This window comes from Mixophyes fleayi, chromosome 6 (genome assembly GCF_038048845.1).
Source record: "Mixophyes fleayi isolate aMixFle1 chromosome 6, aMixFle1.hap1, whole genome shotgun sequence".
Taxonomy (NCBI): domain Eukaryota; kingdom Metazoa; phylum Chordata; class Amphibia; order Anura; family Limnodynastidae; genus Mixophyes; species Mixophyes fleayi.
This window is the reverse complement of record NC_134407.1, coordinates 186,348,824-186,493,002: the sequence shown is the minus strand read 5'-3', so window position 1 is coordinate 186,493,002 and position 144,179 is coordinate 186,348,824. Positions and strand designations below refer to the sequence as shown.

At 40.9% G+C, this 144,179-nt stretch overlaps 2 long non-coding RNA genes across 2 annotated transcripts; one reads left to right on the top strand and one right to left on the bottom strand.

Moving 5' to 3' along the window:
* Positions 1 to 47,480: 47,480 nt before the first annotated feature.
* Positions 47,481 to 49,967, bottom strand: LOC142160510 (uncharacterized). The gene is made up of 4 exons (XR_012693249.1): positions 49,837 to 49,967; positions 47,947 to 48,069; positions 47,779 to 47,859; positions 47,481 to 47,689 (listed from the first exon to the last, which is right to left on the bottom strand). It is a non-coding gene; the product is annotated as an uncharacterized LOC142160510 (long non-coding RNA).
* Positions 49,968 to 71,796: 21,829 nt separating this feature from the next.
* Positions 71,797 to 103,001, top strand: LOC142160509 (uncharacterized). Its single transcript, XR_012693248.1, has 3 exons — positions 71,797 to 71,927; positions 72,089 to 72,175; positions 102,828 to 103,001. It is a non-coding gene; the product is annotated as an uncharacterized LOC142160509 (long non-coding RNA).
* The last annotated feature ends 41,178 nt before the right edge of the window (positions 103,002 to 144,179 follow it).

Genomic DNA, 144,179 nt, shown 5'->3' with positions numbered 1-144,179 from the left:
TGGCACCTTGAAGCCAACTGAATCTGCCCCCAAGATTCTAAAGAGCGAAGGCAGAGGCACATATTTCAGAGCATGTCCAGTGTCTACGCTGTGTTGGTCATCTGTCCAGTCACTGTTCGCGTTATTGCAGATTGTACAGAGTTTCCTAATCTGCCAAACTTGCACAAAAGAATTTGCTCCTGACAATTGACGCAATCTTGCCGCACTATACCATGCGTGACTCCTTCTAAACAGATTTAACGTCCCAGAAACAGGCGCATGATGTGACGTAGCAGCAAGAAACGCCTCTTGCACTGTGCATTCACATTTGTGCAGTCCAGAAATAACCCTGAGTACGGTGCCTCTTAATCACACGTAATCTTACAACATTGAAATAATTAACTCTGGCTAATCACAATTCATAAACACAAAGCATATTTATTCAATAATTTAATTAGCAGACTATTTTGAAAATGCAAACTAGGAGCCCTAATGGCTGATAAACAAGATACAGGGTAGTAGATCATCATCATCACCATTTATTTATATAGCGCCACTGATTCCGCAGCGCTGTACAGAGAACTCACTCACATCAGTCCCTACGCCATTGGAGCTTACAGTCTAAATTCCCTAATATACACACACACAGACACAGACTGACAGAGAGACTAGGGTCAATTTTGATAGCAGCCAAATAACCTACTAGTATGTTTTTGAAGTGTGAGAGGAAACCGGAGCACCAGGAGGAAACCCACGCAAACACAGGGAGAACATACAAACTCCACACAGATAAGGCCATGGTTGGGAATTTAACTCATGACCCCAGCGCTGTAAGGCAGAAGTGCTAACCACTTAGCCATCGTGCTGCCCGTAGATGCAAGGCGTTGCCTCTCAGTAGGAGTGATGTAACTCAATATGGTTACCAGCTGAAGAAGGTCAATGGGTAAATGGAATGTTGACTTCATACTTGTATTCTGTCCCGGAATGTCCGAGATAAGGCGGGCTTATGATGAGATTCATTTAATTAAGCCCTGCCCCTGTCGCGTATATGCAGCGAAAAGCGATATTACATGGCAGGGGACGGGTTTATGGTGATGCAATCGCGCACCACGTTCCTCCCCAGGTTTCAATGGCAAATAAAGGCAAGTATGATTTACTTTTGAACTAAAAAGACAGTTAGTTTGACCAATGTGAGTCTTTGCTGGTGCCAAATTACTTTTTTGTTTTTATTTAATTGCTGGAAAATGTAACTAAAATACAAATAACTCTAATACAAGAGGATCTTTGTAATATACACAAAATATTTATTAAAGGTCTATGTAAAAGCTATAGTATTTCACTTCATCTTCCCCCCAGGCCGGTCCCATAGTTGGCTACCTTGGGTCACTGGGCCACCTGCATTTTTGTCCTTTTGTTCCTAATAGGCGGCTGAGTCGAATCTTGCCCCCTAGGCTAAAATTTGCCTGCCCTCCCCTGGTTGGACTGCCTTAAGAGATTTTACTTTTTCGAACCATTTATTCCTAATATGACAGCTCGCAGCAACTGTGTTTTCATATGTAAATAGAATTATGTTTAGTGTACACTGTTAGATTGTAAGGTACCCCACTGACAGATACTACTCGGTAGAGCTTGTTCATATATTGTACTTTATGCTGGTCTGTCTGTCCCTGAAAGAGCTTTACATGTTGCTGATAACATGCTAATATTACATATACAGAGCGCAGTTTAGTTAACCAAGGCTCCTTCTCCTGTTTACATTAGCAGCATATGGTCTACGTTAGGATTCTGTGCTGGGAGTGTGTCATTCCAGCCCAGTGTTTGTGTATAGTACTGTGAAGCGAGGGGCTCATACTGCATGTTAATGCACTTGGAGATTTAATGGTGATGGATGTGATGGAAATTGGGAGGGTATAGTTAACAGGTGAAGCACAGATCAGGAAACCATGATGCTGTATGGAACGTAATACAGAGATCCTAGTATAGACCTTGTCTATGTGTTTGTAATGAGTTTTGTTAGCTCTAGTCAATGCTTGAAAACCACTTTACACTGAAAATTCATAGCTCTTAATGGTGCTTGTTTGCACCTATATATTAAAGTGCAGTTTTGCTGTGTTAAAAAAGATGCATGCTGCCGCTCGCATCCCGTAATGTGCTCTGTTCTGTCCATAGGAATGGCTGGAGTCCTATGTTTGCTTTTTATGATGCGTTTTGTTAAAACATGAAACACTTTGGAGGCAACAAATCCCAAAACATAAGGAGTTTCAATATTGAGTAAATGTCAATGCAGGTTTATTCAACCTGTGGCTCTTCAGGTGTTGTGAAACTACATATCCCAGCAGGCATTGTGGGGCAACAGCTGGTGAACTACGGGTCGCCTGTCTCTAGTTCAAGGGAAATATAAAACAATATTATGAAAAGGCAAGCGAATGAAGGAGCATGATTGACAGGCACCGTCCTAGGTTTTAGTCTTGTTATACTCAAAAATACTTTCTGTAAAAAGGTTTTGCCACATGCCCAACCCCTAATTTTTTCATCCCCCATCTACCACCCCTTTCCAGGGTTTTAAAAGCGCTGAACAGGGTGCTTTTATTCCGGTGGCACAGACTGGTTTGATGCTCCTTTCAGGGAAAGGGGTGCTAAAGACTCATGTAATGCTTTTTCAGGGGTTTCAGGTTGGTGTGTTCTGTTTTTTTGGAGAGCATAAGTGAGACTAATGTCTAGATTTACTAAACTGTGGGTTTGAAAAAGTGGAGATGTTGCTTATAGCAACCAATCAGACTCTAGCTGTCATTTATTTAGTACATTCTGCAAAATGACAGCTAGAATCTGATTGGTTGCTATAGGCAACATCTTTACTTTTTCAAACCCGGAGTTTAGTAAATATACCCCTAATACATTTTCAGGAAAATGGTTACATGTTATAGTTTTGTCGTGCAGGCATGAGCTGGCATGTAATCTTTGTTCTTGTGGTCATGGATTGGTGTAATCATCTGTGGTGCAGAGAACATCCTAGGCACGTGGGCTATATAAGATATAATTGTAGGACTAATCATTTACTAATCATTGTTAGATCACAATGCTGTTACCTGCCAGTGTGCATAACTCCAGTACTAATAATTTCTGCGTGGCCCTGGCTCTAAATTTTAAATAAATATATCCAGGCTGGCCTTTCTAACTTTCCCAAGTATGTTTCAGCATACACATTTAAGTATTATTTTTAAAGTCCACTGAACAGACAAAGATACATAAGAGGTCAGTTATTAAAACAAGAAGTGCCACACCCATATTTGCAATAATTTCAGATTGCAAATTGAGACATCTTAACCCTTACATACCCAAACACTTCCCTGCTCCACCCATACCACACCTCCACATATCTAAACTATGCAAACCCCTGGCGATAACATACTCCTATGTGATTTGGCTGTTGGAAATTGGGATTGTAGGCTTGTACACCATGATGACACTGTATGATTATAAAGTAGCAGATATTAAAAAATCACAGACGTTCTAACACTGAGAGTAATAAGAGGTGAACCTTGGAGGTCCTCAATGTCCCAAACAACCTCTGTCAAGGATCCCAGAAACTGGTTTCAACGGAGAGCTGAGAACTTGCAGAGTTCAAAGGAACTCAGCAACATGGCAACCCATGACCGGAAATATATTAATATATTTTTATTATTGCTGCAAATTTAGAGAAGTAAATTTGACACTTAATGACCTACACAAGCTATCTGCACTTTCTCTAGAGAATTACATAAAAAATAATTAACAATAGTATTAACTCCCAAACTTCTATTTAAAGTTATTCTTTTTCCAAGATGTTTATAGAGATACAAAAAAAAACTAAAAGCATGCAGGATCCATGGTGTTGTGACTCATCACAAATATAAAAACTATAGATCAGAAACATGTTTAAGATTAACTCCATACATGCCATGGTGTCATCATGAACATAAAACTATTTTCAATGTCTCAATTGCTAACATGCTACAAAAGTGCAAATGTGTTGTAGGTAGAGCTGCTAGACTTGGTCACATTAGATTTTCAAACTGGTTCAACAAAACGGTTCTCAAATTCAATAAATTTGACAAAGCCGAACAAGTTCAGCAACATTCAATCTGGTTTGACCTTGTTCAAGCCGATTCAACCATGTTTGAATCGCTTAAACTATGTTCGAGCCGGTTTGCCTACGCTCAATCTGGTCCGCACATGTTTAAGCAAATTTGCAAATGTTCGAATCGGCTCAAACAAGTTTAAACTAAAACGGACACATTTTGGTGGGTTTAACTGGGAACGGCAAACACAGTAGTGTTTGAGGATCGATTTTAAAACAAAATGCTAAAAATAATTTCTTATTAAAAATATCATTTAAAGTGTTTACAAAAAGTAAAACCACCGATTTTAACGGGAATCTCAAACACGAACAGAAAACCTTGAATGCTATTTGCAAACTGCAAACACCAATTTCAGCAGTGAACGCATGCCACAAATTTTGAACCACAAATTTGAATTGAGGTCTAGTGACGAATGTACAGCGAACATTTTCATGGTCATCGAATGGGTTAAATTGCACTTGTACAAATTTAGGTTAGTAAAGAGCCCTCAGTGGAGCTTCTTTGAGAACATAATGAATAGAGAAGTCAAGAAACTCAGAACAACCAATCACAATGTAAAACTATCTGCACATAACACATAGGGCTAGATTTACTAAGCTGCAGGTTTGAAAAAGTGGGGATGTTGCCTATAGCAACCAATCAGATTCTAGCTATCTTTTTGTAGAATGTACTAAATAAATGAAAGCTAGAACCTGATTGGTTGCTATAGGCAACATCCCCACTTTTTCAAACCCGCAGCTTAGTAAATCTAGCCCCTAAGCTTAATTTTGTTTGTTTTCTACTTAAATACATAGATATTGTTATGGACAAAAACTGTTCTAATACACTGCTTGTTACACATAAAACAGCACAATACACAACGTGCATTTTTTTTTTACAATTAATATAGTTGTTAGACAATTTTATGCAGCCGTTAATGAGATATATCTATAATATTAGGAAAGTAGTGACTGGTGGATTTGTCATCAAAATATGGATTGTCCTTTCTAAACAATGACCACTTACTCTATATCCCAGGCAAAGCTTGCCTCTGCATTGGTATAACAGGATGCGATGCATTGGGCAATATATTGTCTTGAACACATGTTACAGTGTCAGACAATACACCTGCATGTGGTAGTTGAGTGTTTTTGTGAAGTTGTGAAATCTCCCTTCAATGAATTCAGAGGTGTTGTAACATCTCTACTGCAAAGAGAAAACCACAGACAGACATTCAGACAAAACTATCAACCCCAGGGTTTGGCTGTCATTCACAGACACAGCCCTATACAGCCTTAAAATGAGTGACGGGGGATGAGGACACATTGCATTGATTTTGCAATAACTTACAAAGTTGTTTTTTAGGATATCCATAAATAATGGCAAATCTGGGCTAGTAGCAGTTCTAGATACAAGGGGCCCATGTTTACCTTTCAGCCTACAAAACTACACACCCCACCCCCCAGCATTCCCATTTTTTTGTGGGACAGTCCCTATTTGCAGCAGGGGAAGGGGAGTGGTTTACTTATCTAGGGGCGTGGATACTGCAAAATCAGTGTTGCATGGACAAATCAGGAGTGTGGTATATTTTTTCCTATTTTTTTTTTACATTGAGCTGTTGGAAGGTGTGATGTCTATATATTATTAAACAGTAAAAATAACACAGTATAACAGTAAAAATTTCATATCACAATCCAACCTACTTCGACCTCTTAGCAGGCAGGAAAGTCTCACCCTTTGTGGGTGAGAAAAATACTGTGTGCAGAGCCATAAAACTGGGATCACCTACTTAAATGCACCTTCACGACTCCAAACAGCTCATTTAAATAATCCCATTCTGCAAATGAGATGTTGCTTTTTTCATATCAGTACAAAACTAGGTGCACTCGTTCGCCCAACTTTTCCCATCAGAGCTTGCTAAGTTTTGCTTGCTGCAGGCACTATCATTTTGGAATTTATAAGTATAAATGGCTAAAATAATCTGTGGTATTATAAGTAATCATGTACAAAGGACACCAAAAGTATCTGATAGGTTAACAAAGTCCCGCGACTTTAAGTTAGACCTCTGATGGCCAATCTATTTAAGAATGTCTGAGCACCAGAGGATCCAGTGCAGGGCTAAAAATATAATAGCTGGTTCCTAATTGGACGCTGACAACGCTCTGAATCAGGAGCCGACTGTCATTCCACCCCTATGTCTGATCATCTCTCACTCCGCCAGCATTCAGAAATAAATACAGACGATGAATAATAGAGGTCCAAGTAATTGTAAGCAGCAGCCTCCTGCTGAAATGAACAAATGGGGGATCCCCAGCAAAGTGTCAGGAAAGAAGAATGTTCATTTGAAAACAACTTAATTTGTTATGGAAAACATTGCTGTATTTTCTGCTAAATTGTATCCAGAGGTTCTCCTGCCTCTTCAGACGGCAGAAGCTGCAAGGACATTAATTATTATATATTTTTATGTTAAAAAAAAACCTTGTTTTTTTTTGCCATATCACGTCATTGTAACATGGTCTTTACCTGATCTACATCTGACTCGACCCCCCACCTCACACACTGTCTATCACAGACACTGACAGACTCATGGGGGCATATTCAATTGTTAGCGGTAACACTGATAAACGAGCGCTCAAAAAATATTACCGTTTATATTGCGCGCGAAAATCGTTAATACGGTAGTTTACGCGCGAAATTTCAGCTCGCCGCTCAGGGGGCTGCGAGCTGAATATCCGCGAGTAAATACCGTATTAACGGTAAGATTTTTTGAGCACTCGTTTATCAGCATTACCGCTAACAATTGAATACGCCCCATAGAGATGCCGGAGGCAGTGTAAGTCACTACAAGCGGCCTAGTGCATCTATATATGCCCAGCGGGCTGGTGACCAGTGGAAATAGAATTACTGAGGATTCGGCATTCTGTAGTTCTATTTCTCACGGTCACCGGCTCGCTAATTATATTTGAATGCAAGAGGCTGCTTGTGGTGACCTGGTCATTCACCATACTGTAACTATGAGGCGCGTGTCTGTGAGAGACAGAAGAGAAATTGGGGTATGTAAACTATTTTATGGTTCTGTTTTAGCTACTGCCTTCATGAGAGCATAGAACATGGGTGGGGTCATCATCATTTATTTATATAGCGCCACTAACTACGCATCGCTGTAAAGAGAACTCACATCAGTCCCTGAACTTACGGTCTAAATTCCTGTTCCCCAACATACATACACACACAGAAACAAGGTCAATTTGATAGCAGCCAATTAACCTACTAGTATGTTTTTGGAGTGTGGAAGGAAACCGGAGCAGCCAGAGGAAAACTATGCAAACAAGGGAAGCACATACAAACTCCACACAGATAAGGCCATGGTCGGGAATTGAACTCATGACCTCTGCGCTCTGAGGCAGAAGTGCTAACCACTAAGCCACCGTGCTGCCCGCAATGCTCCCGGTTGTATCTGAAAGTTTGTAGAAGTGCATGTTTGTCCCTAATTAAAAAGAAAGTTATACAAAATATACAGTTCTATAGTGGGTTACACAAAGATGTAATTATCTTTAATATCTTTATTCCCTGCTTGGGTTCACATAAAGTGACAGCTGTGTGTCACTTCCCACGAAATAGATGGAGAAGTGTGTTAAACCTGACACAAAATCACACACAGTCAAACTGACAAATTGGAGCCGCTGTCATGATAAACACAAGCGTGTCGAGCTAATAACACTGAACAACAATGCAACGCGGAGATTAAATCAGATTTCCTATTGTTTAAATGTGTCTCGTGTTTACAGGAATAGTACTAGGTTCATTTGTTTGTGACCCTGTTCCAAATATAGCTGTTTACCCTTAATATCAGCAATTAAGAAGACCCTTTCATGTGTTTTGGAATGCAAGCTTTATCCTTAACCCTTTATTTCAGGAAGAAACCGCAAAGTACTTTCATCCATTTTGAGAAGGCCCCAATAGACACCTCATGGGTTAAATGAAAATAAACAAGCATCTCAAGGAGAAGACAGGATGTACTAAGGGAGTATTCAGCCTTAGATCTCTCTTAATAATTGGGACCATTCTAAACCACTAGACCACATAAAAGGCCCGGTTTTCCGTGTGTGCCAGCAGTGGAAAGTGACCAGATAAAATAAAAGTAGGATGAGGTAAGCAGGTCACAGGACTGGAGCAGGATTAGTTGGCCTCTGTCTGCCTCATTTGTTCCACGGAAAACATGCAATACAGCGTTTACGTCTTGTGTTTATATTGTTGTGCCAAGGAGATGGGCCCCAGTGCATTCTGGGAGAGCCTGAGCCACAAATCTCACTGCAAGATTTGAGACCCTGTTGGTTGAACCAAAACCAAAAATAGCCAGATTGTGTTTTGCTGCAGTCGTGATTCTTATTAAAACAACTTCAAAAACACATTTTGAGGTTGTGTGGAGATAAATGTCTTGTGATTATAAAGGTTAATGGAAATGAGAGCAACAGACAAGGCTCCTTTGCTGGGATTTGATTAAGGGAATGTACAAAACAGGCAAGATATTGTACCTCATGGCTTAGTGATTAGCACTTCTGTCTTACAGCACTGGGGTCATGAGTTCAATTCCTGACCATGGCCTTATCTGTGTGGAGTTTGTATGTTCTCCCTGTGTTTGCGTGGGTTTCCTCCGGGTGCTCCGGTTTCCTCCCACACTCCAAAAACATACTGGCAGGTTAATTGGCTGCTAACAAATTGGCCCTAGTCTGCTTGTCTGTGTGTTAGGGAATTTAGACTGTAACCCCCAATGGGGCAGGGACTGATGTGAATGAGTTCTCTGTACAGCGCTGCGGAATTAGTGGCGCTATATAAATAAATGATAATAATAATAATTCTCACAGCAAGATGTCAGAAAGCAGCAGAGGTTTACTGATAGGCTCAGGATAAACACCTGACTATTACACATAACTCATCCTGAAATACAGGTCAACCAATTTTTCTCTTTGGGACAATGTTTATACCATCCGGGGTATTAGAGACTTTGGTGTTCTTGGGACCGGAGGAACAAGTCCCATTTATTTCTAGTCTACGTGGCTAAATAAACTCCGGCATTAATTGTACTCTATTAGCTATATCCCAATACATACCCTGTTTGCAGCCATCAATGGCCAAAATTCACTCTGCTGCTCAGCCCTTTGCAGCCCTTTGCATGTCCAGTACGTGGCACCTGAATGTAACACATGATGATTATCTTATTCAGTGCAGTTAATTCTTTTTGAAACCAAAGATTGTGAAGTATCACACAGTTGGCCGAATAAATCTACCATAAGATGCATGCAATAATCATCTGGTGAATTCGTCTGTCCATGGAGATCGGTATTATGTTTCAGTTATAGATTTCTAACATATTCTGAATATCTACAATATTAGTGACATAGTTAATGATAATAATATGATGGAAAAGTGGAAGAAGAGCCTTCTGGTTGGACCTGACAACATGGATTATTACTAACAGACGGCTCTCTAGCTGTGTTTGACTACAATGAACAGCTTACTGTGTGTGTAGTTAAACATTCCAAGAGGCACGTGCTGCTATTGCCTAATAGCCTAATCTAGGTGGCCAGCAAGCCTCAGGGTCTGGTACTCTTGGTGCTTATGGGTGAGTGCTTATAGGTTAGTTGAAGCTGAGAAGCCTGCAGAGCCTTCCAGGTCATCAGAGGTAACAAGATCCAAGTGGAGACTAGAGGAAAGCCACATAAGAATTGCAAAATCTCTCTCGGGAATGGAAATCTTTCATCTCTCCTCCTTAGGAGGGTATGTGGGGTGAAGTTAAGGAAGAAAAGAACAGACCATCACATTTTTCATTTTATTTACTTTTTGTTTTCTTTTTTTTTTACAGTCACCGTTTCCAACTGGCTGAAAACATTAAAAAAATGACAAACGTAAATGTTCTCATTTGACCTGCAGGACATAAGGTCAGGGGGTTAGCATGGGTATTGAAGGAGGGTTTGCCTGCATAGCCCAGGGGAATAACACAGCTGGAGTTGTGGTGAAATGCCACCTCTTAATCTCAGCAGTTTTTATTCCTAAAAATAGCCCAGGAAGAAATGTGTTTTTTCTTTTGCAAAAGCTTGTTTTGCATTTAGTCTCCCTGAGCAATGTTATGTTTACACAAAGAGGGCTGTGCCAAGGCTAAGTGGAACCCAGCACCAGCAAAAGTACAGCGTATCGAACAAGAAAAGGTAGAAGTCATTGGCAGTCATTTACAGAGTGCAAAATGGAGCAAAAAGCACCTTTGGAAACGCTGATTGCTTCAAGTTGTACTAGAGCACCTGCATCTCTGCACGTTGATGGAGCAAGAGGAGCATATTTGTTGTGGTGTAATAGTCTTCTCAGGCAGAGGGAAGTAGTTGGGTGGAATGAAGGGGTTACTACGGATTAGGTACATGGGTGCAGAAATAGTTTTATGGAGTGAAATTATTGAAATGAAATAAAATAATGGATATGGTGAAGTTTGATGGACGTTCAATGTCGCACAACTATTTCCACTCCACAAAACTTCAATTTGGCACCAGAACTGAGACGGCAGAGATTGTGTTTTGTCCTGTACTTTTAATGAGACATGTTTTGCTCCTCCATGAAGCACTTTTCCAGGCCTAATGTCTTCTCACTCTCATGATAGTATGAGCCAAACGGGGCAAATGCAGGATTTCTAGAGGCGGATTTTCATGCCATACTGCCAGAGTGTAGACAAGGGCTGTGGCTATCATTTAAGACAGTGTTAGGATGCTCTCCAGCTCTTCCCATTCCCTTCAAATATACGGGCAATGGTAGCCAGGTGTCATACATCCCATGTCACGGGCACTAGGAGTTTTACCCAGAATTCACCAGGTGTAGCTACACTTACTAGAAGTGCGGACCTCTGGGTAGTGTGGTGAATCAGTGGAACCATACAGTAGAATAGAGGAAAGGAATGTCAATAGTATAAATGCTGAGTCTTGGCACCGTGGAACTGTGATGGTACAGCAGATTAGTAAGCAGGATACAATGAGGAAAGAGTCCAAGGGGTCTATTTATGACCCTTCGTTTTTTTGACTTGATACTTTTCCAACCTTATCTCCTTGATAAGGATTGAAAGGTAATGGCTATGTATTAAAAAACTTCTCAGGGACAGCAGTGCCGATAACCTGCTGTCCCTGAGAAGTGACTCACCTGATCATGGCAGACTTTTCTCATTTTTCAAGGCTGCGGTGATCTTCTCTTTTTTTTTTTTTTTTTTTTTGTTAGTGCGCATGCACCGACCGAAGAGTTGGTGCATGCGCAGTAACAACCTGGACGACAAACTGCAGGATGATTGACAGGGAGGGATCACATGATCCCTCCACACATGCGCTGTCCAGCTCTGCTCTTCAGAGCAGAGCTGGACAGCGCAAAAGTTTTCAGATATGTTAATGTACGCCAGCTTCAGATGGCGTACATTAGCATGTAAATAAAGAGAAAAGTTTCTCTAGTTGAACTTTCATACATAGCGGTTCTGAGCACTTCCCATACACTGTTATGGGGAGTGCTCAGAAAACCGATAGGAAATGCAAAGCAGCAGATATCTGAGATATCTGCTGCGATGCTTCAATGGTACATAGTGATTTCTGTTGTTTTCGGGGGTTTACCACAGGAAAAATGCTTGGTAAATAGACCCTCAAGTGCCTTAGCACGCAGGTAGCATATAGCAGACCAGTACTTGATAACTGGATAACGTTAGGCAAAGACCAATCAACAATGCAGTAGAAGAGTCAGCGACTTGCAGCTATAATACAGAGGCACTTGTAGACTTTAGTCCAGCTCATAGGTACCATACTGAGTAGTAGCTATATCACAAGGAGACATGAGTGGTCTACAGCAGGTAGGTTTCACCACAGATGTGTAGAGAAGACTTGTCCAGTGCAGGTATGTAACGGAATAGCGTGAATGGTCCGCAGTTGGCAGTTTACATCACTGATGAGAAGAGAAGACTTGTCCAGCTGCAGGCATATAACGGGGTAGCGTGAGTGGTCTGCGATTGGCAAGTTTTACCACTGATGTGTAGAGAAGCCTTGTCCTAGCGCAGGCATGTAACGGAGTAACGTGAGTGGTCTGCAATTGGCAAGTTTTACCACTGAAGTATAGAGGAGACTTGTGCAGGTGCAGGCATATAACGGAGTAGTGAGAGTAGTCTGCAGCGGGTAAGTTCTACTACTGATGTGAAGAGGAGACTTGTCCACAGCAAACGGATAGCACGAGCAGAAACAGGAAACACCTCAGAGTCTCAAGGGAATGAGAACCAAGAACAGGCAAAGGGAATAGGGCAACAGGTGCCCTAAGTACTGAGAGGTGATTAATTAACTAATGAGACTAGAGGCGAGGTTTTAACAGTTCAGGGTTTCTGCACATGCGCAATCTTAGTCAAGATGGCGGACGGACGCGGCTCAGGAGAGGCGCTGGCAGGAGCGAGAGAGACCCATGTCCCAAACTAGAGGCACTAACAGTCCAGTGAGTGACATTCCAACTATCATTGTAGTTGGGACAAAGTCCTAACTTAGGACAGTCACACAATCTCGGGACTGCCCCACCAGAATCAGGACAGTTGTCAGACTGTCCAGCTCTCTCCTACCGGTTGTTGCAGCGTTCACTACCTGTAGTTGCTGGTCTCTTAAGCTCAGTTGCTCCTTGTCTGGATCCTGGAATTTTGGATCCCAGTTTGGATAGAAAGGGCTAGGTACATAAAATATGGAAAGTCTAGTAGTGAGTAAACCATTTAGGATTCCATCCCCCTAACCAGTCCCGATGTTAAATCAATAGCACACATGTTTAATGATTAGGCCTCCCTACCTGGAACCAGCCCCAACATTAAATTAATAGCATACATATGTAATAAATAGAGCTATTTCCCCCCAATTACCCTCAACATTCAATTAATAGCATTGATAATTAATAGATAGATCTATTTCACATCAAGCAGCCCCAATGTTACATAATTAGTATAACCATTTAATAATTAAACCTATTTCCCCCCAAATTGTCCCAATATTAAATAGCTGGCATTCACAATTAATAAATAGTTTTCCTTCTCCCTCAACTCAGCCCCACATTAACTTAATAATCCCCAAACCACCCTAGCATTACTTAAATAATGCCATCCCAGCACCTTAAATTAATAGTCATTACTATAATCTCACTATTAAATGACATAGTCCCCACTATCAAATAAATTCCCCCACCATTAAAATATTATTTCTCACCCACTGTTAAACGACTATCACCCCCCCTCATTATTAAATTGCACAAGTGGGACTGTACTGTCATGTACTACTCACTCCACAAAAGAGTACAATGGGATGTATAGTGGAGAAGGAAGGGGCGGAACGCACCCTGGGGGGTTTCCAGGCACCTCGAAACCCCCCCTAAGTGCGTGCCTGCCATATATGAGGCTAAAGCAAGCACTTCTATTTTGTGCAGGTGGCTCCCGAAAGCTGAAAGGATGCATGCAACTGGATGTACACTGGGTGGGCAATAAATCAAGACGTTTTGCAGTGCACTTAAAGTAGCTTCGTTAAAGGTAATTTAAGTGTAAAACAAACAGATGCACAGCATTTTCATTTGCACATATTCACCTATCTGCATTCATAGGGGGGAGTTCAATTCCCCCCGAAGTAACGCCGCGCTAAAACTATTACCGTTATTACAGTAGTTCCAATGCCAGCTTTTTGCTCAGGGAGCTGCGAGCAGAAAGCCGGGTTAATATTACCGCAATAACGGTAATATCTATAACGCGCTGGTACTTCGGGGGGAATTGAAATCCCCCCATATATGTATGCCAACATTTTGATTTTGGGAACTGCCCCGAATAAAAGTCTGCATTTACTGTTGCAACAATGGATGTCCATCTGAAAATGTGCATGATGGAATGAGTGATATCATCAATTATAAAGTCCATTCTATTACTGCTATAGGACCACCCTATTGATTCATGTCAACTTTTGGTTTTTCTCCTAAAATACTGTGCAGTTTAGCCTCTTTCATGTTATAAATTAACCACGAGATTGAGGGGTTGATTGGGGTGGTCTTTATTTCATGTCTCTAGAAATGTGTTTTCCTGTACACATAGGCTGACTTTTGCTCTCCCTCATCTCCAAAGACATGTAAAATTCACGAATTTTTTTTGTAGAGAAAACTGCTCTGACGCCAACCACTAAACAGGGAACATCCTTTAATGTGCCTCCGCCACTCCATCAATCTAATTTAAATAGGTTTGCCCTGCAAAATGAATCTCATTGTTGCAAAACTAGGCGCATTCATGCAAGTGCCCAATCGCCTAGCTGCATATGCCACATCTTTGCCCACAAATCTCCCCATGAAAACAGTTACATTTGCGTGTATATATATAGATGTAAATGGTATATACACTATAAAAAACACATGTTTTGCACCGTGGTAAATAACCTACAGTCTCTGAAAATGGAGGACAAAGGGCCATCATTTTGCAGATAATAAAATGGGAAAGTGGTTAGTTCACATTTAACCCACAGCTTGGCGATAGGTGGTTGATGTTGCAACTAGTTTATCTACAATACAACAATAGCTGCGTGAACTTTTAACTCATTAAGTTGTTGTTTGTTACATTTTATATTTGCTGACTGCTGGATTACAGGACTCATGGACTTTGAGGTGGCACATTATGAGAGATGCAGCTCAAAAAGGGCACTGCCCTGAAACATTGTGCCTCATTACCTCTATGCTAGTAAATGAGAAATGAGCCTCACATATTTTGGAGCAGTCATTGTCTTCTTAATTCTTCCCTGAAAGCTAGTTGTGGAACCACACATATCACTGATCTATATATTCACAGTAAGTACCACCTAGATCTTTATTAGCTCTTCTCCATTCTGACTAGTATTTTAGGAGACAAAAGTGTCAAACTGACACTTGGGGTTATAGAACCAATAATACACCGACACTTGGGGTCTAGAATCAATGACACACTGATACTTGGAGTTCTAGAACCAATGACACACTGACACTTGGGGTTCTAGAACCAATGACACACCGACACTTGGGTTATAAAACCAATGACACACTGACACTTGGGTTCTAGAATCATTGACACATGGACACTTGGGGGCATATTCAATTGTTTTGTTTCCCCGCGGTGTTAAAACTATTACCAGTATTACAGTAATAGTAAGCTGGATTTCAGCTCGCAGCTCCCTGAGCCGCGAGCTGAAATCCAGCGAGAAAAGTACCGCAATACCGGTATTACAGTGCACTATTACCGTAATGGCGGTAATAGTGCGCATGCCGCAAGATTTTTAGCTATAACGCCAACAATTGAATATGCCCCTTGGGGTCTAGACCAACAACAGCCTGACACTTGGGGTTGTAGGACCAATGACACGGACACTTAGGGTTCTAGAACCAATGACACACTGATACTGGGGTCTAAAGTGGTAGTTGCTCACACTTTGATGTGACCTATTCAGGTTCATCTGCCACATTGGAAAACTAGACATTGAAAGCTTTTACAGGGGTGTTTCCAAATGCCAAGAAGAGGGCGCGCATTTTGAAAGGGTCTTTGTGGACAAGTTTGCACCCACTAAGAAATATTTCGGGATGAGCATCTTCATTCTTTATCCCTGGTTGGTACTTGATGTAATATAAAAGTCAGCCAACACTTCCACTAGCGGTAGCAGAATGTTGTGCAAAAAGATTTTCATGACAGTACAGGCCCGTTTTGTGGAACTGCAAAGTCCCTGTGATACAATCGTTGAGTTGCCGCAAGATTGATTTCATAGTCTATAAACAGAGTTGGGACAACAACCACGTCAATTCATTCTGCTCTGTCGTATGGTTGCTGTAAGAGTAGCAGCCAAATTCTGCTTGAGGAATGTGAGGCGTTTCGCACCAAAATGTAAAAGGTGAATAAACTTTGACCATCTCTATCTGTCCCGCTTTGGTGTCCAACACTATTAAACCAAGCTGAGCTTAGAACATATGTCAATGGGTTGTAATCAGTATAGACTATAAATTAAGTAGCATAATAATGGTACAAAATTCCTGTTTCCCTGAGAGGATGTTGTAATTTTTCTCAGTGCCTTACATAGCCTTTTTCATGTTTTCATTGGGACACTATTTATTAAGCCCTTTTGTGAATCCTCAGTGTGTAAAATAAATGTCAGCAAGAATGGGAGGTTTTATCAATATCTGTATTCTCCTGTCCACAATCTACTGATGTACTGATGTCCTCTGAATTGGTTTTCCTGAGGACAACTGTCCTGCCTTTTCTTAGGGAGTGTGTAATAGTAAAGGCCCAGTCAAAAATAAAAATAAAACTATGACTATATAACATACTTGCCAACATTTAAAATGGTTCTTCCGGGAGCTGCCAGGGAGAGGTGGGCGTGTAGGGGGCTGGGCCCTGAAAATCACGTCATTTTAGCCCCGCCCCCGTGGCGTTATGAAGCAAATCGCGTCATTTTACAGCATAGGCGGGGCCAAACGCCGCGATTCCTGGTGAATCGCGGCGTTTGAACCGAATTCTGCCCACTTCACTAGGAAGTGGGCAGATCAGGGAGATTGCCACACTCTCCCGGGAGTCCGGGAGACCCACTCGAAATGTGGGAGTCTCCCGGACATGCCGGGAGAGTTGGCAAGTATGCTATATAAATGTTTGACCCCCTCCCCCCAATAAATTGATTCCTAATCTATAAGATCAATTGAGGACAGGAAGGACAGGAATTAATCTGATTTAATTAACAGTGTCATTTGTTCATCAGGCACACCTGTGTTATTTTAAAGGAAAAGTTTTCCACAGCTAAATTTTACTGTCTCTCCAAGCTACAGGATATTATGAAAAAAGCTTGTCCCTATGTCTCTGGATGTCCATCTGATATCTCAATTCCCCTCTTCCCATAATTATATAATTTAAGTTTTATATAAAGGATATAAAGATAAATATTGGTATTTTAAGGTGTTAGTCTGGTCAATTAGCACTGTGTTGTGAGAATTCAATGACATGACACAAGTGGGAAGAGTGTGGGCTTAAAAACCCACTGTATGTTATTGAAAATTGTCACTCTTTTTAGGGTCAATCGAATTGAGAACTGTCCTTCTGCCGTTCCCTCTGAATACAGATTATACTATGTAAGTGTTCTATTTTCTGTAATTGTATTATTTTTATTTTTCATTTATTGTATGTTTTTATTATATCTTTGCCTTTTTATAGTAAATCTAAAATTGAATAATTTTGTCATTGTTACTCTAACGAACCCTTAAGCTATTTAAGAAGAAAAGTACTTCTTGGCTATGTTAACTCTTGGTACGCTGAATTAACACTTTGAATGCTAGAGTGTGAAGTGTTAACCTTTTTTGCTAACAAAGAGCATAGTTTGTGACAGCGTGTACATTTATGCAATAGAGTTTTAGGGTCCTATTGTCCTAATACAATAAGTGGTGGCAGCAATTAAGTTGTCTATGGATATCAGAAAACTGCTTTGGAGTGTGATACAGTAAGATCGGTAGCTGTTTAACATCTTGCCGTAATGTCCAAGTCACAAACATCCAAGTCATGAACACTGTGAGTTCTTTTATGACATAGTATCATTTCAGTTGATATTAGATTTCCTTACTGTCTTCATTAGTTTGAAGCATGTCATATTGGGTTATGGATCAGAGAAAAAATTTGCATGAAGCAGCGGTCATAGGTCAGGATCCTCAATGGTTTTCTCAATTCTCTATCTGCACATTTTTTTGGTCACAATTTGATCCTTTGTATTTGTAACCTATGAAAGACCTTTTTCAATATTAATGGTGTTCAGAAGATTCCAGAATAACAAAGAACATCTAGATAAGGTGATCAACATTCTTCTTTCAGTACCTCCAATGTCTTTCCCAGACATCTTTGAAGTTCAGGCCAAAACTTCTCAAATACTTTGAGTTGAGTCTTCATATACAAACCTTTATTCATACTTCCATGTTCTAGGATAAAGAACCGAGCGGTCTAGAAGATGCTATAAGCCTACTGAGAGAGTCCATATTTGATCCTCTGGGCTTTGGACATTTTTCTGCCTTAATGATTCTAAAGTCTTGTTTTTATTCCCTTTTTCTTGCATTGTCTTTTTAATGTCATTCAATGACACCCAAATAAGTCCTTGGCTGAATGTATATAATATGATGGGTTTTCACAGGAGTCTTCACCTTGCTTGTGTATCCTGGGTGTACTCTCACACATTATCACAATATTTTTTACTTAATCCGTTGTGAAATTTATAGAAACAATCCCAGTACTCGGTTCTTATCATGCTCTTTTGGATGCTCTTTTGGTTTCTTTAATGGGTGAATGATTCAATATTATTTGTATCCTATAAATGTCTTCTTATAGAAGTTAAATAAAGTGGTACAATAGGTTTATAATGAAATATCATTACATTAACATAACAAACCACTAGACATAAAGCATTATACTAACTAGTTTTTGAATTCAAGTTCAAGTTCACAACCCATTGAAACCGCATTTCAGTATGCATGTTAACATGTGTTTTTGCGTTTGGTCCGTGTGGATCATATAAGGTCACTCCATTGATCTCAATGCGTTTAACTTACGTACTTGGAGCATTTCAAATGTTGCTCACTTAAAAGCATTACATATTCAGAGTAATCTTGCCTGTGCTCAGTGCTTTTTATTTCTCACACATAAAGGTACCGGTACTCTCGCTCAGTCACATGTACGGTACTGAGTACCGTTGTGCATCATCAGGGGAAAACTGTACTTATTTCCTCTCCTAAAGCCTTAAGAGCAGTTTTACATTACAGCTACTTTGTGCCTGATGGAAACACCCTTATTTTTCTCATCCACTTCTGACTAGAAATTTTCAGTAAACACAACTCAAGCACCTCGACCCAATTGTGTGAATAGGATCAGCAGACTCATGCTTCAAGTATTTTGCAATGAACATCGAGAGCGTATTTCTAAAACATCACATCACTTTACGCTCAGTTTATTTTTGCCCCTCCTGTGTCTCTCTGTCATTAAATGTTGTCTTTCGTAACATCTGAATAATGCAGTGACTGATGTATAGTGTTACATTGTATATTATAGGGGTCATTTACTAACATTGCATTGAACACAGCAACCAATTAGCAAGTATTTTTTATTTGCACAGTCAGGGGCAGAACCCAAAGCAAAATATGGGGGAGGGACTGGTGATGTCCTCCCAGCCTACCACGCTACTGCCTATTGGGGCTGCACTGCACATACGCCAGACCAAATCATGGACAGGTGTATGGCGGTAGGGAACAGTTGGAAATGGTCAAACATAAGTGGAGATACAGATTATGGGATCATGAAGAGAAAGGGGCAAAGAAAAAAGGGAGCAATCCATGTTGCAGTGCAGGGTGTGCAAATTAATTTATTTTATTTCTTTTGCATGTAGAACACAAACATTTGGCAGCTTTATTTTTACACTGCAATTTAGAGGTGAGCTAGGGCACACCCAGTCCCAACTCTAAATCTTTGAGGGCACACCCAGATTCAACTCTAGATCTTTGAAAACAGATGGATACAAAGGTTACTTTATATAGGTAATCAGAACAGTACTGAAAGTTATAAAATCAGGGACATGTACAGAGATGTTAATTAATAAGAGGATCTTACTATGGTAGAGTTTCTTGACTGTCACATCTCCAAGACAGATTTAGTGCTAACCTTTTCAAAAAAATTATGGATTCTAATAAACAGGATTTTATTTACAGTAATTTATATAGCTATTTATATAGATATTATATAGTTATTTATGTTCTGCCCCCTTGCTACAATCACACCAGTCCATTAGAATATGGCCTATCCCAGAATAAAAATTACACACTGTCATGAGCTGTTGTAATTACATTTTTTTCTAATGTGGCACGGATGTATGCCTAACTCTAAGGTGCGCAGCCTGTCATTTTGGACCCCCGCTGGTTTTGGGGTCAGCTGATTGTCATATATGCAATACATTCTACCTCTTCTGATGTTCCAGAACAATGGCATCCTGACACGTAGGAGTATATTTACTAAACTGCGGGTTTGAAAAAGTGGAGTTGTTGCCTGAAGCAACAAATCAGATTAGCTGTTATTTTGTAGAATGCACTAAATAAATGATAACTAGAATCTAATTGGTTGGTATAGGCAATATCTCCACTTTTTCAAAACCGCAGTTTAGTACATATACCCCACAGGCTTTTAGAACCAATAACACATTGACCCTTGGGGTTCTAGAATCAGTGACAGCCTGACATTTGGGATCTAGAACCAATAACACACTGACACATGGGGTCAGTGTGAGCTATCAATATCAATGAGCTCCCATCCTATATATTCACAGTAAGTACCACCTAGATCTTTATTAGCTCTCCTCCATTCTGACCAGTATTTTAGGAGACAAAAGTGTCACACTGATACTTGGAGTTGTAGATCCAATGACACACTGACCCTTAGGGTTCTAGAATCAGTGACAGCCTGACACTTGGGATCTAGAACCAATAACACACTGACACATGGGGTCTAGTATCAATTGCACACTAACGCTTATGGTCTTACAGCCAATGACACGCTGACACAAAGGGTCTTAGAACCAATGGCCCACTGACAGTTTGGGTCCTAGAACCACTGACACACACTTGGGGTCATAGAACCAATGGCACACGAACACTTGGGATCTTATAAACAATGAGACACTGACACTTAATGCCCGAGTCATTAAAGAAAGTAAGGCACAAAAATGAGTAAATCTTCTCCGGGACAAACCATGTTACAATGAAAGGGGTGCAAATTAGTTTATTATTTTGTACATAAGTTAAATACTGGCTGTTTTTTCTTCTAGCACACAAATACTTGATAGCTTTATTTTTACACTGAAATTTAAAGTTAACTCTAAAACATGCCTTACCCAAACTATAAATCTGCCCCCACTTTTTAAATCTACCTTCCCCTCCATGCAACATGGTTTTGCCCAGGTGCAAAGGTTTTCCTTTTTTATGCTTTGCTCTCCTTAATGACTCAGACCTTTAGTGTCCTGGAACCAATGACATACTGACAATTGGGGGTCTTAAACCTAATGGCACACAGTCATTTGGGGTCCTAGAACACTTTTGTATGATAGTTAAATAAAAATGAGCAAAACTATCAACAATCACACACAAAAGTTCACTGAGTTCTGGAGACCCTGAGCAGCATAGCAGCTACTTGGGCTGCAATGTCTACAGTTACTGAATGCCAGCTTTTTTTAAGGCAGCCTAACATGCACCATCAGTTAGAATTTAGCAATCAGTGTTATTTAAGCATTGCAACAGAGTTGTCTGCACCATCCCAATACTCACTTCTTTCTTCTAATTCAATTCATATTGTGAAACTAGAAGCTGCTTTCTAGACATTTACCTTAAACACCTGAGGGTGGTAGTGAAACCAGCCAGGGAAGAGATATGAGCTTGTTTCACAAACCTCCCAGGAATTACTACAATTAGTGCTGTTAGAATGTTTTATTAGTCATAGTAAAACAAAATTGTGCTACACATACCCTACTCATTGCTAGATTGTGAACTCTTCCAAGTTCAATATTTTTTTAGATTTTTACAGCAAAATAATAAATAAAACAATAATAAATGTCTTACCAAGCTTGACCATGCTAATGGCATCTGAAAGACAAACAGCAAAACTATTCCACCATTTAGCAATCAGTTTTAATGGAGAGGATAAGTGAAATGGATAAACACCTGAAAATAAGAGGGAGCGGAAGGAGAGGGGTAAATAAGGAAAATTAGGGGGTTATATGGAAAGAAAGGGAAGTAATATTGTTAACAGCAGATAATTCAGTCCAGGTTTGCTGGAGTAAAAGAAAAGGGTTTTATTAAAGAGCAAATCTTACAAACTGCTTCCTACACTTCAGCAACTCACATCTCTCAAGCTGTCATTTTCTAATTTCCTGTTTAACTTTATAAACAACTTAACCAAACATAGTTGTCATGTTAAGCATGTAAATATACATTATTCTAACACCTCCGCTCAACAACTACCTGTCATGTAAGTCCTATCTTGGTTCTGAGTTCTTCAAGTGGGCCTAGATAGTGGCTTTGTCACAGCATCAGCAATCATTGGGTCAGTCTCAACAGTGAACAAACAATCGCACCACGTTCCACTAGGCCACGTAAGGGGGGATTTTTGTTTGGCCTCAATTTTTGCACGCTTGAAATTCCCTTGGTTGGCTGTTGGTTGAGCTGTTGGCTCTCCCAGATCCTCTATCAGCTGACACAACCAAATCACCTATTTGCTTGCATAAGCTGCTGAAATATGTTCTGACTCTGTAGAAGATAATGCGTCTGACACTTGATTGGGAGATTGGGCTATGGGCTATTGGGCAACAAAGAACCACTTTTCAACTTGGGATCACTGGGGCCACCAGTCCAATCCACATCCACTTAGCCTGTGTTTGAAGTCATATTTTAATGATATCTTTGCATTTATATCTTGAGTTAAGATTTTGTATGACTTTCTTGACTGTGTTTCAAATTCTTTTGTGAGGTTTACTTACACATCTACAATGAATTCACATTTGGGCCTAAAATACCTGGATGTGTAGTTGTTGCCATGTACAACAATGCACCCCCTGCTTCTTTCATTGTTGAGTAGAATCTCATCTTCTCCTTAGAACTTCAGGTAAGCTTCACCCTTCAATGTTGATGCACCATTTTTTTCCGTCATGGCAAACTGGCAGACAATTGTGCCGATTTGAGCGGCCTGGTTGAAGTTCACATCTTCTCCTTTCTGAACTGGATTCCCAAGTAGTGCGTCACATCACTCAGGTGTTTCGTTTCGCAGTGTTTGTTGAGAACTTTATATAACTTAATGATTTCTTTGTCTTCCTTGTGATTGTAATCAGATCATCTACAGTATAAAGTGAACCAGGTACATCCATTTTTATTTCAAACAAGCTTTCACTGAGATTGAAATAGCTGCAACTAAGGCTACCATTATGGCAGGGAAAGCCTGCTTAATGGCAACGTAGATAAGGCCAATGGTCCTCTTTGTTTTATCCAGGGCTAGATGACCTGGGATAATGAACTCTTAAACAGGATGCACCAAGCAGGAGATGACTAAGCCAAGTTTATTTGCTAAGGTCTTTGTGAATGATTCCATATCTATATTGAGCAGGGAAATTGATTGATAATTGCTACATGTGTTGGGATTGATCTCTGTTTGGGTGGTGGCCGGATTAAATTTTGAGTCCTGTAACAAAGCGTTCAGGAGCCCAACCAGTATAGGAGAGAACATTCCTGCATTTTTATTTTATAGTTGGGCAACATGAAGCCATCTGGCCCAGGAGCCAAGGGGATCTTAAGCTCTTTGAACGCGTGTATGATTTCCTAACTAGATATGTCTCTACTGAGGAACCTACATTGGCCTTAGCAGGGGCTCTTTACATACATTTTTCAGCTTTACACTTGGAGTATAACATTGATGAGCTTGACTTAAAGCAAACTAGCAAAACCTTATTCATTTTAGATTTCCATTTAACTTTTCTGATATATATTTCAGGCTATGATATGTCCAATTACTCTTCGATGTCATCATTGAATAAAACAGTTTTGGTGTACTAATGTATCACTTTCATCATCTGTTCAGCTACCAAAGCCATTATATACTTTATCTAATGAGTGGAGCATTCGTGGAATCATAATCTTCACCACATTTTTGCAACTAATCTTGCTTTAAAACTGTGAACTTTGACTTCAGAGTCAACTCAGTCCTAAAAGCTCATTTACATCTAATGGTATACTTACCTGGTGGTAACTCCGTGAGTTCCCAGCAGAGAAGCTGGTTAAGAGATTTAATTTCTTTTTCAACAGCGTTATTCCACTTCTCTTTATGTAGTTCTACATATGTAGTCCATTAATCAGCTTAGTTTGGTGCCATATTCTGATTGAATGCAATTTATTGATGACATTTTTTCCTTCATTCACATTCTGTAGCTCTTCCCACATGTCTTAATGCAGTTTTGCATTTGCATATGTGCACAATTTGATCACCTCTTCTAAGGTATATGGTACATTAGGCTTTTTAAGGGTGACAATCCTACCCAGTCAGAAAATAATCATTTTTTGCCATCTGAGCAGATCCAGTTTAATTGTGTTAATATCATGTGGGTCGGTTGAGTACAAAGTATCATAGTTGGAGGTGATATAGACTCCCAAGTATTTTAATTTTGGAGCGCTGCCAGTAAAAATTAAAATTACTCTTAAGGAGGTCCAGGGTAGGAGGTGGAAGATGAAGTGCAAGGGCTTCAGTCTTGGAAAAGTTAAGTTTATACCGTGAGAGAGAGCCGTAGGAAATGAGGACATCGAATAAGATTGGGATAGAGGTATGAGGTGAGGTCAGTGTAAGCAAGATATCATCTGCAAATAAACTGAGTTTATACTCGTCAGACCCAACTGCACCACCTTTAGTACATTAGGCTTTTGGATTTCTAGATCTAATAATCTAATCATCTGGGAGTAAAATGGGATTGACTTTTTATTTATATATTCACATGTCTTGCTTATTAGCAGAATATTCACTTTAGACTTCTAAGGCTCATAATTGTGGTTTGTCAGATGCCACTGTGAACCTCATTCATGGGCATTTTTTCTTAAACTACTGACTTTCACTCTTCTTCTGGGCCCACAACAAGTTAGGAGCAGATAATTGAGGACATTGTCCAGGTGTGTAGAAGTCAATAAAGATATTTTTATTATAGTAAAGCAAACCCTACTAATTGCTTCTTGCACTGCAGTAGCACACATCTCATTTTTAGTTTCATGTCTTCTATACTTTATCTTTAAAACTTTAATAACAACTTAAGAAAACACATGGGGCTTAATGCAGCATTGTCCACAAAAAAATTAATTTATATTTTAACAAAGTGAGTGCAAATATCACATATGCAGATCACCTGCTTAGAGGCAGAAGTCTGCATTGTAAAAACATGCACCAGGCGTATTTTTTTAGCACCAAAATGAGTGTTATATAAGAAAGGTTTTTTTCTGCAAAGCATCACATGTGCACTGTGTTGCAACACCACCATCTATTATTGTAACCTTCATTAACCACTTATATGTCATCCTTATCCTCAAGAACCATTACAGTTGTAGAATTTCTGCAATTATTATAGTGTGACTTGGAGACAGTTGCAAAGGGGCAATTTGAAAAAAGAAAATAATGTAATGCCCTTATCTATCTAAAATTGTATTTTTCTTTTGAACACATTCTGTTATTTGTCAATTTATAGTATATAGGGAATATATACAAGCAGAGAATATGTTGCTCTGAGCAAAGATGGCTGTTACATTTGGTCGACTACAAATATATATGTTGCACAGTGAAATGTTTCTTTTCCATGAAGCAGGTATACGTATTTGTTTAAACGAATCATGGCCAAATACCATGGTTTAACTAATTCTTTATAATATTCTTTATGGCCAATCATTGAAGGGAACTCTATTTATTATTGTCAAATTATAATAGTTATTAATAAATATTACTTGCAACTAAAGTATTGGTGAAGTACATACACTCAGAGGCTGAGATGCTCCTCCGGGTCCCCAGGCTCAAGGTCAAGGTCATCTGCTTCCTGGTCCGCAAGCACGACCTCCGCCAAAGGCACCCCACTCCTAACGACGATATTATAGGAAATCGCACACTGATCCATAATGTCGCACACAACATCTGCTACATACATGAGAGCTCCACCAGACCAGTCAAGGCAACAGAAGCTGGATTTGAGGACCCCAAAAGTCCGTTCAATGACCAACCTGGTGGAGGTTGCATTCACATTATCCCCTCTTGGTCCTCTATGGAACAATAAATTGTTTGTTCCGGGACAGGACCGTAAACCATTCCATCATTTGACTTGTCATAATGGTATTTTTACCTTGGAACTTCCGCTCTTGTGTTTCTTTTCCCAATTTGCAGATTTCTGTACCAGATTCACGCTCCCCACAATGTATTCTACCAATATCTTCAACTTAGACACTTCTATTAGACACTTGACGTCCTGCTGCAAGCTGATCACTACTCCCTGCTGGGGTAGAGGTGGTATTGGTTTAATATGGGGTGAGAGGGGTTGGGTGGTATTGGAGTAATGTGTGGGGAGAGGGATGGGGATGGTATTGGTGTAATGTGTGGGGAGATGGGTAGGGGTGGTATTGGTGTAATGTGTGGGGAGAGGGGTGGGGGTGATATTGGTGTAATGTGTGGGGAGAGGGATGGGGATGGTATTGGAGTAATGTGTGGGGAGAGGGATGGGGATGGTATTGGAGTAATGTGTGGGGAGAGGGATGGGGATGGTATTGGTGTAATGTGTGGGGAGATGGGTAGGGGTGGTATTGGTGTAATGTGTGGGGAGAGGTGTGGGGGTGGTATTGGTGTAATGTGTGGGGAGACGGGTAGGGGTGGTATTGGTGTAATGTGTGGGGAGACGGGTAGGGGTGGTATAGGTGTAATGTGTGGGGAGAGGGATGGGGATGGTATTGGTGTAATGTGTGGGGAGAGGGATGGGGATGGTATTGGTGTAATGTGTGGGGAGACGGGTAGGGGTGGTATTGGTGTAATGTGTGGGGAGAGGGGTGGGGGTGGTATTGGTGTAATGTGTGGGGAGATGGGTAGGGGTGGTATTGGAGTAATGTGTGGGGAGAGGGATGGGGATGGTATTGGTGTAATGTGTGGGGAGATGGGTAGGGGTGGTATTGGTGTAATGTGTGGGGAGAGGGGTGGGGGTGGTATTGGTGTAATGTGTGGGGAGAGGTGTGGGGGTGGTATTGGTGTAATGTGTGGGGAGACGGGTAGGGGTGGTATTGGTGTAATGTGTGGGGAGACGGGTAGGGGTGGTATTGGTGTAATGTGTGGGGAGAGGGGTGGGGGTGGTATTGGTGTAATGTGTGGGGAGATGGGTAGGGGTGGTATTGGTGTAATGTGTGGGGAGACGGGTAGGGGTGGTATTGGTGTAATGTGTGGGGAGAGGGGTGGGGGTGGTATTGGTGTAATGTGTGGGGAGACGGGTAGGGGTGGTATTGGTGTAATGTGTGGGGAGACGAGTAGGGGTGGTATTGGTGTAATGTGTGGGGAGAGGGGTGGGGGTGGTATTGGTGTAATGTGTGGGGAGACGGGTAGGGGTAGTATTGGTGTAATGTGTGGGGAGAGGGGTGGGGGTGGTATTGGTATAATGTGTGGGGAGAGGGGTGGGAGTGGTATTGGTGTAATTTGTGGGGACAGGGTTGGGGACAAGTATTTTTATTTTTTTGCTTTGTTTTGAAATCTAACATTTGGACCCCCCCCCCCTCTAGAAATCCTGTGTTTGCCCCAGTAAAGAGTTCTGCATCAGACATTAGTGCATCTGAACTGCAGTGTTTCAATTAAGGAGCGTTCACAAAATTAGGAGCAAAGGAATGGGTGCACCCAGCTATATGTAAATGTAATGCAAATTTTTAAGGTAATTGCCACCTTTCTCCCGAGCTTTGTGCATCTCTTTATTGCATTACTATTTAAAGTAACCACACTTTTCAGTACTGTAGTCCATACCTGTGTACATAATTTTACAAAACATACAGAGAATTGTGTAATCAAATTTTGAATGCACAAATGTGATTTATTACTTTAACAGATACTTTGAGTGTTTTCTGGCTTACAGTACAAGAATGTCTACAGTTCAAGCAAGTCTAGTCTAACTGCTACATACATGCAGCAACAGTCATAAATATGTGTTTGCATAATAGCATGTAAAAGTGTTGCACTTTTATTGACTACCTGTAATCATTCCTTGAAATTTCTGTTTTAGTTTTAGTGATTTATGACTGTTTCATAATGTGTTTTATACTGTATATTCAAATCTGCAATCTGCAAGAAGAAGCTGTAAAATTAAGATGCTTCAAATTGGCAGGGAAGAAGAGCCTTGAATGACCATATCTACTTTGCTAGTTACCAGCTGAAAAGCAGTGATTTAATAAATTGAATCCAGTATTATCATGCCGATGGCAGGTGATAGTCAGCATGGGAGCTGCATATAGTTTTCAAATGCTGGGCAGCATGGTGGCTAAGTGGTTAGCACTTCTGCCTCACAGCACTGGGGTCATGAGTTCAATTCCCGACCATGGCCTTATCTGTGTGGAGTTTGTATGTTCTCCCCGTGTTTGTGTGGGTTTCCTCCGGGTGCTCCGGTTTCCTCCCACACTCTAAAAACATACTGGTAGGTTAATTGGCTACTATCAAAATTGACCCTTGTCTCTCTCTGTTTGTTTGTCTGTCTGTGTGTGTATATTAGGGAATTTAGACTGTAAGCTCCAATGGGGCAGGGACTGATGTGAGTGAGTTCTCTGTACAGCGCTGCGGAACCAGTGGCGCTATATAAATAAATGGTGATGATGATGATGCTCTGTGGCCCATCTGATCCGAAGCATTTTTACTGTTAAGCCAACTGTCTAGTTATTCTAATACTGAATCAATCACACAGCTCCAAGTGTAGAGTAATGCAAGACTGGATGGTAATTATGACTTCTTGCTCGGGGGTTCATTTAAAGCATACATGTGGGTCTCCAGCTATCAGCTGGCTATCTACTGGCAAAGCATGCTGGGGCTTGTAGTTTCACAACACCTGGAGAGCCACAGGTTGGCCGGGACAGATTTAAAGTTTCATGTATTCTCCACTTCGAAAGTACTTGGAAAGACTCTACCAAAAATTATAATTACGTGTGATGAATTTTACATATCTCAAGATCCGTGCAACTGAAAAGTCATACAGTGTATGTACATCAAGAATAACAAAAGTATATACTAACACCCCGAGTTTATAGAGATGTGGCATCACTGAGTTATCAATAAATGTGAAGGTGGAATGAAATGCAAACATATTGGCACCTTTACAGTTTTTTGTAATGATGCACAATTTCTCCCAGAAAATTTTGAAAGTTAAAAAATATTTTGGTGTGCACAATAAAATTTCTAAGTTGTAACTTATTTCACACAGAAGTCCTTAAATGGGCCGGACATAATTATTGCCACCTTTTAGAAGTAGTTAAAAATAAGCAGATTTCAAGCAGGTGATACCCTTTCAATTTTGGAAATAAACTCACTTGTGGTGAGTAGCAGGTGCCTGCAATATAAAAATCACTCATTAAACAAGCTTTAATAGAGAAAATGACTCTTCCTCCTGTTTTGTGTCATTGTACGTCCTGCATCGAGCTTGGAGAAAGGAAAGAAAGCCAGAGAATTGTCTGAGGAGGTGAGACCGAATATTGTAGCCAAGAATGGGCAATCTCAATGTTACAAATCTCCCTGGAAATGGCCTCAAGAGAAAACTAGATATAAGATTGCAGCACAGGATTGTTGTTTGGTGGAGAAAGCACCTCAATTAAGTATCAAACAGATACAAGCTGACCTTCAAACACAAGGTCTAATTCAACGAAATCAGGCCTCACAGCTGAAAGAGAGACATAAGTAAGTCAGACTAGTTTTTCAAAATACAACTCAAATTTCTTATTGTACAATGTCCTGTGGACATCTGAGACTAAATTAGAGCTTTTGGTAAAGCACATCGGGCCTGATTAATTCAGAAAAGTAAAGCAAAATAAATGAGTAACTTTGCAACTGGGCAAAACATGTTGCATTGGAGGGGGAGGTAAATTTAATGTGTGATGGCAGATTTATAGTTGGGATAGGGCATGTCCTAGATCAACTTTAAATTTCAGTATACAAATAAAGTTATTAAGTATTTGTGTGCTACATGAAAAAACAGCCAGTATTTAACTTATGTGCAAAATAATAAACTAATTTGCACCCCTTGCATTGTAACATGGTTTTGTCCAGGAGAAATCTTTCCAATTTTTTTGCCTTACGTTCCTTAATGACTCAGGCTCATTATCCCTATGTTTACATAAAGAAAAATGAAGCTTTCAAAGAAAAGAGCACCTTCCTTACAGCCATATATGGAGGAGGTCCAGTGATGTTTTATTGTTGACGTGATGCCTCTGGCACCTGAAACATGTTTATGGCATCATGAAATCTGGATATTACAAGGCCATTTTGGAGTGCAATGTTGAACCCAGCTTCAGAAAGCTGGGTGCGTTGAAGATCTTGGGTCTTCCAGCAGGATCAAAAAATACTGGTTCTGTAATATTAACAGAATGCATTGAGGGGTCCAAATAGTATTGTAAATTTCACCTTATGTTTAGGCAGAAAATTGGTGTACGCCCAACTCTAAATGAAGCCCCTGGCGTCCAGCATGGATCAATATGCTATTTAGATTGTTTCTACAAATCTTCTTGGTGTCCTAATATCATAGTTTGGAGATAGTTCACTGCATAATTCTCATTATTTCAAAATGAAAAATCAATAAAACTAAATAAGTCACATCTCAAACCACACATCTGCACTCCAAAGAAGACATGTTTACACCTCTAATCAGTTGGCCGCAGCCCCTTTTCCTGAAAATAATTTGGACTGTGCCATGAGAAAACAAATCTATTGAGAGTATGGTCCATAGTCATCGGGGCTTTCAGGTCAAAGGGTTTCTCGGGATCTCTCTTCTGCAAAACCAAAGTGTGGGTACCTGACCAATAGTTACATAACTCAAGTGGAAAGATGACGGCTGATTTGTTGTAATGCTCTGAAGAAGTTACAATCAGAGTGCAGAAAGGAGGTGGTTTACATTCGAAATTTCAACAATAGTTATGACGTTTCTGCTGAGTAGCCGTGTTTAAGTTGACTTCCATTATTTAATAATAATGGTCTCACAAATCCAGTAATTGTCTTTCTTCATTTCTCTCTTTTTTTGTTTGCTCTGTATAGATGGAGAACACTTATTTGAGACCTGTGGTGCAAGCAGGCCTTAGACAATTTATGCAAAAGTTTTGAGAGCTGCATGTTTTATTATTTTGACCATACTTGTCCACTCTGCTGGAATTTCCAGGAGATTCCGGCTAGGTCAGACCATATTCCTGCATCCTTCCTAGTGAAGGGGCTTCCATGGTGCAATTTGTGGCCGATTGCTACATTTTCTCCCCCCGCACACACACAAATGGCGAAATGCAACACGCAGCGCAAGCTCCCAAAGGCGTAAAACAAAGATGGGCAAGTATGAGTTTGACTGTGATATCCCATTAATCCTTCATCATTTGCAGTATGTATGTAAGATGAACGTGTGTACGTGTTAGTGTGTAAGAAGAATAAAACAGCAAAAGACATACAATGGCCCCAAACTTAGGTTATTTGTGCAGAAGGATTGTCATGGAGATTCTTTATTTTCAACCTCAGAGCCTCTCACCCTCCTTAAACCATAAAGAGGAAGTCTTGGTAAAAGTCTGTGCTAGTTCCTTAAACAAGAAAACAGAAAGATGGTTAAAGATCTCTACTGTGTTCCGTTATGTACTGAGGAGAAACTGTTATTAACTATAAGTAGGAAGGCAGATGTCTATTTCTGCTCCATAAAACCTGTCATAGCACACAAATAGATATTTATATTTATATATATTTATATATATCCTGCCAATACAGAGGCAAATTAAACCACAGTGGGTCCACTGAAAAAAATTCTTTACTGTCCATTTTGGATCTCTTGTTAAAATACACAGAAAACCTCATACTCTTAAGAAATTGCTATGAACAGCAAGAAAATATCACTGCAAGATACAGTAATCCCCCTTACTCTGAAATTTACTTTATATTTTGTATAGATCATACTTGCTCCACTAAGTTTAAATGAGCTCTGGATTCCCATATTGCCGTGGACTATCACCCAAAGAGCCCGTTCTATAATTTGACGCAGTCGTAGCATATACATAACCCATATGGAGCACACATAAAGTCAGTTCAAATAGAGAAAGAGACACAAATTACAATGTACCCATTCCCTACACTCACTAGAGCCAGTAATTTTGTGGAATCAATTTTCATGAAAGTGCAGCTAATTCCTTTGTGCCAGATGCCATAGGTTGAATATTATTGATTCATCCCCCAAACACGGCTGCTGTCTCCACTGTTTGCAAGTAATGGGTACATTTTAACATAAAACAAAACGCCAATTTACAAAGACACCACTCATACTAGAATAATGGATACAAAGAAGTTTTTGGACACAATATGAATGATTATCCATAAAGATGTCAGGCCCAACAATAATAAAATGGTGGGTACAGATCCATTTGAGATCACATGAGGCACTCTGAATTATCTGTAGTTAGGAGATATTTACAAGGCAGGAATGGTAGGCTTCAGGCCTGAGAGTAGGCCATAAAATATTTGTACACAGACAGGGGAGGGGTTACTGGTGTCCTCTAGGTCAGATTTATTGAGTAAAACAAAAATTAATATCACACTCAGGCAGTGTGATTTGTAGGCTTTCCAGAGCAGGACATATAAGGGGCGCATGTAGAGTTGGACATATGTGTCTTCGTTTGCATGAAATACGCATTTTCGTGCACAAAAATGACTTACGCTTCTGCCCGTTGCAGATTAGGCTGTATCTTGCTTTTACAACTCCTCATGCGTATTTCTTGACGGTGCTCGACCGCTGGTGCAACATACGCACTGGTCTTGAATATGACAACTGGCAGCCACTTCTGATTGGCTGATTGCATCTTGATCCCTCTCACTGATAGCAGACATATAATTTCTGTGGCTGTTACATTCTATGAAGTCATTGCAGTATGCTTCTATTACTTCATTGATATTTGCATTTGGTCTACAACAGGAAAGACATTTCTTATTTGATTTTGTAAAGGAAAGGCAATGGACATTTGTATTTAATTAAATTTGTAATTTTATTTATTTTGTATTTATGGCTGTATTTACATGTATTATATCATATTTGAAAGGGTAAATGCGACTTTCATATTTATTAACACTGTCCAGATACTATTCTGCCTTATGTATAAGACAATTCATTAGAGTATATTATGTTGTGTGTATATATTGGGTAAAGCGCCCTTAGCATTTACTGTTAACACTGTCGCGCCACGTCTCCTTGTATAAATCAAGCAAACACATTACTATTTTCTCCTGGCGCAAAAGTCTTGCACTTGCAACTCTTGCAAAGCTTGAATCATCATGAAATGCGTCGGACTCAGCATCTTTTTACGCCTCTTTCGGGCACATTTCACGCCTACCTTTTCTTCTGCGAGCCCCATAACATTGGCTATATAAGCTGTAGAATTTGTATACTCGAGACAGCGATCTGAGACAGAAGGTTTGGGAAGTAATTGGAATCAGACATACAGATATTAAACAGGTTTTGAGGTCAAAATGAAGTTGATGAAGTGTAAGTAGATGAAATTATAAAAACAAAATGTCTATAGTCATGTAAGATTTTTGGGGAATAAACTTGAGATGACCTTACACAGGCCAATCTGGCCACTCAACATGACCACCCAGCTCCCAGTTCTCTGACACATTCCACCATAGACGCACATACAAATGTGTGGAAAATCTGAAACACTGAGATGTGCAGAGCTCTGGCTAAATGTATGGAACTGACACGGCGCTATCAGTGTGTTGCAATGGTGAATACTGGGGAAGAACAGAAAAAAATGAATGATTCGAGATCTATGAGAGAAAGCCATTATGTATGTCTGTAGTATCTTTCTGTAGTCCAAATTCTTACCTCACTACATTCAATAATATGTAGTACTGTCACATAGTCGCCAACATTTGAATACAATTTTCCAGGACAAATTGCTACATTGTATTTGATATTGCATTATATTCAGAAACATAATATGCCCCATTAGCGTACCCATAATGCAGTGCTGGATATAAATATCAACTTCAAGAAACCCATGGCATGCAAATCCTGATTATATTTTTCCTGCAAGCGATGCATCCAGAAATATGAACTTATGTGTCTAGACTTACCTTGTTCATAGTTAGGGTCTTTATTTTTTAGAAACAAAGTGGGCCCAAGTCTCTGACCAAAGTGGGCCCAAGTCTCTGACCAGTCATACTATGCTCATTGATCAAGAGAGATTGGGATTTCACACAAAGACCAGTCCAGATAATGTTAGTATGGTTTTGCTAGAGATATATATTTAGGACAGGGTTACGCATCTTCCTGTGCTTTATAAAGGTCACCTGAGACATGACTAATATACATTTTAGTTATCAAGACAAGGACAGTTGATGAGGGTAACTTATAGGGTAGCAGAGTGTTTGGCTCTCTGATTCTTAGAATACCTGCAGCTTATATGTCTTGTCCCTGCATTTGGATGTAATCAGGGATTCTACTAGCTGCGCCCTCTCCTCCGAAAGTCTGTAAGTAAAGCTTTGAAAAGATACTAAAGTGCTGACATCCAATTCTTTCTTAAAACCAATCCTGTGATGATAAATGTTGCAGACCCTATATATATATATATATATATATATATATATATCTTTATCTATAATATATAAGATCTAGGAAACCAGCACTTTTTCCCAGCATTTATTGAGATTATATCCTTGCTGACTACAAACACTGTATTCCCTGTCAGTTGTTTGTAGACTATGTGAATTGTTTTCCATGTTTGTTATTTAACTATATCAGAGTTTTCTTTCATATAGATGACCTCGGTGGTCTGAAAATCACATACACCCGACTACTTCGGTCCTTGAAAGGTCATCCTCAGTCTCAGACAACCAATTGATGAGTTTGGTTAGTTCTCAGCAGGCAGAGCTGACTACGAGCGCTCAGACGGAGACATCTGCCACGTTTGAAGTGATGGCTCGCAGTGCGCAGGCCCAGCTTTGTTACTATGAGGCACTGCACACATGGTATCTGTTTCCAATGCTCATCATGACAGGATAAGATGAAAGTTCTTCATTTTCAGGATTTTCAAAGACCCGTCAGACATGTTTGTGGTACAAACAATATGTGCCACATAAACAATCACACGCCTGTCCTCTTCTTACCCTATGTAGTCATGTAGGGAGGCTCATGACCCTTTCACTGCCAGTCTTGGTCTACTAATAAGCATGGCACTTAACCCCTGAATTCCTGCTCTATATGTACAACAAGAACAATGTGTCCTATACAAGGCACTGGCAGTCCAGGGCTTTCTGCTATGGTGAAACTACAAGTCCCATCTGCAGCATGGGTGAAAGGAATTATTTAACTCTTTTTCTTCAGATCTGATTCAATAATTACTTATTGCTTCAATAATTACTCTATCTGGGAATTCAGAAGATTAATTCAGAACTAATTAATTCCTGCAAATATACAGTCAACATAGTGTCTTTGAACTCCTGTTTAGGAACTATAGCTAATCACATAAAAGATCTGCTCAGACCATATGTGCCAACCAGGGCCGTAACTAGGGCTGTGCGACAGGGGCGACCGCCCAGGGGGCAACACAGAAGAGGGGCGCAATTTAGGAATATTTTAGGTTTATTTGGTTAAAATTGAGGGCTAGGGGGGCGGCATTTGTCTCTCTCGCCCCAGGCGCTAGAATTCTAAGTTACGGCTCTGGTGCCAACTACCCAGCTTAGGAACAAAAACTGCCCCGTTCATTTATATTTCCCTCTCATTCCATTGGTTTTGGTTAATTATATAGATCTTTATAAAGGAAAAGCCTCATTGGCTCACGCAGGTTACTTGCTGTCTCCTAAATGTCATCTGATAGGACACTCCCTGTGGATAATGGAGTTGTAATCACTAATCACTAATTTGTGTACTGAAGATAACGAACCTCTGTGTCAACGTGAGGGGACGATGCAAGGAAAGTGTGCCCGTTACAATAATATTGTGTATGCCTCCTTAAACATTGAGAAAGTTGTGAGGTTTGTTAATCTTTTCACTGCTTGTCAACTTCACAGCTGTAATATGCTGACCACCCATATAGATCAAGTCATGTATGGCCACCTCTACACAACACCACACCCACCTTCTTCAGATGTCTGAATCTGCCCGGTTTGGTCTTTAATGATAATGTCTATCTTTTTTACAGACCCCCTAGTCTTGAACAACCGGACACATACATATATATATATATATATATATATATATATATATATATATAGATAGATAGATATTTAGAAGTATATTTACTAAACTGCAGGTTTGAAAAAGTGGAGGTGTTGCCTATAGCAACCAATCAGATTCTAGTTGTCATTTTGTAGAATGTACTAAATAAATGATAACTAGAATCTGATTGGTTGCTATAGGCACCATCTCCACTTTTTCAAACCCGCAGTTTAATGAATCTAGCCGTTAGAGTCTCAGTATAAGGCAGTTTTGTTCAGCTGGCGCTTTGCTGAAAGATGTATGAACGAATTGTATAAATGCCACCTGACCCCCAAACCTGTATTTATAACGTACACAAGCCCCTTCCCAAGAACAGCTTGTAAAGCACTGATTTAATGAATGCTGTCACCACTGACAATTTATCGCATAGAAGACAATGCAAAATCCAGCAAAATAAGTGACAGCTATTATCTCTAGCAAGCTTCTCCTGGAAAAAAAAATATAAAGTCAATTAGGTTTTGGGAATAAAACAAAAACACTTGTTAGAGACGGCTTCATACTTTGTTATTTTTTAATTAGTGGAGAGAATAAGCGCTGACCACTAGTTGTGGAGGGTTCTGGGAGGTAAACACATCCCGGCAGGCAGGGTGAGCTGCGGTCACTCTCCAGAACTCATCCAGTCTCTGTTTACCCTGATGACGCTTTTGTAAGTGCTTGGCAAAGTCAAAACATGTTGGGGAACACAAACGCACGTCATTAACTTGTTGTTAGCACCACCTATGGTTGCTGTAACCTCTGCCGTTAACCCATGAGCAGACAGGAGAACAGACACAGAACATGAAAATATCACTATCCTACTTTCTATTCATTTTTACAAGTGGAATATAAAGTGATACATTATAATAAGTGATCTTGTCTCGTTCATTTCATAAGTAACCTGTCCACCAGGGGCAGGCTGGGCTGGGGGGCAGGGGGGGGGGCATATTGGGCTGCTTTGGGCTGGGTCACTGGGTTACCAGCATTTTTTCCTTTAAAATGTACCTAACAGGCTACTGAGTCGTGTCTTACCCCCTGGGGCTAATATTTGCCAGCCCTCCCCTGCTGTCTCCTTATGCATGATTTGAGTGTACCCACGTTGACTGCCCCCTACCTGTAAGCTCGTATATCTAATGTACCCTTCTACTTCATGTGTATTTGTACCATGTGCTCTTTATATTTCAATTGTAAAGAGCTTTGTTCCCACTAGGAGAAAAGCGCTACATAAATAAGCGCATTAGTATTATAAGAAGAATAAGAAGAAGAAAAAAAAAAAAAAAAAAAAAGAAGAAGAAGAAGAAGAAGAAGAAGAATACAGATGTTTTCAGCCATAATGCAGGAAAGTGCTGTACATTTAGGCGGCCGTGTAACCTGTGTGTCCAAGCAAAAGCCTGGAAAATGATGTATGTATAATTGTCAGTAACATCTGTCATTTTAGTGTCAGGTCCCTACTCTCCTTCATCTCCAACTCACCAGCAGAATTTTTCCATACAAATGTCCTAAAAAAGGCACCCAATGGAAGTGGAAGCCATCATTAAAATAGTGTGGTTATGTGCTTAGTGAAATTAGTGTTAAAATTGTATAGATATAAAAAAGTTGAATCAACAGCTCTCACGTTGGAGGCACCCATTCCTCTAGACCAGTGTTGGCTCACCTGTGACACTCCAGGTGTTTGTGAAACTACAATTCCCAGCATTCCCTTCCAGGAATAAGCTGCTATATATTGGCAAAGCATGCTGGGACTTGTAGTTTCACAACACCTGTAGTGTCATAGGTTAGCCAACACTGCTCTAGACAAACATGGTAGAGACATGAACTAATTCTGTCCTCATTTTTGTTCAGTCATTGTGGAAATATACCCCAGTGAACAAACCAGCTGAGTGCCATTACTGTCAATGAACTCCATTTCCCATCTATTTGTCTGTAAATTAATATGGAGCAACAACAGTCATGTAAATGGGCTTTATGGAAAATCCGATGGCTGGCATAATACCATTAATTACTGCTTGGGCTTCAATAGCATGGCGCATAAAGTTAAGTTAATTGACGTAGCTTGTGACTACTGTATAGTGATATTTATGTTAATGGCTATCATTGCTATATATAGTATATTAAACAATGTGATCTCACACAGTGTGTCTGGGCTGGTGTATTGATAAATACAGTGAAGGATCTAATGAACAAAATACTGTCTCCCAGTCATAGTATTAGTCACTCAGCAGATGACTGAAGACTAGCCACAATTTAACAAAAGCAGACACACAAATCCCATCTGTGAGCAGGCCACAGACATCCATACATATCTGTCTGTGACAGGCAGCAAACATGTGGAATCAATCTCTCTGGGAAGCTCAGACTGTAAGAGAAATAAGAATGGGAGAAGTATTTGTATATCGGCAGAGAAATGTTATCAGTGGATCTCATTTACGAAGGGCGCCGAATACGTACCGTAAATCACTTTGGTTTTTCACCAGTGCGGTCATACGGTCCGTCCAGTGCAATTCAACTTACATGCCTACTTTCCGGTCTTTAGAAACATCTCTGCAAACTAGGACTGGTCCAAGGAGGCAGAAATATCTGAAGAAGAACATTGAAAAGGTGTAATTTTTACAAAGTCCAATTTTTACCACATTAGAGCCATTACTTCAACTAATGTAAACTGTTTAATCCTCATTCGTGGCTTCAATTAATCATGAGATTGAGGGAAATTCAGTAATGTCTTTATTACCACGTGGCACTTTGTTCTGTTTTACATTGGGCAAAGGTTTAAAGTTGGTGCAAAGTTTAAGTGGTATGAGATGGAGCATTCTAATAGTGCAGTGCTCAGTTCTAATTATATTTAGATAGCAAGTATAACTTGGTTAAAGTGAAACTGAATACCAAAAATGAAACTCCTTATGTTGTAATGGAACAATTACTTTTCTTTTTGCTCATTTGATTCCCAGAAACTCTGTCACATCCTTAATATAGTCATGCCTCAGAGGGGCAGATTCATTTAGCTGTGAACTAATTCACAGGGCCTGGTTCAGATTGGAGCACAAACGTAAGAGTAACTTGCAATTGAAAAATTTGCCCACAAGTGTCTACATACAGTATGTACACAGTATTTAGAGTTGACGATGCGCCCAGGTCTGAATGAGTAGAAGATGCGTCCGCTTGACAACAGTCACACCCCTCAGTGGGGGTGTATATGATGGTACGTCTATTGGTAAACCGAGGGGGGTTTCCTAGTGCCTAGAAACCCCACTCCAAGCCTGGGGCACTGTATAATTGAGTCCACGCAACATTGCCCATGTATATTATAGGGATAGGAAGAGTTGGAGAGCAGCACGCTGGTCACGCCCACTGGCGGCGTGGTGTGGAAATCCCCCTCTACAAATCCTGCGTTTGCCCCTGACATCATACCGCCACTTCTTCTTCTGATTTGATTATAAAAATATCAACCTCCATTAACTTACATTCCCATTCAATTTTCAATACCTTCTAAATTTTCACTTCGACCTCTGCCTCAGACACTTATATCTAACTTGGGAACATGTACAAACTTTTTTTTATTTTATATGTTATGAACGCAATTGCTAAGAATCATCATTACAGCTTGAGTAGCCCGAGCTAGTACAGCAGAAGCAAATTCCAGACATGTGTAAAATCTTAATGGCCGAGCGACTACTAAAGTCTCAATAAGCGTATGTGAATCATTTGCAAACCTCTAATTACAAACAGTTCGCTATTTTAGGTGTTCATCATCATCTGCTACTGAATCTGTGCATAATTGCTTGAATATGCATGACTATGAATATGGATTGAATGAGCATGCGCAGGGCAAAAAAAAAATGCAAAGATGTGCTATGCAAATGGACAGACATCTCACCTTGATTCAGACCCAATACCAACAATCACGGTACAGAAGGTTGCTCAATGCTACACTGTGCAGTAGCTAGATTGATCCCATTACAACCAATCAGATCATTATCAGGCATGTCTGTAAATCTGGCTGGTAGGAAACCGCAATCTGCCTGTGGGTGTGGTCATCTGGTTCTCTTAAGCTAGGTACACACTACAGAAATTTCGACCAACTTTTTATGCCGAGCGATTTTACATGCGATCTATGGTCCGATCGCTCGGTCCATGGACTGCATACACACTAGCCTTGTTTAGGACGATAAAGGGAAGAGCGGGCGTCCCGTTAGCGACTTTTTACAGCCATGTTGTTGTGAGCAATGACTGTAATTTCATACTCACTGTTGTGGAACGGTCGGAAGTTTATACACACTACACAGCGGAAACGAGATTGGAACGAAAATATTAAACGGTACGACCAACTAAATGAGGCGACAATCGTCCATTTGGGCAGACTTTCGACCATCGTGTCACTGCACACACTGACCTGACTTTTGAATGAGCGGTCGTATGTCGGCTGTTTGAGCCGATTATTGGACGAAAACAGTGTAGTGTGTACCCAGCTTTACTAGTAAGCAGAATGGACCACCTACAAATGTGAGGAATCTTGGTGCTTAGGCTGAGTAGCAGGTTTGGCTAATGTGTGGCCAGGTTCAGGAAAATTTTAGTTTATCTAGTAGTCACTAAGTTTTCAATTGTTGCTCTGGCAACCATCATCATTTCCTCTTTCTGGACCCAAATCCCCTTGTGTCCCACTAATAGCCCTAGTAAGGCTATGAAGGGAATGGATGTAGCAGTTGATGTCATCTCTGGCCAATCAGTGAAATCAGTGCAGAGAGATGGATTTTAATAAAAAAGTTGAATTATATATGACAGAGCCCTAGTAAATTTTAAATTCAGAGGGACATATATCAATAAAAATTAAATGTAATACCCCCTACGTCTGTTGTTTGGACCAAAATTTGGCTATTTATTTTACATGTACAAAAGCTGATAAGATGTTTCTAAAAAATGTTATGATTAAAAAAAAATGTTCTTATAACCACTTGCTACTTTTGGATGATTTACAGTTTTTGGTATTACCTTATGTTAAAAATCAGAATGAATGAATAGACCATTTAAAACTTTTTAACAGGGGTGGATCACATAGTAAAATTTGGGGAAGGGGGGAGGGTGTCTCTGGTCCAAAATTTCTGCTTTGCTCTTCCTCGCATCTCTGTACCCCCTGCAGTGACAGCAATTCCACTGCTAGTTGACTGTATACAATTGTCAAGTATGATTTAATACATTCAGGGATTCATCCTTTATTGGTTAAAGTTGGCTGAGGGGTGGGGTATTTTGATCTGCCAGGGCTATAAAGACTTTTTCTCGGAGGAGCACAATGTCATTGGTTACGTATCTTGGTTTGTATAGTTGTGCATGTGCTGAGAAATTCTGAAAAGACGCTCGAGTCAAACTTCCAACTATTTTAATACCACGTCTTTCAATTAAATAAATGTCTCTATTTTTCAGCATGTTTCACTTACTTTAATTATGAGAGTAAATGGAAAGTATGTGTGTGTGTGTGTGTGTGTGTGTTGAACTTTAAATTACAATTCTCACAGTGCACAATACGCATCTCCATCAATGGAGTCACAAAATTTGCCCAGTTAAAAGTCTAGGACTGAGTAGAAATGGCAATGCACCCCTCCGCTAAGAATGCCCCTAAATTGTGCCTTCTCCACCCTCTTATTATCTCAGTTTCACACTGCAAAGTTAAATATCCTTTCTGCACTGCACCACAAATTGCGCAACAGTGCAGGTGCTTCACTAGAAAAGCCTTCCCTCTGCCCAGCGCCTCCCTTCTTCCTGTGCAAACTTTTGTGCCTCAGGGGAAATCTAGACGCTTCTGCACTACATATATGCTGTTCTGTGCTTGATAAACTGCATGCACTGTTCTAAATGGACTCCAAGGGGCTAATGTATCAAGCTGCGAGTTTCCAGCGGGTTTGAAAAGTGGAAATGGAGCCTATTGCAATCAATCAAATTCTAGCTATCATTTATTTAGTGCATTCTGCAAAATGACAGCTAGAATCTGATTGGCTGCTATAGGCAACATCTCCACTTTTCAAACTCGCCGGAAATTCGCAGCTTTATACATTTACCCCCAAGAGTTCCAAAGCCTATCCCACACATTTGATATAATATACTTTAAAACTCAGTAAAGCAGCTACCACCCAGCTATTGTATATTACCATCTAACACTTGATTGCACATCGACAATGAGCAGTTCTAATGTTAAAAGAAATGATAACTCCACCCTAATAAGGTTTGGGTTACCTGGATGTTCGGCAGAGCCCTTAGGCAATGCATTACGCCTTAGACACTGCCTGGACCAGGTAAATGGGCTTTGAATAAAAAAGGCAATGATTGGGGAAAGGCAGAAGCAGTGGTGGATCTAGGGGGATGGACGATCAATTGCTCCTCCCTCCCCCCCCCCCCCAGCAGCATAAGCATACATTTTAAATTGCCAACATGTGATCAAAGGGGGCAGTGCCAATCAGGACCAGAAGGTGGGGTCGACCGGGACCAGCCAATCAGAATGAAGGGGGTGTGGCTATGCTAAATCATCCCCCCCATATAAGTAAAGTCTATGTCCGCCCCTGTGGGTTGCTATGTGTCTATGTTCTTGCTATGTACAATATTCACCATGGAATCCTTATTTTCCAATGATTACAGCTTCTGATGCTTCAAGGTCAAGATACGTATGGGAATAGGTACCTGAATCTTTTACTCTATTTGCAAACCAAGCATGAGGTAGCTTTCATGAACTTTGCAAACTTGGAATTATATGGGTGTCCAAATTTATTTCCCATAAATACAGAACTCTTAAATATAATCCCTCTCTCCAAAGCAGCCATACAACTTATTTCTACTCTCCTATGATTTATCATTTTGTCAAAGTTGCTTTGTACAATTTGGCCACTGTGTTCATCTGTACATTCCTGAGTGTGACTGATTTTCTTGTTATTGGTTAATGTTATGCTCAACACCTTGTTTCCTAAGAATGGCCAATAAACCACCCAGACCAAGCAATGCATCCTGGGAAAGGGGATAGCAGTCACATGTTAATTAAGCTTAAAATATAACTATTTATTTCATGCCAAAATAACTAATAATAAATAATATCCAAACAGTTAAAAAAAGCCCCCTTTAACTGAGCATATGTCATTAACTTGTTTGTATCTAGCAAGTTAAATTTTGCTCATAGCATCTGGTTGCAAACTGGTTAAGTGCCCTAATAATTATAGTGAGAGATCTCAGATTCAATTGTCCCATTGCCAAAAACACACATAGTAGGAACATGACAGAATCAGCTGTCTAGTCCTATGGCAGGATCATAAATAACCAAAGAGATAGATCTTATCTGGCTAAAAACAATTGCTCCCAGGGCTACTAGCGAACAAGAGATGGATAGGGGTGGTGGGAGTAATAGAGGAGGGAGGGATGGCAAATAGGAAGATGAAGAATAGGTAAGTAGGAGAGACTACAAGAGAGGGACGAGATGCGAGTTAAAAGAGAAAGTGAGAGAAAGAGAGAGACATAATCTTCAGATCACTGATTAAGGGAACGCAGAGTGAACTCCAGTCTTTGCCAAGTTTTCTTTGTTAAACATGTTCTGTAATTTATGTGTGTGTTTTTAACTCACAAACTCTGAAATCCAGATGTTAAATCCCTGTAGCTAAAACAAAGGGTAGTGACATTGAGAGCGAGAGAGATGCTTGACTATAGGATAGGCCACAAGGGAGGGCCTCAGGATTGTCCGTTTTTTTTGTTAGTGCCCCCCAAATCAATCTCTCTGTGATGTGCAGCTGCTTCCTTAGCTTTCAATGGATCTGGAGAGGATACCTCTGGAGTTGACGTATCACCATAAATCTATATGGTGATGATATGTAAGAGTGAAAATCCATACAGTGACATGTTTAAAGGACCACCAAAGCTTAAAGGCTTGCTCATTCCTTTGTATTTTTGCAACAGGAAAAATGAATGTATAATAATATTCCAGTTGCATGGCTTTCACTAGCTTCTATAAAGGACATTCAAATGCTGCTCACAGTATTTACTTAAAATTACTAAAATGTTACTTTTCTTTTATCTGTGCCATAATCCACTTGCCTCCTGTCAAATCATTCCTGTTGCTCTTATCAAATTCAGAGGTAAAATTTTCATCGATCAGGAGTCCATCGGTCTAAGAAGAACTTAAAATAAGGATAGGAAGAATGGTTTGGCTTTATATTGACACAAGTAGTTCCGCAGAAGCAGCGGCGTAACTATTATTTTTTCTTTAATCTCCATTTCCCTTCTCAAAATTTCTATCCAGACACATGTAATCACCCATAAACGTATGTGGGATAATGCTCTCACCTAAGGAGGCATGATCTAAGAGCTGGGGTTGGGCATCATCACGGGTGAGTCAAACGCAAAATAAGACAGAGAACAGGTAAATAAGAGACAGACATAACTCCTTAATGGCCAACTAGGTACCCTCATAGCCTGAACAGCTAAAGAAAGTAAAACTAGACCTGGCATATGCATTTCCCTATCTAAAGACACAAATAAAACTTGTTTGAGGTTCGAGTGCCTTTAAAGGCAGTGACCATAAAAACGTTATAGGTGTAAAAAGTTCAGGAGATGATCAGAATCTAAAATATTTGATATGAGTGTTTAATCATAAACATTATTGAAGAACACAGCAGGAAACCTTTGTGCGCCCCAAATGGCTGCAGATCAGCCAGCATGACCCATTTAATGGTATATTAATGTTTTGTTCTCATTCTCCCTACTTATTTTTTAATTACATTTTTACATTCCCTTCATCCGAGTATATTGCAATTGTGAAATAATTGAGGAAAACAGGAGCAAAGCAGTATGACACTGCTGCATTTTTCAAGGTGTCTTTCTATGGTGGACCAATGTGCATATTTGATTTAGAGGTCCTTTATGTGGCCAATATGAATTTCTAAACAGAAAATGCTAGCACATGAAACACATGACACCTCCACAGAGACCCTAGAAATAGGGTTTCCTGTATAAATTGCCCCTGGAATGTCCCTTTAAAAGTAAAAGTATTTTGCTGCCTTCCCTGACCTTTTTGTCAGGGCTTCAACATTCTCTAGATTGCTGCCTGCCCTGATATTTTTCCAGGGCTGCACCATTCTCTAGATTGCTGCCTGTCCTGACCTTTTGCCAGGGCTTCACCATTCTCTAGATTGCTGCCTGCCCTGATCTTTTGCCAGGAATTGATCATTCACTAGATTGCTGCCTGCCCTGACCTTTTTCCAGGGCTTCACCATTCTCTAGATTCCTGCTTGCCCTGATCTTTTGCCAGGACTTGATAATTTACTAGATTGCTGTCTACCCTGACCTTTTTCCAGGGCTTCACCATTCTCTAGATTGCTGCTTGCCCTGTTCTTTTGCCATGACTTGATCATTTACTAGATTGCTGCCTACCCTGACCTTTTTCCAGGGCTTCACCATTCTCTAGATTGCTCCCTGCCCTGATCATTTGACAGGACTTGACCATTCTGTGGATTGTCGCCTGCCATGACCTGTCGTTGGATATTGGCCTTTCCTGGATTGTCTCCAGCTCAGACTTCTCCTTTGACATTGGACCATATTTCAGCCTCTGTGAGTACTGTTTTTGTCCTACTTTGCATGTTTCAGTAATGTTTAATTAGTGTCTCCAATATTCCTGGCACCATCGTTTATCCCAGAATAAACTGCTACTACTACGCGCACAAGACCTAGGCACAACTGAGCGCTAATGAGGAAGTTCAGCTCTAAGGGGGATGCTATAAGTGAAGACCATGACTAGTCTAAGTTCAAGCAGTTTATTCCCGAAATTCTGCATTTGGCACCACTCTTTATTAACTCTAATTGATAATTGTATTACACTTGTATTCTAGTTTGATTTTCTTCTTCAGTTCTCAAGAGTTCTGGCATTGTGTTGTAACATGAAACACCAAATATAGCTATATTTATCATTAGGCCATATGTTAAACATGATTTGTCCTGAACATCTGGTCTCTCAGTGGTCCTTAAGGAGAGAACTTGGACAGCTTCATTATTTCTTGCCATCTACACTGGATGTTTATGCCATTAATCTACTACCCTGTCTACGAATTAGTCACACTTCCCTATACCAGACATTATCCAGTGTCATAGCCCTTTTGTTCTAGTACTGCATTTCATTCTAAAAACATACATCCCGATTGCTTAGTTCTTTCACTCAATGAACTGTTATTGTTACAAGTTTCATGCAACACTGGGTGGTTACAAAAATCAGGGACAGAGAGAAGCATATACATATTTATTTTTTTTTAAATGTAAAATATTTGAAATAAATAAAATAATAATTTGTCAGCATGTCTCTCCCCAAAATAATTCTCAACCAGTCCTCTCTCAGAGATTACCAGCATACTGATAAGTGTTGGGGCTCCTTCCAGTCCCTGTGCGCTTTGGGGCATGGGGAAATGAAAAATAATGGGACCCATGGAATAGCAACTTTGTCCCTTCAAAGGTCCCAGTATGATAGACCATGTTCCCCAAGACACCTGCCCATTATACCAAACAAATAACTGTTAGGCTAGCAGTAGTTATCATAAACTTGCAGAACTGTAGGAGTTCATCTTTAGCAGCTGCCAGGTACTCAGATGCCCCCAGGTCTTAAATTCAATGTAGTACAAGCTTATGAATAACTCTGCCACGTAGCATAGGAAGTAAAGACAAGAGGTACAGGTGGTCAGGAATAGGCCGAGGTCCACGGACTGAAGCAGACAGCATAGTGAGGTACAGGCAAAGGTCTGGGCCAGCAGTAAACAGGGGTATATGGGTCACAGGCAAAGGTCAGGGCCACGAGTAAACAATCAAATCCAGGAAAACAAGCCAAAAGATCATTTGTCAAACTCTCATCTTAAGCTAGGTACACACTACAGGGTTTTTGTCCAATAATCGGCTCAACCAGCCTACATACGACCGCTCGTTTGAAAGTCAGGTCAGTGTGTGTAGTGACAGGATGGTCAAAAATCTGCCCAAATGGATGACCGTCGCCTCACTTGGTTGGTCGTACCGTTCAATATTTTCGTTCCAATATCGTTTCCGTTGTGTAGTGTGTATAAATTTCTGACCGATCCACGACAATCCTCCGATACATCCCCGACCTGGGGGCCGTGAGTATGTAAATTTTTGATGTCTGTACCAGTCCCAGGTGGTGCGGTATCCGCACATCACTGACTTGTGTTTTGTATACATGTGTATTTCACCTGTCTGGTTGCAGACCATTACACTTGTGTAAAGCACGAGTGTTATTACCCTTTGCATCTATATTGGTAACCTATTCATATTTACCCTTTATAAACATATTTCTTTATAAACTATTAAACTTCTAAAGTCATATTAACCTTTATTAACTAATATTTGTAAAATACCCAGAATAAACCACACAGTGTTCATGCAACAGTTTTATTGCAGGAAAAAGTACAATACATTTTATTTCAGAATATGACAAGTGAAAAAAATAGTATTACACTTTGAAGGTGCTATTGGTTTGTGTCAGAACAGTTCCAAACAGCATACACATTTCCAAAAAAAAATTCTCAAGGTTTTTAATTTTTTTCTTGATGTCGCTTGTGTTTATATTCCCTTTGATTTCTTTACCTACGAAACAAAGGAATAAAAAATGTTTACCATTAAACTTCTATATCTGTAATCTATATCCAACACCAGAAATACTCTCATTTGCTCACCTTGCACACTGCTCGAGATCAGTTTATGTTGTGGTCCCTCTGGCACAATCGCAATAATAGCGGGCTTAACCTCCATATATTCTGGGAAACAGGCGCCATTTTGGTTATTATAATTGTACAGGTATTTGCCCAAAGCATTTAGTTGTCTACACATGTTCACTGAAATACCTTCATGTATAACTTCTTGCATATCTTGGTATTCAACATCAATTTTTTCTTGTTTGACAACAGGTGTTACATTAGTGGTATCAGTGGTATATAAACAGGCCTTCTCACCGTTAATTCTTTGTTCTGACAAAAAAAAAATTATGTTACAAATCAGGCATTTGCATTGCTTCGTGTGAAACTACAATGAAATACATAAAGTCCTTCAAACAGGTACACTACACCTGCTACTCACTTTTTAATGTCGTAATCGTACTGGTCCAGTACTGTTACTATCATCTCCACCTCTCTTGGGCTCATTAGCTTTGCCCTTTGCTCTTCTTGAGCATCTCCATCCTCCACCTTAACTTTTTCAACATTTTTTGGCCCTGCCAGCATAGCTGCAACCCTCAATGACACCTTCCCCTCACTCGCAACCGCCACTGACACCTTCTACTCACCCACAACCCCCACTGACACCTTCCCCTCACTCGCAACCCCCACTGACACCTTCTCCTCACCCGCCATCTTCTCACATTCCTTGGAGTCAGACAGGCTCCTGTCATTTTATACACTCAGACATGGGCGTTCGTTTCTGCTGTGGACCAATCAGCGATGATGCCCGCAGAGAATGGACCATTGTGGGCGATGCCTATTCGTGTATAATAACCTTGTGTATGGAGATTTTGGGCTATTACTTTAACCCGTACAGGACCATTACATACAAAGGGATTTTATTATTAGGGAATAATCATTGCATTGCACTTTACAAGTTAAATGTTTTTTCTAAATTTTATGTATGTAATAAACTTCTATTTTATAGGAATGAATGAAGAGACAGTGTTGCCTTCTCTTTTTATGCGGTTTTGGGTGTTAGCAATAGTGAAAGCTCTGCTCCTTTATGCTAATGTATTTGGTATATCATTACATGCCCCGCAAATGTTGCTTCAGTGTGTACGTAATTACAATCATTGCTCACGATAACATGGCTGTAAAAAGTCACTAACGGGACGGCTGCTCTTCCCTTTATTGTCTAAAACAAGGCTAGTGTGTATGCAGTCCATGGACTGAGCGATCGGACCATTGATCGAATGTAAAGTCGATCAGCATAAAAAGTTGGTGGAAAATTCTGTAGTGTGTACCCAGCTTAAGTAATTCACCTGCTGAAGAGAACAGATAAGTTTGAAATGAAATATCTCTGACATCGGAGCAGTTTCTTGTATTGAGAGTTCTGAATGGATGGCTGGGCAGTCATCCAGTCAGAGTACTCAACAAAAGAGGTGTCAGAGAGGTGAATTCACTTTACCATTAAACAACAGCAGGTGGGAATTCATAATTGGCAGAAACAAAGACATCAGGGGGTATATTTAATAAACTGCGTGTTTGAAAAAGTGGAGATGTTGCCTATAGCAACCAATCAGATTTCAGTTATCATTTATTTAGTACATTCTACAAAATGACAGCTAGAATCTGATTGGTTGCTATAGACAACATCTCCACTTTTTCAAACCCGCAGCCTTTGTAAATATACTCTCAGATCCCTGTGATTCTTTGGAAGAGGTCAGAAGTGTTACAGTATAAGTTTGGTTTTGGGTGCAGTTTCTTATGTAAAAAGTTACTGATCAGTGATCTACATTTTCTAAATAGGGAGGAGGTTTGTTGAGTTTATTGCTCTCTATTTCACTTAAAATATAACATTTATAGTATAACTTTTACAAGATCATGGAACAGTTTATATGTCTTTAAAAGTCTCTATTAGGTTGCCCCAACTTCTGCAAGTCTTCTTCTCAGTTCTCCTCTTGTCCTACCAATTTCCTCTTTCACGATTACAAAGATCCATGAGAAAGGACAGTGTAAGCATTCTATGACCTCTGTATTCACACAGTACATTGACATGGCGGCATAAACACTTACCTGTCTACCTTACCAGTGAGGCTACAGGACACGCTGTTTCTGAAACGTGTTCCATTTTCTTACATAATACAGTAAGATCTTTGTAAGGCTTAAAGCTTTGAGGTGACTTTTGCTGGAAGAAGTTTTTTATCATCAGTCACTAGTCTACAAGTGAATCAGTAGTTACAATTATCCACTATCCACTGGAGGGCCTGTATGCAGAAGAGGTTTTCTTTTTTTTGCAAGCCAGATAATTTCACTATTTCACTAATTTTTTCCACAAGGATCTCATTTACAATTGGACATACGTCTGATTTTTGCATTTCCGTGCTGTACATGTGCCCCAAAAATGTGCAGAAATTTTGTAGACTTTTGGGTATCGATGACTTGCGTCTCCTAATGCCTGGAGAGGTGGAACATGCTTGGACTGAAAGCTTAGGTCGAGTACAGTAAAGGTGTGTTCATGCAATTGTGACACAATTAGACAGGATTGGGACAAATGCACAGATACTTCTTTAAGAAGGGTATCTCTTGCGGTTCTCCCAGGGTTGGTGCAATGATAATGACTATCAGTAGTACAATCTAGATGCTTCTATTTGGGGGATTGCGTCCTGACTCCTCCAGCTGATAGTCCTTAAATCATTAGAATTGCAGCTATATTGTATCGTATAAGTTGCGGTCGTCTATATGCATTAGTTTACAATTCTATATGGACTACTGCAGGAAAGAAGATTCCCTTTTGATTTGTAAAGATGTTATTTAATATAACCTAATTTTTATTTAATATAAATATTATTTAATTTGTATTTTGTATTTGGGTTTTTATTACATTTTATATTGAAAATATGACGTTTTCATTTATTAAAACCTGTCCAGACAATATTCTTTCTCATTTGTTGAAGACACCTTATTACATGATTATATTGTGTACAAATAGTGTATTGTGACTTTAGTGTGTGAATCCACAACACCACGCTTCCTCTAGGATATTGAGGGGCGTTAAGTGTACACATTCGTATACATGATGTAAATATGGCACAAATGCTATTGATACTGAGCTACTACTGAGCTGTTACTGAGCTGCTACTGAGCTGTTACTGAGCTGTTACTGAGCTGCTACTGAGCTATTACTTAGCCGTTGTTGAGCCACTGATGAGCTGCTACTGAGCTGCTACTGAGCTCCTACTGAGGTGTTACTGAGGTGTTACTGAGCTGTTACTGAGCTGCTGCTGAGCTGTTACTGAGCTGCTACTGAGCTGTTACTGAGCTGCTACTGAGCTGTTACTGAGCTGCTACTGAGCTGTTACTGAGCCGTTACTGAGCCGCTACTGAGCCGCTACTGAGCTGTTACTGAGCTGCTACTGAGCTGTTACTGAGCTGTTACTGAACTGCTATTTATTTGCATATTTCGCTGTGTATATATGTGCATATGTATCCACCTCTAAATGAGCTCCTTGTAGAAAAAGTTCCACAGCCATTATTTAGTTTGGGAAGAGCACCAAGCAGCACATGTGCGATATTTTGTAGGGTTGTGGGCCAAGATGGAAATGTGTATGACTTCAAAGTCCTGCTTTCAACAACTTTGGTACTGTTTGTTTGAGCATCAATTGGGACATGTCTTTATTCCATGTGTTACATTTATGAGTTTGCATGTCTTTGTTACATTGTAATTTGTGCACGTAAAAAAATGCATTCTTATATAAAGTGTGGTTGGTTGGTGCGAAAGTTGGCCAATTAAAAGTAGAGGCCGATATCTCATCTGCAGCTTCTCTAAAGATGTATTAAATTCAAGAAGTGGATTTATCAAATAGTGAAAGTTTCACCCTATATATTTAGGGTTTACTGCACTAACCTTGCAAGCGTTATTTGTACTGCCGCAAAAAAAATAAGTAAAATGGGCACACTTGCACATAAACATGACGTCAGAAAACGCCATTTGCACTGTATGACCATAATTTTTATAACAGTGTTGTATATGACTCTTACTGTATTAGCATGGTAATTGTTCCAAGATCTTTGAAAGTATCTGAAACCTGCCAGCAGAAAGGCCAGTATTACACTAGTGATTCTGAATATTGCATTCTTTGAACATGACAGCATGCGTTGTTCAGAAGCTAGCATAGTGACATGCATGCTTCAATAGGGACTGCCATCTCCCTGTTACCCGACAGACTATCAGGGCACTGATAGCAGTGAGAACACCACATAAAGGGTACCACTCTGAAGTATTAATACGTGACAGGGAAACAGTATTTCCAGCTCTAAAATTGCTTGTGACTAGAAAAATGTGGCATTCAAAAGCATTAGTAGGACACTAGTCTAAATGTTAGCATACATGGGCAGATCCGTTAACATAACCTTTTCAATTTGGATGGATCTGGCTGCTTCCTGTTCAGATCCTATTCGATGCTACTGGAGTTGTCAGTCAGCTGCACAGTTCGTGATCATCGGTCCAAATGAACTATCTATATTAAAGTGTTATGGGCAGTTCCAGCAGTCAGGTAAGACATCAGCACAATGCCATTGGCACTTAGGACCCTATCCTCAGGGACAAAGCCCTCAGTGTGCACGTTCTTAGCATTCCATAGCCCAGAGGATCGTCGCATCCAATGCTGATACCTACACAATAACTACTCCTATCAGTTTAACTTCCAGAGTCCTGTGCAGCAAATCCCATGAAACAGAAGATTTGGAAGTATGTGTTCACTGTACGCTGAATGTGTTTCCTTCCTCCCTTGACCTTCAGACCTAAAAGCACACGTCTGTTGGATGTACACTATCCCAATAAGGTCATCCCATTGGGCTTTCATAATGCAGGAAATATGGTGACATATTTAAGACAAATGGGAACATAGTGTGTTTCTAAAACTAACCTTTCACACCATCACAGCCCATTAGGGGACCCACAGATCGGGACAATGGAATTACAGATATGTGGGGAGAGGAAGATGCCAATAAAGAGAACTATTCTAAAGCTAAGTTAGCCTTACTTATCATAATAAATCTCCGGTTCCTATGACAATTTAAATGTTATTGTAAAGAACAGAGGTGCGCTACCACTTTAAAGGCCACAACAATTTTAATAGGTTGGCTGGAAACACTAGAAAATAACTTTTTCATTTCTTAGTCTAAGGCAATATTTTGTTGGTTTTTATATCTTTCTCAATCTGGAGTGACAGGGTTTCATTTGGAAGCATATCGCAATAAATATCTTTTAGTTTTAAGTGCATTAAGTAGAAAAGAAATATGGTCAACATATGGAAATAATATGCATCCTCATGATATAAAAAGTATGTATATCATTAGGTATGTACATAGCTACTTATTATTTATCTTTTTCATTTATTGTACTATATGTGCCAGCTGAACTCGTTTTGTGGAGTGGAAATAGTTGTGTGCCCCTCTGCACATTAAGGAACACGTCTATAATGTGACAATCGCAACTATACTTAGTTATGCTGGGGTGCAGCATGTGAGTACTCTACCAAACCCATTGTCCTCTACCTAGTGAGACTAGATAAAGTTCTACTCATCTGTACAAAGTGCTGCATGTGGCCCCTTGATGTCCTGTGGATCGACGTTTGGGAAGGTGTTGCGATACAGATTTTCAGTATCATTATCAAAGGAGACATACAGGGGGCACGTTCCACCTTTCTACAATCTCCTCTCACTCTCACTTCCTTCTGTCTTCCCACTCTACCACGCTTGCTATTTCTCCTTCTCCATTTGTGTAATTTTATTCACAACTTCCTATAACGTTCTCTTTCCCCCTGTTCTTCTGCCACCACTTATGCTTTCCCCTCTCTTGCCTTCCCAAATTGCACAAAAGACGCCTCCAGCTATTACCAATACACATTCTGGGGCCTATGTGGACTTGGATGCAATTTACTCTGAAAACGGAGGTATAAATTCCACCTATGAAAACTACGTGTAGTATGCAGAAACTACATAGTACACAAATTGCGTACATTTAAGGAAAACACATATAAAGTGTATCATAAAAGCCTCCCATAGTACCAACCAGCCTTAGGCCTGTCAGCCTGGGGCAGAATTCCCTAGGGGGACCGGGCCCGCAAAAATAAATGTGATTCCCCCCTAGGAAAACACTTTTTTCCTTTATTTGCATCGTGCTTTTCAAGCCCATGTGCACACTGGCACAAATCGAAGAGAATTTCGGGATTTGCTTCATTTGTTTTGCCCTTTGTAAATGAGATCCACAGTGACAACATCCCCCCGTCCCCCCCCACAGCTGTCCAGTTTGTTTGTTGAGGGACAGTCATGGTTTTTCACAAAGGAAATGGGTTGGCAGACATGCAGGGGTATAACAATAGTGAGCAGGGGGGGTGCGGCAGGTATGTGAGGCGGACCTGACAATGCTGAGTCACCTTCCCCCTTCAAAGCCCCCGCGATGCTCACAAAGAAGCAAAGCAGAGACCATTTCTGGGCCATGCATGCTCAGAACAGGCCTCTCACCTTGTATAATTGAGAGCAAAACAGGGGAAAAGAAGAATGGCACTGCTTGGGCCCTACCCAGGCAGATCCAAGGTGTGACAAGTTGGAATGAGGATAGGCAGAGCAGATTGGGACAGCACCTATTTTGGCTTTTCCTCTTGGAAAGTGGTGAGTTGTGGTAAAAATATAAATTGTAATACCTAACAATCAGAAGATATACTGATCTGAGCGGGCACCTGTGAAGTTTCTGTTTCAGGACAGATTGAAGAGACAACTCAACAGAAACTACAGTACATTGAGAACCCCTAGGACATGTTCTGTACATTGCCTGCTGTAAGTTTTGCAAAATTCTTTGATTAATCTTTTTTGTTTTCTTAGGTGTTTCTCACTAAAACCTTTATTTAGACAAAGTTTTTTACTTTTGTAGTGCTTTGCATCAATGAAGAATGTGTTCGATACAACTGTACCCAATGCATGTATCCAGATGTCATTGTTTGTATTATTGACCAATTGCACAGTACCACTTCTATACATTAGTATTCTAGATCAGTGATTCCCAAACTCTGTTCTCAGAGAGCCCTAACAGTGCAGGTTTTCAGGTCACCTGTTGATCTGTGTTTGGTTTATGTTTAAGAAGTATAACTGATTAAAAACAGCATTTAAACATTTCAGAAACGAGTGCATTCCACTTATAATAAAAAGTCACGTGTAAAGTGTGTCTCTCACCTACACTGTTAGGAACTCCCAAGCCAGTACAGTGAAACTCGGGGACTACTCTGAAGGCCCGGTGTTCGCTGGAGCCCCTAGTGGTGGGGACAGACTTGGCTGCGGGCCGACCGAGGGTCGAGTAACGTATACTGACTTAAAGGAGCACCCAGGAGTGGAGTGATTGGCGGGCTGTAGTGAAGAGGGGATCCAAGGTCAAAGGTCACTAGCACAGGTACAAAATCCGGGGGCAAGCGAAAGGTCAGACACACAGGCAAAGAAGCAAAATCGGAATCCAGGCAAAAAAATCAGGGTCAGAAGCGAAGGTTCAATGGTCGAGGAACAAGCAAAGGTCAAAACACGGGTAGTCAATCCAAGGTAATAATAACCAACAGAGAGAACAAGCAGGCAGCAGAACTGAGGACAGAACGCTATAGCCGGCAGTGAGGCTGCAGACCTCAGCAACGGTCGGGAGTTAGAGGGAAGTGACGACCGGGACGCTGGGGCAGGCAGGAAGCGAGCCGCGGCGGCTGTGAGAACCGCTGCGGCTCGTGACATACACGCAGTGGAGATAGCCAGTTTGTGGGTGAGTGGGTGTTAATAACCGTACAGCTTGTCAGTTCACAAGGAACCGCAATACAGTTCAACTGCATTGTTTGTGATCTAATTTGCATATCTCCAAATAGTCTTGAATATGGAAGGACTTCCCTGGTTCTTAGACACCAAAGAGATTGTAGCCTATCAGAAATTGGGTGTCACTTGTTCAGACTTCCTTTACCTGTCTAACACTGGTCACTGCAGCCTCCGTAGACTTCTATGGGGAAGCAATTTGACCCAATTTAATAAGCCTTAAAAGAAAACCTTATAAAATCTTGTGATGGCATGAGCTTACCTTTTTAACGGAATCCTATGGACTCCATTGTTGCTGCAGAAGCTTCTTTGTGAGGTGTCGGAGTCCCAGCCCAATGAGTATGCGCTACATTAGCCATGTATGTGCAGTAGCCCCTAGGGTCAGATCCTCCATTGAAGGAGGTTTTAGTTAGTTTAGATGGGGGAAGGGGGGGGGGGTCGCCAGGGCTTCCCAATAAGACCTGAAGGTACATTTACTAAACTACGGGTTTGAAAAAGTGGAGATGTTGCCTATAGCATCCAATCAGATTCCAGCTGTCAATTTGTAGAATGTACTAAATAAATGATAACTTGAATCTGATTGGTTGCTATAGGCAAAATCTTCACTTTTCAACCCCGAAGTTTAGTAAATCTACTCCCAGGTGTGATAAATTCAAGCAGCAGTAATACAAAATGAATCTTACTGTCGCCCACCGCCCACCGATGTTAAATAGAACTCCAGGGGGTAAATGTATCATATCCCGGTTTTGTCAACTCCCGCGAGTTCGGCGTCTTCGCCGCTTAAATTTAAAGCGGCGCTGCCTTGTAAAGGGAAGTTGGTAAAATTGTTTCAGAAATCAGCACCTGCAGTAATTTTCCGTAGTGTGTACCCAGCTTTACTCTCTAGCTGTGTTGGTTTGGAGTGATCTGCAATTGATCATAATTAAACATAACACTTAAATTAAAAAATACCTCTAGCGCATCCCCTGCAGCGGTGCAATAGTTTCCAAGGGTATTGTGTACACACGACAGTGCCCTATTAACTAGAAATTCAACTTTTTTAGAAATCTGAGCTGTTCCCTTCACTTCAGGTTTTGCCTGCGGCTAAATAAGAGAGATGTAGAGAAAAGGGAGTCCTTCAAATATCCTCTCTAGACATGAATCACATTTTCAAATCTGTTCTGCAGAATATTCTCCCTCCACGATTGGCTCCAGAATTGTGCATGTTTTGCCTCAACAATTTGGCTATAAATGTTCCACGTGAAATCTGCCTGGACGTCTCCCTTATTATCACCCAACCATACCACAGAGTAGACTGAATTTACACCGTGCTTATGACAGTTCTGTTTACATATTATAAATACTGTGCTAAGTGCCTTTCGGTGGAGCACCAAAGAAAAAGTACAGATCAAATATCATATCCCCAGAGTTTCGTACCTCTGCGAACTGAGATTTGTATGAAATTTAGCAGCAACTTCACTCAACTTTATTAGTCTTCATCTACTGACACTTCACAATCAGACTCTTACTTGTGGCAATGAGTCATCAAAGAAACACAACACTGTCTGATCTTGTCCAGATATTCTGCAGTTGGTACATTTCTGGATATTAGAACCCACCAAGGATAGGGGCGCACGCAGGGGGGGTTTCTGGTTCTCCAGAAACCCCTCCCCTCGCGATCGAACGGGCACAAAAGCATGTATTTAAACATGCAAAACATTTCCCCTACACAGCACCGCCGCGGACACTTCTTTGACAGAGCCGTTGCTGCTGTAAAATTCAGCTACACATGCGCGCCCGCTGCAGCTCCTCCCTCGCATTACATCACTGGCTGACTGTCCTGGTGAACGATCGGTGAGGGCTTATATGGAAATTTGATATAATAAATCGGTAAATAGGTCTCTAGTATCAGATACTGCCCACAAAGAGCTGTGTGATATATATATAAACATTTTATTATAGGATTAATACAGTAGAGGATCCTATAATACTTTAGAGGATCCTCTACTTTAATCCTATAATACAATATGTATATATATATATATCACACAGCTCTGCATCTCAACTCTGCAGGCTCACCAGAAATGGAGTCTTTGGTCTATGAAGCAAAACACTATACAAAATTGCTTGTGGGCAATATCTGGCTCCACCCTGTAACCAAATGACATATATATATATATATATATATATATATATATATATATATATACAAGTTAACCTGTGCATGATACTCATGCATCCTAGTCAAATCAAGCTACTTAAGGTGTTAAAAAGGTTCTTGTCATGCATTTGGGCCATAGCCCAGGCCTCAACCACCAACCACTCCCCACTGTCACCCCCGGCAACCACCAACCACTCCCAACTGTCACTTCTCCTTCAAGAAATATATATATATTTTTTTTAAATCTTTATAAACAATTTTAACAATTAACAAATTAAATTAACAAATTAAAAACATTTTAGTATACCAAATTTCAGCCCTTTCTGAATTTTTTTTTCCACACACACTAAGAATTTAGTAGGTTAGTGTATAACTCCGCCCAGCAGGTGGCGCTGCAGCTTGGTTTTATTTTTTCCACACACAGACAGACTAACACATGCCACTAGACATTTATATTATAGATATATTTATATATATTTATATAACGTCACCATTTCCGCAGCGCTGTAGAGAGAACTCACTCACATCAGTCCCTGCCCCATTGGAGCGTACAGTATAAATTCCCTAACATACACACACACACATTTTTACTTTGTCCCGAATTCAACTATTTGAAAACCTCCCCTTAAAAATCCTGCATTTGACCCTGTAGGGGGCATTACATATAAAGCCCAATGTATACACAGCGCAATGTTGGTTTTGCAGAAGTCATTTTCTGGCTGTGCTCCCTTTGGTACAGGAAGAAAAACTTCTAAAATATGCCCTAAAAGTTCCTTTATCTTTTTGCAATAATCACGTTCTGCAATATACCAGTGTACCTGCTCCATACTTTAAAAGGAACGACCTTTACTAAGCTCCTCTCAGATCCAACCTCTCGCTCCACAAACTCATTTGAATTGGTGGAAATCAAGAAGCAATTTAATGGCACAGCACCACCAAAGGCTATTTTGCACTGCACCTTGGCACATCGGAAATGATGCCCAATGTTGGATCCTGTCCTCATAACCCACAGGCAGGAAATCATACGCTGGCACGTACGCTGCAACAAGGTCGCCAATACTGGCCGATTGGCAATATACTGCAGAGTGTGTGGTCTGAAAATTACCACAGTGCCCGATAGTAATCATTATAAGACATATGGGTAGATGATCAAAGATGACCACTATTGGCCTATCATCATCACCACCATTTATTTATATAGCGCCACTGATTCCACAGTGCTGTACAGAGAACTCATTCACATCAGTCACTGCCCCATTGGAGCTTACAGTCTAAATTCCCTAACACACACAGACTGAGAGAGACTAGGGTCAATTTTGATAGCAACCAATTAACCTACCAGTATGTTTTTGGAGTGTGGAAGGAAACTGGAGCACCCGGAGGAAACCCACACAAACAAAGGACACACAGATAAGACCATGGTCAGGAATCGAACTCATGACCCCAGCGCTGTGAGCAGAAGTGCTAACCACTACGCCACTGTGTGTGTAAACTTTGACCGACAATCATACCAGCCGTATAAGGGCCACTTCTAATTCAGCAGTTACTATGTGTGCCCAAGCCGGACATGTGCCCTGGTGCTTGTGCCGAAAAGCAGGATCAACCCATAAGTGCCCAGCTGTAGGAACACATCACTGGCTAATACTGTCCTCATAGTCACTGGGCATTATATAGATATCAAGCACTGTCTGGTTATCTCCCGGGTAATAATAAATATCCCTTCTTGTTAAACAGACGCTATATGTATGAATCTATGATGGACGGAAAGGTTAATATTGTGTAACCCTGCTCCCCCATGCTTACAAGCTGCTTTTCTCTGCTGTGCATCTTCATTAGATGACGGTTCATTAGCCTGATGTTTGTCTCTCTCTCTCTCCCACCCTCGGGCCATTACGAACATGTAATAATCAGCAGTCTGCCTCCTCGAGAATCATTTTGACATGTTCAACGTGCACATTAACAAGTGGGTGAAAATGATTGTTCGCCGTTCACTCTCTAATCCAAACATGATGTCACCTGTCTGCAGCAGAAGTGTCCTGGACCACTTAATTTGTGGTTTCCATGTAGCAATTAAACTTTTTTTTTTTTTTCTTCTAAGAAACACTACACAAACACTTATTTGACGCACAGTTCTCACCATGGCTAGTAAGGTTAATGCAAACAGGGGGAGGTGACTGCTTTGCACCCATGTAGTGTCATTGCCTCCATATTTACTTTAATTAAAACAGAATTAACGCCTTTTTGGCTGCTGGTAATCTCACCCCCATACTGTGGTGTTATGGAGACCTCTCATTAACCCTGCAGGAGTCTAGCTGAGGGGATGGCACTTGGCAGCCCATTAATCAATGGCAGTTCAGGGAGTGTGTACAGGATATCCCCCTGTGCCAGTTTAACACTGTTTAAATATTTCAGAGTAAGTTTGAGTATTTTTGGCTGTCAGCAGATCCCGCTGGAGGCCAACGTATGGAATTCTCGGAACGGGATGCAGAACAGATAGCGAGGGTAGCTGCTAATCTCACGCTTATATATTTCACGTGTTAACTGCACACTTGACTGATTAAGTAATAAATCCATTTGCAAGTACAAGCCAGGTGTGCACAAAGGATATATCCTGGCTTAGTGCGGTGAACCTGTACACAAATATGCAAAGCTGAATCTGGAATCTGAAGAGACCTGAGCTGGGATGTAACAAAACTGTGTCCAAACAGCATTATATATTAATCTGCTGTTTGCGTAAAATAATACCCTATGTGTACTGATTTTAAAAGATATAGGGGCCTATTTATCAGTTTCCCTCCTGTTAAAACCCCAAAAACTGTTGTTTTCAGAGATTAACCACTAAATAGGTATGTATCAATGAAGCATTATATCAGATATCTGCTGCTTTGCACCTCTTATGGTTTTTCTGAGCACTGCCCATAACAGTGTATGGGGAGTGCTCAGTAACGCTATGTACCAATGACCGAAACTAAGTTTTCAATTATGTTAATGTACGCCAGCTCAAGCCGGCGTACATTAACATAACTGAAAACTTTTACTGCTCCGAAGATCAGAGCTGCACAGAGCATGTGTGGAGGGATCATATAATCCCTCCCTGTCACATGACTCACCTGCTTGCAGTCCAGGATCTCTGTGCGCATGCCCCAGGTTTTCAGTCGGCGCATGCGCACAGAGATTACAAGGAGGAAACATCACATGGGAGGAGAAGAGAAGAGGCAAGTGAAAGGTGAGTGTTGTACTTCACAGGAACAGCAGTTTTTCAGGAACTGCTGTTCGTATGAAGGTTCAATCCTTAGCAATGCGAGGAAGATTGAAAACTTACTATCATATTTGCCAATGCGTCTTAAATAGGCCCCTTGGTTAATTTGGTTCATAGTAAACTATTGGTTAGAAATCTGACCCACAAGCAATGTCTAGTAGAGCTTGATGGACATAAATCCATTTGTTCCATGTAAAAATGTATCTTGTATCAATTTTGTCACACCGCCCACGCAAAGACTTTCTTCCTGCAATTTGAGTAGAGCGTATCTTTTATTAGCAGCCCCTTTCACATGGAGAGGCAGATAGGGGGTGTTCATGTATACGCGCACTATAGTAAGGGCACGCCAAGGCAAGTTAACCATTTCATGTCTATACATATTTTACTGCCACAAGGGCCGCCATAAGGGGGGTCGGGGAGTACTCCTGTAAAGGGCCCGGAGTCGCCAGGGACCATCTGCCCGATGATCCTGGTGGGAGAAAGCTTCTCTTCATTTCTTAATCCAATACCAGCCCGAAGGGGGAAATCTGCCACCATTGGTTACAACACAAAATTGCTTTATTGGTAGAATTGTATCTGTAAATCTTTGTTAGAAATAAGTGCTTGTTGGAAAACAAAGCTGGAAACCAAGGAAGTTATTAAGTGGTCACACAGCTAATGCCCCAAACCCCTCACCCCGCTTGTTTTATCCCAGAACCGATGGGGATGGCCTTCTGCTCCCTGCCCAAAGCCCTACCAGGGTGGTATCACTCTCTTCACCCGTATTGCAAGCGACCCATTGCCCATTGTGCAACCCATTGGGGCTGGCTCAGTGGTTTTCCGCCGCTAGCTGTAACCCGTTTGCAATGTCAGTACTTTAGAACATATCATGACAATCACAGTTAATCATGGGAAATGGTTTGCTGGAACTCTAAAAGGTTTTACACATGGTGACTAAGCCCAGATATCTCCTCCTTTTTAAACCCTTTACAAGGGATGGGGGGTTGAGGCCATCGTCCCCCTTCTTGTTCTGCCCTCAAAGTTGATCTTTGCTTAGTATGGCAGTGGGGGGAGAGGAGGCCTAATGTTAAAATGTTACAGTAACACTTCCCCCCTTAACCTCCTGTATTTCCAGTTCTTGGTGGCCCTGCCTTGGCATTTAATGCTCTGTCCGGTCCCTGTTGGCCCTCGGTCTTCTTAAACAAAGCTTATTGTGAAAACTACATGGAGCATTTGTAAACCAATAGAATAAATTTGAATTAAACTGAAGCTTATGAAACTACAAGTCCCAGCATACCCTTCCAGCAATAAGCTGCTATATATATTGGCAAAGCATGCTGGGACTTGTAGTTTAACAACACTTGGAGTGCCACAGGTTAGCCAACACTGGTCTACACAGTCACTGCCAGTCACTCACACACTAACAGGCTATAAGTAGTGACAGTAGTATCAGCCTGGCATGTCAAGCAACCATGATACAGTAGCCGGAGGAGGAGAAGCTGTGCTGTGTCATCATGTCATGTGATGTCCCCTGCGCCAGTGTCACATGGCAAGTAGTGGAACAGACCAATGCTCAGAAAGAAAAGATGTAAAGCAGAGGAGGAACTGTTTAGCGTAGACCTTAAACCACCGCTGCCACCAGGACATACATCCAACCCTGCACCTGAGCCTCAGACAGTAAGTGTCCAGAGAGGGGCCATCCTCAGTGATGGCATGGCGGATGGGAGGCTTCAGGCTGGCTGGCTCGGGACCAGACTCATCTCTCATGACATAACAAGGCAAATATTCAGCCTTAATAATTCACTAGGAACATGAGCCTTCATGTGTCATCCTGAAGTTACTATAGACATATACTGATACACACAGTGGTATTTCCAGGCGTGAGATTACCATCCCTGTGTTTACAACATGTATATTTTGTGTCAATAAAGTTATACATGTTGTTTGAATGTCACTATTTGTATAAACCTTCGTCCAAGTATACATAAACAGACAGTGGTCGTAAAGTCAGGACCTGGCTGCCTACACATAAAATAGATCAGTGAGTTTATGGCCAGACTACATGTCTCCTACAACAAAAATATTATAATTATTACAGACAGTGTTGTAAGGTCAGGATTTTTAAATATATAAATGCTCTTTTGGAGTGGGAATACTTTGTCTTTAATGTTTCCTATGAGACTGCCATAAACTGTAGAAGTTTAGAGGGTGATCGTTATTATTTCCCGATTCAACACTGGTTAGCTGCTTTATATTAAAAAAAACACAAGCTAAAATGCTATTTCTTTCCATTAGGCAAGAGCAAGAATAACTGGACATAACATTTTGGATGCAGAAAACATCATAAATATGACATCTGTACACAGTTCATATCTTTATTAATACAAGGCAAATGATTTAATCCTTCAATTTTAATACTGTCCTGAACTAGAGTCAAACAAGTTGTAGCCAAAGAGGGAGTGGCTTAAGAGAGGAGAAGAAGCAATGTGCTTATTGGCACACAACAAGCTAGGAGAGACGGGGAAACTATCTGCATTAACCTCAAGTGGCGGGCTATATAAACACACAGGGCTCTTCCAACGCAGTGTAAACGCAAATTGCACTTTAAAAAAACATGTAACTAATTGCACGCAAGGAAGCCTGGATTCAAATACAAGGGGATCTCAATATACGTTTTCATTTGAACATGTGTGTAAATACGCTCTGGCTATGTGTTATTTGCCATACGTGGACAGACTGAACAGACTGCAGGACACATACATGCACATAGAGTCAGAACACATGCAAAAAATATATATATTTTATATAATAAATTAACAACTCTTAATACGATAATCATGGCTACAAATATGTTTTAAAAATAATACATATATTTTTACATGAAATACATAAATCAGGATGTTTCCTAATGCGCACTGAGAATACAATCCGTTTTTATAGTTTATTTTACTTGCAAACACATTTCCAGGCATGCATACATGTAGTCATCACTATCAGTCAACATTTACCTGCCCTGTAGCTGGTGCAAATGATACGGCTAAAAAATACTTAGGAGATGCCCTGAACTTGACCATATCTGCATAGACTTCCCCTCGGCATCCCCTTACTGTACATTGTCAACCCTTCCCACCCCGTTCCACCAATCAAGTCGTAGGTAGTTGTAATTGTCAGTTGCATTTGGACATTAATTGCATACAATTGCGCTTACGGTGTAAAGTCCTTATCTGAGCATGCGCAGAGCAATTTCATGCAAGAAACGGCACGCAAAGGGACTTAAAGACGAAGATAATTGAGGCCCACACTGTACACATATCCACTGTATGAAGAATATTATTTTTTATTAATATTATTTTTTTGGTTTTTTTCTGTAATCCCTTAAAGAAGTCTGCACAGACGGTCGAAACGCGTTAGGTCCTGTACCTTTTTGCCCCAATCAGGCCTCCATGGACAGGAGACTGATTTACATTCTAATGTGGAACTCATTAGTTACAAAAACATGTGCAGCAGCCAGGCCCGCTATATATGTGATATCTGAAATATTTAATTTATTAAGTAGAAAGAGAGTAATATCATTTATAAATGTGTACCACAAGTATACACTGTTTGCATTATAGACTGCGTACTTTTACATTACTACTATTATCTCTGTCACCAGCATAGGTGTATCTTGTTTTGTGAAGTGCAGGCCTATAGTTGGTTAGATTCAAAACATAAAAATGGATCAATTATTAATGTGCAAAACAATATCACTCTCTTAGTGTACATTTCTTATTTAGCATAGACTAAATACTAGTAAAGCTTGCATCCCAATAACTGCAACATAAATTATGACATATCAATATCATTATTGTATGTGCTAAAAAGATAAATTCACACTTGGTAATGACTGGGTCACATTTCACAGTCAGTTTATTTATATATATATATATATATATATATATATATATATATATATATATCACAATGGAGAGAGCACTCCAAAAGACAACAACACAAACATTCCACTGTGCAGGGTCCATAATAAAAATCCAGCCTACATATGTTCTAAACAGAACAGACCAGTACATGTGATCTAGAGTGTAAGTTTAATACAAAAAAATGCATATACATACCGAGCGTTACAGAAACTCAGGCCAAGATCTATTTCATTCAGAAGTGCTGAGTTTCCCCTGGCGATACATATGCAATCTATATATATATTTGTAGGAAAGTATCTATTTTCTATTTCCTTCTCTTCTCCTTTTTTTGTCAGGTTGTAAGGTTTTACATATAACACAATGGAATTCAGATATACTGCATATAAACAGAGGTAGGAATCACTAGCCCCAAACAGATAATGAGCAGCCCATGTAAAAAATCATGGTAGAATAGTTACATGTAGCATATATGCTCTGTGTCTATCCTTCCATGGTGATGAATGGATAAGTCCTACTTTTTCTAGGTTTACTAGTTGGAGGACCTCCCCCTGCAACCATGTGCATTAGTATATCTGCTATGTGAACTGTTTTCTCCAATACTTACACTCATGGTTCTCCCATCTTCTCGAGGGATGAACCCTACTTCAAAGAACTCTAACCCCTCCATCCATGTTCTCTCCACTTCAAAAGGAACGGAGAGGTTAGAGCAGTGGGTCCCAAACTTTCTCAGTTTGAGGCACCCTTAGGGTCTCCATAATTTTTTTCAAGGCGCCCCTAAGCCAAAATAATTACCAGAAAGTCCCCCACCTTGCTTACCACCAACCCTGACAACGACACCCTGTGAGATCGCCGCAGCACCCCAGCGAGCCGCGGCCAGGGGCGGTTCTAGAAAATAATCGTAAAGGGGCAATTTGGGGGGGGGGGGGGGGAATTTAGTCCCTGCCCCTTTTTGATTGTGTTTTAGCAGAGAGCCAGGCAGCACACTCTCCCTGTCTGTCTCTGCTGAATAGACCTGCACATAGTGTGCAGCCGTCGGCAGCAAGCCCCTGCTAGGGGGGCGATCGCCCTTCCCCCCCTGGATCCGCCACTGGCAGAGGCGCACAGTTTGGGAATCATTGGGTTAGAGGAAAAGCACATAGTACCAAGCCCTGAAAACTAAATTTGTTACCTTACATCCACCTCTGCTGTCTTCTGTATGTCAAAGAATGTCGGAAACAATTAAAAATGTGCTGCTATTAGTTTAGGGCCGTGGGCCTTAGAGAAGACTGGAATCTGGACATCCCACTAGCTGCCTCCTCCTTGTCTAATGATGCCGCAAAATCTTAGTATAGGAAACCCCCTTAACTTCCACTCTGCACACAGTGTCTGGCCCTTATCATCCTGAGTGTTTACAGTCCCAGAGAGAGCAATGATGGTGGTGAGTTCTGTAGTGCGCAACCTGGTCCTGCAACCTATTAACAGGGGCCTTGGCTTGTTCGCCTTCTGTTGATATGCCATTGGTGTTATCACTTAAATTGCCATCAAGGCCTTTAACGCAATGCAATACAGGCATTACTAGCACAGAAACAGTTAAGTAATTAGCAGCTATTCTAACATAAAAAAAAAACACATACTTTTTTTCATATCTGGCCCAGTTTGGCCTTTTGTTAGTTTCTCGACCAATTACTCTCACTATTTCTGTATTAAGGACACATATGGTAATCATTTACAGAACATCTTCTGGAAAAGCACTTTGAGTGAACTAAAACAAACGACAAAAACAAAGATAATTATTAGTGAGGAAGCTGCGTGCCGGCCAGTTGGATCAAGTTGTTTTTTAAGTTTTTTTCAGGACATTATGTGAAGTTAATGTCATTTTCTAGAATGTTTATTAGTATGCAAGGACAAACTCATTAATCCCGGACTGATGAAATACTATGTGGTAAACAATCCGCAGGGTTTCATTAACATGCGGTGGGGGTAGGGCAATAAGGAACTATTTAAAGATGATAAAATGTTCTGTTTTACAGACATTATCTTGTTATAAAATCACTATTTAGTTGAAGGAAATATTTCTACAATCAACAAAAAAACAAAAGTCTACATTCGCAAAAACAAATAGAACGACAGCTGTTGGCAAAAAAATGTGGCATAAAGAATTCATAATAATGTTTATAGCCTACAATAGCAAGAACTGAAAGATATCCATTGGTTATATTCAGCTGAAAGACTACACTGGGATGGATAGTATAAACTCAGGCACATCAGTACAGAATAACTGATGTAGTAATGGAGACAGTCATTCCATGCCGAAAGCTGTAACTGACGCATTTCGCAGTTGCAGTTATTAATCCGGGGCCTGATTCATTAAGGATCTTGAATGAAGAGGTATCTTATTTCAGTCTCCTGGACAAAACTATGTTATAATGCAAGGGGTGCAAACTAGTTTTCTGTTTTGCACATAAGTTAAATACTGACTGTTTTTTCATGTAGCACACAAATACTTGATAGTTTATTTGTACACTGAAATTTAAAGTTGATATTTGTGTGCTACATGAAAAAACAGTCAGTATTTAACTTATGTGCAAAACAGAAAACTAGTTTGCACCCCTTGCATTGTAACATGGTTTTGTCCAGGAGACTCAAATAAGATACCTCTTCATTTAAGATCCTTAATGAATCAGGCCCCTAGCCCTTTGTCTTTATCTTATTTGGGGTTGAAGTCTACTTAACTGGACAGCATCCTACTAAAAAGATTTTAAAAATGCAGTTGTAGACTAAAATGCGTTGTTGCCAATCTGCAACATTTTCTGTGCTTGAAAGCCACACAAAAAGTAAATGAAAAAGTAAAAAGTGATTTGCACCTTTTTTCAAATACATGAGAGAAAGAAGGGGAGGCAGAATTTTAATATAATGTGTGAGGGAAGGGAGGGTCTTAATAAAATGCGTGATGGAAGTGAGTGGGGGGGCTTAATATAATGTGGGTGTGAGGTGGGCTATTAATTTAATGGTGGAGTGCAGCTGGGGACTAGTTATTTAATGGGTGCTGTTGTATCTGTGGGGTGATGGTGGAGCAAGTTAATTTATTGTTGGGGCAATTTAATAGTGGCACTTATCAATTTAAGATGGGGTGACGGGACCTTTAGTTTTTTGCTGGGGTGGTTTGGGGCCTATTAATTGAATGTGCGCTGAGTTTGGGGTGAATGAGATCTATTTATTAAATGTAAATATTAATTATTTAATGGCAGTGATGGTTGCGGGAAATATGTATATTTATTAAACATAAATGCTATTAAAATTTTTCAGGGATTGGGCGGTCTCTACTGTAATTTGGGTGGGATGTAGGCTGTTAATTTAATGGTGTACTGTGGGTCAGAGCTAATTAATGGTGGGTACTATTAATTTAATAGTGGGATGATGGTGAGGCTATTTAATTTAACAGTGTGGCCTTTTAATTGAATGTGGGGCTAAGTTTGGGGTGGAGGGCTTTTTACTAAATGTGAATATGAATTATTTAATGCTGGGATGGTTGTGGGAAATGGTTATATTTATTAAATGTAAATGCTATTAATTTATTGCTGGGGTTGTTTGGAGCAAGGGAAATAGGTTAATTTATTAAATGGGAGTACTATAAATTTATTGTTGGGACTCGGAGGGATATAGGTTTACTTATTAAATGTGTTTGCTATTAATTTAATGTCAGGGCTGGTTGGAGGGAAATAGATCTATTTATCAAATGTGAGTAGTATTATTTTGGGGCTAGAGGGAGGCCTAATTATTAAATGTGGGTGCTATCGATTTAATGCCAGGATTGGTTGGAGTTTTACTACATTTCATGTATCATTGTTTTTTCCAAATAAGGCCTCCAACATTCCAGGACCCAGACAAGCAGCAACTAAAGACACCAGCAGCCACAGGTAGGGAAAGTGACACTATCTAAATCTAGCGTATTGCCTCTGTGTTTTCCTAAAATAATAGCAATATTACACCATCGGGGCCCCCCTGTCTTAAATGCTCTGGGCCCCACAGAGCTTTTATCTGGCTCTACCAGTGAGGGTGGGGGAATAACTATAGTTTTAATGCAGTACATGTTTGCTTGAGGTGGACTACTTTTTTAAGATTGAATGTAACCTATCCACATATGTGCTGAATATTTCAGTTAATATGTATAAATTAAAATGAAAAATATATTACTCTCTGGACAGTCACATTACCCTCCTCATTCACAACAATAGATCTGGGCAGACAGCCAGTATTACAGCTAGTTTTCTACATTGTTGCAACAATGTTGCAAAATACTTAACCCTTAGGCCTCATACACACAGGCATTATGTTAATTATTGTGCATGTTTTACATGAATTCTCAAAGCCTATTAAACATGATTTGAAAGTTTAAAATATAATGTAAGCAAATGGACCTGTGCACTCACACTCTGTTACAGCTGTCCTTTCGAGATGCATCAATGGACGACGTACGTCTAACACTCTGTTAAAGTGAAGACAAAGCATAAGGTTTTGTCCACATTTAAACTTGCATTGCTTTAGTGTTGCAATTAAAATTATGTTTTTTTTATCAATCTTCTTCCTATGAAGTAGATATTTCCTTTGCTTTGAATCCATTTGGATTTGCAGATGAAGATGACAACATCCACGGGGTGGAAAGTTTAGCACCTTGAGATAGTAGAAATTGGATGGTTTGGGGTGTTCCTTGCTGAGTGCTGATTTGGCACAAGAATGCACCTACTTATACACACATATGTTAAAATGAGCTTCATCTATCAGTACATGGTTATTTATGAAAGGTTCCAGAAGTAGAAGTTGTACACTTAGAGGGCATATAATGTTTGCAGGAGGACTCAGGTTTTTTTTCCTCCCTGCAAAACAAGTTGATTTATCCACATCCCCCAAGGTGCTTGAGATTAGGCCTCATCCTATATTTCCTTAGGGCTGCCATCCAGGGCCATCTTTTCCATTGGGCACGATGGGCAGCTGCCCTGGGGCCCCACGGGCAAGGGGGCCCCATAGGCACGGCTCTTAATGAGAATAAATAATCCTGCAAAAGGAAAAAACCTGAAAAAAAAACCTTCAAGGGTCACTGAGCAAGTACATCTATCTATCTCTATCTCTATATATCTATATCTATATCTGTATCTGTATACATCTATATATCTATATCTAGGGGCCCCGGTGCACTGCTTTGCCTGGGGGCCCATAATGTTGTTAAGATGGCCCTGCTACCCTCTACACAATTTCAGGGGCACTTCAAGCAATGCAAAAAAAAACCCATTTATTTATATAATAATCACACCCGTAATGTGGGTGTAAACCTTAAAAATGCGGCACAGGCCCACGTGTGTTGTGGTGTGTAACTGATGTGCCTGACACCCAATCAATTGTGACCTCCGCAATCAACACAAGGATGAAGTGAAAATAAGTTTAAAAATAAACAGCTGATTAGTACGGGCTGCTGTGGGTTTGGGTTTAGGAGGTATCCACCTCCTAATTCCTAATTCATTTGTTTAGCAGTGTCCCTCACAGTGACCATAATAATAAATGAACAGAGATCATGTCTGTGCATATGACATTATTATTTTTATAACAGTTCTTCTGGTATAACATGATATAAGGGATACCACATATCTTCTTTTGGAATTCAAGGTCTAGCGCTAACTTTGACCTCCTCTTCTCCTGCCTCTCTGGCCAGACCTAATGTATCTCATTATTCCAACTCGACCTCCTGTCTCCGTCCTCTCTGTTGGTGTTCCCCAAATCTCTGTTCTTTGGTCCCCGCTCTTCTCCACCTGTGCATGAGATATCGGTCATTAAATTTATTCGCTACTCTGGGTTTCATCTATACGCTGGTGAAACTGACCTCCATCTCTCAGTCCCAGATCTATCAATTCTACTGGATCGTGCCGCTGACGGCTGCCTTGTATCTGTCTCTCTCTCTCACTACTTAAAACTGAACATGGAAAACCGATCTTGTCATTTTTTCCTCCTTTTAAATCAGTTTTTTGCATGACATAACAATCACATTCCAACCTCTCTAATTCCCCAAGCTCATTCACTCTTCACATTCACGGTCTAACTGCCTGATTTCGTCAGCTTAAATACATCTTTAACCTCCGTCCCTTTCTCACGCATAATACAACTAAAATATTGGTGCATGCTTTAATCATACCCTGGCTAGACTATTGCAACACTCTCCTCTGTGGTCTACCACTGAACAGACTGGCTCCACTCCAATCTGTTATGAATTCAGCTTAGCTGATACACCTTTCCTTTGCTTCTCAAATGCCACTCTCCGACACAGAAGACACAGTTCAAAATCCTAGTCCTAACCTAAAAGACCAATCACATACTTCATTGCATCTCATCATTAATCTCAGGGAACCTTCATTCTACACATAGGTCAAGGATTACGAGGACGCTTTGGGCAAAACTACATTTTTCAAGCGGTTTGCAAACCATGCAATGTATCAAAGGCAAAACTGCACATGAAACCATGTGATTTTATACCGCCTAAGGTCAAACTGCAATGTCAGTTTTGATAACGCAGGAACGTACAAAACATACAAGTATCAAGCGGAAGCATGATAAATGTGTACAAATCAATGCAAACAGGCTGACACACAAATAAGTAGTTAAATCATAGTTGCCTACTATCCTGGAATGTCCGGGAGACTCCCGAATTTTTGGGAGTTCTCCCGGACTCCCGAGAGAGCAGGCAAAAATCTCGGATCCAGCTATCGCCGTGGTTGAAGATGGTGGGGCGGGGCTAAAAGCATCATCGTGCTCACCATCATCGTGCTCACCTCACGTGGCCACGCCCCCCTCGACGGATCCCCCTCCCGGAGAGCTGCCTTCAAAAGTAGGCAAGTATGAGTTAAATACACCATTTGTATGAGATGTTGTTAATTCAGAGCATAAACATAGATAACAAGCTTCAGAAATGAATATCTTTCTTGCCTCATGGTTCAATGAATAGGTTCACCACAAAGCCAAGTGACCCCACCATCAAGACAACAACCCTTACATGAGGAGACAGCGGGTGAGTCCAACTTAAAAAGAAAAAAAACATTGTTATATCAGTACTGTTATTGTACCAATCTCATTTGTTCCCGCCAAAAAAATGAAATAAAATTGTGTGGCCAAACAAGATATATTATGTATATTGTGCGACCAAAACATCTACTTAACATATGTTTTTAGTTACACAGAACCACAATGCAGTGTGTAGAGCAGGAACCTGCTGATTTTGAAGCACCTGCAGACAGAGGGCCTGAGTCATTAAGGAAAGTAAGTTAATGTTCTCTGGAACAAACCATGTTACAATGCAAGGGGTGCAAATTAGTTTATTATTTTGCACATACAGAAAACACTGGCTGTTTGTTCATGTAGCACACAAATACTTGATAGTTTTATTTTTACACTGAAATTTAAAGTTCATCTAGGACATGCTAAATGCTGCATCATGGCGTGGCCACGCCCCCTCGATGGACCCCCTCCCGGACAGCTGACACTAAAAGTAGGTAAGTATGCTCTATGCATGAGACAGTCTTTTTAGCTCAATTAACACTTGAGAAAAGTGGTTTGAAAATGTTGCCTGTGTTATGCCTGCCACTCGAGAGGACACAGACTGTGGCCATAGGGTAGACAGCACACTCGATTTCTGCAGCCCGGAGACGGCATTGGACTGTGACGATAAAGACTCCACATCGTATATCACCTGCTCAGGTTCAGCCGAAACATTCATATAACTTCCTAATCTGTGAGGGAGTCCAGAGTTACCTTGTGGGGTCTGCATGAGCTCCTCCTACTCTCTCTCCTCCAAAAACCACACAGCTTACATGTCAACAACTCCATGCACACTGTTGTCACAAAGTGCCGTTTTGTAACACCATTCAGGTTTGGGTATATTTATGGAGGCATCATACACAATAATAGGCCAATATCAGCAATCTCTCCTCTCACCACCACCTCTTTTCTGGCAAGATTTATAGCGTTTTGCCAAACCGCAGCTTTGTATAGTAACCATATAAAATAAATCAGGATGGGGATGTCTAAGATGGCGGTTTAAAAAAAAAAAAGCATTTTTTTGAGCGGTTTGGTCTTTAGTAAATGTGATAATGTGAAAATGTGGAAACTGACATGAATATTGCTACTATGGATTTATTACCAGGGTGCTAAGTAATAAGCTTTGGCAATAAAGGTTCATCTAATCAAAGCAAATGTCTTATGTTCTATGTATTATTAGTATTGTGTACCATGTTAGTAAATTATCCTCTACCAGGGGCGGACTGGCCATCTGGCACTTCTGGCAAATGCCAGAAGGGCCGGTCCGCATGTCCGCCGAGCAGCAGCACCCTGCGCGCTGCTCGGCGGACGGAGAGTCAGTGACTGGCGACTATGTGAGTAATCACATGGGACGGCACCACGCCACAGGCGCCGTCCCATGTGATTACTGCATAGTCGGCAGTCATTGATTCTCCGTTGGCTGACCAGCGCGCAGGGTGCTGCTGCTGCTGGATGTAAAAAGGTAAGTGTCTGTGTGTGTAAGTAATAGTGTGGCAAACAGTGGGGCTGGCAAACTGGGGCAAACAAACAAACAGTGGAGGAAAAACAGTGGGGCTAACAAACAAACAAACAGTGGGGCTAACAAACAAGCAGTGGAGGAAAAACAGTGGGGCTAACAAACAAACAGTGGGGCTAACAAACAAACAGTGGGGCTAACAAACAAACAAACAGTGGGGCTAACAAACAAACAAACAGTGGGGCTAACAAACAAACAGTGGGGCTAACAAACAAACAGTGGAGGAAAAACAGTGGGGCTAACAAACAAACAGTGGGGCTAACAAACAAACAGTGGGGCTAACAAACAGTGGTGCTAACAAATAAACAGTGGGGCTAACAAACAGTGGAGGAAAAACAGTGGGGCTAACAACCAGACAGTGGGGCTAACAACCAGTGGGGCTAACAACCAGTGGGGCTAACAGTGTGGCTGTGGGGCTAATTTTGTGCATGTGTGGCCCCATGTTGCTATAGTGTACGTGCGTGTTTGGCCATGTTCATATAGTGTGCGCGAGCGCAGTATTTTAATATAATATGTGAGAGAAGGGAGGATCTTAATATAGTGTGGGAGGTAGGCTATTTAATGGTGGAGTGTAGGTGGGGGCTAATTATTTAAGGTGAGGTGAAAGAACCTTTAATTTAATGCTGGGGTGGTTTAGGGCTATCAATTGAATATGGGGCTGATTTTGGGGAGAAGGGCTATTTATTGAATGTGAATATAAATTATTTATTGTCGGGATTGGTTGTGGAAAATGGCTATATTTATTACATTTTAATGCTATTTAATTTATTGCTGGGACTGTTTGGAGGGAGGGAAATATGTCTTGAGTAAATGGGTATACTGTTAATTTTATGTTGGGGCTGGTTGGAGGGAAATTGGTCTACTTAATTAATGTGAATATTATTATTGTGGGGACTGGAGGTAGGCCTAATTATAAAACGTGAGTGCTATTGTTTTAACATTGGGGCTGGTTGGAGTTTTCTAAATCTCATGTACCCATTTTTTTTTTCAAAATAGGGCATCCAATATTCCAGGTTCGAGACAAGAATGAACTGAGCTAAAGAAACCATCTGCTACAAGTGGTGAAAGTGACCAAGACAGGTAGGAGAGAGCAGGACAGTCTGCCAACTGTCCTGAATCTGGTAGGGCAGTCCTGAATTTGGATGACTGTCTCCCTTAGTCAGGATTTGGTCCGACTGCAAGGACAGTTGGGAGGTATGTCCCGCTTCACAACGTACTGCTTGTGAAGGCAACGCTGTGTGCTTCTAACAGTAGGGCCTGTGTATTTGTCTAAAATGTAATGTATTATTATAATGTATGTATCAATGCCCCATGTTGGCCACACCCACAACACAATGAGGTCACGCCGTGTTCAGCGCCACCGCTACGCGGCGGCACATATTTTCATTCCTGCTGGAACTAAGGTGGGCCTGTGTACCTTAAATGCCAGGGCTGATTTTTAGTCCCAGTCCGGCCCTGTCCTCTACGCTTGGTTAGGAGAGGAAGGGACTGTGACAGACACCTACCATGGTACTTAAGAGCACTGTGCAATCCAATTTTTGCCTATAATGGCTCTATATCTGGGGTAAAAATGCAATATGTAGATAAATAAATGCCCCCAGACCCTTCATTTATACATATCTGCCAAGTGATTTTTGTGGCTCTGTCCTGATTTAGGTGGCTCTGTCCTGATTTAGGTGGCTCAGTCCTGATATAGGTGGCTCTGTCCTGATTTAGGTGGCTCAGTGCTGATTTAGGTGGCTCAGTCCTGATTTATATGGCTCTGTCCTGATTAAGGTGACTCTGTCCTGATTTATGTGGCTCTGTTCTGATTTAGGTGGCTCTGTCCTGATTTAGGTGGCTCTGTTCTGATTTAGGTGGCTCAGTAATGATTTAGGTGGCTCTGACCTGATTTAGGTGGCTCAGTCCTGATTTAGGTGGCTCAGTCCTGATTTAGGTGGCTCTGTCCTGATTTATGTGGCTCAGTGCTGATTTAGGCGGCTCTGTCCTGATTTAGGTGGCTATGTCCTGACCATCCTCACCATCGGCACCTTTGCACCATTCAGGACCTATCTTCCATGCATTGCCGCTGGCACATATTAGTGGCACACTGAAACATCATGTGGCCATACTGCTCACTGATCCCATTGTCTGACAAGCATGCCAGTCAGCCACATTATCTGGCATGTGGGAAACTTAAGGCACATCCTTAACATAAGGTAGAAAAGGGCATAACACTGATACAGATGATATGTATCAAGGATTTTAATGATGCTAATTATGAAATGTTACATGTACAAGAAGGTTACCACCTGCAGAATACTGTCTTTTATGGGCCCTCATGCAACTTGTAGTAAATTAATTGCTTTATCTTTCTGGCTTCCTTCTGTACTTGCTAGTCATGTCTTTGCATGAGCAGTTCTTTGTTCTGCAATAAGACACAAAGCCGCTCTCTGTTTACAAACATGTACAGTGTAGAGAGCACAGCATAGCTGAGACATACCCACCCACAACATAACAATAACACCTTTTAATGCATTAATGTGGGTGATGTTTCGTGTGTAGTAGGTACATACTACCGACCTGGCCTGATCCTTTAGAAAATCCTCTTCATTTGAAGCACGGTACTTAACTACTGTATTATCAGGTTCATGTTCCCTCCAGGTAGCCAGGACCATAACTGGTCCTGTATGTCGGTGCAAGACAGCATTCCACTGCAGTAAATACAGAGTGATCTGACAGCTGAGTGTTACTAGAGCCTGCATTTCAAGATGAGGCTACTGAACCCTGTGATGGCCAAGAGTCGGTGAGAAGCTGAAAAAATCAAAGTAAGCTATTGGTGCAGAGTGTAGTAACCCTGACCCGTGGGGGAATGAGAAGCGGAGACATGGAGGACCTCTAGCCAGGGAATCAGTACTAAGTCTATCAATAAGATGCCCCAGGGTGACAGCAAAAAGTGAGAACCAATGGTAAAGAGCATGGTGGAACAAAGACAGTGCAGAGGTGAGAGGTCAAGAGGCAGAGTGACAGTCCTGAGTAGCGAGAAGGTTAGCTCTTGAGACCACTTGTGTGAGTCACTGACTAAGGGCTGTGCAGTATGGAGAAGGGCTGTAAATATACTGTGCATTTATTTCATCCTGAAAGCTGTGTCTCTGTCTGTGCTACCACATGTGAGCCAGCTGCTCGCTCTTCACTTCAGACCCATTAGAGGCAGAGAACGGAGCTAGCCCAGAGAGACTGACCCAGAGGTAGGTGCCAGGCACTTATACCGTACTACCAGTCAACAAGCAGGCTGCATAATTACATCTACATGGTGATATAAAGACATGACTGCAAAGCACAGAAGGAGAACACTAATATATAATAAGTGGCAGGGCTGCATGTATAAACCAAAACACTAAAGGTGAAAGGTGTATTTACCATTGTAGCACATGGCAGTCATGTCCGCAGTTCTTGTTATATAATAACATGCTATCTGCTTTACCATTCTCTGTGGAATCTCTTCACTTAGCATATGTGGGACTGTAAATCTCTCAGCAGCTATATCTGCCAAGTAGACTAAATCTCCCCCCATTAAAGAAACTGGGCATATATACAAACAGCTTGTATAGTGAGGTTTTGCGCCAGTACATCTCTCAGTTTGGGGAGAAGTTATATTCGAACTGACATAAAAACTAATACAATGGATTGATGTGGCGCCAACGTCTATGTCTTTGCACAAGGTAAGAGGATGTATCCCAGTTATATATTATATATAGCTGTACCAAATAATTTACAATGCTGCCAAGTCATAAGTTTGGTTTTCCATTTATAACGGCGAAACAGAGAAAACCGCAATAAAATGCTGTAGACGACATGCGCATGTATTCAGTTTTACTAGTAAACTTAAATAACTAGTAGCAGAGAAAAGATAGGGATAATTCATTTTGTTTTAAACCACTGAGCTCTGAAAGCAATATATATTTAACGTGATACCATAAAATGTATAAAAGGGTATTGTCCACCTTCACATTTAAATTGTAATTTATTCATTTGTATGTGCCTTTTGCCAAATTGTAAAAAAGTGTTGCTTTTTCTGATTTCATTGCCTTTGGATACAACACAGATCTGTTTTATCCACAGACCAAGGGTGGTAGAAATAAACTGCGTAGATGGTATAAGGGCTTTGGAGAAAAATGGAGTTTGAAAACCAAACCAGTAAGACAAAGCAATGTCTTTAGTAGAAAAATGCATGATGGTTGATCATGTACCAATAACCCAAAGTTGCCTGAAGGTTGTCGAATCTAAATCAGATTGTTCACCTGTGAGTGTCAGTTTATCAGTTATGAGCTCATCAGCTGGAGAGAATTAAATACACTGCATGGTTTGCGTGTACAATTAGCTCTGCTTGATTAGTTACAAGTCCATATCTATATAGCAAAAATCACGTATTACAGAAAACTACGCCCCAAAAGGTTTTAACCACTCATGCTCCCTTTACACAGATGTTGCTATATTCTCTCATTTTCACACTGGAATACTCCCCAGGGGTGAGTTGACTTATCTCCTGTGCTGCCATATTCAAGGCCATGAGCACAGTCTCCTGCAAACAATGAATAACTCCTACAAACTAGCTGTATCGAATCTGTCTTTAAGCTAGAAGAGAAGAAAATGGTTATAAGGCAACAAGATGGCGTCAGCTTAGCAAAATCACATTTCTCAAGGTGTAATGAGAATAGTATCATGCATACACAAGGAAACCTAGTGCATTGTTAAATAACTATTTTTGCACAGTCTGAAGTGATGCAGAGACTTAGGGATATATTTACTAAACTGCAGGTTTGAAAAAGTAGAGATGTTGCCAGCACGGTGGCTAAGTGGTTAGCACTGGGGCCATGAGTTCAATTACTGACCATGACCTTATCTGTGAGGAGTTTGTATGTTCTCCCTGTGTTTGCGTGGGTTTCCTCCGGGTGCTCCGGTTTCCTCCCACACTTCAAAAAAATACTGGTAGGTTAATTGGCTGCTAACAATCTGTGTGTGTGTGTATGTTAGGGAATGTAGACTGTAAGCCCCAATGGGGCAGGGACTGATGTGAGTGAGTTCTCGGTACAGCGCTGCGGAACTAGTGGCGCTATATAAATAAATGGTAATAACAATAATAGCAACCAATCAGATTCTAGCTGTCATTTTGTAGAATGCAATAAATAAATGAAAGCTAGAATCTGATTGGTTGCTATAGGCAACATCTCCACTTTTTCAAACCTGCAGTTTAGTAAATATACCCCTTAGAGTTAGCGTGGCATCTTCACTGGGGGTGTGGAGGGTAGACACAGTCTAAATTACAAATATAAGTGTGGACATCTTCAACCTTATGATAGTTTCACATATCTATATTTTGAAATATATTAAACAATTTCCATAACTGGAACTTTATTCTACCAAATGTAAATATGTTCCTCTCTTGGAGCAAACGGCTCTATGTGTTTGGAGGCGTCATAGGTCAATAATCACTACCATCAACAGCCCCCCAGCCACTATGTGTCTACTGGAGAGTTCAGCCACCCCAAACGCTGACTTCCCTTTACGGCATTTTCCCATAACACTGATCCCCATGTCCTCCACTCTAAAACGGAGCTGCTTGCTTCAAAAATGGTACACAAAATCAAACAGCCCATTGGCAAACATGTGTCCACATAAATCTTTATCTCCCACAGGCATCCTAACGAGTGAAAAAATTCAGGATGAACTCAGATTAAATGAAACAGGGATTCTATATCCATATTTCACCAGCATTGCCCCTTGCCCAAAGTGCCTGAGTTATGAAATGAAGTGCATGACATAGAGCATATCTCCTTCCTAATCCCATCATTCAGCGAGTAGTGCTTTGGACATGATGGATCAACCTAAATTCCCAGGCTCTTTATTATGGACCATGTCAATTCAGGAAATATGTAGCCCTTTAATAGATGGATAGTGAAAAATGCCCCACAACCACTCAAGCTCACCTCCGTCATTAATATAACGTAAACATCTCTGGAAAATCCCTATCTGATATAAGATTGTCAAACCCTTAGGCTCCCTGTAAGGGATCAAAATACTCTGTGAAAAACCGCTTTGAGTAGTAATGTCGCTTTTTAATTTAGATAGCTCCTAAGTACATTATATCTATTATTGCCAGTGTGGTGACCTTTTCCCACAGGTACCTCATTCCTGACCTGTCTTCCCCCCTTGAAACACATTACAAATGTGTTGACCCCACCACATCCTGAGTTTCATGCCTAAATTTACACAAGTGGCTCTACTTAAATTGGCCGTCATGTCAAAATATTCCTCTTCTTTCCCCTCCAGCCATTCCTAATGTGCCGGCAGGCCTTGGAAAAGGCTGTTCTCATACTTGTTTCCAAAGACAGTGAAATGCGCTTGGTGGACAAATAGGTGCACTTGCACACATACAGAAGCATTTTGGGTCTGCAGAGTTTGCAGTTTGTATGTAACCTGTACCAAGTTGCAGTTAGATATTAAGAGTCGGAGCACTGTTGCTCTAGCTAGGATAACTAGTAAGGTAGTACTGGTAGTAGTTTTGGTTCTCATGGAAATTTCGGCATATCATTGACACCCGGTAGAGCTTGGAGGGTTGTTTTCCCAGAAGTGACTAACCACATTGCCTGGCGCATGAGACTGGTTTCTTCTGGCTGTAGATTAAAATGTATTTGGCACCAATTTAACATTTTTATGTATATTTGTAATAAATCACTTTGGCTGTTAGCCTTTCCCCACAATTAAATGTCTACTGTTTCTCTTTGACAGGAAGAGGGGGTTTTGCTTCATTCTAACTATAATACTATAAAGACATTTATTAAAGAAATATATTAGTTGCAATCACATCAATTCATCTGTTGTTGTTGTTTGTATCTAGAAAACCGGTCAATCAATAGGTGTTGCCAGAATTTTCAATCATGAACATGTTGCACTTGCTGTGTACCGTGATTTCTGCTAATTTGCCAGAACTTTCACTAGAGACAGATTTTTAAAACTCCCCTAGTTTGAATTAATGCTCCCTTACTATAATGATGCATAGGAGACAAAATTACCATGTAACTCTAAATGTAAAGTTGCATGTTATTTTCTGTAATCTGAGTTTACGTTACAGATAAAACATTGTGTGTTGGCCTGTAGGTTTCTAGTACAGTGTTTGTACAATTTTGTAAAAACATAATTTTTAATCTACTTTTCTATACATTCATAACTTGATCTGATTGGCTGAAATTTATATTTAAGTTTAGGAGAGTAGCAAAGTTATGTTAGTAAGCTAGAGGTAACACCTTGTATACTATGCCACTTAGCCAAAGTGATGTCAAACACAGAATGTTTAATATTATTCACAAATATATATGTAAATAATACTTGCCTAATGTCGAAGAACATGAATTTCAAGAAGACCATCTGGACTCCTGGAGAGCAGGGAGCCCTGTCGGATCCCGCCCATTTCCCTAGTGAAGTGAGTGTAGGCGTGGCTTAATGATGCAATTGCATAATCATGGCTCCACCCCTGCTTCATGATGACGTGATCCGCCGCAGTGTGCAAGTGGAGGCATGGGGGGGCAAAGGCAGACCTAGTGAGCTGTGGACCCCGATTCAGGAAAGCAGGGAGGAGGGAACCAGAGTCCACATAGTTCCGCAACTGGGGGGAAGCTGTAATGATGCAAATCGTGACATCACAGTCCCATACTTGTCACCTGGACCTCCCCTCTCGGAAGGGATCTATGAAATATCAACAAGCATTTTTCAGGAGCTGATCTTAACTGAAGGTATTTTGAGATCATGGAAGGAGATATATTCCTACACACATCAGACTTCCTGTCCAATAATCGTCAGCCTGAGATGGCTGGTAATAAGAACAGCTTGCAATCAGCTGCATAGCAAACATAAGTATAATATGACATCTCACATTGTGTCATGGTAAGGAATCTATGAATGTTATTAGTAGGCTCCAATATAAAGCAACTTGTGTTTTAGTGTTTGTGGCCCTTTAACATTCATAAGGAAAAACCCCAAAAACCATGTTCTTGGTGGCATTAATTACAGGAAACAAAGATAATGGAAAATCTAGCAAATCAGCAACTGGAAAACACTCTTGTTTGTTTTCCCTTTCAATAACCAATACATATTTAGAGGCCTGATTGTACAGTATATGGAGTTATTCTGCATGTCATTGGCCAGATTGTAGTACAATGGAGAAAAATACCTACTGTACTTGTAGAAGAGCCATTGAAGCCTTTTTATCTAGTCTTCATTGCCTCAGATATCATTGGGTATTTCAAGGGCTATGCTATGGGGCTGTTAGGCTGGATACACACTACAGTGTTTTCAGCTGATTATCAGGTCAATCAGTCAATAAACGGCTGATTGGCCCAATATCACAGTAGTGTTCACCCTGGAATGCTGAATCATTATCATTCCAAAGCACATAAAATCGCTGATCGAGTTTGTCAAACTGACTTGAAAATCTCGAACAATGTCGTTCCAATTCTGCAGTGTGTATGCACTCTGCAGAATTGGAATAACAATTTAGCTATTGAGTGAAGTTTTGATATCACCTGTAACTGGTGGTGTCCGAGGGTCCGGCAGTGAGAATGTGTTCCACATGGGTTAAAGTAACCGAAAGTGACGAGATCCAGGCTCTCTGGGGTAAGGGTCAGTACAATCTTTAGGGTTACATGTGGTGACTCTCATGTGGTTTTGAAGCAAAAGTCGTGGCATGGTGTTCTGAGTGCAGGCTTGCAGTAAACGTTTTATGTTCTTCAGTTATAAACTGTTGTGTGTTTGCATATGAGTGACCTCTTCATTGTAAACATCACATTACAATGCAGCACCTACAGATTTATAATGTGTCTGATAGTTGATATGCCTGGTAAGGAATATTTAGTGTTAAAGTAGGGGACACACAATTGCGGCTCCGCGCAAGCTGTCAGCACTGACACCAGGACCCAGGACAGCTATTACTTGCAGCAGATGGTTATGACAGATGAAGAGCACATATCTGAAGGTAACCGTGTACAGTGTGTACACATGAATTGGCATGCTGATCGGGATTTTTCTTTCCTGTCGTTGGTAAATCGCTCATCATTAGAATTTTCTTGTAGTGTGTACCTAGCCTTACATAGAACTTAATGGAAGATAACTAGGAACTCTTGTCTCTTGCTGATAAGTGTGTGTATATGAAAATCAATCAAAAAGAAATGGCCACTAACCATTTAAGAGTCGTTTTAATGTTTTACTTTAACTTAAAGTTGGAGAGGGTGTGAATCCCTCTACACCTACTCCCTTGTGGTCCTGATCCGCTCCTTTGGCCTCCAGTACCACCTCTATGCTGGTGATACCCAAATTTATCTTTCATCCCCTGACATCTCTCCTTCCCTTCTGTCTCGTTTCTCCTCCTGTCTCTCAGCCATCTCATCTTGGATGTCCCAACGCTTCCTTAAACTCAATATTTCCATGGCCGAGCTTATAGTCTTCCCCCCTGCCAGGACTCTCCCACCTCCCCCCCCTCTCTATTTCTGTTAACATCACTACCCTCGTTTCTGTCCCCCAAGTCCGATGTCTTGGAGTCATCCTTGATTCCTCCCTCTCATTCAAGCATCACATTCTGTCCCTCTCAAAATCCCGCTACTTCCACCTTCAGAATATATCTAAGATATGTCCCTTTCTCACCACGGAAGCCACGAAAACCCTTGTTCACTCGCTTGTTATCTCTCGCCTTGACTACTGTAACCTTCTTTTCTCTGGCCTACCTGATTCTCGCCTTGACCCTCTTAAGTCTATCCTCAATGCTGCTGTCTGCCTCATTTTTCTCTCCCGTCGCTCTGTATCTGCAATCTCCCTCCAACAGTCACTACATTGGCTCCCTTACCCTACAAAATTAAATTTAAACTCCTCACCCTCACATTTAAAGCTCTTAGTCAATCTTCCCCTCCCTACATCTCCAATCTCATCTCTACCTACACTCCTACCCGCCCCCTCCGCTCTGCCTGTGACCGCTGCCTCAGTACTTCACTGATCACCTCCTCTCACTCTCGTCTTCAGAACTTTGCCCGGGCTGCTCCTCTGCTGTGGAACGATCTTCCACGTTCCATCAGGTTAGCATCTACTCTCAAAGGCTTCAAGCGTGCCCGTAAGACTCATTTCTTTATTCAAGTCTATCAGTCCTCCTCCTAACTTCCTTGTCCGGGCTCTCTCCCCCAGTTAGTACCACCCTATTTGTGTCTCCCCCTTTCCTTTAGGATGTTAGCTCTCATGAGCAGGACCCTCTCTCCTTGTGTGCTCCTTCTACTGTTCCTTCACCCTCTGTACCTCTTGGCCTGCTTCCCTAGCCCTGTTTTCCCTGTCTTCTTAAGATTTGACACTTCTTGATATAGCCATGCCATATGCATCCTAATCATCTGTGACTGACGGCCGGCTTACGGCAATCTGCATGTCAGTGTGACGCTGTAATATTGTGCTGGTGGCTGGATAGGATACTGACCCTAGTATTGTGGACAGTGCATAAACTTTTCTGAACCCAGTGAGCCAGGGCTTCAGATGGAAGAATATGATCACTTGCATGCCCTGGGGATATATTTACTAAACTGCGGGTTTGGAAATGTTGCCTATAGCAACCAATCAGATTCTAGTTATCATTTTTTTAGTACATACTAGAAAATGACAGCTAGAATCTGATTAGTTGCTATCAGCATCATCTCCATTTTTTCACACCCGCAGTTTAGTAAATATACCCTGCAATGTTTATGGGTCCTGCTGTTTTCAGTTCACTCACTAAAAATACTCAGTAGTCCTGTGTTATTTTCAACCAAGATGGACATTTCAACTCAATCCTGGACTGTCCATTGGTGGTCTCTCTGCTTCTGAAAAAAGATTCCTTTTAAGGGCAATATTAAAAATCAAAATACAGTAGGCATTTGTATATGTTAAATGAATGTTTTACCGGGAAAGAAAAATCTGAATAGAGTTCTCCTTTAATTCCCACAGCAACCTTCCTCACGCAACATACTTGGTTTTGGCTTGGGTAGTTGACACATGTCTAAAAAAAAGCCAGTTTGATTGGTGAACCTCAATTACAGCGAGAGCACATTCATTCCTCGTGCTGTGTGCACAGGGAGCAATATACTAAGCTGGACGTGGTGGCTCCTTTCTTATATACATGAGGTTGGAGCAGTAAAGAGGACACTACAGCAGACATCTGATCCACAGCGATCAGTGAGCTGGAATTCACACCAAAAAAATTCAGGAGTGATAATTAGAATATATTACATTATATTATAGTTTATATCATACTTGCCAACTCTCCTTGAATGTCAGGGAGACTCCCTGAAATAGGGATGATCTCCCTCACTCCCTGAAGAGTCTGGCATTCTCCCTGATGCTGAGCCAGTACAAGACGTGGTTGGCTTCGCCATCTGTGGTATGCTGACACAGTTCAGAAATTGTGTCCTATGTCCTATGTATTGATGCCTATGGAGGTGGCCATTTTCATGGAGACCAAGATTAATCAAACACTGACAGGTAAGACAACATGACTTTAGTAATGGAGACAGAAATGTAAAAGACATTTCAGTCTCTAGAGATTCATTAGCTGCTTTTCTTTAAGCATAGTTGCCTACTCTCCCGGAATGTCTGGGAGATTCCCGGGCTCCCGGGAGAGCAGGGCAACCTCCCAGTTCTCGTCCCCGCAATAGATAAGTGGCGGGCGGGTAGGGGGCTTAATAATGCAAATATTGCGTCATCTTAGCCACGCCCCCCTTTGTATTTGGCCAAAATTGTGACAATCATTTAGGGGGCGGAGCCAAAATGATGCAATTCATCAAGCCCCGCCCCACACATCCACCTCCCCCGGGATCTCCCTGAAGCCAACGAGGAAAAGTTGGCAAGTATGTTTTAACTATGACAAAAACATAACGTTCCTGAAATATAAAAGCCAGAGGTGCAATTTTGTGCATGGTGGGCATGGAGTTTTAGGGCAAAGTTTTAGGCCACACCCTGTTTTCACCACACTGCACCCCCTTTCACCATGCTATATCACCCACGGCTAAGACTATGATTATATAGACACATGTAACTATGGTAACATATAAAACATGTGAGAGTACTATAGCTGTAGCACAATGCCCAAACATACTACAGATAAGCAACATTTTACAAATATTCACCCCATTCTGCATTTCCAAATAAAATGTGAACATTTTGCTGACACAAGCTGGCCTTCATCGTTTTCTATCAAACACACCGCATGGCAGAATGAATTTACCAGCTTCATTCATAGACTATAAATGCTGCAAAAGTGGAGTTTACAACTATAGTCTGGAATGGCATTCCCCAGCAGAATGTATTGCCGGAACATATTACCAGGGTCTGATTATCCAATAGGCTGACTAGGCTGCAGCCTAGAGCACAAGGCATTTGGACAGGGGCACAAAATTTTTACAGGGAGAGGTATAAACTAAATTTCATTTTAAAATATAAATAGTTGTTTTTCAAAGCAAAAAGAAAACATGAAAGTACAATGTAGTATGGTTTAAATCTTCACATATTTCCATGGTTTAGCTGAAGATAAAGAGTCATCCTTGGGGTGGGAGGGTCGGGGCTTGAGGATAAGTGAGTGGGAGAGACAAGGATGGCGACAGGAGCAGACGTGAGAGCCCCCTTCACCTTCACCCTCAACAGAGCTCGTTCATGCCTTCGTTCTGCTAGACAGTTCTGATCTTAAGCAAAATAAGTGATAAGGATTGCTGTGAACTTTTTATAAAGCCAACTGGATCTGAGATTCAAAAACACAGGACCATAAACATTGGTGATGGGGTAAATGAACACAGATTTTAAATTAAGGACAAGTTCGATTTTCCCTACTGCATATCAGTCTAGCATGGAAGGCCAGGGGGCGCTACAAGTGTATTAGTCTAGGGTGGCCTGAACCCTTAACCAGGCCCTGTATCTTGCCTCTGCCAAAAATCCTCATCCACTACAAAACCCAATTTGTCCAAAATTTAATGCAATTTTGCTCATCTTTAATATATACAGATATAAGAGATACTGAGAATTACATCTTCATGGCACAATCACTTTGTCAGATGCAGTCGTTATTTTGTCATATTTTGTTCCCCACTTTTTAATGTTTTCTCCCCTTTTTTCCTGTCTCAGTGTCTCATCAGCACCTCCGTTGCCCTCCTCTAGTTACACCTATGATAAAGCAGTACATTGAACATGCAATTTGAGCTTTGACAGTTTAGGAATACTGCGAGGTAAACTACAGGTCTCATCAGTCATCACTTACTCTGTATCAGTGCCTATGTAAATAATTACACTCAGACACTGCCCTGTGATAGGCTTTCCTATCCTTGCAAGTGTCTGGAGACTGTGCACGATCCATCTCCCTCTTGGCTGGTGGACTGGTTCCCTCATGGCACTAGCCAACAGAAGGCTGAGCACAGGGCTGGAACATCTAGGGGCGTGGTGGTTATATTCCACCTTACCACACCTAGGGTGTGTACTTACAAAGAACAGCCAAGTCCTGTAATTACCTTTTGGATTTCTGGGTAAATGTATGATACCACACCCGTAAGAATTCTAACTGCTAGACAATGGAAGAGAACCAAGAAGTGGTGATGCATAGACACAACTTTCTCTAGGTCCTTTGTTATTCTGTCTTCTCTATATACAACTGAAGTAATCATGTCACTTAAAATTATATACACACACACACACACACACAGACGTATGGAATGTTTTAGCTGGCAACCTTTATCCAAAATTGTCAAAAGTCAAAAAGAAAAGAAAACAATTGCTGTTGCTTAATGATAGAGTCATACACACACTTTACATCAACGAAATCCTATGCACTGCGAGGAGCACTGCTGGACAATGTCATGAGAAGGAGAACGCAAGCGGCAGTGTGGGGGGACAGACATTTTTTTTACTTTCAAAGTAATTTAGTAGATTTTAGACAAGGCTCTACAGTTTATTTAAAAAATATTATCCATAAAACTCTTAGACCCAATCACTCTGCAAAACAGGTCCATTGTATATAAAGTAAATGTATAAATAAATGTTGCATGACTTTTTCAGTACATTCACATACATAGTAGAAACTACAGGCATGTAGCATCCTAAAAACTAATTGAAACAAAGACATACAACATGTGTTGTAAGTACGTGTATTTTAGCTGTATCACTTGCACCAGCTATAGGGCAGGTGTAAGCTCTGACTGATAGTGATGACCTCACATGCATGCCACAACATGTGTTTGCAAGTAAGACAAACTATAAAATATGCATTTTATGTATGGTACACCTTAGGGACATCCTGATTTATGTATTCCATGAAAAAAAAAATATATATTTTTATTTAAAAAAAAAAAAACACATAATTTAATTAATGATTATAGTATTAAGAGTTGTCAGTGAATTTGATAGAATCTTGTGTTTTGCATGCGTTCTGATGGGACTTTATGTTGCACATATACATGTGCGTATCCTGTTAGCTGTCTACATACGGCAAGTAATGTACAGCTAGAGCGTACTTAGACTCAGATTCAAATGAAAACGCTTCTTGAGATCCGCTGGTGTTTGAATATGGGCGCACAGTGTACAAATTATGTGTGCTTTTTCTAAAGTTGCGTTTCAAGATAAATTAGGACCGCAGATGGCCCATTTGTTAAAAATAAAAATAGATTTTAAAAATCAATAAGATTTATTTAAGTACTTTAATAAAATATTTAAATACCTTAAGACGCTAAAAAAATTAATTCAAATAACACTCTTAAAGCATTACTCTAGTTTGAGCACTGGAAATCTATACTTTCCTATGGAAATTGAGATTGTTTAGGGTGTACTTTTCTGTCTACTTGTGACAACATGGTCGGCACATAAAGTTTTACATTCTATAAAAGTTTTAAACTGGCGATACACGGGCTGACCCTGCTGCTCGGACCGAAGATTGAGACAGGATGTTCAATTTGGCCACGCACTTGACCCCTTGGACTGGTTGTCCAGATCACTTCTGATTCTTGAAGATGTTGCTGCAGTTGCCCACACAGCTCAATGTAGTCAATTTCTGACTGCGTTTTCTGCCATGCCTGATAATGATCTATTTGATTTTGGGAGGATCATTGGGGCTGCTGGCTATTTCACAAAAACTGTGCAATTGCCCAATGTCAGCTGTGATATTGGGGGACCTTATGAAATGAATCCACGTGGGATAGCTGCTCCCACATTACTGGTGATACCCAACTACGATATCATCTTTAAGTTACGTCAAAAGAGACAGATCTTGGCTGCATTCTTGTCAGTAGTAGGAACAGAGCCTTGGATAGAGACAGTGCAGACTCAGACTGCTTAAAATGGTTGTCATGACTTCCTTCTGAGTTCAGTGTTTCTCAGGTGCTGGGTATTACATCAGTGTTGATTGATCCATTTCTAGGATTGGTCTCTGCTGGTTTATAAGGCTGTCTGCATCATTGACTCATTGCCTGTTACAGTGTATGCTCACAAAGGTGTTGTTCATTGTATCAGTTTGAAGTCTGTTTGTGTTTCTCGTTGCCTGTTCTGAGTATTCTGTGTCTGCCGCCTGCCCTGACCACGGTTTGTGACCCTGACAATCCTGTTTGCCGCCTGCCCTGATTTTGGGTTTGTTTGACTATTCTTGCCGTTTATATTACTCTTTCCTTCGTTTGTTTACCTGATATTTTTGTTGTCTCTTCATAGGGATCTGGGGCCTGATTCATTAAGGATCTTAAATAAAGAGGTATCTTATTTCAGTCTCCTGGATAAAACCACGTTACAATGCAAGGGGTGCAAACTAGTTTTCTGTTTTGCACATAAGTTAAATACTGACTGTTTTATCATGTAGCACACAAATACTTGATAGCTTATTTGTACACTGAAATTTAAAGTTGATATTTGTGTGCTACATGAAAAAACAGTCAGTATTTAACATATGTGCAAAACAGAATACTAGTTTGCACCCCTTGCATTGTAACATGGTTTTGTCCAGGAGACTGAAATAAGATACCTCTTCATTTAAGATCCTTAATGAATCAGGGCCCTAGTCTCTTCTATCCTGAATTTAAGCCCTGAATATAAAGCTATACTATAGCACACAAGACTTGCGGGTAATTGAGTACCGGTGAGCACATAGCACTCTATGGGGGCTGCTGTAATTGAAACCTCAGCTCTATCGGTTTATGTAGGAAGCTGGGGGCATAAATTATAATTCTAGGGCGTCCACTGAGAAGCGTCGAGGAAAAAGTTGACTGATTAGTCCAGGTGAGTTTAAGTTGTAAAAGAAGCTTTTTTTAAAAAAAAAAAAAACAAAACACAACATAACCCTTCGGCTCCTGTGGAATAGTTACAAGTTGTGTCCTGGTTACTTCGCATTGACCTTGAATATGAAGCTTGGAGTCTAAAACATAGTATCAGCTTACATTCCTCTCTCTGCTCCAGGCTACAATCAATCACAAAGACACGCTACATGCAAGACAGTCATACAGATTGCCCCAACCTACTACCAATAGGAGAATCTTTATAGTAATTATACGGATCTTTACTGTCAATGGATGGAACAGTCCTTCAGGGCCACTTTAACAATCTAACGAGAGATAAAGAAAGCAATATGTACTTTTTATGAAAAGGTATTTTCTAATTGGGATTGCTTAAACAAAAACAAAAAAAAGTTACAGTCATTTCTTTAAACTTATTTTTTGTCCTCCACTCCCAGCTGACCAATGGTAGATCTGGCTGGGATGGAAACATTGTTGAAGAAACAGAGAACTAGAGGAACTTGAAAATTCCTAATCGCTTTAAAATTCAATCGGAATTCACAGGTTCGATGCTAATTAATATGCGTGCACTACAATTTTTAAAGATGCAATTCAATTTTTCAGTTTGAATTCTGCACCCATTTTCGCTATTTGCAGCTCGTATTTGGGCTTTACTGTTCGAATACAAGGGTTTTGGTTTCGAAGTCTGCCTTTAAAATGTTTTTATTTTTATATTCATATATTGTACATTGTTGCAAACTGGCCATTATTATAATTTGTGAATCAGATACAATACGGTTCAGTGCAGGAATATTAGTCCACTGATTCATTACTCGATGATGATTTTTTTGACATCTCTGGCTACCTGCTAGTGTATCTTTTACATCCACTACAGCCAGACATGAAGGGCCTGAGTCATTAAGGAGAGCAGAACAAAAAAAAAGGAGTAACTTTGCATCTTGGCAAAACCATGTTGCTTTGGAGGGGGAGGTAAATTTAAAATATGGGGGATAGATTTATAGTTGGGATAGGCAGGGCTGCCAAGAGGAATTCAGGGCCCCGGTACAACAAATTCATGGGGCCCCCCTTATAGTTGAGCAAGCAAAAAAAAATTTCAGGGCTGTGGTCACACGATTGGGGGCGTGGCTATGCGCCATTGGGGCGTGGCTAGCACATCAAAATCACTAGGTCCTGAATTCACTGGACCGTGATATTTATACAAGCACTCCTGACTTTCAGGACATCTAGCACCCTTGTGTAGTATAGGAAGAATACAGTGTGTACAGAAAGAGTTCAGTTTTGGCCTGCGCCCACTGGGCTCACCAAACACTCACCAAACATTGCCATTGTCCCTACTAGAATCAAAACATTTCACACACTACTCTGTCCTACCTGTTCTTCTCACTTTTACCACATGTGGCTGCTGGTTTCTTTAGTTGCGGCTTGTCCGGATCATGGAATGTTGGAGGACCTATTTGGAAAACAAAATGACTACGTTTAGAAAATTACAGCCAGCCACAGCGTTAAATCAATAGCATCCATGATAAATAATTAGGCCTTCCTCCAGCCCCAACATTAAATTAGTATTCCCATTACCCCGCAAACAAAATAGCAACCATTAATTAGCCACCATCTACCTCACACACACTACATTGCCAAAAGCTTTGTGCCATCACACACACATTACTGTGCCCCTTTATCATCACCATGCTATGCCCCCCTATGATCACACTGCGCCCTGCATGCTGCCTTTGCCCCTTTCTTCATCCCCCTGTGCCATGCTGCCTTTGCCCCTCCTTTCATCATCCCTCTGTGCCATGCTGTCTTTGTCCCTCTTTTCTTTAACCCCCTGTGCCATGCTACTTTTGTCCCTCTCTTCTTTAACCCCTGTGCCATGCTGCCTTTGTCCCCCTTTCTTTAACCCCCGTGCCATGCTGCTTGTCCCTCCTTTCTTTAACCCCCTGTGCCATGCTGCCTCTGTCCCCCTTTCTTTAACCCCCTGTGCCATGCTGCCTCTGTCCCCCTTTCTTTAACCCCCTGTGCCATGCTGCCTCTGTCCCTCCTTTCTTTAACCCCCTGTGCGATGCTGCCTCTGTCCCTCCTTTCTTTAACCCCCTGTGCCATGCTGCTCTTGTCCCTCTTCTCTTTAACCCCTCTGTGCCATGCTGCTTTTGTCCCTCTTTTCTTTAACCCCTCTGTGTCAAGCTGCCCCCTCCCCCCCCCCATTTTTTTAACCCCTCTGAGTCAGGCTACCCACCCCCCCGCTTTCCTCCCTTCACTTACCTTTTCTTCTCTCTTCTTTCATGGTCCTCTCTGCTGCTCTGTGCTCCATTGCTCCAGACTGACTGAATGCTGGGTGTGACATGATGACGTCACACCCGGCATTCAGACAGCCTGGAGCAATGGAGCAGAGAGCAGCAGAGAGGAGGGACGCCAGCGCCGCGATCACGTAGTTTTAAAATAAATAAATAAATAAATCGCCGGTGCTAGGCGGCCCTGGGGATAGGGCATATCCTAGACCAAGATCAACTTTAAGTTTATGTGTACAAATAAAGTTATCAAGTATTTGTGGACTAAAGGAAAAAACTGCCAGTATTTTTCTTACATGCAAAATAATTTTTTTTTTGCCTTGCTCTCCTTAATGACTCAGGCCTGAAAACCGTGAGAGACAAAATGGTGAGGTTTAGAGTCTAAATTAGTCCAACCAGATGTGTTGAAATATGTTAAGAAAAAAAATATATTTTTGCACCCCATTCCCTAATTTATCATTATTATTATTATTATCATAGATTTGTAAGGTGCCACAGTGCTCCGCAGCACTTAACAGTAGGGAAAACAGTACATACATAAAACAAGGACATACAAGGCAGACAGTATAAACCATACATGAAAACAAAGGGTATGAAGGACCCATCTCATTAGAGAGCTTACATTCTAAATTGAAGAGGGCACAGCTGAAACAAGAGCAGCAAGTGGAGATTAGAGTGGAGATTGGGAAAGATGTGAGGGTGTATTAGTGTGAATAGTATTATCAGGTATAAGGTAAGCTTAAAAAAGAAGTGGGCTTTTAGAGAATGTCTAAAGATTTGAAGGCTTTGGGAAAGTCTGATTGGGCGTAGTAAGGAATTTCATAAGTGGGGAGCAGCATGGAAGAAGTCTTATAGGTGCGAGTGAAAGGCGGTTACCAGAGATGAGACAAGCTGCAGGTCACAGGTAGATCTGAGAGGGCGGGGCAGAGAGTATTTTGATTCAAGATTTGAGATGTATGAAGGGGTGGTGTTGTTGAGAGCTTTGTAGGTAAGGGTGAGTAATTTGAATTGGATTCTGAGGAACCCGGGAGCCTGTGAAGGGATTTGCAAAGTGGTGCAGCAGATGTGGAGCGCTGAGAGAGGAAGATCAGTCTTGCAGCAGAATTTTGGATAGATTGAAGTGGAGATATATGGGTGCGGAAATGCCAGATAGCAGGAGGATATGCAGTAGTCAAGATGGGAGAGAATGACAGAATGGATAAGAGTTTTGGTAGCATGTTTAGTAATAAAAGTGCGTATTCTGGCAAATTTTTAAGATGGAATTGACAGGACTGGAAGAGAGTCTGCATGTGAGGAATAAAGCAGATGGTGGAGTCAAGTGTGACACCAAGGAGCAGGCTTGGGAGACTGAGGAAATTGTGGTGTTATTGTCAGTGAGGGAGATTTGAGGGCAGGTGGTGATTCTGGCAGGAGGAAGATAATAAGTTCTGTTTTGGACATGTTGAGCTTTAGGTAGTGTTGGGACATCCATGTGGAAATAGCAGAAAGACAGTTGATTACACGAGATAGTACAGAAGGAGATAGGTCAGGGAAAGAGATAAAGATTTGGTGTCATCAGCGTGGAGGTGGTACTGGAGGCCAAATAAGGGGTTTAGTGCCCCAAGAGAGGTATACCATGAAAAAAAGTAAAGGGCCAAGAACAGAGCATTGTAGTACCCAACAGATAGTGGGAGTGGAGGGGAGGATGTGCCAGAGGTAGAAACACTGAAGGATCGGTTTGATAGGTAGGAAATTAACCTGGAAAGAACTGTGTCATGAAAGCCAGTGGAATGAAGGATGTGTAGGAGAAGAGGGTGATCAACACTCTCAAAAGCAGCAGAGAGATCCAGGAGGATAAGTATGGAGAAATGACCCTTAGACTTTGCAGTAAGTAAATCATTGCTCACTTTTGTGAGAGCAGTTTCAAGGGAATATTGGGGATAGTAGCCTGATTGCAGAGAGTTGAGAATGGAGTGAAAGGAGAAAAAGTGAGACAGGCGTTTGTACATTAATTGCTGAAGTAGTTTGGAGGCAAAGGGGAGGAGAGAACTAGGGCGGTAGTTATAGAGAGAGGCATGAGGAAATATCTTGTCGAACGGCGGGGGAGGAAGGGGGAGGAGATGCAGTTGGGCAGAGAAGTGAGTTGAAGGTGGCAAAGAGGTGATGTGGGTAAGAAGACTGGGTGTATATTAGAAAGAATATTTGTTTGGCAATTGAAAGAGCCGTTCTGTAAGATGAAAGGATGAGTCTATAGTGGAGGAAATTGGGATAGGAACAGAATAGTGGTATGAGGGTAGGCAGGTCAAAGGATATGAAATAAGTGATCCAGTTGTCAAGAAATGGGGAAACTGGAACTGTGGGGCAATAAATGACAGCAACACAAAGTGAAGTGGATAAATTAGATGGATAGTGTGGATATCAAAGGAAGTGAGAGTGAGGGTTCAGAGGGTTTGACTTGGAAGGTGCAACTTGGAGAAAGTAGAATGCCTACTCCACCACCTTGTCTGTTTCATGGTCTAAGGGTATGGTGGAGGGAGTGTCCCCCATAGGGGAGAGCTGCAGGAGATGTAGTGTCAGAGGAGGTGAGCCAAGTTTCTGTAGTGGTAAGGAGGTTGAGGGATTTAGAAATTAATAGATCATGAATGGATGCAAGTTTGTTACAAACAGATCTGGCGTTCCATAGTGCACCGGAGAAGGGAAGAGGGGGTAGTGGAGATATTTGGATAAGGTTGATGGGATTGAAAGTAGAGGGTGGATAGAAAGGTTTGGGATGGAGCGAGAAGCGTGAGCAGATAATGGGAATTGTACGGGCCCAGGGTTAGGTGCGATGTCTGTCACCAGCAGCCATGAGAAGGAGCAGGGTGAGGAAGAAGACATGCCCTGAGGATTTGTGAGTGTGAGGTTTATTTCTGTTTATATAGACTGGTGAGTGTGAGTGCAGGAGACAAAACAGTTCACGTGTGCAGATTAATGAGGAGGGAAGTAATGAAGGGGAAATCATAATGGGGGGAGATATAGTATGATGGAGAGACAAGAGGAATTTGAAGAGAAGTTTGGTGATAGTAAATAGGGCAAAGTGTAAATTGAGTAGGTGCATGATGGAGAGATGTGGATGAATGTGTATTAGCTGGGGTAAGTAATGAGAGAGTGGAAAGAAACAACTGATCCAAATGGTGCAGGGTAATGGAAGAGGTGAAGGATACTTTACCGCCCCCTGGCTGGGGTTAATAGTGTAGGCAGTTTCTGCCGCTCTGACGTGACGAAGTCCAGGATGCTGACAGCTGGGTGCAGAAGGTCCAGCAGCCAAACAGAGCTGGCACAACTGAGCTCAGTGACCTCCTGAACAGATGATGAAACAGCAATGAGTTCTGTAGGTCCCACAGCTGGACAGAGATGGTAGTTCAGTAATTCCTAAATCAGCCTTGTTTTTCCCTATGAAATCGATCCTCTGTGCTGCTGTGACATTTGACAACAGTATTCAGAAATATCCAATGCTTTATATTTGTGAGAATAAGGAAAAGTGGGAGCTTGGGCAAAGATATGAGCTAATATACAGCTTACTGCCCTCCGTAACAACTAATTCTACTTGTTGGGTATGACCTCCCTCACACATAGCTCTCTAGCCAAGAATGCTCTTATGTGCTCTTAACCACGTATATAAGTGCAAAAAATTTGTTACACTAGGTTCACCATATTTATAGTTACAAAAGTGGGTGGGAATTCTGTTTTTAAACTGCAATGAAACAGTTCTTTGAATAATTACAACATTTTTAACCTAAAATAAAGGCTCAAGCCAGCTGTTTTAGGGCTCATACACATGGGTAGAGAAAATGTTTGTTAAAGGAGAAGTCAATAGTTTGCCCTCGCTTTTAGCAGAGCACATTAAGTGGGTCTTCAATGCCTCCCTGCAGCATATTGTACTATGTACTTAATGAACATTTATCACAAAACTCTATTATAATGTAGATGCTGCAGGTAACATTGAAAGTGATGCAAAACTAAGTGAACGATTATCAGAAAATGTGTTTGTACAGGTCCATTAGCTTACATTTTTGTTTTGACTGTCAGCGTTAAAGTCTGTTTACTCGGCTTTAAGAACACACGTTAAATGCATAATATTGAAGCCCTTATGTACAAACCCTAAGAGATGCAGGTGGGTGCAAGAGGTCTACAGACATGACGTCAGTTTGTCTTTCATGTGTGATGTAACACCCTCCTTGTCTGCTCTGGGTTTACAAAAATCTGGTGATAAAATAAATTTTTTACACATTTGTGTATGTGCTGACATAATTGGGGAAAGCAAACAAGAATCCAGAGGGTAAATGTATCAAGCTGAGAGTTTTTCGGCGGGTTTGAAAAGCTAATCAGATTCTAGTTATCATTTATTTAGTACATTCTACAAAATGATAGCTAGAATCTGGTTGGTTGCTATAGGCAACAGCTCCACTTTTCAAACCCGCCGGAAAACTCTCAGCTTGATACATTTACCCCCTAGATTTGTACACTCGGCCCAGACAACGTTAGGTATGTTTATATAAGATTACTAATAGAGCACAAGTGAATACGCAGCAGTTTACAAATACACAGGAAATACATTACAAGTAGTACATTTAATTACGAACCTATTTACCGGCAATTGAACACACATAAAAAAGGGCTGCATGCAGGTACAGTGGTTAGCATTGCTTTCTCACAGTGCTGCATGCATGGGTTCAAATTCAACCAAGGTCCTATCTGCATGGAGTTTGTATGTTCTCTCCGTGTTTGCGTGAGTTTCCTCCAGGTGCTCCGGTTTCCTCCCACACTCTGAAAACATACTGGTAGGTTAATTGGTAAGTAAAAACCTCTGGTAGTTTAATTGCTTCTAATAACATGGACCTATGTGTGTGTGTGTAGTAGGGAATTTACAATGTAAGCTCCAATGGGTCAGGGACTGATGTGAGTGATGACATATTCTCTGCACAGTGCTGCTATACAAATAAATGATAATAATAAGTCCCTGATCCAAACTGTTTATGGTCTAATTAGAATAATGGAAAACAAACAGAGGAAGTAGGTCAATCTAAAACATATATATTATCCTTGAAGGTTCAAAGTGTAAAAAAATCTAATCAATATTAAAAAATGCAGTGACTGGATAGAATGGCCTCTAAAGGACAGGTTATGAGAGATTTGGGGGTATATTTACTAAGCAGCGGGTTTGAAAAAGTGGAGATGTTGCCTATAGCAACCAATCAGATTGTAGCTATCATTTATTTAGTACATTCTACAAAATGACAGCTAGAATCTGATTGGTTGCTATAGGCAACATCTCTACTTTTTCAAACCTGCAGTTTATTAACTCTAGCCCTTGGCATCACATATGTGTGGTCAAATTGGTGAACGATGCAGGATCTGCCAATATGTGATCAGCTGATAAAACAAATGGAGAGTCCTTTTACTTTCTCATTCTGCTTATTCTTTGTTAAACTCCAGCCTGTGACAATGATTTAATATACTTTGCACCATGTAAGTGTATAGAATACACTCAGGAGAGGGCATAGAAAACCAGTGATACATATTGGCTAGAGTGGGGACACAACATGAGAATTGTCCTACATATTGCTCCGCACTATCTCCAGAACGAGGGCCTGGGAATGAATATAGAACAAGATGCAGGGTCACTCTCATGCTGAGCCCCCTAGTTGCATAGAACTATTATTCTGTGCTCTCTCCCGAGAGATAGGAAAACTCTCTTTTAACTTACACATACATAGATTTCTGGGGCCATTGTAAAAAACATAGTAACTCAATAGTGTCAGGTCCTCAATTATAAATGCATCTCCTGAAGCCCTCCACCCGTTCCAGGGTGTGACTGTGGATAGGTGGGTCTATCGGTAAGGTCGCACCTTGATTTCTGGTGGAGTGCCTCCACCAGAATATTGCTTGTGGTCCTTGAGGCAATGGTCTCATCAGATTTCTACCAGGGGTAAACTGGCGAACAGTATATACATAGTAAGGGAGACACCTGGTTGAGGACAAGCCATTTGGCAAGTTTATCGGCATACAGTAAAGCAGGATCATGCTGGTGGGGTTTAGTAAGATATAGTGGGAAGGAATTATGGACACTGGCCCTCGTATTACTATGGCTGGTCAGGTAATAAACAAACAACTGGTAGATTTGTTATCAGTGCAGTAATACAGAATAACAACAGTGACTGCAATCAAGCAGCAATCTGAATACACAATAATAGTAGGGCTATGGCGAAATAATCACTGTAAGCATGTCATACCCCTTAGCTAGTGATTAAATGGTCGGCAAGAGCTGCCATGGCCTTCTCTTCCATTGGGCACAATGGGCAGGTGCCCGGGGGCCCTGCGGGTAAGGGGGCACATCCGAGGCAGCTCTGTAAAAAAAAAAATCCTGAAAAAAAAAAAAAAATGAAAATACTTACCTTGCGGTCACGTCAGCGGCGATCCGGCTCCCTCCCTGGTCCCCTCTTCCGTGCTGTGCTCGCAGTGATTGCTGGGCCTGATATCACGCCCAGCATTGACTGCGAGCACAGCACGGAAGAGCGCAGAAGAGACTCAGCGGCACGGAAAAAAGGAGAAGGGGATCGGACTTAAGGTAAGTTAAGGGGGCCCCTATATATAAATGTAAAAAAAAAGTGATTATATATATAATCCCTTTTTTGTTTTTTACATACATATATATTTTTTTTACACACACACACACTATTATATATATATATATAATTACTTTATTTTTTTAGGGGCCCGGTGCACTGCATTGCCCGGGGGCCCATAAAGTAGTTAAGGTGTGGCCCTGAGAACTGCCCCACCTCCGCTGCATGTCAAAATCATCATCATCATCATCATTTATTTATATAGCGCCACTGATTACGCAGCGCTGTACAGAGAACTCACTCACATCAGTCCCCTGCCCCATTGGGGCTTACAGTCTAAATTCCTTAACACACACACACACACACACATAGGACGGACAGACTAGGGTCAATTAGTTAGCAGCCAATTAACCTACCAGTATGTTTTTGGAGTGTGGGAGGAAACCGGAGCACCCGGAGGAAACCCATGCAAACACGGGGAGAACATACAAACTCCTCTCAGATAAAGCCATGGTCGGGAATTGAACTCATGACCCCAGTGATAGAACTGCAGCTCCCCCAACCAGATAAGTAGAGGGGATTACATTATGATTTATAATGTTTTTGTAATATGTGTGAGTCCACCTAACACTAGAGTGACATATTTTTCATAAGATAGCTCTATATGTTCTCCTACCTGAGAATATTATACCTTCTATTCTGTGCCTTGGCTCTGCTGACCCTAACGTGCTGACCCCTCCCCCACCCCATGCACTTTGACCTTCACTTGTCTAGACTTTGTTTTGTGTTTCTTGTACTAATGCATACCTGTACCAAATGTATAAACGCTGAACCTGCCTTCAGTGTCCTGTATGGGAAGTTTTGTCTAAGTATCAAAACTTGTAAATTTTACAAGATACAATACTTTATAATAATGTGACTTACAGGTAAGGGGATAAATGAAACCAGATAGTGCACTCAGGGAAATAGGCTTAAAGAGGATGGAAGTCTCCAGCCGCATCACAATATTTATCTAAATTCGCTGGAGTACTTGGCTGCAGGGTGAGACTGGAGAGGGTGTCCCAGGGTTTGATGATGTAAGCAGATCACATGATGCTCTTATCCAATCCTACGACCAGACATCCCCAGAACAATTAAGATATATTTCATGATCCAGTTGGGGGTTTCTATCCCCTTAAAAAAATAAATGTTTATTTTCCCCTTTACATAGCTATAATAAGGTCAATGAAATTACCCCACCGCTTCTCATTCAGATAAGTAGTTCAGTATCAAATACCTGAATATTTAGAAAAGTGGAAATACGCAGGTGCCAGAGATATTTAAGATGATAATAAGGCCAGTATTAAAAGCGACAAATATAACTGATGAGTGGAATAGCCTTAATAGGCCATAAACAGTCACAAATCGCTGTGAAGTGGGCATATATCCTGGATGGGCTCTTGTAGGTGTAACACTTATCTGACCCATTTTCAATCAAGCTATGTTGTAGTGATACTTCATCTCTTAGGTTAGAGCCTGTTATTAGTGACATTGACCTAGCTGGTGTGAGTGCTTCTATATTTTCACACCTCACTTTACAGCAGGCTGGAAAAACGTAAACCTGATATAATTTAAGGTGGAAAAAAGCAAGGCCTTGAAGGTGGTAACATTTCTAATATAAAAAGTACTGAGTCATTCCATCTATTAATATGAATGATCTTTTGGGCATTTCTGTATAAATGTCTTCACACCTCTGAAAATCACCCTGGTCTTGAAGCCTAACCCTGGTGAAATTCATTCCTGCGTGTGTGGAGTCATATAACCCTTTGTAAGGCTGGTTACACACTACAGCGTTTTCAGCTGATTATCAGGCCAATCAAACGATAAACGACTGTTCGGCCCGATATCACATGAACAACAATAAACCATTCTTGTTCCAAAGCACATTGTGTTGTTTCATTTGATTTTTAAACCGGAACAAAAATCTCATTCAACGATAGAACAGTGTTGTACCAGTCCTGCAGTGTTATGCACTCAGGACCGGCAGTGTCCATAGATCATACTTGCCAACTCTCCCGGAATGTCCGGGAGACTCCCGCATTTTGCGAGAGTCTCCCGGACTCCCGGGCGAGTGTGGCAATCTCCCGAATTCTGCCCACTTCACTAGGAAGTGCCCACTTCCTAGTGAAGTGGGCAGAATTAGATCCCAAACGCCGCGATTCCCGATGAATCGCGGCGTTTAGCCCCGCCCCCCGCTGTCAAATGACGCAATTTGCGTCATGACGTCACAGGGGGCGGGGCCGAAATGACGCGATTTTGGCCGCCCCGCCCCCTCACGCCCCCCTCCACTGGCTGGCTCCCGGAAGAGAGCTGAAGAAAGTAGGTAAGTATGCCATAGATGTCTATGGAGTGTGCAGAGTCACAATCTCTTCAGCCGATAGTTATGACAAATAAAGAGCACAGATCTGAAGGTAAATCTTGTAAAACATGTATAGTGTGTACACATGAATCAGCATGCTCATCAGGACTTTTTTTTTTTTTTTTTTTTTAATCGCTGGTAAAGTCCTTACGGATATCGCATCGGGAGAAATTCTGTATAGTGTGTACCCAGCCTGAAGAGTTGTATATTTTCATATTCTTCCTAAATGCCTAGTAGCACTCTGATGCTATTACTGATAACACATCCACACATTGGTTTTTTTAACACCAACCTTGCCTCCATTAATATTTTATTGTGGCAGACGGAGTAAGTTTTCATCCTTGATCAAAGTTACATTGGGAGGTTATTAGTATATGTTTTTCCGTTACTAGAATGCCTGGTTAATCTATCTCTCTGCCCTTCTTTCCATGGAATAGGAGAGAAAGGAGACAGAACTACAGACTGGTATAATACATAGTTGTATAATAACATAGTAGTTTTAATCACACATATAATTATGTATTTAATGATATATTTATTCACATGGAGTTAACCTAAATACCGAGATCTGGTCCAAACAGGCTTGGATGTGTGCCAAAGTTACTTAGAGTGGGGCCTCTGCTGCAAAACTGCAGGGGCAGAGGTCTGTTTACGTTCCTGCCTGCCATTTGTAATTCATTATCTGTTTTATAATTTTCCTTCTTATTTTATATGTATCTGAACTTCCATATCCGCGTCAGTTGTGAATTTTACAGGGCAGTCACAATTTCCTGTGCCCGAAAGAGGCGTGGTCTATTGATTTGTGGGTGTGGCCTCTGACAAATGGAATTGTGGGTGTGTTTTATAGAGGTGTGGCTGGGCAGATCAGTCATGACCAATGCTTTATCCTAATTGTTTTCCTAAACGTCTTGGATCACACCAGGGGGTAAATGTATCATACTCCGGTTTCTTCAACTCGCGGGAGTTCGGCGAGATGACAGCTAAAATTTAAAGCAGCGCTGCCTTGTAAAGGCAAGTTTCCCTTTACAAGGCAGAGCCGCTTTAAATTTTAGCTGTCATCTCGCCGAATTCAAGCGAGTTGAAGAAACCGGAGTATGATACATTTACCACCAGGGCTGTAACTAGGACTGTGCGATAGGGGGAACAGGGCGCAACACTCTGAATACTTTAGGTTCATTTGGTTAAAATTGAGGTCTATGGGAGCGGAAATTTTGCTTCCTGCCCCAGGCACTAAAACTTTAAGTTACACCTCTGGAATAACACATATTTGCAACATTACTAAAAAATTGATGTTCGTTATGAAAAAGCATAGAGCTGTGTGTGCCCTGGGGATTTAGGAAGGGGAATGTAAATCTGGGACTTGGTCAAAATATATCCGATCGTCAAGTTGACGTTATGCTGCTTTGTATTTGTTTTATTATTTAATACATATTTTTATAGTGTATTGAAAGCAAACCAATTTTTTTTTTTTATTCTGTAGATGTGGGCAGGTGAATTCATTCCAGTTCATTTCCCGGTCGCTGATGTGAACAATTACGAATGATGGCTGTGAGCCTCCCATAATTTTAGCTAGTACCAGATGTAAACCATCTCCCTGAATGGAACCTACAGTGCTCTAGTGACTAATGAGTCCAGCAGAGGCAGCCAGCAGTGGAGATGCAGCTAGACTGTGATAGCTCCACCTAGTACATGACAGGGCCCAGCTGGAGAGTGTTGGGAGAGTGGCAGCAGAGATTGTCGGTTATGTTTTATAGGACATTGTTATGACCCTACTAATTGTGTGCTTGTTTCTTTTACAGGGAGTGTGGAAAGGATTATGGATGACGGGGAGCCGGGCTCTGTGACATACAACTGCTTTGGGAGCCCTCTCTAAGCGCAGCTAATTGCTGCATCACCGGTGCAGTCCGAGGCCATGGGAATGTGCATGGTACTTATTTTATACAATTTATATACATTTTGGGGATACTTTTGGGACTGAATAAAAATTTGAAGCTGCAGCACCTATTTTATTTTACTAAAATGTGCCTATTTACCTGCTGTGCGCATTGACAGGTATACAACTTCATTCTGCCTAAGGCTTCGTACTCACCGGTGATTGCATTTACAAATGTGTTCAAACTGCATTTTTTAAAAATGGGTCTGTGAGGAACAGGAAATGATCTTGTTCAGGCCACACGTATGTGGAAATGCACGTGTAAATGTTTCTTAGTCGCATCTCAATGGGACTACAAATGCTCTCCCATTGTCGTGGATGTAAGTGATATGCGCCAGATGCACTGAAGTGGAACAAGCATTAAACAATGAATGCACATAAAACACAAATATGTACAGTCTCATTTGGGACTGTGAAACCTCTCTAGTACTCGTGTTGTGCGGACACTTACTTGGAATATTGGAATCTCCTGTTGAGTGGTGACCCACTAGCTCTGGCTATGGCGTGTGAGTGGGATCTGTGACTAGAGGGTCCCCTGAATACTCAGGTGTTTAAACACAATAAACATAAGTGGTCACTAGTGGTGTGTGGTGCAAAGTCACATAAACGTTGGGCGTCAGACCATCTCATAGCAAGATAAAGGGCTAGATTTACTAAGCTGCGGTTTTGAAAAAGTGGGGATGTTGCCTATAACAACCAATCAGATTCTAGCTGTCATTTTGTAGAAAGTACTAAAAAAATGACAGCTAGAATCTGATTGGTTGCTATAGGCAACATCCCCACTTTTTCAAACCCGCAGCTTAGTAGATCTAGCCCAAAGTGTTTTATTTTCTAATGCCTTCTCCTCCCGCACATATCATAACGTTTGCAGTGGAGATGGAAATAAACCCCAAACTCCACCATCATAGATCATAGCGGTTCTAAGCACAACTTCTTCAAATGCCGCCAGCACATAAGCTTCAGCAGATGTTAAGCACTTTTACTTCTGTACTTACCTGCACTTTACTTGTTTACGTCCACTATACAAACATTACACAGCTGCACACCCAGTGTTGCTGGGTGTTGTAGTTCCACACAATCTAGGAATACTGATCTCTCTCTGACAGTTGTCAGCACACAATGGACATACTGCAGAGGTTCATGGTCACGCTCCAAGAAGGATTAACTTCCATCCCACTATCCAGGGATTCTCCTTGCCATAGTGCACCCCATTTCTCACAGGGACCCTCATACTCCAGCCCCACTGGTGTATCTTACACTGTCCCTTTCAGGTGTCATCCTAATATCCAGGGACCCTTCCATTATTAGGAATCACACTGCAGCACTGTGCAATTCAGGGATATTACATATACATTAAACATCCCGATGGCCAGGGACTCTGCCTTAGTTGAGTTACCGTTACAAACCACAGGACTCCATCTACTTCTCACTGCAGGGACTCCTTTCCTCCAAAGTAGCCGACTGCCTAATTACAGTGACCCTCCCTCATGTTATGGGGGACTTTTCAAGGGTGCTCTACACAGGGTTTTCTCTCACATCACATGTGGCTTGCAGCCAATCACACTCACCCCTTCCAAGGGCTACTGTCTGCCATTCAATGTCTCTCTCTTCCAAGCACTTTCCTCCAGGCAGCTGCCATCCAAAAGCTCTACCATCCTTAAGACCTTGGCTGTTGGGGGGCTCTCCCTCTCTTGTCCCAGTGCAGCTCTTATACACTGTTACATACATACATACACCTTCACTTGTGTCTCATATTGGGATACCCCTGAAGGTGAGGATCCTCCTGTTGTCCAACGTTCCTCTCTATGGATCTCTCTTGCATAATGTGGGCATAATGTAAAGTAAAAAAAAAAAAAAGAAATTTGTCAGAGCTTATCCTTTAAACTGCATATCTGTGTGTGTCTAGCAAAATGAAAACATGAGGTATTAGTTCATAATTTGATCAAAAGACTTAAGTCTGCATCCCAACGCCAAGGGTACCTCACAAGCCAGCCTTTGCTAGATGTAAACCCCTATACCTGGGAGGTGAGTGCATCTGATTTTAACTGTATTTTAATAGTGTTTAAAGCATATAGGTCAGTGTAGGACCTGCATATAATGAGGTACCCTTGACGCTGGGATGCAGGCTTAAGTCTTTTGATCAAAATATGAACTAATACCTCATGTTTTCATTTTGCTAGACACACACAGATATGCAGTTTAAAGGATAAGTGATCATTTTGTTATGTATACATATATGGGCATTTATATTTCCACGCAGCTGGTACCATATACAATATGGGATATACAGAGCGCGGGCTTATTGCCAAGCAGCTGGTACCATATATAATGTGTGATATACCGAGCGCGGGCTTATTTTTCTCTGGTTTTCTTTGAATAAAAGTGCCTCACGGTATCCGTGCTCCCCCACTTCCCGAGACCACTCTCCTCCTTACCGGGTCCCAGGTAAAATGGGGTGGTCTAACTCCGGCCCTCTGACTCGCGATGAAGCAGCTATCCACGCCAATGCGCAATAGTCTTGGGAGGCCCAGGCCTCGCTTCCTACAACTACCCTTCTGGTGTCCCATCACCAGCAAGGGGCTCCTTAGCGTCGCTGCAAGCATTACAGTACAGTGATCTTTGTTTTCATATTCTTGTGCATTCACTTAACTTGCATTAGAAATGCCAGAAGTTTAAGAATTTTAACACCAGTATGTAGGCATACCTTCCAACTGTCCCGATTTGAGAGGGCTGTCCTGTCGCCCTGACAGTCAGGACTTTTGTCCCAACTGCTGGGAAGTTTGGAAGTATATCCCATACATCATCCGAGGTAGGGGGGTGCCAAACATTTAGCACTACGCACTCCTCTACCTAAAGTGACCACCCACTTTCTGCGACGTGCCACTTCAATGTTAGGAAGTATGTAGTGTTCTTGATGTGCATCACTAAAGTGCTTTGTGCCTACTGGTCTACTCTCCTGGAATGTTTGGGAGACTTCCAAATTTCGGGTTTGATCCCTGGGAAAGCAGACCTTTCCCCCGGATCCCGCCCTTAGTGAAGTGGGCAGAATGGGGGCCTCAATGATGCGATTCACAGAGAATTGCATAATTTTGACCACGCACCTCCATGATGTCATCACATGGTGCGATTTGCCCGTAGTAGGGGCAAAATAATGAAATTCGCATTATACCCCACTCCCCTGAACTGTGATATTATAGGTATGCACATCAGCAGAAGTAAAAACATTACTTCAAAGTCTACTACAACACCCCATTTAATTATTAATTGCTTCTCTCTCCTCAATTATGTCTTAATTAAATCATGGCAGGATTCTCTCATCTAGGCCAGACTGACTATTTAAAATGGGAAAAATTGTAGCTTGCAATGTCTAGCATTGCACAAGTACTTGTATTGCTTTTTCTTTGCAGGACAGCATGATCTGCAGGTTGTAAACAGTAGGGTGTACATATAATACTTTCTATATATACTGTATATAATATTGGTAAACTATGTATATATACAGCACAGCGTATACATTTTTGGTAAAAAAGTAAAGTTGCTATATAAATATATATTTCTGCAGTTTTTCCTGACCAAAGAGGGTTTTCGTTTAATTTCTATGCTTGAAAATAAAAATCCATATTTTATATCTATGCAGAGAGATTAGCAGCCTTTGGGTTAATAAAGGAGTCAGTGTAGGAGAAGTTGCGGAGAACGTTGAAGTGTGTTCAATACTTGTTTCTTTAAAACAATCCCTGGCAGCTCATAATCAAGTGCTTGAATGAAGGGAACACTTAACCTCTGTGATATGCTTCCTGCTCCCGCTGCATATCACCAAAATGGACTGGATTTATTGGCAAGGGCGATAAACAAAAGGGAATCTCCCTGGAGATGGAAACATAAAAATCCAGATGTTTCCAGATTGTGTTCAGGACTTGCTGTGTGGATCTCTCGCTGTATTGCCAAACTGCAGGAAGACACACACACACACACACACAGACAGTCCTCTCCAAGGCCAGAACCTACAAACAAACACTGAGATTCCGCTCTCATTCCTCTACTATTCCACAGGCATTGGTTTGCCAAAGACAATCTTGCCCCCAAGCAGTGGGTTTCCTGACTTCTCCTGGGGCTCCTGTGAGTCACCTTTGAACTGTAAGAAGCAAGACATACCCTGTCTTCCTGCAAGATGTCCTAGTGATGAATGAGCAAGGACTTATAGGCACATGTGCAGAGGGTAGATAAACCTGACCGGCCTGTGGTCTAATGGTCAATGCATTTATCCCAGGGTCAGGGGCTTTGGCCTTTCTACCAGCTGGAAGATGTAATCTCTAGGACCCGTTTCCACCACCTTCCCTTCTTCTTATTGTATACAACTGGGACGTCCGTCGGATGCCCTAATTTCTCCATTGTTCCTAAACTTCATTCCAACAAAATGCCTTTCCCCTTCCCAATATTGTCCAAGTCTGAACATTTCATATAAATATTAACATTTAAGTTCAGCAAAACAATAAATAAATGCAGTGAACTCCATATGACAATGCATATTTGTAGTTCTGTAACTGATGATAGAGGCTAATATAACATAAAAAAAATGAGAAATGTCCCAAACCACAGGTGTGGTAGATATTGTTATTATTGTTTGTTTTTTTTATTGTTATATCTTTTACTTTTTATACTGTCTGTCAGTAAACTTAACTGTGGTGTACTAATCACAAAAGACTTGACGTGACTGTAAATTGTACACAATATTAATTGTAATTTCACTTTAAAGGTCATTTATATTGGGATAGTATGTCCACAGTCCTGTACAACAGAGGAGAAAAGAGGGAGGTTATATACTGGAAGCTAAATAGACCTAAGCTTTGTATAGTGAATAAGTTAATGTTGGCTCATATTATCTGTAATATTCCATTAGAGAGAGACAGTCAGGTTTCAGGTAAAGTCTTTTGTAAACGGCCTTGTGCACTATATATGTCTAGCAGTATCCTACTTTATAACATACATTGTGCACAATTGTAAACTGTCTTTTAGATTAATCATTGTCTATTTGCATATTTCATAATGATCCAGAAACAGAATTAAGTTTTCTACCCAGTAATGATCAGATCTATATTATAACTGATAAAGGTTCTATGGAACTTGTCAAAGGTTCTACAAATGATCAGACATCTTAACCCTTTAACCACTGCCGGATTTCTACCACTCATCAGATCTCTATGGCAGCAAAAGGGTAAATTCGCTGCCTCTCTTCCTCCTGTTCTGAAAGCAAAAATAACTAGAATGAAAAAAACTTGGCATAATGGGGAAAATATTGCCAGATAATTAATATGTAGTCGTTACCGTAACCTCAGGCAGGAACAATGCCGCTTCTGTGGAACATAAAGCATTGGCCTCTAGCTCATGATAAAGAAAAATCTCTGCTGCCCGCTGACCCAAAATATTCCCAAACTGAGGACAATGGGTCAAGAAAACTTTGCCCCCGCAAGCCAGAATTCCTAAACAGTTTACTGTCGAAATAGACTGAGAAACAGTTACTGCGAGCGGCCACTGATTATAGAATTCCTTGCATATATTTATCTATAGCAAAGCACAGGAGCGAACTATGTTTTGAGCGTGACAAAAACTGGAAACTGAAAAAACTACTGTGTAAACAGTAGGGGTACATACAACTATAGATGTATATTTTAAGCCAGACATGGTCAGATCCCGACAGGATTGATTGCAATTTGACCACAAACATAGGTGATCAACTTGGTCAAGATCTGACTCTTTTTTTCCTGTGGCCAAAGTGTCAGGATCACTTCCAGCATCGTTGGGGAGTCGGAAGATGACAGCTACTTCATTTGCTTGGACTGAGCCACATAGGTTCAGGACTATACTGTCCAAATGGCAGGGGACCAAATAGGCACGCTCATTCAAATTCAAGGCATTGTGCACTTTTGTACCTCGTGTATTGCACAAACATACAGGACACACCATATATGATGTCCAAAGGCTGCAAGGTTCCGCTACATTCAGTTTACAATGCTGCATAGTATAAACTGCAAGTATGCAGCATACATAGCAACTAGTTAATATTCATACATTCAACAGGTGTATTTTATATGCCATGATGTAAATGGATGATCAGCTGGCAATCTTAATTACCAACCGAATCTTAAGCTCCCATTTATGAAAGAAAATAGAGAATGCTGGAGCATAAAGATGAATTATTAGAGAATTATATAATTGTGTTTCCAAAATTTGTAAATATCAGCATTAAATCTGTTTTGTAAACATCCCCAATAATTTGATTATGATTGATGATGTATGACTGAATCTGGTGAATAATATTGGTTTTGATTGTCAATGATCTGCAGCTTTCAAACCTCTTGCTTATTGGCTGGAATAAATTTGTGGATCCAACTTATTTTATAGACACATATTTGATTATGCTACAAAATAATGCTTTATAGTTTCTGTAGTATCACATTTATTTTACACAACTGATTTGGCGGCTACAAAACTGGTTGTGTGCGTTCTTTACCATCTTGATATGATATTACATTTACTAATGTTTACTTTTATTTTGTTTTTTTACTTTGTTTGTTTATTTTGAATTTATTTATTTTACTTAGTTTTTTATTTTGAATAATTCCTTGTTATAATATTTGCGTGACCAAATTTATTTTTGTGCTACGAAATTTTGATTTTGTGGCCCATTTACAAGTTTTGTACACCCAATCAACAAAATTATTTATGAGAGGGTGACAAATGAATTGTGCTGTCTGCCACAACATGTTTTGTTCATATAATTGATTTTCTAAACAAACCATTCGGTTGACAAATGTCACCACATACTGGACTTGCTATACATGCTGCTCCATAGCATACATAGTCATAAGGCATTTAAAGCCACAACATGCTGTAGACACTACAGATAATGATAACACATGTATGTTAGCGCTTAATGCAATATCACATTTATAATCCTCCTGGGAGCTCGAACAATGACTGGGCCAGGGGTGTCATTAAGAGCCTTATAGTAATGGGTCTGGAAACTGATTGAATCAGTTCAAGCACCCACCTTACCTAATAATGAGTTTCCCTTGTGGAAGCAGGGAAGCCCTTTGTAGGGAAGCCCTGGAATTAATAAATATTATTAAGCTCCAGTGGCTTAGGAGTTAGCACTTCTGCCTCACAGCACTGGGGTCATGAGTTTGATTCCCGACCAGGGCCTTATCTGTGTGGAGTTTGTATGTTATCCATGGGTTTCCTCCGGGTGCTCTGGTTTCCTCCCACACTCCAAAGACATACTAGTAGGTTATTTGGCTGCTATCAAATTGACCCTAGTATCTCTCTCTGTCTGTCTGTGTATGTTGGGGAATTTAGACTGTAAGCTCCATTGGAGCAGGGACTGATGTGAGGGAGTTCTCTGTACAGCACTGCGGAATCAGTGGCGCTATATAAATAGCTGATGATGATAATAATTATTTTCATCATATAATTATTATAATTATTTGCTTTGTCGTCTGTATTACTCTCAATGTGCAAAAAAAGGCCCTTGTCTAAAAAACATAACATGTATTTCTCTTGAAACTGAGGTTGGCATCTCTTGGTTTTCTTAAACAAGGAATATTTCGAAGGGTTATGAAATGTCATTGTTTATTTGATCCAGAAGAACAGTAGATACATTTGTGTTTTTTCCACAGACATAAGCTTCATATATGTACACAAGTTTCACACTGTTTTAAAAAAAATGCTTATTTTTACATCAGGGATAGGCAACCTGGTGAACTAAAATATTGAGCCACAAGTTGCGTATATCTGTCCTGAATGACAGTTCACTGTCTCTTATATGCCCTTATCTTGAATGGTTTATTACACTTTTATGTCTTCTAAAAATCTCTTATGTTGTTACGGTTCTTTTAATTCACGATTCTAAGAAAAAACGCACTTGCCTTTTTTATACAACGCCAATCATTTTAAACAAGTGTATTTATGTACTCGGAACACTAATGAAAAGGAACAAAACTTTCAAATCAAACAGTCCTTTTCTTTTGGAAGTTAATATTTCACAGAGTAGACATCTCTTCAAAATGCCAGTCAGTTTGACAAGCAATTACCTGCTACGATTAATTCAAGGACCTTTTGAAGAGATGACAATAGAGGGAATGAAATACCCAGAGTAAGTCTTGTTGAGTTTCTGTAGGCAAGAACACATTCTAGAACCTCACTTCTAAGAATTCAGAGGCAAGTCGCTCTTTAGGGCTTGTACTTCAATGGATTCCAATATCTGCTGCCTAATATAAAGATACTACACATGGACTCTGGAAACCCCTATAAACAACTGTATAACACATTCTTATCATTGTCCCGTGATAACGTGTCTTTGAATGGTCACTGAACAGTTCAGTGAAATGTAATATTTTATAATTTTTCATTATATTACTCACTGCACATGCGTCATATTTTAGAGTGGCACAATGGTTAGCCAGGTTTTATATAAGGAGTACACATAACAATTATAAAACACATCCTTATATTACAATAAATACTTTCTCTGTGAATTCTATAGAAAGCTAGATCCCATGGTATAGCAAATATATTTTTGTTTTCTTTGGCAGTCTTTAATAATGATATTTTTCACCTCCCAACGTGGCCAGAGGCTACTTATTACACCTACGTTTGAATATAAATATTGCAACATTTTAAGTACAAGTTAACAAAACATATAGTTACATATATGATCAGAGATTATTACACAAAGACATGCAATAGCTATTGAAAAAACAGGTGGATATAATCATGTTCAATTTAGGAAACAAACAACCAGCTTTGGAAATCAGTGATATATCCATAAAGACTTTTAATAGACTGAAAAGAGTGACAAGGACCTCACATGTGCTGCATACAGGGGCAGGCTGGGCTGGGGGCAGAGGGGCACCTGCCCCCCGGGCGGCGGGCCAGTCCTATACTGGGTTACCTTGGACTGGGTCACTGGGCCACCTGCAATTTTTTTCCTTTAAAATGTTCCTAATAGGCTGCTGAGTGAAGACTTGCCGCCCAGGCTTAAATTTGCCTGCCCTCCCCTGGCTGCGTACCTAGGCAAACTTATTGTGTATCCCTTACTGTCCCCTTATCAGGAGTACTTATAAACAATCCTAATAGAACAGCAAAAAATAACTTGTAGTTTCTGTGAAATCTGTGACATGTTGGAGAAAACCAAAGGATCACTTAGAGGCGGACATACGTATGTTTATCTATTCCTGTACCGCACAAGCACACAAATAATGCAAACTCAAACGTCCGCATCTAGCTTTTTGTGAATTGTTGCCTTACGTTTCAGTATGCCCCCTTGTGCCTGACGGGGGATGGCAGGAGTAGGCAGGCGTAGGTCAAGTCCAGTAAGGGCATATTCACATAATTGTGACGCTTCCACAGATACGCCTTTTTGATGAGGAACATTATAAGCTTGAAGATGATGATGGCTGTCAGCAGTGCTATCAAGCCTCTTCTGATTGGCTAATTGTGTATTGACCCCTCTAACTTAAATCACTAACATTGCGGCTATATTATATCACGTTGCAACTGTCTATTCACATTTCCATGTGGATTAGAGTAGTAAAGAAGTTTCACATTTCATTTTTAAAGAGGAAAACATGAGAGGTTTGTAATTCACTTCATTTCTATTGGTATTTCTGTTTGTACTTAATTACATTTTATATTGAAAACGTGACTTCACATTTCTTTATAACTGTCCAGTATCCTCTCTCTTATGTTTGACACTTCATTACATTATTAGATTGGGTACAAATAGAGTAATGTGATTTTATCATTACGTAGGAAAACACATTTGTTCGTCTGACGTTCATCTGGCGCAAATGCTCCTGTTTTGGTCCTAGACGCTGCATATATTTGGACCGACTGAATAAATGGAAGTAAATTAGTTTTGGGTTTTTTTACGTTATCTTTTCCTACGTCCGTGTGAAGAACAAATGCATTCACATCTAAATAAGCAACCAAATGTACGACAAAGCATGCTTGGTACAGTTACAAGTAAAGCTATTGATATAAATAACAAGAGAAATCCAGTTATTCAACTGTTCCAGGATCCTTGGTCTGTGCGTACCTTTTTTGGAAAACCATTTGGCAAAGATCGCAAAAAATGTAATGTTTTAAAAATGAGATAATTGAGCCCTCAGTGTTATGAACGCTTTACAAATTTGCCAAGTATATGTCATCCCTTATCTGGAGATCTCGCAGTAATCCTATAAGTGACATATCTTAAGCATAAAGCCTAGAACCGAAATCCCTCCAGGTTTGGGTTAAAAATAAGTTGGAACAGGGTTCTGATGAGAAAACTTGGACTGTACTGAGAAAAATACATTAACAAATGGGATTCTCTGCGCAGAATAATGAAGTCTTATGTTGAAGTATTACATCCTGGCCATGTGTTGCTTACTGTGACCAACGGAGGATGAAGACCTTATCTGACATGCCATAAGCTTGTATACTGCAGATATTGATACATAATTTGTACATGAAATATTGGTGTAAGCCCCAGTGATCACCCCCACCCAAAAAAAAATATAAATAGATTTATTTCTTTATACGAAATTGTATTTACAATAGTATACTAAAGTAGACATCACACATCATATTGCATTTCTGTTCATGCACATCAATATACAATTGAGGCACACATAATATATTTCAATTGTTAATTTTTAATCATATCATTCATTAAAATAACGGGCACACATTACATCACATGGCAGAAAAAAAGTTCTGCAGTGCACATGTATGTTAACAAAATAAATACATTTCAATCACAAAAATATATAAACACACTTCAATCCCATTATGTATATTCACATTATATAATGACATTATTACATACTTGCCAACTCTCCCGGAATGTCCGGGAGACTCCCGCATTTCGCGAGAGTCTCACGGACTCCCAGGACAGTATGGCAATCTCCCGGATCTGCCCAGTTCACTAGGAAGTGGGCAGAATTAATTCCAAAACCCTGCAATTCACCGGGAATCGCTGTGTTTGGCCCTGCCCCCTGCTGTAAAATGACACATTTGCGTCATTATGTCACGGGGGCGGGTCCAAAATGACGCAAATTTTGGAGCCCCGCCCCCATCACACCCACCTCCCCCGGCAGGCTTCCGGAAGCCAACTTTAGAATGTTGGCAAGTATGCATTATTATAGCATGGTATCATAGTGCATTATAGATTGATATCATAGTATAGAACATTATAATGTGCTGTACTGTAATAGAGAATTAGCGTATAGGTTATATATCTAACATATTATTACAGTACAGCAGATTATAATGAGCATTAGGTGTCAGTGGAGAAGGGGCGAGCCAAACTCTGAAACTTCATATCAGTATATAGCAGCTTATATGCTGGACCTGGGAGAATTACACAGCTAATAGCTTTTGGTGTCATTGTTGGATAGTGGTCATGCAGTAACTACAGCTATTGTATGATATAAAAATAAAGTACTTTAGAAAGCGTAGTAGGATAGGGAATATAACCATTTTTTTTAAATCTTGCTTAGTGATTCCACAAATCCTGTATCAAAGTCTTGTATCTACATGACATTTTGGGAGTTGTATGCTTTGTCTTTTAAGCTGCAATCTGGTTTTATTTGTAACCAAAGCCCCCTTTTCTAGTCTGCTGCCAGGTAAACTGCCTAGATCATTGCTTCTGTATTCAGCTTGGATATAGATACTTATGTCCCATCGAAGAGAAGTAGAAATGACATGTAAATGAAGTGTAAAGCTGGGTATACACCTATGCAATTTTACTTCATATGCAATTTCTATAACAATTTCACCAACGACTGAAAATCCAGATGAACATGCAGATTCATGTGTACACACCTACATGATTTACCGTCAGATCTGTGTTCTTCATCTCTCATAACCATCTGCTGAAAAGATTGTGACTCTGCCAATCTATAAAGATCTGCCTACACTGCTGATCATGAGTGTGTACACACTTCTACATTTACCAGACATTGTTCCATCATTGATGGTGATTTTCAGGAAGTTTTAGAACACCAAATCAAAAGATGCGTTGTGTTTTGGTGTGATAAAACATGATCGTGGGAGCCTACACACTAATGCAATATCTGAACAAAGGCTTGTGAATCGTGTGATCTGCACAATAATTGCATAAGTGTGTACCCAGCTTAACTAGACAGCAGTCTCCCTGGACACTGCAGGGTGATGAGGATAGTGTTTCGATAACCCAGCAGGAGAATACATTTACTCCTGCTGTGATACAAAGTAGACGTAATCATTCTCTGGCTGCATCTACAGTTAGCCTCATATCATGGCAGACTCCAGGAAGTAAGAGGGTGTCTTTAAGGACAGTGATGGGCTGTGTGTCCTGTTGGATAAAGCTGAGGACCCAGAGACAAAGGTCCTGTCCACTCCTAGTCTACGTGAATACGCCCAACAGGGTTTCCTTATCAATGCTGATAGGAGAGGAGCATCAAAGAAATGAAGGACAGTTGACTATGCTGTTTGTGTCTGCAGTCTACAGGAGGTGGTGTGTTCAGCTAATCTCCCTCCACTTGTTGCCTTTCACCAGTCAATCTTTCCAGGCCATCCCAGGGTGCTCGTAAATCTTCTGTAGTTATCACACTTTATCTACCACCAGTCACTGCTACACCTTCCCATACAAACCGTTTAATCCAGTGCTACTGTTTGACCTCGGATGGCCCAGAGTATACTTCTAGCTTCTACTTCAAAACGCTTTCTATTATGTGGGAAGGAAAAGAAGATTGATGGAGGAATATACCAAAAGACTCACGTGTCACAATCATTCTCAGGTTCTGCGAACAAGTTGGACAAAACGAAAAGCGAGCAGTACTATAAAGGGTTGCCTAAAAAGCCATTTACTATACTAGTATTTTACTGCTTTCTGGTCAATGCTATCATTTAGTTGCAATTAGTAAACCATTGCTGCTTATGAAAAATAAAAGAAAATACAGGTTTATCCAGAAACTTGTTATTTAGAGAATTCAGAAAAACAGATAAAAAAGTAAATAAATGTTGCTGCTTGGTGATTATGTCCTATAAACAAACATGTCCACCAATGACTCCTACAGTCATGTGACCACCAATGGCTCATACAGTCATGTGACCACCAATGGCTCCTACAGTCAGGTGACCACCAATGGCTCCTACAGTCAGGTGACCACCAATGGCTCCTACAGTCAGGTGACCACCAATGGCTCTTACAGTCACGTGACCACCAATGGCTCCTACAGTCACGTGACCACTGATGGCTCCTACAGTCAGGTTAACACTGCTGGCTCCTACAGTCACATGATCACTGATGGCTCCTGCAGTCAGTTGACCACCAATGGCTCCTACAGTCCCGTGACCACCGATGGCTCCTATAGTCACGTGACCACCGATGGCTCCTACAGTCACATTTCAGGGGACAGCATAGAAAAAGGTAGGTGTAATTTGTAAATGTAATTCAATATATTTTAGGCATGGTCCTCCATATTACAAAACAAAAAATTATTGAAAAAACCCTCAGTCCCAAGCATTATAAATAACAGATCCTATACCTATAATCAAAAATGTAATCAAGATCCATCTTATTTCTCTAACTTGCTCTCTATGGTATACAGACCCAGATTTTTGTAGATTTGAGAAGTTGCCTTGGGGCAGCACAGTGGCCTAGTGGTTAGCACGTCTGCCTCACAGCACTGGGGTCATGAGTTCGATTCCCGACCATGGCCTTATCTGTGTGGAGTTTGTATGTTCTCCCTGTGTTTGCGTGGGTTTCCTCCGGGTGCTCCGGTTTCCTCCCACACTCCAAAAACATACTGGTAGGTTAATTGGCTGCAATCAAAAATTGACCCTAGTCTCTGTCTGTCTCCCTCTCTGTCTGTCTTTGTGTGAGTGTGTGTATATATTAGGGAATTTAGACTGTAAGCTCCAATGGGGCAGGTGATGATGTGAATGAGTTCTCTGTACAGCGCTGCGGAATTAGTGGCGCTATATAAATAAATGATGATGATGATGATGATGATGCCTTAATTAATTGTCATTATATTCATATCCAATGAAAAAAAACCACCCCTCTTCCTTTGGAAGTGTCAGAAGAATTGCGCACTGACTGCAACAATCTACCCCACATCCCAAGGCAATGACTTCGATCAATAAAGAACCTGTCCGTTTAGTACCAATGTCTGCTACAGGAGGATCCCTTTATATTATTATGAAGACATTTTTTAGGCAAAAGCATTTCAGTTATATTGTCTCTCATATACACATATATACCGCACAGTATCACCCACTTGGAAGCAGATCATCATGGCAGCCTCAAACCAGTAATATATTGTAGAAGTCATTATATGTTATCTTTTATGAACTTCATGTAGCTTTATTTCAGTTTAGCTACAAGCATGTATATCAAATGCATAAATAACAGATGTGTCCTCATCATACATTTGTCGTCCTTTGTCCACTTCTTTGTTGTTACTTAACTGAAATCGGTTATGAAGGGCAATAATTTATTATGGTCAGCGATGTGGCCCAGTGGTTAGCATTGTTACCTCATTGCGCTGGGGTCATGAGTTCAATTCCAACCAGGGCCATATCTGTGTGGAGTTTGTATGTTCTCCCTGTGATTGGGTGGGTTTCCTCTGGATGCTCTGTTTTTCTCCCACACTTCAAAAATATACTGCTAGGTGGTTTCTGACAAAACGGACCCTAGTATCTGTGTATGTGTAATTTAGATTGTACTCTCCACTGAGGCACGGCTGATGTGAATGACTATATATGCTCTGAACAGGCTGCGTAAAGTGATTGGCGCTATCGAAAAAGAGAATCCCTATAGATGAAAGCACTTAAATGGGGGAAGTGTTTACGTCTGTAATCTTACACTTACCAGCACGGGTTAACGTCCAGCTCCAGGCCGACCAATGAGGGTCTCGTGGGAGTGTCCTGTATTTCTTTACAGGTCCTCTCACTTCCTGTATGCCTCATTTTTGTTCACAAGATCCCGCCAACCGCACCTTTGTGCAGGCTTGGTAGATTTAGTGACTGTTTTAACCCATATTTTTCACAATGTCACAGAGCAGACACAGTTGGAGGGAAAGTACTGCAATCAGCGGCTGATATGATAGGCACTCTCGCTGATTGGCCGCCGGTCCCTTGCCCCTTCCAGGCAACGGTAACTCTTGGTCCTCCAGTGAGGAGGATCCCTTGTTTGGCTCAGTGAGGGTACAGCATTGTGACTTTAGAGGGGGCGCAGTCACTCTGACAGCAGGTTTAGCTCCAGCCAGGCCTGTGGTAAGTGAATCCAAGGCGGTCTCTCCATTTCCATGCTTGGTTGGGTAACTAGTCTGGTCAGCTCTCCCGCAGTGCTCTTTCACCGCCACCAAATTATTCCATATACTGTGACCTATTTAGTCCCTTTACAATGTCTGCGAGTGTTTATATTAGATAAGCTAGGTTTTAAGTTAATGAAGGTATTTGTGAATGCACAGTGGCTCAGTAGTTAGCACTTCTGCTTCACAGCGCTGGGGTCATGAGTTCAATGCCTGACCATGGCCTTATCTGTGTGAAGTTTGTATGTTCTCCCCGTGTTTGCGTGGATTTCCTCCGGGTGCTCCAGCCTCCTCCCACACTCCAAAAACATACTGGTAGGTTAATTGGCTGCTAACAAATTGATCCTAGTCTGTGTGTCTGTGTGTGTGTGTCTGTGTGTGTGTGTGTGTGTGTGTTTGTGTATGTTAGGGAATTTAGATTGTAAGCTCCAATGGGGCAGGGACTGATGTGAGTGAGTTCTCTGTACAGCGCTGCGGAATCAGTGGCGTTATATAAATAAATGGTGATGATGATGATTGTGAAGGGGAAGAGGGGTATCCACGGTACGCAATTTAAATAAATAAATAAATAAACAATAATAATATAACAATAATGAAGGGCTCTGGCAGTCTTAAAATTCCTAGCTAATTCCGCAAATTGACTTTTCAAATTCTGTATACGTTTGCTGACGTGCCATCGTGTGCGCGCACACAAGACATCTTTGTGCCTACTGTCTCAATTCCTAAAACAAAAGTGCAAAGGAAACCACGACTGACCCCATCTGCCTTTTCCGCAAATGCTTTCCACCTGTACTTTGTTGAATTAATTTGTTCGGTGTGTGGGAAGAGTCATCCCATTGGTTTAGAAATACACTGGCATGCAAAACTGCACAAAATGAAATACATAGCTTTTTTTTTTTTTCCCGGCTGCCAAAAACAACTGTTTAAAACAAGAAATGAAACAGAAGTAATAAAGCATATTTATCACACTCCATTACCGAGCTAAAAAAACCTAATGCCGGGATAGCATTACTGCAACAAATGCCATAATTAACTGACTGGCTTGCTCGCTGGCACAGAATGAGCAGCGTTTTTTTTAAAGTTATGTTCTATTTATTACTGAGCAGTACAAATAGGCTTTGAGGAAGGGTGATACAGAGATTTATGAAAATAAGATTTACATCAATTTACTTAAAGAAACCATCTCATTTTGTTTTTACTTCCCAAACAAATGAAACATGAGATGAATGAACAGATAAAAAAACACATTAAAGAGGAACTACACCCAAAATATTTATAATAAATATATTTTTAATATTAATATTGCTATCATTAAATTTGATTTTAAACTTCCCCTTCCCCAGACCCCTTTTCTGCACATACTACACCCTCGTTGCCATAGCTCATGATAGTTCCTACTCTAACTGCATCCAATGCTTCTATTTCAGCATTAGTCATTTCGGGTTCTGATGTGCCTCTTACAAGTCATGTTTTGTAGAATAACTCTGTGTTAAATTAAAATTTTATCATGGTGCATGGTGTAGAACTACAAGCTCCAGCCTACTCATGGCTGCTAGGGCATGCTGGCACTTGAGAAACCACACGTGCCAGCATGCTCTAGCATACAGAGTCGCTGGGACCTGTAGTGCACCAGGGTAAATAGTAAATAAAAACACAGACTCCGTACAGAAAAAATTGTATTCTAAATCTGAAGTCAGGGGTTATACAAATTACTGCATGGCTGCTAAGAGCTCATCTGCGGCAGACCCCATGGATGAGCTGTACTGCATCACCCGTTCAGGGGTTTTGTTCATTGTCCCATGGCCTGTATTGTTACCATAACAGCCAATAACATTTTCTATGGTGTCTGTGTTTATGTCTCTATTTCTCCGCTGTGCACTACATGTTCCAGCAGGCCCTGGATGCCAGGCCTGCTGCCAATTGTGGGGAACTGTATACTGATCAGGAATCTTCCAATGTTCTGTAATTCACACATAAAAGTACTGAGACATTTTTCTTTTGTACTATCACAATGGTCTTTCATCTTTCACATGGACTCTCAGACATCCTCCAGATATCTGCTTTGGTCTCTCCCTAATCAGGGGCGGATCTAGAAATTTTTTCTACCCCGGGCGATATAGGGGGGGCGATTTAAGCCCCGCCCTCTTTCTAACTTCTAAGGCTGCCGGCGGCTGCACAGTATGTGCAGGTCCGTTAGGCAGTGTTAATGTGCTGTCCCGCTGCTCTGATTGTGTTTAAAACACAATCAGAGCAGCCGGGCAGCACATTATCACTGCCTAACGGACCTGCACAGTGTGCAGCCGCCGGCAGCAAGCCCCTGCTAGGGGGGGCGATCGCCCCCCCTGGATCTGCCACTGTCCCTAATAGGCTGTCTTTTAACATAATACTGTGCTAAATAATTGTAGCACACCCAATATTCTTTGCACACTTATGTTAGCAATAGAGAAAACATGACTATACTTGGAATAAGCTCACCCAAAGACCACATGCACTCTGGAGTGATAGATGCTGCACTCCAAGGTTAAAGTTTAGTGGCGGGAAGTACTGTAGATTTTTCCCAGGGTAGCAATGTTGGACCTCCTGCCAGGCTGGTATGTCTACAGGATATATAGATATTCCAGATGATGACCAAATCTGTCCATGACCTTTGATAACGGTAATATTTCTTTCCTGGAACTGTCTCACACCCAATTCTGGCAGCTCCTTTAGGAACAGTCTCTAGCAAAGCGGAACAGCCATCTACGCTGGGTTCAATCTCCATCTATACCCAAAGGTTTCTCACTCCCTCTAGGAGAAGTTCTAGTGGATGGCAGGAATTTCCAACGACCACCTCAGGCAGTTCAAGTGTAAAATTCCGGCACGAGCTACAGGTAATGAGGTCTGTGAGGTTACTTCCTTGTGTTGTAGAAGTGCTAAGGAGGCAGCTTCATGGGTTTAGATTCCTTACTCCTTGGACGGGTGGAGTGGGATCCTCACCTGCCACCACACCAGGAATTTGCACTTCCACTTCTAGAAAAGCATCCACAAAGAAAGGAGATCGGCAGAGCTTGCAAGGGAATGTGGCTGAAGTGTTTTTGGTAAAAAAAAAAAAAAGACCTCTAATCATTAACTGACAACCAGTATCAAAATATAAAGTAGTAGGTACACCATCCCTTAGCAAAGAGATATTAAAGGGCAGATGCAGAGGGGGCCGAATGTTTTGCGCAACATATCTTGTGTGAAATTGCTCTGCGCATGCCCAGAAGGTGGATGTGGACTTGTGATTCTGACACTTATGCCAGCTTGCACCTAGAGAGGAGGGACAAGAGACGTAAGGGGCATCTAATGTTGGCTGAGTACAGTAAATGTGTTCATACTCAAATGGGGCTCATGCAGACCTGCCAGAACACGCATATACACCTGTTAGAAGGTGGATGCTAAAGGGCAGGTGCACATACTTGTGGGTGCAAATACCGGCACTGCGTGAGGGGGGAACTGCAGGGAGGTACTAAAAACACTGGATGACTGCAATGTGTCACTCAATCAGTATTTTAGATGCCCCCTAACCATTGGTGACCTAGGCAACCTAAAGCTGGGTACACACTACAGAATTTTAAACCAACTTTTTATGCAGATCGATTTTACATCCGATCGCTCGGCCCATGGACAGCATACACACTAGCCTTGTTTTAGATGATAAAGGGAAGAGCGGCCGTCCCATTAGCGACTTTTTACAGCCATGTTGTCGTGAGCAATAATTTTAATTTCGTACACACTTAAGTTTATACACACTACACAACGGAAAAGAGATTGGAACGAAAATATTAAACGGTACGACCAACCAAATGAGGCGACAATCGTCCATATGGGCAGACGTTCGACCATCGTGTCACTACACACACTGACCTGACTTTTGAACTAGCGATCGTATGTCGGCTGGTTGAGACGATTATTGGACAAAAACCCTGTAGTGTGTACCCAGCTTTAGAGTAACACTGGTGCTGCTCACAAAAAGCAGCTTTATTTATTTTATTCTTTTCCCCAGAAAATGTCCACTCCTCCATTGTCTGTGGCGCATAATCTTTCCAGTGGACCCTGGATGCCTGGGAATCCTTCATTCCCTTAGCTATTCCCTCCCTGGTGCATGGTGCTCAGAATTATTACAGGTAGGAAGGGCCATTTGCACCTAAGGGAAGGTGAAGTCACACTTTGAGATATATACTGAATTTAAATGCACTCAGGGCCAGATAAAAATTCATGAAAGTCATCTGCATCATGTGACCTGCATCATGTGACAGGCTTGAGGTCGCCCTATTTTACTATGGAGAATACAGATCAGTGTCCAGCAGTTCAAAAACCTTTTCCAGGATCCATATGCCAATGAGAAGAGCTAATAAGTCTAATACAGGCATATAGAATGTCCCTAAAATAGACAAATGGATGGATAAATGGCATGAAGGGACGAATAAAAGTGTTAATTTGCAAGCCTAAAACTAAGTAGGAGAGACAAGTAATTATGTATAAACATATACGAAAATGAACAAATAAACAATATTAGGTTGTCCTGTAACTCTGCACCACAACTATGCAACTGTTCTGTGTGATGTTCCTCCTCTCTTTAAGAAAATAGATGTACTTGATCTCACCTCTCTAGTACCTGTGCTGCTGTACCACAGACCCACCTCCCCACCCTACAGCTCTCTGCCTGCACCAGACAGGTGTGGGTGACACAGTGAGACAGACAGTGAATCAGCAGGGTTCAGACAGAGCTTTCACACATAACAATTAGCCAGCCTGAGAAATAAGGTACAATTATTAGGGCCCTGCCTAACACGTCTCGTGCTCAACACTTTATAGGACTCACCTTTATATGTCAACAGGATAAATAACCCCTGTTATCTTCTACTATACACTTACAAGAGAAAGGGGGGCACTCCTTTCTGTAATATTTATAATACACAGCTATCAGGACTCTTCCTAAGCCACAGACATCAGAACATGTACCTCCCGCCTCCTCCTAATACACAGACATCAGGACATGTACTTCTCACCTCCCCCTAATACACAGATATCAGGGCATGTACCTCTCACCTCCCCCTAATACACAGACATCAGGGCATGTACCTCTCACCTCCTACCAATACACATATATCAGGGCATGTACCTCTCACCTCCTACTAATACACAGACATCAGGACATGTACTTCTCACCTCCCCCTAATACACAGACATCAGGACATGTACCTCTCACCTCCCCCTAATACACAGACATCAGGACATGTACCTCCCACCTCCTCCTAATACACAGACATCAGGACATGTACTTCTCACCTCCCCCTAATACACAGATATCAGGGCATGTACCTCTCACCTCCCCTTAATACACAGACATCAGGGCATGTACCTCTCACCTCCTACCAATACACAGATATCAGGGCATGTACCTCTCACCTCCCCCTAATACACAGACATCAGGGCATGTACCTCTCACCTCCTACCAATACACAGATATCAGGGCATGTACCTCTCACCTCCTACTAATACATAGACATCAGGACGTGTACCTCTCACCTCTTCCTAATACACAAACATCAGGGCATGTACCTCTCATCTCCTCCTAATACACAGATATCAGGACGTGTACCTCTCACCTCTTCCTAATACACAAACATCAGGGCATGTACCGCTCACCTCCTCCTAATACACAGATATCAGGACATGTACCTCTCACCTCCTACTAATACACAGGTATCAGGGCATGTACCTCTCACCTCCTACTAATACATAGACATCAGGACGTGTACCTCTCACCTCTTCCTAATACACCGACATCAGGGCATGTACCTCTCACCTCCTCCTAATACACAGATATCAGGACATGTACCTCTCACCTCCTACTAATACACAGACATTAGGACATGTACCTCTCACTTCCTCCTAATACACAGACATCAGGACATGTACCTCTCACCTCCTCCTAATACACAGACATCAGGACATGTACCTCTCACCTCCTTCTAATACACAGACATCAGGACATGTACCTCTCACCTCCTCCTAATACACAGACATCAGGACATGTACCTCTCACCTCCTCCTAGTACACAGACATCAGGACATGTACCACTCACCTCCTACTAATACACAGATATCAGGGCATGTACCTCTCACCTCCTCCTAATACACAGACATTAGGTCATGTACCTCTTACCTCCTCCTAATACACAGACATCAGGACATGTATCTCTCACCTACTCCTAATACACAGACATTAGGACATGTGCCTCTCACCTCCTCCTAATACACAGACATCAGGACATGTACCTCTCACCTCCTCCTAATACACAGACATCAGGACATGTACCTCTCACCTCCTCCTAATACACAGACATCAGGACATGTACCTCTCACCTCCTCCTAATACACAGACATCAGGACATGTACCTCTTACCTCCTAATACACAGACATCAGGACATGTACCTCTCACCTCCTCCTAATACACAGACATCAGGACATGTACCTCTCACCTCCTCCTAATACACAGACATCAGGACATGTACCTCTCACCTCCTCCTAATACACAGACATCAGGACATGTACCTCTTACCTCCTAATACACAGACATCAGGACATGTACCTCTCACCTCCTAATACACAGACATCAGGACATGTACCTCTCACCTCCTCCTAATACACAGACATCAGGACATGTACCGCTCACCTCTTCCTAATACACAGACATCAGGACATGTACCTCTCCCCTCCTTCTAATACACAGACATTAGGACATGTACCTCTCCCCTCCTTCTAATAACAGACATTAGGACATGTACCTCTCACCTCTTCCTAATACACAGACATTAGGACATGTACCTCTCACCTCCTCCTAATACACAGACATCAGGACATGTACCTCTCACCTCTTCCTAATACACTGACATTAGGACATGTACCTCTCCCCTCCTTCTAATACACAGACATTAGGACATGTACCTCTCCCCTCCTTCTAATAACAGACATTAGGGCATGTACCTCTCACCTCTTCCTAATACACAGACATTAGGACATGTACATCTGATGTGATTTGTATATTGGCTATTTGGAATTGCTAAGCTCTATACTCAGTGATAAATCAGTGTAAACTCTTATTGTGTGCAAACATTGCAGTATAGTGGGAAGCAGCTTCTCTCTCCAGCAGTGAAGTGGTTATGAACGCGTCCTCCCTCTATAGCACTTTGTGCCCTAGGCAAGTAGGGCTATGTCTGACAGGTTGGGGCCGATCACCATCTCATCACTCAGCGCTCTGGTTTGGTCGCTGTCGTAGAACTTGTCAGACCGGCTCTCTGACGCGCTACCGCTGTAACCCCTGCAGTGCTGGAGGGCATCAGCCAGGCTGTTCTAAATACAACCCTCTCACTTGGAGGAATAAAAACTAATAGAAATAAAGCTTCAGGGTGGGTACAAGTTCAGGTCTTTTCCACATCACTGAACTAAATACACACCTGGGGGAAGAATGGTTCTTAAAGTAAAGCCTGTCAGTATACAATATATTATATATCCCCAACACATTGCACAGTGCAAATGGAAAAAGCTGTGTCTTCGCAAGAGATTTGCCCTGTGATCAGTACCATGCATGGCTACATGGCATCAGAAATGCTGGCTGGTATTGGAAGTGCCTGACATATACTTGGGTGACATTCTGTCTTCTGCCAGTAAGATAAAGTTGCAGAGTGGTGCTTTTATGTTTATCAGTATTGTGCTATGGATTGGACAGAGGAGATCCAAAATAAAATGCAAGGGCCTGATTCATTAAGGATCTTAACTTAATAAACTTCTTATTTCAGTCTCCTGGACAAAACCATGTTACAATACAAGGGGTGCACATTAGTATTCTGTTTTGCACATAAGTTAAATACTGACTGTTTTTCATGTAGCACACAAATACTTGATAGCTTATTTGTACACTGAAATTTAAAGTTGATATTTGTGTGCTACATGAAAAAACAGTCAGTATTTAACTTATGTGCAAAACAGAATACTAATTTACACCCCTTGCATTGTAACATGGTTTTGTCCAGGAGACTGAAATAAGAAGTTTATTAAGTTAAGATCCTTAATGAATCAGGCCCCAAGTTATTAAGTCTGTATTATGCAAAGTTAGTCCAACCCGAAATGCAAATTATCAAGTTCTGTATTATGCAAGCTTAGTCCAATATAAAGTGCTAATTATCAAGTTCTATATTATGCAAGCTTACTCCAATATGTAATACAAGCTATCAAGTTCACAGTGGCTAATTGTTCCTAATTTCCAGGGAAACTCACAAGAATTTAAAATTTCCCTGTGAAGTCTTTGTTCCTGACAAGATATCCATTTTTCAAAGCTGATTAACTGCACAGGACAAAGAAATATGGAATGTCAGTGATAGATAATGACAAATTGCCCCATTTTACTTATTAGTGGTTTATACTCAAGGCAGACTTGTGTTTTTTTTCCTGGGGTGTTTGAATTCTATATTAGATTAAATTACATAACTGTAAGAGACTTGTGTTCTCTCCCCACCAATATCAGAAAGTGAGTTATTTAATAACATTGCTCATTGGTGAAACTTTGTAACCAATCAGGTATTTGTTACATTGTCCAACTTGCTCTAAGCAGATAAAATAAATCATTGCTAGTTGGTCGATAGAGGTTTGGTGCATATTTGAATATTTTGTCAATGTTACCTATAACCAATGTGCATCTATTGTGAGGGCTGGACCAGTAGAATGCATACAAATGATGCCATACTTTGAATCAAACTTCAAACCACATCATCAACCTTGTTGAAATATTCTATGTGCTTGTATACTGTACTGTAAACCTTAGTCCAGGGGAAGGACTGGGAACTTAAAATGGTCATGGAAGAAACTGGCCTCATGTAGGTGGGACCAAATTAACTGTAGACAGGGCCAACACAAAACTTAGCAGGGTTAAAATACATTTCCCTAGTTCCCCAGTGTAAAATATAAGACTGAACTGAATCACACAATCTCAGTCACATGATTGGAAGAGTGTGTGTTGATCCCCGAATGGAGGAGCTCACCACACATAAGCAAGGATCAGGGTGATAGAGAGACGGATAAGCCATAGGGCTGATCTGTGGCACATATAATAAGGTGCCAGGTCCCTGGGGAGGAGCCAGCTATCAGGAAGCAGGTCAAGGTTGGGGCCAGCAAGTAATAGACCAGGGACGGCCCTGATCAGCCTGGGCCACCCCAGTGCAAAAAAAAAATAAAACATAAATTTGAAAAAAGAAAAACATCCTACAGGGAAGCCTATGGCCAATCTGCCCATGCTTAGCCCCTTATGGTATTTCTATGGTAGTTCCCCTATAATGTGACCTGGGTCTGGTCATGCTTCCAATTTGTAGTGGAGGGTACTGTCAGTGTGGCTGGTTGGGAGAATAAAATTCCTTCTCTATAAGTATGTGACGTATACAGCAACCATTTGGAGGCCACGGCCAATCCAGTCCGTTGTGCATAAAATGCACACATGCAGTGCTAGTAGTCATGGCATTATTTAGGGAATAGACTCTGCACTGTACATTGTATAGGATAGACAAGAATCCATTGTGCAATATATAGGGTACACCAGAGTATGTTTTGTATAATGAACAGGGTAGACCATACACTGTATTGTATAATGTATAGGGAAAACTAGTCTCTATTGTGCAATGTACAGGTAACCCACTCTGTATTGTGCAATGAATAGGGCAGGTCAGTCTCTGTATTGTACAATGTATAGGGTAGACTAGACTCATTTGTGCAATGTGGACGGTAAATCAGAAACTCTACTTTGCAGTGTAGGGGGTACACTCTGTATTGTGCAATGAATAGGGCAGGTCAGTCTCTGTATTGTACAATGTATAGGATACAGTAAACACTATTGCACTACGAACAAAGTAAATTAGAGTATGTATGGTGTATGCTTTAGAGTAAACCAGACTTTGGATTATGCATCGCAGTGGTCAAAGTCACTTACATTTTCCGTACCGCCACTTCTTTCACTGGTGCAATGTATACAGTAGACCAGATTATGTATTGTACAGTGATGAGTCAGACACAACACTGAAAAATAAACTTTAGATAGGATGGAAAGAGTTAAATATCCTGGTGAGAGTTTACCTTTAAACTTAAGGTTCCATCAAAACACTACAGAAAAAAAGACCCAAGGGAATAATAACAATAATAATAATAATATAGAAAAAAAAAATTCTCCCATCAATTATCTGTGTCAGGATGCCTTTCAGCAGGGCCGGCTGCAACACCTGCGATTTACTGAAAGAGTCAGACAAGTGACAGGGATCCCCCTCCGGCGCAATGAGGAGGTTCTGGCTCTTGGCTCTGTGCAAGCCTTTATTTCATGTTACAAAGAGTCAAGAGGCTGAGATGTTTGTGAAACATGCAAGGCAACCGCTCTATATACGTTACACAATTCACTTATTTATCGGGTATTAGGACTCGTACACACAATAGTCCCAGCTTGTGGAAAAGGAGGAGAATGGGAGCTAATCTTATCACACATACATTAAGAGATTAGTAGCGGAGGAAGATACATTTTAAGAGAGACAAGCATTAGAACACAAGGCTGTGCGCTTGAAGGGTCTGTTCTAGGACCACATCCCAAAAAGGTGTTGGGTTATTTCAATAATGTAACTCTTAAATTATAATAACCCAACATATTTACTTTTATTTCAGTAAAACATGTCAAACATCTCAATCTGTCGAGCTTTGAAAATTAACACAGTAATGTCTTTTGCTAGAGGATAGGTCATTTGTAAAACAAAAAATCATTTTCAGTATAGTAAAGTGAATGAAAGCCAACCATATTGAGTAAAATAAAGCGTGCAATAAGAGAGCACACTCAGTATAGCAATGTATTTAATCATATTCAGTATGGTAAATTATTGAGAGCACTTCTGATTAAGTATAAGACATCTGAGCCAGGACTGCAAACAATTTTAAAACAGATTAGAACCAGTTTATGTGCTGGAGTGGAGAGCGAAACCACTACCGTAAAATGAGAGAACCATCATGAAGGCCCTCATTGTGTCCACTTCACTAGGAAGTGGGCAGGATATGCAGTAACAAACTAAGCCCTGCCCCTGTTTCAACCAAACTCCACCCACAAAAGGACATCTTTGTGCAAAACTCCACCCACTTTCCTGTTAAGCCACTCACAGCTTTGCAGTCCGCAAATCGGGATGTCCCTCCAAAATAGGGACCATTAGGAGGTATTAGTGAGAGGACATTAGAACCAGTACAGTAAATTTAGAAAATATTAGAACCAGTAAGGCAAGAGGATATTAGAACCAGTACAATAAGGTGAGAGGATATTAATGCCAGTGCAGAAAATGAAGAGGATATAAGAATCAGAAAAATAAAGTATTCTTATTATAAGTATCCTTTATTTATGAGGTGCCACAAAGGGTCCGCAATGCCGTACATAGAGCATGGGACAACAGTACAGGGCAGAAGCACAAAAATTTCAAACTCAGCAGAGAGCAGGAGCACAGGCAAAGAGGGGAAAGTGACTACCAGTGCAGGCTGAACCTGTGCCCACTAGTGTGGGTGCTACTCACAGGGTCAGGACAAAGATGGAGATGCAGAGGCAAAGGAGAAGTGGAGAGACAGCGCCAGGGGTCAAATGGCAAAGAGGAGAAAAGAGGGGGGAGCTGGGGAAAAGAAAAACAGGAGGAAGAGGACATTCTCAAGCGTGCTTACATTCTAAAGGTGAGGGGGAGACTGACAGGGAACACAGAGAGGGAAGATAGGGTGAGGGAACAAAAATTTTGAGGGAAGAGATGGACATGAGTAGGAAGGATTGGAGCAAGAGTGAGGAGGAGGTAAAGTAAGGTGAGTGAAGAAGGATATTAAAGAGGATGATAAAGGAAGGCAGGGTTAGATGGAGGAACAATAGGCTAATCTGAATTGATGGTTTTTGATGGAGCGTTGAAGTTAGGTAGACTGGGGGAAAAGCCTGACAAAACTAGGAAGTTAATTTCAGAGAATGGGAACAGCACAAGAGAAATCTTGAATACAAGAATGAGAGGTGGTGACCAGATGGGAGGTGAGGCAGCGTCGTTAGAAGACCGCAGAGAGCGAGCAGAAGTATGAGTGGAGATGAGGTTGGTGAGATAAAGAGCAGTGCATTTAGAGAGGGCTTTGTAGGTGATGGGGAGGAGTTTGAAGTGGATTCTGAACCGGATGGGTAGCCAGGGTAGAGCTTGACAGAGAGGGGAGACAGATGAGGACGGCGGGAGAGGAAGATGAGTCGGGCTGCAGCATTTAGCAGGGACTGAAGTGGAAACCATAAGTTTGGATTTGGTCATATTGAGGAAATGTTGAGACATCCAGGAAGAAATGGCAGAGAGGTAGCAGGACACCTTATTGAGAATGTAAGATCCGAGGAGGAGGGTAGGTGTGCAGTAGCATTAGGTCCAATGGAGAGTCAGATGGAGGTAAAATGGAGGACAATGGAGAAAGGCATCCAGGGTAAGGACGTCAGTGAAGAGAGGCATGAAAAGTTCATGCACTTGAGGACAGAGGTGTTGAACTGAGACTGAGACAGAGAATGAGGCAGGGACCAACAGGGGGCCAGGCCAGGACCGTGGGCCCCAGCAGAGGAGTAGGTCTTGTGGAGGAGGCATCAGAGAAAGCATCAGCAGGAGCTTCAGTAGCAGCGCATGTGGAGGAGGGCAGTACGCAGCAAATGAGTAGAGCCAGGGAAATTCTAGCAGAATCCAGATGAAGCGACCAGGACAGCAGAGGGATAGGCCAGAGCTGCGGGCTCCCATAGAAGAGAGCCATGATAGAGTGAAGGGACTGTTTGAGCTGTGTTACTGTGCAGAGCCGCTTACCAGATCAGTGTAGACGTAGTTGCAGTCTGCAGAGCCGCTTACCGGATCAGTGAAGATGTAAGATCAGAGTAGATGTAGTTGCTGAATCAGTGTAAAGGACTCAGTGTAAAGGACTCATCGGGTCAGCGTAGTTAAGGACCTCATGGACGCACCAGAAGGCAGGACTCAACCGAAGCCACAGACCCAGGTGCCTGAACGGATCTGCAGCAGAAGAGGAGGTTGACAGAGCGATGAAGAGGACATCAGAGTAGGCAAGAAGGACGTCGGAGACGGCCCATGGCACCTCCAGATGATTTCAGGGCCCAGGATAGTCGTAGATACCAGGTCCCAGCAGAGAGCTCACAGTGGCATGTTTGCTCAGTCCAAGAGCAGAAGTGTAAGGAAAGAAACAGATTAATAGAACCAGTACAATAAAGTGAGATGATATTAGAACAAGTAATGAAGACATTAGAACCAAAACAGTAAAGTGAGATGATATTAGAACAAGGGGCCTGATTCATTAAGAATCTTAAATGAAGAGGATTCTTATTTCAGTCTCCTGGACAAAACCATGTTACATTGCAAGGGGTGCAAATGAGTGTTCTGTTTTGCACATAAGGTAAATACTGACTGTTTTTTCATGTAACACACAAATATCAACTTTACATTTCAGTGTACAAATAAGCTATCAAGTATTTGTGTGCTACATGAAAAAACAGGCAGTATTTAACTTATGTGCAAAACAGAACACTCATTTGCACCCCTTGCAATGTAACATGGTTTTGTCCAGGAGACTGAAATAAGAATCCTGTTCATTTAAGATCCTTAATGAATCAGGCCCAAGAACAGTAAAGTGAGAGGATATTAGAACAAGGGGCCTAATTCATTAGTGATCTTATCTGCCGTTTTTTGCTTATCTTAAGCAAATCCACTCTGTGCATGCTCAGAAAAGGGAGATAAGAAGCAAAATCCACTGCTTAAGTGAAGAATTTCTTAAGTTAAGATGAAAATCCATCTTAACTTCACTCTTATCTCCCCGTTTCTTCTTAAAAATAAGCATCTTAACTTTTGCACAAGATAAGGGGCCTGATTCACTAAGGATCTTAAATGAAGAGGTATCTTATTTCAGTCTCCTAGACAAAACCATGTTACAATGCAAGGGGTGCAAACTAGTATTCTGTTTTACACATAAGTTAAATACTGACTGTTTTTTCATGTAGCACACAAATATCAACTTTAAATTTCAGTGTACAAATAAGCTATCAAGTATTTGTGTGCTACATGAAAAAACAGTTAGTATTTAACTTATATGCCAAACAGAATACTAATTTGCACCCCTTGCATTTTAACATGGTTTTGTCCAGGAGACTGAAATAAGATACCTCTTCATTTAAGATCCTTAATGAATCAGGCCCAAGATCACTAATGAATCAGGCCCAAGAACAGTAAAGTGAGAGGATATTAGAACAAGTACAGTAAAGTGAGAGGACTTTAGAAAAAGTACAGTAAAAAGAGAGGATATTAGAAAAGTACAGTAAAGTGAGATGATACAAGAAGGTATATTAGACAGTATGTTGGGGACATCATACTCTATATTCTATAACATTGAGTATTTTCAAATAATGTATAACTATAGTAAACGTAGGATTGTAAAAGTAAGAGACAGCCAAGTTTTTATTACATGTGTGTGTAACAGATGTGATTATTAAGGATTAATGAAAACCAGTAACTGTCCTGGATGACATTGCCTGTCAGTTCTCTAGTTATAGAGAAAACCACTGTCCCCTTTAAAATGTCTGCACAGTTCAATGATCTTTTGTTATCACAATCCAAAAGAGCGCTCAAACTTTCCTTAGATCTGGTACTGACAGCTCTGGTCATGTCAACTCAGTAATCCCCCCATTATCCCAAGCAAAGAAAAACCAGCCGAGCAACCCTGGCATACAGACAGTCACCAAACCGCCGGCCCTCTAAGAATCCATGGCTCGTCGCTCTAATATTTTGGAAGAGAAATGTAATGTCTTACAGCAGCTTTAATTTCACGTTGCTGGAGCAGAAGATTTTGGTGTCTGTCATTAGATGTATAAATGCAGAACGATTAAAGTCTGGAGAGCATTTTTTTTCCAGCAGTAACCACAAGCTGATGAGAAATAACTCAGCTATGCCGACAGAGGCTGCGTGAGATACACAGAGAGGAGGCTTTCGGCAACCACTCCTGTCCTCAGCTGATCTGCGTCTGGAGCTAGGCTGTGATTAAGCCAGAGAGAGTCAGGCTCCCTCACTTATGTTGCTGTACGATAGCAGTGAGAGTCACCCAAAACCCTTTAATTTAGCATGAAATCAGGTCTTATACTAGGATAGTAGCTACTGGCAGCATATTGTTTGAACACTTCTGGGCCTATCTGTTATAGGGGCCTGTAGCATAAAGTACCTGTGCTACGTTGCAACAGATTGGTTTAACGAGGACCATTTTTGAATAGTAAACAATGTTCAATAATGCACTTATTTTACCACTCAATGCATATAAAATTTAAAGCCTCCATTCTATATTTTCATTGTCAATTTGTACTGGGCATTTCATGGATTTTGGGTCAAAGTATTGCCTATTATCATATTTTGACCACTCTCTTTATCTCCTAATACAACTGCTGCTATGGCTCTGAATTACGTCTTCAGGACAGTTCAATGACATCATTTCTGCCTTTAATTCTACACGGAATTCTGAGTCTCCCAGACATTCCGTTAGAGTGGGCAAGTATGCTTTACATGTTACTTGTATTGGTATGAGTGCACATAAATAAAAATAGACTGAGCAAAAATAGCCTCAGGGTGATCAAGGTCATTACTGTCACATCCAAGGTGTAAACATGTGTCTTTCTTCAGCACGACTGAACAATTTTGGCCACGCCTGCTAAATATTCCTCCCAAAATACAGTGTTTGCATTTTTTCCTAACATACTGCTCATCCGAGTCTCATCTGGTATCTGTGAGCATAAAATGATACTTTCTGAATACATTGCATCTGGTTGGTTCAAAATGTAATCTATTGAAAGTGTAGGTTGATATCCATCATCTTTAAAAATGTGCTTGGCATGGGGAAAGAGAATTGTGAGCACCTCTTCTAGCTGTGTAATCTCCCCCAATTGAAGCTGAATTAAATATCCGAAACACAAAGGGCTAGATTTAATAAAAATCGTGTTTGGTGGCGGTGTGAAACCGACGCACATCACTGGCAGTTTTGTGCTCCAACCGCTGGTTTTACTATAGGGAGGGTCGAGGTTGGAATGTTAAACCGCTGGCTATGCAAATAGGTATATAGTTAGGACTGCACTGGTTGTCATGAAATTATCTTTGTATGAATTTCTATTCACAGAGCAGCATTTACCTCCAAGCTCATACATATAAAGGACTGTGGATGGATTTGTGTGTCAAGACGGTGGTATAGAATGTGCAGAACTGGGGGTAAATGTATCAAGCTGAGAGTTTTCTGGCGGGTTTGAAAAACCAATCAGATTCTAGCTATCATTTATTTAGTACATTCTACAAAATGATAGCTAGATTCTGATTGGTTGCTATAGGCAACATCTCTCCTTTTCAAACCAGCTGGAAAACTCTCAGCTTGATACATTTACCCCCTGAAGCCTTCTGAAGCGCGGACCTGGGTGAGGAATAGACCTTTCTGCTGTTATGGGCTAGGTGTAAGTTGCGCATGCAACAATACCAGATCTGATAGGACTTTTTTTAAACAAAAAACTTACTTATATCAATTAAACCACAGGCTATATCTAAGTATTACCAATAATATTAGTTTGCAGGAGGTGCTTCCAAGGAGAAAATTATTAATATTTACAAAAGGAAAAAGAGAAAAAAGATTCTCCCATAAAGGATGTACTCAAGGTTTACAAATTCTTGAAAATTACTTGATTATTGTACTATTTAAAATATCTATTGAGCCAAATAATTAAAATATAGAGTAAGAAGTGAAACCAAAGAAAGGATTGTGTTTAAAATCAAAGTGATTGCCCACCTATTAGCACTACTAGATTGCAAGATGTACTTGTTTTATTAAAGTATTTATACAACTTGTATCAACATCTTGTATTTATTTATTTCAGTGTGTGTCCTGCATATCTTTGCTTTCTTTTATAGTTTTAGATAATCAGGTAGTTCCAGCTTCATAATAAAATAACAAAACTGTTGTTACATGTGTATTATATATTCGGCACACTTTGATATATTGTGTTCTGGTCGATCTCCCACTAGTATTTTCTCATATACTTCATCATATATATTTCTTTAAGATAACTTCCACTGTTGTGTCATATGTCATGGTAGAAATGTGTGTGGTTAACCATAACTGCATTTATCTCATGTGGGACAAATGCCCAACAATGTAGTTATTTAAATTGGTACTTTCACTCTATTATTTGTGCATTCAGACTACTATTGGTTAACTGTCTCATTCACGCTAAATTGTATCCAAATTGCCTGTTTATAGTGTACTCGTGATAAATTGAAGGAGAGTATTGGTTATTGTAACAGCTTATATTGAAACAGTTTGTAGCTAATGGAGTATAGCTACAAAGAGCTAGATTTTACTAAAATTCCTGTTCGGTGGCGGTGTGAACATCACTGGCAGTTTATTGCTCCAAACCGCTGCATGTACTATAGGGAGGGATGAGGTTGTCATAAAAAATAACTTTGTATGAATTTCCATTCACAGAGCAGCATTTACCACAAAGCTATATATATATATATATATATATATATATATATATATATAAAGGACTGTGGATGAATTTGTGTGTGTATAGAATGTGCAGATCAGGGGGTAAATGTATCAAGCTGAGAGTTTGCCTACTGGTTTGAAAAGTGGAGATGTTGCTATAGCAACCAATCAGATTCTAGCTATCATTTTGTAGAATGTACTAAATATATGATAGCTAGAATCTGATTGTTTTTTTGAAACCTGCCATAAAACTCTCAGCTTGATACATTTACCCCCTGGAGTCTTGTCTCTGAAGGGTGGACCTGGGCAAGGAATAGACCTTTCTGCTGTTATGGGTTAGGTGTAAGTTGTGCATGCAAAACTGGCAGATCTGTCAGTAAAATCCAAATGTGCAATGAGGTATAAGTAAAATGAAGTGGCAGAAACAGGCACTAGTACAACAACACATTACGTTAAGTTTATATATTTGAGACACAAAGCTGTCAATAAGATCTACTATTGAATAGCCAAAATAACTCAAAATGTCTCCTCCTTGCCAACTTTTTCTGTCACCCCTCCAGGAAAGGAGAGAAGGGGACGTTGCACCAAAATTGCATCATGGAGGCTCCATACTACGATGATATGATGAAATTGCATCATTTTGCTGTGGATGTTGGGGCCAAAATGACATGATTTTCTGCAGATCTAGTCATGGAGGCCCCAATCCTGCTCACCTTTCTAGGAAGTCATCAGGATGTGGGAGAATATCCTTTTCTCCTGGGAGACTGGAAGACCTACCCGGAATTTGGGACTCTGGGAATTTACGGGATAGTGGTCAAGTATGGTACATCTTGATGAACAACGTCTCTAAGGCCTTTACAAGGAGACTGTTGACAGATGGGACAAGCCTACAACTAGTTCCCACACTCATTCGCCTGGTTTGGAAATAGATATTTTTTTATTTTGTGAATTTGGGTCAAAGACCACTCAATTTTAGTTTGGTATGGCCTTCACTATCCAAGTAGCCTTGAACTTATAGTAGAGAACAAACCAACACAGGCTGGTGTTTGCATGAAATATGATTGTTTTAATATAACAGTGCTTGAGGGTCTTTGTGAGTCTTGGGGCCACTGAAAATTCTACATGGGTCTTTATGCTGGAAGGCCTAGTCCAATAGTAACTGCAGGTTATAAATTAAAACAATGCTGCAGGTTCCTAATCATTGAGAAACAATACTTCATATGTAATCATTAGGACTGAGCAATGTGAATGGTACATCTGGTTTAAAAGGATTTTGGATCACACAGATAAATTCCACATCTTTCCCAAAGGAAAACAGCTTACGTGATGGTAGCAGATGGTGCAAAACACATGTTTAATTAATTCAAGGTGTTTTACCAGGAAAGCCTGCAGATAAATATGTAATTTACAGGTGGTTTTGGCAGAAACACAAAGAGCGCTGCTTGTTACACACATGCCTTAAGTAGCAACACAGAGCACGGAACACAGCAGTTGTGCAATGTACCTAGTGCAGACAACGTGCTCCTGCTGCTGCTGTGTGTAATTGTTATCAAATGTAAACTACTGGTAAAGATAAGCCCTAAACTTTATAAACACACCTCATTGTTATGTAGATGGAATCCCGGGAGCCTAAACAAGACAAATCACATTAGTGGATATGAAGACAAATCATATATAGTGCAGGAAATCCCTTGGCTGTTTTAGAAAACAATCTGTTCTTGCTGGGGGACGTTGTAAAGGTATTGATGTGTCAAATGGTGCAACTTATGAACTCATAGTGGTAGATTTACTAAACAGCGGGTTTGAAAAAGTGGAGATGTTGCCTATAGCAACCAATCAGATTCTAGTTATCGTATTTTGTAGCATGTACTGAATAAATGATAACTAGAATCTGATTGGTTGCTATAGGCAACATCTACACTTTTTCAAACCCGCAGTTTAGTAAATATACCCCCTAGTGTATTTCAGGTTTGGGCTGACATCGCCTCAGTATGTATGTTTAAAAGATATGTGCAAATCATTAGACTATGCTCATGCCATATAAATATGATTTAAACAATTTGCAATGATTACTCAATGCAACCTCTTCTAGACTGTTAATGGCTTAGTTTATTTTACATAGCACCAACATATTCTGCGGTGCTTTATAATTAGAGAACTTTGGACCACAGTGGCGCATATACACACGCACGCACGCACACACACGCACACATCTATATATTTGTACCGTATTATTGTATGGCAATAAATTAGTACATGCAAAGATCACCTCATATTTCTTTTAGATGGTATTCCATGAATATTTAGGGATCCAAACTGGGTTGAGCACAAATTGCATTGTTACATCTGAGCGTGAGCACAAACCACTAGTTTCAGAACTACAGCTTTGTGTACTTACACAGATGAAAAAAAAAGCGTATTATACCTAAAAAATGCAATTTGCGTTCATCTAAACATGGAGCCCCTCACAGGAGAAAAGCAAATGTATTGCTTAATCCTGAAATCCCTTCAGTAATTAGTTAATTAGTTAATCAAAATGGCTAAACTATCGAAGTCTAAACCTACAATGGCGTAAATCCTGAAACCATGTCATAGATTTTTCCACCTGAAATGCGGCCTTGCAAGTGAAAAACACATAGACAATGTTTAGGGGGAAAGAGAGTCAATATAAAAAAAAAAAAAACAATACCCTGGTTGCATAAGTGTGAACACCCTTTTATAATAGGACTGTAGCTGTGTTCAGCGTTAAATAATCATATTCAAAATCATGTTCATAGGTAATTAGCACACACTTTCCAGCAATGAAGGTGATTGTAATTAACCCAAAATAAAGATCAGCTGTTCATGTAAGATTTCCTCGCAGTCTTTTTTGGCTGCATCCTACTGGGATAGCCATGGACCGCAAGGAGCACTCAAAAAATCTACAGGATCTCATTGTTGAAAGGTACCAATAGGAGAGGGTTATAAAAATGTGGTACAACAGGGAGATCTCCTGGATATTTGATGGACCTTTAACTTTTTTGCTGGAAAGAGTGGGATAGACTTGCAAAGTGCATGTGTGCGATGTTGATAGTGACTTATTCACTGCATAGGCAAACCGAGGGGGGATTTCCTAGTGCCTGGAAACCCCCCTTCAAGCCTGGGGCACTGTATAATTGAGGTGTCTGGACCCTGCCCCCACTTCACACGGCTCTGCTTGAAAAGAGAGAGCTACGTGCACCTAACAGTAGTGCACGCAGCATTGTTCATGTATATTATGGGGATAGGAAGAGTTGGAGAGCAGCCAAGCACTCTCTAAAATTATAGCTACGCCCCTATGCATACTGGTCACGCCCACTGGCGGCATGGTGTGGAAACCCCCCCTCTACAAATCCTGCGTTTGCCCCTGCACTGCTACAATAAAGGCAAAAGGTGCTTCTAACAAGCATTAGTTTAGGGGTGTGCACACTTATTGCTGTTTTTTTATTTTCCCTTTTTCCTAAAATTTGTCTATTTTTTTTTTCACTCAAATTTTGTTGGTTGCATATTAAAGGTAGAAAAAGGTCCTTCGTGATTTCAGGCTTTACATCCCAAACACCTGCAATTTCAGCGTGTAGACTTTTAATGTCCACTTTATGTACATTTTTTGTGCACATACCATTTTTATTTTCTGAAGACAACAGAAAACAATTAAAACTATATTATTTTATATCTATTTTATAATTTACTCATACATCATTTCAGCTGAATCAAACCTCAATTCTAATTTTTGGTACCTGGAACGCAAACTCACTGTTTGGGGTAACTAGCAGCTGACAGCGTCATTAGAACTAAATTCTCCAGCAAGTCTCAATTATAAAGTTGTATAGCCAGTTTAACTAACCACTGAGCCAACTTTTCATGTGCATTAGTTCCACTGAAATTCTCTAATTAAACTTCATATAGAGAAAATGGGTGAAGGCTGTTGAGGAGAATACATTTTTTCTGCAAAAGGCATTGCTATGAAAAGCTATAGGAGAAACCATTCTTTTGCAGAGGGGTTCACGTGAAATGTTCTACAAACAAAAAACATCACTATTTACTGAAAGGCTTTTATTACAGGGTGAGTCCAATACAAGAGTGTGAGGACAAACCATTTTTAACAGTGGGAGTCTGCAGAAATAAGCTACTCCTGGCAGAACTGGACCTAAATACTCTTGTCCATGTGATCTCTCCTAGCCGAAGTGCTTATGGAAAAAAACCTCACTGTACGCTAGAGAGGGAGACTTCTAAGAGCGCAGTGAGCAAGCCAGCACAGTTTGCAAGTTCAGTGCTTAATTCATGATCAAAGTCAAGGCCGTTGTCCCACAACAAGTCATTCTGGTTTCTTGACTGACTGCTAACCCCTCCCGCAGCCAAGGTGTTAACTTTGAATCTCTGCTTCAGGCACTAAGCGAGTCTCAGGTGATTGCGAGCTTCTGAAGCACTTATTACATCAGAAGGTTTCACTTTTTTTCTAAGTCCTGCCTAATTAATGAGAGGCCTATCAATATTCATGCTCATAGACGTTTAGAGCCTACAAGGTATGTCAATATATCCATTTTCTTGTTGGAACTAATTGCCCGTGGCTATATCAAAAGATAAATCTATTAATTAAAGTGTACTTTGAAAAGATTTGAGCGCTTGGAATTAGGCCTTTTGGGAAAATTGTTCATGAAAACACATACCCAATATTGCTAAAATAAATGTAAAAAAAAAAAATGCAGACAACTTGCAAAACTTGATAAGTGAGAATCAAAGGGAACAGGAAAAAAAAGTGCTCAGGGTGGGAGAGGCAGTTGGAGCACAGAGAAAAGAACCACATTCTGAGCTTTTGATAGTCAGTTGGAGTGTAGAGAAATATTGTACTTTTAAGCTTACTTAGAAAAGTTTAATCTGCAAATAGTTGAAGTGTGAAACAAATTGCACAGTTAAGTGCCAAGACAACTTTTCTTCCAATGCTGACAGCTCACACTGCATTGGGAAGGATGACTTTAATGTTTAGATGTATGTTGCTTCTGCTAATTTAATCATTACAATAATGGAACATTTTTAGAAGTGATGTCACCGGCTCCTAGTGAATTGACACACTGCCTTCTCAAAAATATTGTCCCATCCACAATAGTGGCTGCTTCCATTTCAATGATGTCACTGGTTCCTAGTAAGTTGGTAGGTTCCATTGTCATGAATTTTGTTCAGTCCACAAAATAGCTGCCTCTATGATGTGTCAGCAGAAGTTGTCATTTAAAACCCCCTCCAAGGACAAACATAGTCTATTCATTGACAAATAAGGACGCTACCTTCTTGATATTCACCACTATATATTGGGATGCTCTAGCATTTACCACAATGGGAAAGTATTATTTTGTGAAGTAATGGAAAATCCTTTTAGTAGAAGTTCTAGAGAAAATAGTGGAAACTGACAGAATAATATCTTCCATAGCGAGTATGACTATGGGAAATGTGTGGTTTATCTCTGATTTCCTAAGTAAATGTGAAGCTGGTGTTAACTTGCAGGCTCACGATCCGATGCTTTGGTTAAATGTATATGGTGTGTACAGTTATCAGACAACTCATCTGATAGATTATAGGTTGAGTAGGAGGATGTGTTCATTTGACTCGTCTCTGTAAGACATTAGTGCATCAGATCTATAACCACCCCCTCTCTCTGTGCATGGCATAGACTTTCCTGGGGTGCAGTTGTCAGACAATTACAAGCTCATCTGATAGTCAGTGGCTTAGTGGTTAGCACTTCTGCCTCACAGCATTGCGGTCATAAGTTCGATTCCCAACCATGGCCTTAACTGTGTGTAGTTTGTATGTTCTCCCCGTGTTTGTGTGAGTTTCCTCCGGGTGCTCCGATTTTCTCCCACACTCCAAAAACATACTGGTAGGTTAATTGGCTGCTATTAAATTGCCCTTAGTTTCTCTCAGTCTGTGGGTTTGTATGTTAGGGGATTTAGATTGAAAGCTCCAATGGGGCAGGGACTACTGTGAATAAGTTCTCTGTACAGTGCTGCAGAATTAATGGCACTATATAAATAAATAGATGATGATGATGAGGATAGTCTGGTAGACCACAGGGCGAGTAGGAGAACCTTGGAGATCATTGCTTTGCTGAACACTGGTATTATGTTATCTTGGTGTTCTGCGAAGTATGTGGCTGTCACTAAAAGATTGTGACCCAGTTTCTCACTGAGGCAGCTAGAGGAAACGTGTGCAGCTTAAAACACACCCCACTGTGCATTGCACTGCAAGATAAAACTGAAAGAACACACATTTAAGCTTGTGTTAACCCCTAATGAAACTAATCTGCGGTGTTGTGTACTACAGGAGGTACAGTGAAGGAGTTAAACCAGAGAGAGATTTCAGAGCAGCTCTGCTACTTTTTTTTTGTGGGCTAGCAATTTTTCCACACAGACGCTGCAGTTATTTCACACCTCCCCCACAGATACTGTTTTGGTGGTACTGTCTGTGCTTCTCAAAGCTAACATGGACCCTACCACAACTGGAAGACAGGGAAAGTAACTGGTAACATCTGCTGGGTGTATTCTTGGACTCCGGCTGACTGCCGTGCTCCTAGCAGGGTGAGAACACTGTTAGATACACTTCTGCTGGCAAGAAGGGGGTTGCAAGATAGATATTGGCTATTAAGACAGTATGTTAGCTTATTTTATAACTATTAATATTTATGAAATACCAGCATATCCTTCCACATTGTGCAGTAATTGAAAGAAGCAGTCATACCTAGATAAAAAAAAGTAAAGGAACCTACAGTCACACAGAGAATTCCAGGGTCCTGGTCTCTAGAGCTTACAATCTACAGAAACGCTTACTGGCAGATGAGGTAAACAGGGTGAGCAGACGCGTTTAAAATTATATTGTGATTTGTACCTGTCTTGCAGTCCTCTGTGATATTTACCAATGAGTGGAGCAAGGAAATTATCATTAGCACAAGTGGTCTGTCCTGTGAGATGTTAGGTTGACCAGATCAGCTAATTAATCAAAGACAAAAGTTTGAAACACATGTAACAAAACAGTCAGTAGCACATAATAAATGTAACTTTAGTGAATACTACATTAATTAAAAACAGAGGTAGGAACCCTCTGGTTCACCTGCTCTTGTAGAAATACCAATCTCATCATGTTTGGACTTGTAGCCCCACAATAACTAGAGGTCAGTAAATTGCCTGTTCTGCTCTTAATGAATGGAAGATAGATACAGTAGATATACCATATGCGTTACATTTCTCTGACAAGTATTTAATATATGGTAGAATTATGGTCATACACAGCATGTACAGCACAACACCAGGTAAAAGATTGATTCTGGCTTTCCCAGCGATAAAGCAGTAAATGCCATAATAAACAAACCCATACCTCTCATCATCATTTAGTTATAAAGCGCCACTAATTCCGCAGCGCTGTACAGAGAACTCGCTCACATCAGTCCCTGCCCCATTGGGGCTTACAATCTAATTTCCTTAACACACACACACACACACACACACACACACACACACACACACACACGGGTCAATTTGTTAGCAGCCAATTAAGCTATCAGTATGCTTTTGGAGTGTGAGAGGAAACCGGAGCACCCGGAGGAAACCCACGCAAACACTGGGAGAACATACAAACTCCTAATCAGATAAGACCATGGTCAGGAATTGAACTCATGACCCCAGTGCTGTGAGGCAGAAGTGCTAACCACTAGGCCACTGTGTTGCCCAATTTAAGCGGAATAGTCCCAATTTGGGGGAACTGTCCTGTGTATAAGGACTATTGTCCCAAATTGGGGAAAGAGATATATCCTACTAAATGATCAGAGGTAGGTGTGCGTGACATTGCAGTGGTATCTTTTGGGGATGGAAGGAGACTGGGGCATCCTAGGACTTATCTGAAGCACTAGGTATCATTCGGGGGGATGTGGCACATCCCTAATGTGACGAGGCCACTATTCTGTCTATCCTGACTTCTCCCAAATCCCAAATGCTGGCAGGTATGCTGATCCATGTCAAACAATTTGTTGTTCAAAGTGAGTGTCTGCATTGTCTGCACTACGGGGATAAAAGTGAGTCTCCACAAAGTGCACATAATAACATTTGTACAGTCATTGGTGCACTGGGACTTTCAAATATTATTATATCTGTGGACTGAAGTACTGGTGTGATGCGATGGGGGAAAGGGGGTGGACTCTGTCACATGATCTGCAGCTCAGTCATCCCTCATGGACGTGTCATTCATGGATCCCCCAGAGAGAGAGAAAGATCCACATGGGAGGGGCCACTATCGG